A 144,179-nucleotide genomic window follows, 5' to 3' on the forward strand; every position below is an offset into this window, starting at 1 on the left:
TTGTTGTGGCCTTTGAGAGGTTTGTCAAATTGAGAGCGGGTCTGCTCTTTTCCTTAACATGGTAATTAGGAGCAAGTGCTCCTTGTACTTAGGAGTTTTCTGCCCTTTAAGCAATTGTGATCGTGAGCTGAGAGCTCAGAAAGTAAACTTGGGGCTCGAAGCCCAAATTTTGTAATGAGCTGTAATCGGTTGATTGTTGATCTGCTGCTTGGTACCTGTTACACTCTGTTATTTGTTGATTTTGAAAAGAAAATACAACCTTTGTTAAAGTTTTAAATTAACTTTAATTTTGTAGTTGAGACCTATTCCAGCCCGCACCTTCTTTCACCTCTAACTACCACGGATATCTCCTTAACAATAATAATAATAATAATAATAATAATAATAATAATAATAATAATAATAATAATAATAATAATAATAATAATAATAATAATAATAATAATAATAATTGTACAGGGAGGTACACCTCAACTCCGCACATTCAAAAGGTGCGCCTTAAAGAACTCTATCTATCTAACCAAACGTCAAACTGCTGCTACATGAAGTTGGAACTTTAATGAGAAGATGTCACTACTGAAGTATTAAGTAATTGTGTTATTGTGAAGTTTCCTAAACTGACTGGATTTATTTGCTTTGTGTTTGTTTACTTCAAGAAGTTTAAACTTTCCTCCATAGATGTCATTTCAAAAACTCCGGTCATGCACTCTGGTGCAAGGTGGAAGAACTTATAATTTAAAGACGTTTTGTGTTTCTAGGTTTTCACAACTGAATCAATGTTAATTTATTTTCGGGTTGGCAATACTTCCTTTTCTTTCCGCCAGTTTTTGAATGTGATGAATCACTAATTTTCTGTACTTATTTTCCAGCCTATCACAGGCTTCTTCTTGGTTTTTTCGGTGTAACTTTTGCATTTACCAATAAAATTGAAAGGGTGTGTCCGGACTCGTCCAGAATCCTCTCGAACCTCCCCTTCGGGTATTTAAGCTGAGGCTTTTATGGCTGTCTTGTGACACAGGGACGAGCTGACAGTCGTAGCGGAAGGACGCATGTGCCTCTCGCTCCGATTTTTCTCTCCTTGCCAGGCGCTCTGTACTTCTTAAGTATCAGCCAGGCACTTGTACTTATTAGTACATCTTCGAAAGAGAAATTTTCAGAGCTGAGCACTTTTCAGTGCTCGCTATTTCTCTTTCAGGAGCTTTATTTTCAGGAGGACCAGGATGGAGAAGCCGACCCTACCAGTGAGACAGGTCGACCACGACTACGAGGCAGCCTTCGAGAAATTACAAGACGCGCTCTACACGATGGAAGCCCCCCCACTATGAACGCCCGGGGCTGGTGGTGTTCAACCGGTGGGGGGAGGACAACCACCAGGGGACGCTGAGAGTTATCGAGCACCTCAACGCGATCGCGGAGTCCATCGGGGAGCCAATCCTGCAGATCATTGGCCATATTATGCCATATCATATATGCCCCAAATATTAATTATATAATATGGTGTAACATTGTGTATCTAATACAAGTAGGAGTCATGATGCAACCTAGAAGTTGCGTAATGCAGTATTCCGTCATCGCGTGACATCAGTAATAGCTTCTTATCTATGCATAGCGACAGTGAATAACTCGGGTATTCCGTATGATTCAACCGGGGATGCACGAGAGTGTTTGAGAGCGGCCGATTATAAAAGGACCAATCACAGCCCTGGAAGTGATATGGCAGAATGAAGGGATTTACAAAACAAATTAAGTCAGTCTTACCAACTTCTAAATTTACAGTGCTGCACTACTCTTTATTTTATTAGGCAATTTGTTATAAAGCTATACTCCACGGTTTTAATATGAAATAGAAGCCAGTTAAACATTAAAAGAACTACCTGTAGACAGTTGCAATACTTAATTTGAATTAATAAAGTAATTAACATATTTTTATTGAATCAGCGCTTTGTAGAGTAGTGGGTGAGCAGTAACGTCATCACGCCAGTGGAATCCCCTAAGACATGTCTAATACCGGGAGCTTGGTGTATACAGTAGCCTCTGGAAATGGAAAGTCACTCTGCTTCTGAAGTGTGAACCGCGCGGGTCGGTGTTTTTGATATTAAGCCAGTGGTATAGGAAAGTAACTTTTTTTTAAGTGACCAGTTTGAACATATAAGTAGTCAATTTGTGAAGCTGAAACGTTTTCCTTTATGAAAATATGCATTACATGAATGCAAGTGATAGATTGCAGTTACGAGTGTGCATAGTATATTAACAGAGCAATTACCTTTGCTATATAAATAATATCAGGTATCACGTATGTCAAAGTGCGGTGGTGACACGGGATAATATCAATAAAACGATAGTTACTGTCGATATTTCCGTACCCGTGTATGCGTAATTTGCATACGGTTTGTGCAAATACCGTGTTCGGTACGCGTTCGGTTTCGCGAAGAACTTGTACGAACCGTCGTCATCGTATCGGTACAATTAAATGGTGTGTGCGAAGCACTATTACATAATGATGAAGAGAGAAGAAAAGACTTGCAGAGTATTTGATAACGCCATGCAGTTTGGTGCAATAATGGCGTAATTTGCTGGACGCTGTGGCCTGGAATCATGAAGAAACTGAGACGCTACCAGTTAAGTTCATTTTTAATTATAGGCATGCTTAGATAGAAGGAATTAGGCTAATTCGATCCCAGTGTAATGTAATGTAAATGTCAGTCTTGTTGTGACTGAGCTATGTTGTATTTTTATAGATTAGTGTCATGTTTCAGGGAAATGCATGTTTGGAACCCTGATTTTTATATCTTACTTTATTTCCTTTTTTATAAGATGGGAAAGAGGGAAATGATTAGGTGTAGATGAGTATATATATGTCTAAAGGTAACTGTGTATTCCATTTTGGTACAAGATGTAGACTCTTTTAGTATGAAGGCTACACAGCCTAAAGTTTGGTCTGGGAATAAAATTTAGCAAGGTATTTTTTTCCTGCATGTAGCACGTTTATATGAGTACATGGCAGTGATGACCAACGTAAAAGTGCACCGTCGAACTAATATCTTCTAGATCCGCAGAGAGAACTAGCTAATTGGTATTGAGTTATGTTTTTACGAGAAAAAGGCAAGATTAGCCTGAAACTGAGATTACAATGTGTTATTACAGGACGGTCGTGCCTGGAAGTGAATATCGGAAAGATATAATGGTGTCAGCTGCATGAAAAGAGAGAGGTTTGATTTGCCTCAAGTGTTCATTATGATTGTGAGAATCGAACTCACGGACCCCAAAGTGTTAGGCCAGATGTGTTGAGTATCATATCTGCAAGCCGTGTTATATTGGAATATGAAGTTAAGGCCATAGGAATGTGTATTGGCTCTTTAGTGTGAGTTCGTGGCCTTGTGTTAATTAAATGAACAGAGAAGTGAATGGCAGCGTAATTTATGTTTTCAAATATATTAAAATTTCTCAGGCAAGATTTATCAAACCAATTAGTTAGAGTCTTTTCTGGCGAAGTAAGGTGTTTCATAGCTGGCGCATTAGAAGTGTTCCGTGATTTATATTACAGCGTGCTAGTGAAAGATCAACAGACGGATAGCTGAGCCTGGAGTTCGGTGTTCTTTTTATATGAAGGAGTCTAGTATCTTATTGTTTATATTTTAGATATTGAATACACAGATGATATTATTTTTTATTGCATATCATTACAGGTTTCTCCGAGAGTGTATTTTGTATTAATTTGTGTTACTTGGATTGTTGTTGATTATGTCATGGCCACCGTTGAAAAGATTTGTTCTTAAATATGAGTCCGAAACTCATTCTATTGGGGAAGCAGGCTTCTAAGCCATCCAATTTATAACAGAACGGTCTGTTAAGTAAATTCAGTGTAGATGTAAGCTAAGGTCCCTGAAATATTGATTTGATGCTAAGTGATGTACATATAGTTTTATTATGGATCGGATTTAGCATAATTTTATTCTGTCGCGGTATGTCCTGTAATTATAATTTAAATGATATCCGTCAGGATGCGTTAAAATGAATTTAACTGCGTAAGTCGAAGCGAAGTGTGAATTTCTTCCCCAGGTCGTTGCGTTTATTTTGTAAATGTTTTCATTTTGAAACGGGACATTGCCCGTCCTTTGTAAATTGGTGTAATTTATGTTAATTATGTGCCCGGCACATATTAATTTTTTTGGCATTTATTTGAGCCATATTTTAATCATTTTCCATTTTTTTTGTTTATCTCAAAGTTCAATAATGTTTATTAGTCAATAAATCCACCTTACCCCTTTATTTTGTATTTTATTTCGGAAATATGATACTGTTTCCCGTTCATATACCCATGGTATTTAATTTATCCTGAGATTTTTAATTTATTTAGCCCGATAAATTTTTTAAGAACCGAACACGCAGCTCTCCGATGGGCGCCGGTAGACTGTATTTCAGGCGGGAACGGTACAATATGGTCCCTGCCTGGGCGATCATCATTCGCCCTAATGACGCAGCTAGCTTCAAGGTGTACGAGGAGCGCGAGTCCCAGGAGTTCCAGGTTGCCCGGCTACCAGGACTCAGGGAGCATCTGGACGTCTCAATCTACCAGGAGGCAGCCACCCAAACGGAGCCGAGGACCGAGTACGACGGCGGCGCTCCCGAGCGCCGCGACGGCGCGACCCAGTTGGAAGGCTGTACACTACGAAGTACACGCAGACCAACAAGGCCGCCAACCAGGATCGTCGACCACCTACCAAGGCGGAGTGGTCGCAGACGCAGGCCTACCAGGAAGGGCCTGTTACCCGGGCGCAAGCCAGGAACGCGCCCTTGATGGTGGACAGCAGCACAACAGTGGAGAAGGACGCCCCCTGGCGTTCTGAGACTGCTGCCCAGGCCCAACCTGCCTGCATGTCTGTCGAGCTACAGACCTCGATGCGCGTCCCTCAGGACAGGGAACACAGTCGAGTGTTAGCACCGACCGACGCCGCCGCCGCCAACCAGGAGATGAAAGATGACGGCGACGCAGCGGAGCCTCCAACTACCCCGGGGTCACCAGGCCTGGAGGAGGGCCACCAGGACGAGGCCTCTTCCCCTGCCGAGAAGAAACCACCGGGAAGGAGACGACGCCGCCCCAGGACCAGGAGGAAGAATACGCCGGCCCACCAGGAGAGGGCCGCCCAGCCGCAACCCAGGACTGCTCCCAGGACAGCAGTCAACCGAGGAGCCAATCAGGAGAGGACCTCAGCGGGTAGCGGCAGCCAGGTGAGATGGAAACGTCCCCCTCAGCAGCTCTTGCAGTGTTTTCGCTGTCTGAGGTGGGGTCAGCGGCAGGAGATCTGCGGGCTCCAAGTGAAGTGCAACCGTTGTGGGGGTGATCATCACTACACGGCCTGCGCGACACCTAAGGAGGCGCCGGTTTGCGCCAACTGCGCGGGGGGCCACCCGGCCTCCCATCGCAGTTGCCCAGTCTACTGGGCCATGGCGCGGGCAGAGAGGAAGGAGGCCCGGCGTCATGACCCACCCCCTTCCAGGAGGCCCCCGCCTCGGCGGGCTTGGCCTCATTCTCCGTGATCGAAGACTGGGTACGAGGGACCCCAAGGAGGTGGTGCAGTGCGGCAGGCCCTAGTGGTACTCGACGCATGGCTCCTCAGCCGGCAAGGCCCGCGCTAGTCACGGCAGTGCCCAGACGGACTGATCCCCTGGCAGATGGAACGGCGAGACTATGGTTCATGGCTAGCTGGTGCATGATACCTCTTCTCAACTAACACTACCACTGGACATTTTCCAGTCCACATCCTTGCATGTGCTATCACAAAATGTCAGGTTTTACATGTAGGCTCTTTCTGCCTATGTGGTTTTTCCCTGACCCTTCAATACCACACCTCAACACTACCTTACCAATACAAACTCTTGCCGTGGTAGCGAGTCTAACTCGGAAACCGGCAGATACTTCTTGTATCACTTTCCCACTCTTCCCCTGCTATCTCTTCTTAGAAACTAATAGTATGTCGGAGGCCATGTAGATTGAATCGATGGTCACGCGGGGGGAGCGGGCTTCGCCCCCCCCCCGAAAAAAAGGCTGTCTTGTCTATTGATCGTCGTCTTTCTGAGTGTGAGTGTGTGTGTTAAGGCAGGAGGTGGGGTGCCTCATTCTTCGGCAGGCAGAACAACAGCAGGTAATGGGCACATAAATTCGTTCTTTCTTGCTGTCTCCGCAAATTTATCCGAGGGGAAGGTCCGAATTTCTGTGTAACCAGCCTTTTCTAAAATGTAAATTTTCGTTCAGCTAATGTAAAAATTTCATAAAATCTTTAACTGTAATTCGGAGATAGAGAGTGCGTTACCCTCTCGAGTTCCCCTTCAACTTAGTTCGAGGTGACTACGATTTCGTAACAGTTCTCTTATTTTCTGTAATGCCTTAAAGTAACTTTCATTCGAGTCACCTCAGTAGCTTGGGATTAGCCCCTGTATATCTGGGCCGAGAGCCCCGTTAGGATTTTATTTTCATTTAGGAGTGCAAATATACACCTCCATTCATTTTGTGTTCGGGCCATTAATTCAACCTGTTATTCCTTTTCCTCGAAGGCCAAGTTACTAGATACCCCTGTGTAAAACTATTTCCATTGGAAATCGTGCCTTGAGTGGCCAGAGATCTTAACATTTCGTGTAATGTTGCTCTGAGTAGGATGTAAGAAATTGAGAGCGTGTAAGCTCTTTTCTAAGTTTTTGTTATAGTGAGGGGTGCCTCTGGAAGGCTAAATATTGTAAATTTTGGAGCAAGTGCTCTTAAATGGGGATATTTTCGTCCTTGTCTAAACATTGAGATTTTGCAAGTTTGTAAACTGGATCCGGTATCTCAGAATTTGTAAACTAAGGTCTTGAAGCCCCAAATCTGTAAAAATGCACTAATCTTGGATTTTCCAAGTCTTGTTTCAGGATTGCTATTTGTACCTGTAACCACATTATTTCACTGAGTGAAAGATTTGTTAAGTTTGTGATTTAAAGATAAATATAACCTTTGTTAAATTCAAATCTGATATCGTAGTTAGACCCATTCAACACCAGCACCTTCTTTCACCTCTTTCTGCTCCACGGATATCTCCGTTACAATAATAATAATAATAATAATAATAATAATAATAATAATAATAATAACTGAATATGTAATAAAAAAGCTCTGGACGAGAATACGAACTAACATTTACTTTCAGGGAATGGAGCCGAGAATGAACAAAAGTGAGACCCAGAATGGGATGTAGATTGGTTGTAAAACAAGTGTGTTCAAGTTCAACCGCCTAACCTTTGCGGGCGATGTTGTACTTCTGGTAATGGTGGTGGTAGTGATTATTATTTTAAGAGGAAGTACGACTGGAAAACTACCCTCTATTAACACTGATCACAGGGGAAACATGGAAGGGAACCGACATTTCGAAAAATGAAAATATTGGCCAAGGAAAGACAAGGGCCGCGAAGGGCGTGAAAATGAAAGACTCCCTAGGTCTCGAATATCCTAACACCGTTGGGGTCGGAAAAGAACAAGAGTTGACCAAGGGCGGTCGGATATATAATAGATGAAAGTGAGGAGCCTGGCAAAAGTAAGTAGAAGCAATGTCAGGACTCAGATATGCTTCCTATGGTCACCAATCCACGCTCCCAAGTCAAGAGCCCCTGGGGCGATTGCTGGTACAAACAATGGTGGGAGGGTACTTGGAATGAGGAGATAAAGGTTAAGTTAAAAATAAACTCTAATGATGAAACGGTATGCATAAATCGGCTTCGATGGTGGGTCATATGAGGCGAAAGGAGGAGGATAGGTTAGCTAGGAGAAAAATGGACTTCGTCATGGAGGGTGCCAACGGCCGTAGCTGTGTTCAAACACCGGATCCCGTGAGATCTCTGAAGTTAAGCAACATTGGGCCTGGTCAAGGTTTGGATGGGTTGCCACGCGCTGTTGATGAGGGGTAAGGGAATGGAGGAGTGGAAAGGAACTGACCATCCCACCGTACGTAAGCTCCTGCTCAGGCACACCTCTGCGGAGGTTCCGACCTGTCTTCGGGCAGAATACACCCTTACCTTACTCATGGAGGGTAAGAGAGGTAGAGGGAGGCGACGATGACGATGGTTAGACTCAATTTCTAATTATATAATGATAAGAGGTATGGAACTAAACGAAGAGACAACACTAGTTACAAACTGAAGATTTGGGAGGCGTTTAGTAAATTCAAAGAGACTTGCAGACTGAACACTATGAGGCGTAACTGTCTATAATGAAGTATGTATGTATGTATGTATGTATGTATGTATGTATGTATGTATGTATGTATTGAGGGTAGAGTATGTATAACCGAGTGACTTGGTCGTGCGGTTAGGGGCCCGCAGTTGTGGGCTTGCATTCGGTAGATAGTGGGTTTGAACCCTACTGTCGGCAGTCCTGAAGATGATTTTTTTCCGTGGTTTCTCATCTTCACACCAGGCAAATTCTGGGACTGTACCTTAGTTAAGGCCATGGCCACTTCCTTCACACTCCTTGCCTTTTCCTACCCTGCCGTCACCATAAGACCTATCTGTGTCGGTGCGACGTATAACACCGGGCGAGTTGGCCGTGCGGTTAGGGCCGCGTGGCTGTGAGCTTGCATCCGGGAGATAGTGGGTTCGAATCCCACTGTCGGCAGTCCTGAAGATGGTTTTCCGTGGTTTCAAATATTACACCAGGCAAATGCTGGGGCTGTATCTTAATTACTGTAAGGACAAGGCCGCTTCCTTCCAAATCCTAGGCCTTTCCTATCCCATCGTCGCCATAAGACCTATCTGTGTCGGTGCGACGTAAAGCCACTAGAAAAAAACTAGCGACGTATATCAACTTGTAAAAAAAAACATGATTGTAATGTATGTAGGTATATGTATTGTGCCCTACTGCACTATAAAGTTCCGTCCAGGCGAAGGCCGGTCTCGAACCTAGAGTACAGTAGTGAACAAACTCTCACAGACGTGAGCTGGTGCACATAGTCTTACCTGAACACTGTCCTCTTCAATCAGCCGGTAGAACGCTCTTCTCAGGGATAACATGGGTATTACGGGGCAATATAAAGATAAAACACTAGGACATGTGCCTACTCAGGTAAGAATTCGACTAAATTAAAAAAAAATTAAATTAAAATATCTAACAGAAAACACCGCTGCATTCAAAGTTTAACAAATAGGGATTTATTACATAAAATTGAATTATTTACAAATGACAGAGCCTGTAAAATGCAATGGTAAAAATGACGCTGAGCCGATGACTATCAGTTCACTGCCTTCATGAAAATTCGTGAGCTGCAACAAGCATGTAACAATGGTGTAAGTAACGAGGTTTTGGAAGATGGATATCTGCTTAATTACACAAAAACAATGATTCCCATAAAAATTTACAATGCCTCGCGCCGTCGAACCCCGGTGCTAACAAAATCACCACCAAATTTACCATGACCTGACTTGGTCACGAACCCTAGTCCTATAACAGGTAAGGTGTCCAAGATACCTATGCAAACAATATGAAAGAATCCAATCAACACATACAAGGGTGTCAGTATAAAACGGGCCAGTGTTAAAATATTACGTAAAACAAATGGGACATAAAACAAATCTCTCTCTCTGCTTTCAAAACAAGAAGGTCGTTTCTTCCCCTCCTAGCATACTTGAAATACTGCAGACGACCAACACACCAGCCTGTGACGTCAAGCTCAATGACCTCCATTCTCACCCCTCCACTTGCAGCAGTCCCCCTAATTTATGAGCTCCACCGAGGAGACAGGCTAAAGTCTTGCCCTTCAAAAGAACATTTCACGTAGTCAGCTGTTAAAGCCATCATTTAAATATACCTGGGCTATCTGCCCTCGTCTCCATACCTTCAGCAATCTCGCTCATCTTACTAATGCCTCTCATGGGCTAAATCCTGGTGCTACAAAACACTAATCATTAAGCGATCGTCACATTGCCATATTAGGCATTTCCAAAATATATTCAATAAACTCTCAATGGTTGGGCTCTCTCATACCAACTGCAAATTCTAATACTGCCTCTTATGGGCTCAAATCTCTTAAATATGGGACTCGCGCACACTATCAGTGAATCTGGGTGAATTCCTGGTCACGACTGGGTCATCATTTGGTCATAACTATACACTTCTACGTCTGCAGAAACAAATGCCTGAATGTGATCTAATAAAAGTACCTATCTGTAGACTAACCTCCTATGCCCAAATGAGTTCAATCAGACCCTTACAAAAACACGTATATTAAAATAACGCAATTACAATGAACCATAACTTCACTAACAAGGACTTTACAAATAACATCTACCTTAAAGTACGGGGTTCGAGTTTGAGGCCTAGCTCTATATTACAAGGGAACTTCTCCTATTACCACAAAATTAGTTGACTGACGGCCCCCATATTCCTATCTAAATTTAAATGACATGCTTGAAACAGAATTGGAAAGCTCTGACCTTAAATTGGAGAACATAGCGGAGCGGCCATCCCTGTGGACCACTGGATCTACCACATTCTGATATACTGCAGAGCTGTCATCAGAGACTGTTGACCACTTGGAGACATTCTTGCTGGTGTGGCGTCTTCGTACAGCTCCCTCTGTAGTTGGAAGGTGTCCTCTTCGATGTTGTGCTGGTCAGGTGCTCCCAACGTTCCTGGATCGATGCCCGTTGTTGTGTTGGCTTCAGCTCCTGGTTGTGGCTTCTGTGCAATGATGCTGTCAAACCCTCGTTCTGACTTGATGCTGGGGTAACTGAAAATAAATTCATATATTACAGACTGTCCAAACTCGATGCCTGTCTTCACTGTTAGCGTGTCTCACACGTCACACTGACCAAGTCTCGTTCAGAGTTTTAACCTGGTACACAATAGTTTCTTCACTACTCTCCGTCACTGTTCTATCACCCTATCACATGGACAACATATAGTTTTAGAATTCCTAACCTGAGCCAATAATAATTCTAGCATTTCGTCTGCAACCCTTGACCTCATAAAATATGGAGCTACTAGTTCATTAGTCTCATGTAAGCAGTACCTCATCTCCCCATAGCATAATCTCACAGGTAAAATCTTCAATTCCTCTGAATATTCAAGTCGATTACTTACATCTTTGCAGAAATAGCAGTACAAGTAGTCGGTGTAGCTTGAAGACAAAGCGTTGTTCTCAGCACCAACACGCAGTATGACGACTCGTTCCCGCAGCTTCTCGGTCCAAGAAAGACTCTGATATGCCCTGGCGGCCTTAATTTATAATTCCGGGTCGCGTCATCAAGCCGCTTGGCTGCGTGCAATCTTAGCGTGCCCGGGAAACTTTCCCGCATTAATTATATCATGGGCTCAAATTAGCGAATGCATTAATTAATGCAGCCCTAATGCCTATCAAAATAAAGCGGAAATAATACAGGTTGCAATTCTTGTCTAAAATCCAATGCAACTCTTCTGTGACCAAAGATATTAATTTATTTCATTCTTCCCTCCTAGAATAAGTTTAGCCGCGAACTGGAAAGCGTCCCCAAACTTCATCAAGAGGCTTGGCTTGGGACATAACTTCTTTTAATGAGTTCTAGAGATTTCTCATAATGACGCTCGCGCTCACTTCACATAAGAACGCTTCTTCTGGACCCCTTTATGACATATACTGTAAGACATCGGCTTCGTGGGTGGCCTAGTATGATTCCAATATCCAATACTCAAATTAATGCAATTGCTTCAATGAACAGAATGGTTCAGTATGTTGATTTGGTCATTTTAAATGTACTCTAAAATGTATTTAAGAATCATTTCAGGATATACGCAATCAAATCTACACACCCTGCAGGTCTGTCTCTAAACTGTATTCCCTACTTTGTAAATTGGATTGGAAAAAAGAAATGTACTCATATTTGTGTGATGGTCAGACGTGGTATCACTTGGATATATGGTGATTTTTGTTATTGAATCAGTCATTGTTAAAAGGGGATATACTCAACACCAAAATTTTGAGAGAGGTACCTACAAAAAGCTATCTCAAATGTATTAGGAAACTTTTCTTATGTTAGTTCTTTGGATTTGTTGGAAATATCTCTAACTTCAGTAAAAACATTCAATATATCTCATATACATTCCGTTTGGCAGATAACTACAACAGTGTAGTTCCACGTTTACCAGCCATGACAGCTCACCCACCAGGACGAGTTCCAATCAGTGGAAAGAAGATGGTTCGGCAGTTCTTCGACGGTAACAGTAAATCCGAGCCGAGTTACCTAGCCACAGTTGATGACAGAGAACAGCAGTGTTCGACGCAGACGACTAAATAGTTCCGTGCATGTACAATATTGTTAGAAGGAGGTATGTGCGCCACTTGAACCATATTTCAACGCCTACCAAAAAGTTTCATATGCTTATATACCTTCAGTGCATAATATTTTAAACTAAAAGATGTGTCTAGGCCTATTAGTGTAAATTAAGCACCCATAAAGCCTCCGTAGCTCAGGTGGCAACGCGCCGGCCTGTCACCACTGTGTTCCGTGGTTCAAATCCCCGTCGCTCCATGTGAGATTTGTGTTGGACAAAGCAGAGGCGGGTCAGGGTCAGTAGGGGCGGGTAGTCCGGTTTTGCTGTCATCCTTTATTCCAGCAACACTCTCCAATATAATTTCATTTCATTTCGTCTGTCAGTCACTAATCATTGCTCCAGAGGAGTGCGTCAGGCTTCGGCAGCTGGCACAGTTCCTATCCTCGCCGCTAGATGGGGCTTCATTCATTGAATTCCTGATCCGGTCCAATGACTGGAAACAGGCTGTGGATTTTCATTTTCAAGCATCCATAAATACCCCCATTTTAATAAGTGACCCGTATTCCCATTTAACATTTATTATTATTATTATTATTATTATTATTATTATTATTATTATTATTATTATTATTATTATTATTATTATTATTATTATTATTATTCCGAGGTATCTGTGGAACAGCAGATGTGAAAGAAGGTGCGGGCTGGAATGGGTCTAACTACAAGTCCGAAAGATGAATTAAAAATTTAAATAAAGGTTATATTTTCAATAGACAACAAAATTTAACAAATTTTTACATAGAGTTTGAAAACTTAACGAGTACAACAAGTCAACAGCTATCCAATAACCAGGTACAAGACCAGAAAAGCAAGGATTTAGAGACAAATTAATGATCTGGGCTTCAAGCTCCACCATTTACAATCCCTGAGCACCCAGCTCACAACCACAAATTACCAAAGGGCAGAAACCCCCTCATTACATGGAGCACTTGCTCCCATCTAGTAATGACAAGCCTCCTAGATTCACCTTTCAAAATACCAGAAAGAGTTGACCCGCTCTCAATCTTTCAAGCCTTTTAAAGGCAATAACAGACTATTACAGTTAATTGCCATCAAGGCACAACTTATAATGGAACAGGGGTATCTCGTACCCAATCTACTGGGCCTTCGCATTAAGGAAAACAAAACGGGTTAAGTTAATGGCCTAAAATACAAAGCTGAATGGAGGCAAGTACTTGCACTCCTACATGAAAGCTTGTTAAAACCTAAGTGGCGCTAGGCCGATTACAGAAGGGCTATTCCCATACTATAGAGGTGACTCGTGTAAGAAAAAATTTAACACATTAAGGAAGAGTAGAAATTCAGTTACGAAAACGTAGTCACCTCAACTCAAAAATGAAGGGGGGCTCTCTATCCCCGATTTACAGTTAAAGTAATAAGAAAATATTTACAAAAGCCGGCACTAAGTTACATTATTCGAAAGGTAGGTTACATTGAAAAGGTTTCGGACCTTCCCCGAGGATAAAACTGCTGAGCTAGCAAGAAAATAAAGATGTTAAACGGCCATTACCTTTTTGAAGGGCTGCTGACTGATGAAAGAGGCGCTTCCCGCCTCCTGCTATTCTTCCATACACTAAGCTAGATGTTGTACGAGTGACCGAGAGCCAGGAAAATCAGCAGTTTTTATACTCTCGGGGAAGATTCGAGACCTTTCATGAACGATTAAGACACACCCACAGTCTTTTATTGGTCGGCTAAGGTTTACACATCAAATGTGAAGAAGGACACGATTGGTCCAAAATTAATTGAAGAAATTCGGGATTGGCTAAGTTCAGAACTGGTGGAAAGAAAGATTAATATTGCCATCCCACAAATGAAAGAACAACATTTAGTAAAGAACAAACTTATGAATACAAAATATCTTCAAGAAAAGTTCCTTCACTGCGCGTCAGGGTGCATGATCATAGTTTTTGGGTAGAGACATCTGTGAGAGAATGTCCATACTTCTTGATAATTGTGAACAAAAACAATTCGAAATTAACTCAGTGACATTTTCTGATAAACAGTTGAATTAATTCAGTTTTAAAGTTCAGAGTTTCAGCTGTAGAGGAGTACCTTAAGGCGGAAAATACAAATGTGCGGCTTATAGGTGTACCAACCGGTACAATTATTATTATTTTTATTATTATTATTATTATTATTATTATTATTTTGCTAGGGGCTTTACGTCGCACCGACACAGATAGGTCTTATGGCGACGATGGGATAGGAAAGGCCTAGGAGTTGGAAGGAAGCGGCCGTGGCCTTAATTAAGGTACAGCCCCAACATTTGACCTGGTGTGAAAATGGGAAACCACGGAAAACCATCTTCAGGGCTGCCGATAGTGGGATTCGAACCTACTATCTCCCGGATGCAAGCTCACAGCCGCGCGCCTCTACGCGCACGGCCAACTCGCCCGGTATTATTATTATTATTATTGTTATTATTATTATTATTATTATTATTATTATTATTAAATAATAACAACATTAATAATATCGAATCTGTAAAGCAAATAACTAATTCGCTTTACTATACCCTCTTTGGAAAAACAGTTATCTCACGAAAAACCAAGATCCGACTTTTCAATACCAATATGAAGTCCGTTCACTTTTACGGCTGTGAGTCATGGAAGGTCACTAAATACATTAAAAACCAACTACAGGTGTTCGTGAATCGCTGTATGAGGTGTATCATCAATATAAGATGACCTGAAGTGTTCACAAACGAAAACATGTGGAAAGAAACTAACCAGAAACCCATTGATGTAGAAATAAGGAAAACAAAATGTAGATGGATAGGACATCCGTTAAGAAAACAGGACGGAGCAATTGAAAAGTCGGTATTAGAACAGAATCCAAAAGGAAAGAGAAAGCATGGAAGACCTACGAACACTTGGAGGCGAACAAATGTAATGAAATGGAGTATGGCACTTGGTGCCGGGAGTGTCCGAGCACATGTTCGGCTCACCAGGTGCAGGTCTTTTGATTTAACCCCCGTAGGCAACCTGCGTGTCGTGATGAGGATGAAATGATTATGAAGACGACAGATGCATCCAGCCCCCGTGTCAGCGGAATTAAGCAATGTTGGCTAAAATTCCCGACCCCACTGAAAGTCTCAGGCCTACCCGTACCACAGTTTGAGAACCACTGTCCTAGAACAAATAACATCCATGAATATTGATGAAAGAACAGTTACCATACCAGTATACACTGATAGCCACATAACGTTAGAACTGCTCAAGAATAGATAGAAACATCCATATCTAATTGAAGAAATTAAGAAAAAGTGTTAACATTCTTAACATTCTTGTGATGAATAAGTGGATAGTAGAATTCAAATGGATTAAGGCACATGCAGGGCACTAGGGAAACGAGCTTGCTGACCAATTAGCGAAGAGGGCGCGATTACCTAAAACATCGTTGAGTGCTAAAACCGTGTACCGAAATCTGTAGTGTACAGATACTAAAATCAGTATCACAAAATCATACTTTCCCAACATACAGGACAGACTGAAACTAAAGTTAGATTTAAATCCATATTTAACAAGTATTCTAATAAGAGGACAACGTCATATCAAGTATTTATACAGGTCCAAAATTATAGACAATCCAATGTGTCCTTGTACTACAGGTGATCAAACTATAGACCATATTATTTTCGACTCTAAAATAATAGATGAAGAGAGACATTTTAATCGGAGAAGTAAAGGAGGACAACTGGGCAGTAAATCAAAATAGATTTGTAAGTAAATACAGAGACAAATTCTTAAATTCATAATTAGTGTAAGGGACAAAATTATGCCTAAATAATAGATTAGCATAAGACGCCTATGGGATACAAATCTTCCGGACCTATCTCACCAAAAACAATTTGAAATTAAAAACAAGCAAAGGCAACTCTCTTAAGAAGAATTTGTGTTTGTCACGATACGCCTCATCCAGACTAACTTATGAATTAGCCAGGGAATCCTTTTATACGGAGGATATAAGACTACAGATGCGTCTATCATCCACATCCGCCTACCAAGACCTGCTAACAGAGATGCAAGCTAAGAAGAAAGAAATATTTCCGGAATTCTATGCAACTGAAGCCATGACATCTTCAGACTGGAAAGCGCCCGATTATGATCTTCGTCATATGGTAACTCGTTTCTCAGTGCAGGGATTCCAGTTTCGTGTGTGTATAACCAAAGCCTTCCACGAGCCAGTTTTAGAGTGCATCTGTCAGCTATGTGGCAGAAATGTGAACGATATAACGCTGAATGGTGTAATAGGAGACAGGAGTCTCTTAAGGTTTTTCTCTATAATTTTCACTATAATCGATGTTTTTTGTTAATGGCTATTACCTACAATAAATCTATTGTTATTTCTACATAACCCATCTTGCAATTACGTAAAAATCATACATTATGTACAGAACATACTGTAGATTTAGAAAATACCTTTACATGTAATATTACTGCTGTAATGCAGCATGTAGAATGAATTTCAATATTAAAAAATCATACTTACAAACATACATACATAGGCCCAGTTCCATACATAAGATAATGAAATGAAATGGCATATGGCGATTAGTGCCGGGAGTGTCCGAGGACATGTACGGCTCGCCAGGTGCAGGTCTTTCGATTAGACACCCGTAGGAGACCTGCGCGTCGTGATGAGGATGAAATGATAACGACACATACACCCAGCCCTTGTGCCAGAAAAATTAATCAATGATGGATAATATTCCCGTCCTTGCCGGGAATCGAACCCGGTACCCCTGTAACCAAAGGCCAGCACGCTAACCATTTAGCCATGGAGCCGGACATAAGATAATGCATTGATACATATGTTAATATAAGGAAGATAAGGAGGCCGAGAGGTTATCACAAGTTCAAGGATGTCTTGTTAGCAAGTACTGTATAAGGCTACTGCTAGGAAATACAGTCTGAAACTTCCCCTCCGATGTTCCCATTATTATAAATACTTAAAGCAAGATGAAATCTATTCAAAGACGAATTTCATTCAGAAAACATGGATCATCTGAGGGTAAGTTAAATATATTTTTACAGCTCTTTACTCCTGCCTACTCTTACGTACTTGGCTAACTCCTCTGTCTCTGCTATCGAAGGTTCTGGGCTCGAATCTCTAACCTGCATGTCAGCTGTGAAGCGTGTTAGGATGCGAGAGAGTCGAGTTAGGATATTCACTACTACGTTGACACATCTCTTAAAACCATTTGCTGATAAATGGAGGCTCTATCTACGAGTATATTACCAGTTAGCTTTCTCCTTTCTTCAGGACCTACAACAGGGAAACAAAATTGTCCTTAATATTACCTCTCTGTTGAAGTGTCTCCAGCAAATTCATTTGTCTAGACCAGGGCTGTGCAACCTATTCATGAACTGGGGCGCATCTGACATTTGGCCATGGAGGCGAGGGCGCCGTTTAATAATAATAATAATAATAATAATAATAATAATAATAATAATAATAATAATAATAATAATAATAATAAACCGGGCGAGTTGGCCGTGCGGTTAAGGGCGCGCAGCTGTGAGCTTGCACCCGGGAGATAGTGGGTTTGAACCCCACTGTCGGCAGTCTGAAGATGGTTTTCCGTTGTTTCCCAATTTCACATCAGGCAAATGCTGGGGCTGCGCCTTAATTAAGGCCACGGCCGCTTCCTTCCCATTCCTAAGCCTTTCCTATCCCATCGTCGTCATAAGACCTATCTGTGTCGGTGTGACGTAAAGCAAATAGCAAATAATAATAATAATAATAATAATAATAATAATAATAATAATAATAATAATAATAGGCTAATAGAATATTTTTAAACATATCGTTCTTACGTAATTAGCGTGAAACCTAGCAACGAATGTTTGCTGCAAGTTAAGGAACAGCATGGCTCCTCACATTCACTATTAAAACCGTCGGTTCGCAGGAGTTTAATCATGATTCGAACAGGGGCGTAGCCAGTGGGCTGATTAGTGGGGGTTAGAACTCCCCCCCCCCCCCACACACATGTATTTGTTTTTACAAGTTGTTTTACGTCGCACCGACACAGGTAGGTCTTATGGCGACGAGAGGGCAGGATATGACTAGGAGTGGGAAGGTAGCGCCCGTAGCCTTGATAAGGTACAGCCCCAGCAGTTGCCTAGTGTGAAAATGGGAAACCACGGAAAACCATCTTCAGGGCTGCCGACAGTGGGGTTCGAACCCGCTATCTCCGGAATACTGGACACTGGCCTCACTTAAGCGATTGCAGCTATGGAGCTCAGTCATGGAGTTTTTAAAAATATTTTTTTATTGCTAGTGGCTTTACGTCGCACCGACACAGATAGGTCTTATAGCGACGGTAAAAAATAAACAGAAACCGACAATGGACTAAACAAACATTCGGAAACATAATATTGTAGTATAGCCAACCGATCTGTTGAATCTATTTTCTAAGAAGCCTCGAAAATTGGATTTAGATTGTAAACTAAACATACAATTCGCTGTAAAACTGTTGACCTTGATCATGCTGTTCTTGTTCTGTATTTTAATATAAGATTTTGTAGTGTACTGCAAACTGAATATTGACATAACTCACTTGTATCAGTGTCCTTATAATGACAAAACATGCATGCGCACACCACACACGCACCTCCATTATGTTCTATCAGAATTTTGTAATTAAAACTCTCACACTCCCCCCCCCCTCCCCAATTGGCTGACCCCGGCTACGCTACTGGAGTAGAATCAGTCAATATAAATAAAAATTGAGGTCGTGAAAATTCAATTTCTTTCTTTCTTTCTTTCTTTCTTTCTTTCTTTCTTTCTTTCTTTCTTTCTTAATCTATTTACCCTCCAGGGTCGGTTTTTCCCTCGGACTCAGCGAGGGAATCCACCTCTACCGCTTCAAGGGCAGTGTCCTGGAGCTTTAGACTCTGGGTCGGGGGATACAACTGGGGAGTATAACCAGTACCTCGTTCAGGCGGCCTCACCTGCTATGCTGAACAGAGGCCTTGCGGGGGGATGGGACGATTGGAAGGGATAGACAAGGAAGAGGGAAGGAAGCGGCCGTGGCCTTAAGTTAGGTACCATCCAGGCATTTGCCTGGAGGAGAAGTGGGAAACCACGGAAAACCACTTCCAGGATGGCTGAGGTGGGAATTGAATCAACCTCTACTCAGTTGACCTGCCGAGGCTGAGTGGACCCCGTTCCAGCCCTCGTACCACTTTTCAAATTTCGTGGCAGAGCCGGGAATCGAATCCGGGCCTCCGGGGGTGGCAGCTAATCACACTAACCACTACACCACAGAGGCGGACAATTCCATTTTTCACCGAATATAAATAAAGTTTAAACCTTAGTTAAAGAGAAGAGCACATAAAATTAACATATAGATAAATAGCATACTGCTTCTTGTCACGATACAATCCAAATTCAACTGAGAAACCCGTGAAACTGTTCCACTACTGTAAACTGCAGATGCTTTGTGAGAATATTGAGAAGGAAAGATTTATGAAATTTACAATGTGATCGTTTACTGAAACACGTTCTAACTGGGAAATATCAAGTGCCAACATCATTATCTTATCCCTCAGCCTTGCATTCCGGATGAAGCGGCGAATGAAGTGAGAAAAAGTGTAGTAAATTAAAAAACGTGCGAGGGAAACATAGGGTATGATTTCAACAGCTCTTCAGCCGAGGTTATGAAAAGTACTGTACGTGTCTATTCAATCAATCAATCAATCAATCAATCAATCAATCAATCAATCAATCAATCAATCAATCAATCAATACTGATCTGCATTTAGGGCAGTCGCCCAGGTGGCAGATTCCCTATCTGTTGCTTTCCTAGCCTTTTCCGAAATGATTTCAAAGAAATTGGAAATTTATTGAACATCTCCCTTGGTAAGTTATTCCAATCCCTAACTCCCCTTCCTATAAATGAATATTTGCCCCAGTTTGTCCTCTTGAATTCCAACTTTATCTTCATATTGTGATCTTTCCTACTTTTATAAACGCCATTCAAACTTATTCGTCTACTAATGTCATTCCACGCCATTTCTCCGCTGACAGCTCGGAACATACCACTTAGTCGAGCAGCTCTTCTTCTTTCTCTCAATTCTTCCCAACCCAAACATTGCAATATTTTTGTAACGCTACTCTTTTGTCGGAAATCCCCCAGAACAAATCGAGGTGCCTTTCTTTGGATTTTTTCCAGTTCTTGAATCAGGTAATCCTGGTGAGGGTCCCATACACTGGAACCATACTCTAGTTGGGGTCTTACCAGAGACTTATATGCACTCTCCTTTACATCCTTACTACAACCCCTAAACACCCTCATAACCATGTGCAGAGATCTGTACCCTTTATTTACAATCCCATTTATGTGATTACCCCAATGAAGATCTTTCCGTATATTAACACCCAGATACTTACAATGATCCCCAAAAGGAACCTTCACCCCATCAACGCAGTAATTAAAACTGAGAGGACTTTTCCTATTTGTGAAACTCACAACCTGAATTTTAACCCCGTTTATCAACATACCATTGCCTGCTGTCCATCTTACAGTTGCAGTTGCTCACAATCTTGTAACTTATTTATCACTCTATAGAGAATAACATCATCCGCAAAAAGCCTTACCTCCGATTCCACTCCTTTACTCATATCATTTATATATATAATAAAACATAAAGGTCCGATAACACTGCCCTGAGGAACTCCCCTCTTAATTTTTACAGGGTTAGATAAAGCTTCACCTACTCTAATTCTCTGAGATCTGTTTTCTAGAAATATAGCAACCCATTCAGTCACTCTTTTGTCTAGTCCAATTGCACTCATTTTTGCCAGTAGTCTCCCATGATCCACCCTATCAAATGCTTTAGACAGGTCAATCGCGATACAGTCCATTTGACCTCCAGAATCCATGATATCTGCTATATCTTGCTGGAATCCTACAAGTTGAGCTTCAGTGGAATAACCTTTCCTAAAACCGAATTGCCTACTATCGAACCAGTTATTAATTTAACAAACATGTCTAATATAATCAGAAAGAATGCCTTCCCAAAGCTTACATACAATGCATGTCAAACTGGCCTGTAATTTTCAGCTTTGTGTCTATCACCCTTTCCTTTATACACAGGGGCTACTATAGCAACTCTCCATTCATCTGGTATAGCTCCTCTGACCAAACAATAATCAAATAAGTACTTCAGATATGGTACTATATCCCAACCCATTGTCTTTAGTATATCCCCAGAAATCTGATCAGTTCCAGCCGCTTTTCTAGTTTTCAACTTTTGTATCTTATTGTAAATGTCATTGTTATCATATGTAAATGTTATTACTTTGGCCTTAGTCTCTTCCTCTATCTCAACATTATCCTTGTAACCAACAATCTTTACATACTGCTGACTGAATACTTCTGCCTTTTGAAGATCCTCACATACACACTCCCCTTGTTCATTAATTATTCCTGGAATGTCCTTCTTGGAACCTGTTTCTGCCTTAAAATACCTATACATACCCTTCCATTTTTCACTAAAATTCGTATGACTGCCAATTATGCTTGCCATCATGTTATCCTTAGCTGCCTTCTTTGCTAGATTCAATTTTCTAGTAAGTTCCTTCAATTTCTCCTTACTTCCACAGCCATTTCTAACTCTATTTCCTTCCGCATTTCTTGTTCACATTGTGTTAGCCAATAAAATTTAAGAGGGTGTGTCCTGATTAATCTTGAATGATCTCGAACCTTCCCTGAGGGTTTACAAAACTCCGGCTTTTCAAGTTTCTTGGCCAATTGATAATCGTCAATCAAATCAATCAATCAATCAATCAATCAATCAATCAATCAATCAATCAATCAATCAATACCGGAGTAGAAATGAAAATCGAGACTCAGTGCAAGTGTCACTCCGTACAAGTGTTCCAACCTCGTCACAATACACTGAGTTCTTCAAAAAGCAAACAGCACTTGAAATAATATTGTGAAATATCTGAGGGTGTGGTCTGACGAAGAGTTCTGGTAAAACTAAGAAGAGAAAGAAGTGAATCATAAATGTGAGGGAAAAAATTAACCATTACTTATATGTTCAAAAATATTCCCAAACTTTCAGCTACGATCAATGTTGCTACAATTAAACCTGCGTTTGGAAGACACTAAAAATATTTATCAGGGGCACCGCATTGGACAGGCCATGACTAGGCTGAGAAGTAAGGTTTATCCATATAGGCCGGCCGTACCTTATGTGCTGAAGTGTTGCAGAACGTTGCCTATTGGGAAAATAAATTAATTAAAAAATGTTATCTACAATCAAATACAGTGCATTGAAAAAGACGTCAGCCAAAGAATAGGAAATTATTCAACTCCCCTCACAACCAGGTAACTACTGGTGCGCTCCACGCCGGGTGCTGTGCGATCACAGCTCAGCGAGCTTTTAGCCAGAAACCAGGAACTCTGCGTTTTGCGCATGCGTGCCGAACTTTTCCGATACAAAGAGAATATGTTCCGATAGGCTGTGGAAACAACAGCCAAGACATCACTTCACAGCGATTGTTCGTTCGACCACAGAGAGGCAGCATTAGCACTAGTCACATTTGCATTACGACCGATATGAGAACGTGGCAGATAGCACCCTCTTGACTCAGCGGTAGTATTTAAGAGGGGATCGCTCAAAGCAAACGGGAAAACAAAATACTATAGAGCTGTTCGCGCCAGGTATTTTAATACTAAAGAAGATAGAATACTACCAACTTGTCTATTCCATAGCCACATTTGTAAATCGATGAACTGTAAAAATTGTACTTCTTAAGTTGTCAAAATAAGGACATGATATTGTGATTTTCTTTAATTAATATGTCTAGTTTATAAATGACACTATAAAAGCATAACATATAATTTTGCATTACGACGTTGGTGGTTTTATTTCAATGATGTTGGTAACATTGGGAAGTTCTGGTTTTACGCGCTCACACCAAGTGTTTGAGATCGTGAATATTTTGCCATTGCAGGTGTTATTGTGTGCTTAATTATATAGTTTTGTAGGTTTTATGAGGAATGTGTATATGTGTTGGGGTTGTTTGAGTGTTTGTTCAGTGTGGAAAACTGAGTGGAGAGCCTCTTGAAAACTACATACCGGTATGTTTCCAAATATTTTTATTTTTTGGAGTGGGGATAGGTTACAGCACACAACTGATTTTCTGCACCAGCCGCCACTGTCTTCGCAGTTCTCCATCTAATGGTTTACCTCAGTAGTTCAGCGTTTATACAGTACATGTTATTACTTTAGGTAAGTAAAAAGGAATGGACGACAGTGTAAGGAAATTATATTTTTTTAATGCTGTAAAACAGGGGGTGGCGGTGAAACGACCTTGTTTGCACTGTGGCTTAGCTACTATCCTTACACTCAGACGACCGTGGTTTGAATCCCTGAGGATCCTAGAGTGTTAATTTCAATTGAAAAATACGTAACCTTAGCAAGGACATCTTTGGCTGTACCTCGTGCGGAATATAATATCCTAGTGTTAAATTCGGTGGCTGCAGTGGCACAGTGACACCCGTATTCGTATTCCGGCATCCTCAGGAATTTATCTAGGACCAGCAAGTGTATAATTTACCTTCTGTACACCATCCGGTCGTAAGTGGTGTTAAATACCTGAGAACATCTGCCTGTACCTGAAGATGAAATTGCCAATCAATACTTTCGCGGTCGTGGATCGAAAAATCACAGCAAGAGAACCAAGACTACGAGTTATTAGGTCGTGAGCGTGTGGAGCGTTTCGCCCAAGATGTGACATTTTGCCTCATGAGTTGGACTGGCACGCCTTTCCAAGACGCTGCTTGGCAGTGGCAGACAGCCCTCCTTTTTTACTTTCATCCCGTACCCTGAAGGGGTACAGCGGGCCCCTTAGAGGGTGACGACCTCTCCCAGGGATTGGCCTATAGAACGGGAGTGTCCTGGCATTTGCCTGGAAGTGTGAATAGGAAACCTCGGAACCCATTCGCCTGCCGGATGCAGAGTTGCACCATAGCGATTTGCTCGGTATGGTGGGCCTCCTGGACGGTAACGCCATCTCTCAGTTCAGAGAGACTTAGTTGTGTAGAATCAAACTCGGCGCTTTCGAGTAAGAGGCATTAACAGACGTAGTGTGCCCTGTTTGTTGTATGAGCTTTTAGCCAGAATCAAATATACTGTTTTACCGCCAGATAGCCTACCTGACGACAACGCGAAGATGTAATTACTCGTACTAGAAACTAAGTCTCACAAGTAACAGAAACAAACACAAGAATCTGTTTTACGACCGGATGCCCTTCCTAACGCCTAAGGTCTATCAAGTAACAGGACATTAAGTCACCGGGATTTGAATCGCAGTATCCATCATTTTATTTCAAACTAAATGTGTGTGTCTTACTTGACTATAGGCGAACAAGGTGATGTGTATTTTTGCTGTGTTGACATGTGACTTCCATTCACGGGATACCAGTTGCTATGGAATGGGAGTGGGCATCTCGGATACATGAATAGCCCTCCTTGTGCTCAGGCGGCTAGGACTATACAGTCCACCGGCGGTCCATAACCCATTACAGGAGAGATCCTCACTTGGACTATGTGTAAGTAGGGTAGCATCCTGCTTCATGAATTTACCGAGCTCAGAACATTTTAAGCAAGCCTAGGAAAATGAACACAATGAAAAATTATTCTGATGGACTGCATATAAATATGTGACTGGGAGGCGTGACCACTCTTAAGGAAAATAATGGATAGGAAGAGCGTTGTGAGATACAGGTTTTAGAAGTAAGCCATCGATATATTTAAAATGTTTACTAAAAACACCTTTGTCCTGTCCGTCCGGCCGTTATACTGGACCGATTTACTTCATTCTTTTATATTCTCTCCGGAATTACCTGCCGACGAAACATTAGGCATTGATAGGTCTCTAAGCTCAGTCAACTTTGAGTAATAGTAAAATCAAATCGCTAAATAACCACTCCAATAATTGCAGGCGAAGGCTTCCCCTAACCCGCAATACATTCTGTACTTAGTAGGTTGCTAAGCGACTAACACTTTCATGAATGTTCTGATATGTGATTTCGTCCTTAGGAATGTCACTGCATGCGGTCATTTTTTATTACTACCTATCAAACCAGAGAGAATACTATTCTCTTCTAGATGCTCTTTGATTATCTGACCTTCCCGAGCTTCTAAATATACTCAACAGATGGCAGAACGTTCCATAATAACTTACATGCTGTTACGAGAAAACAGTCGACGTACGGACGGACGGGAAGTTATGAAGACAACTAACCTTCTGTATGACCATTAATAAAGTGCAGGGACAAACTCTTTAAAAAAAGTGGATGTCTACTTACCCGAACCCATATTCAATCACGGTCAATTGAATGTTGCATTATCTCGGGTAAGGTCGTTTGAAAATGTTAAGATGCAGATACGCCCGAATGGCTGACGCACAGTGAATATTGTATGGAAAGATGTGTAATAAACTACAGATTACCTGTATTAAATCTTCACAAACCTATTGAAAAGGGCAGTCAAAACAATCACAACGACATGCATATCAAGACGAGTTATCTGATCTATTTATATCGAATGCTGCCGGGTAGCACGGGTCCATTAGTGAATAATAAAATTTGGCCCATATATTGACACATACTACACATTGATATTGTTAAATACAAGTTAGAGCTTCTTACCTTTTTTGAATAATAATTTAAAAACTACTCGAGGTGTCAAAAATATTTTTGAAAAATATTCCTGAATAATTTGAGCTTATAACAAACAATGGACTTCTTGAAGGACTTACCCCCTTAAATAGTGTAATGATCATATGGTAAAAAGTTTGTAATACAGTATTTTCATTTTCTTATTTCCAGAGTCTCGTACTTTTGGTGCTAATTGCTGGTGGCGGCGCTTTGTGCAACAAGTGTCCTGCTTCACAGACTACAAATCTGCAACTGACAGTCAGCAGTCGCCGTAACATCTCTGGTCATTGGCTCATTTCGGTATATTGTGGTCTACTTGTATCCCTATGTACCTCTCGTAGGTTATCGCATGCATGATCATCTCAAAATTGACTGTTTTTGAAACTCTTTCTGTACTGTCAGTGATTCATCCTTGGTCTTATGGATGCTGAAATCCTCGCTAAATTCCTGTAAACAGGCTTTTACGTACGAAACTCTAGTCAGTTCATTCTCGTCAATTCGTTGCGCCCCGAAGCTGGAAGACTACTTCAAAGAAAAGTACAGTAGGCCTAAATCTATCGCAGTTTGGGATGTTCACGTCCACGTTCTTAGATCCACTGCAGAATGCGAATGGATAATAAAAAAAGTAATTAAGGAGAAAGGAAAATAAACCTGTGTAATAGTTTTAATTCTGGGCGAGTTGGCCGTGCGGTTAGGGGCTGGCGGCTGTGGTCTTGCATCCGGTAGGTAGTTGGTTCGAATTCCACTGTCGACAGCACTGAAGATGGTTTTCCGTGGTTTCCCATTTTCACACCACGCAAATGCTGTTGCTGTACCTTAATTAAGGCCACGGCCACTTCCTTCCCACATCTAGGCCTTTCCTATCCCACCGTCGCTAAAAGACCTATCTGTGTCGGTACGACTTAGTCGCTAGCTAGAAATCCTATTGAGGTAATGCATAACAGAGAGACGTGGAGCTGGAAGACTCTGGATTTCATGGTTAGAGAGTTCATCTGCCGAAGTATTTGGTACTGGAGTAATAATACTTACAGATGACGCATGTTAATTCAGTTACAGATCAATTTCGATTACCTTGTTTTACCTTTTTTTTAAAGAGAATATTGACTTCCTACGCTCATTTGTTAGTATGCTAACTTGCTGTCACATGTCATAATTTATCCGTACTGACAGCTAACTCTAATTTGTCTAATTCTGATTTTGTCCTGTTCAGTACAATATTATTTATTATCTATATATATATATATATATATATATATATATAAAATAAGAGTTTTGTCTGTACATTGCTCAAAATTTTAAAAGGATGATATTTCTGTATCGATCGTGTCCATAGTAGCAAGGAAATGCACTTTTTAATATTCCGTAATTTCTGTCTGTCTGTACTGTATGTATGTACACGCATCACGGGAAAACAGCTGAAGAGAATATAATGAAAATCGGCATGTAAAGTAGGGAAATAATTCGCTACAATCTAGGCCATAAATAATCTTATTCACGCTGAGAGAAATAGTAGTTTAGGGGAAGGCCTAAAATTTAATTCTCAAATATTTATGTTATTAGTGGTCCAATCTTAATGAAAATCGGTATGAAAAGTCGGGAAATAAGTCGCTACAAACTATATTATAAATAATCTTATTCACACTGAAAGAAATGGTAGTTTAGGGGAAGGCCTAAATTTAAATTCTCAAATTTTTATGCTATTAGTGGTCCTATCTTAATGAAAATCGGTACGATATGCAAAGTCGGGAAATAAGTCACTACAATCTAGGCCATACATAATTGTATTCACGCTGAGTGGAATGGTAGTTTAGGGAAAGGCCTTAAATTTAATTCTCAAATTTGTGTGTTATTAGTGGTCCTATCGACAAATACTACATTATTAAAGTTATATAGTATTAACTTTCCTATCATTTATGTCTTGTACATTTTTACCGTACCGGCTATGATAACAGAGATATTCATGAATTTGGATTTTTGTTGCTAAGTCCGTATCAGCTCCAAGTCACGAGAAAATGTTTAAGAGAATTTAATGAAAATCGTTATGTAAAGTCGGGGAATAAAGAACTACCACCTAAGCTATAAATAATTTCGTAAGACGCCCTAATATCACAGAGTCGAAAGAAAACTAAAAGTGAAAGCCTACAATACAGAAAGCTCATAACATTGAACAACAATAACGTTACATTGACCGTTGTTTGTTGTGATGTGCTTCGTGTCTTCTGTTGGCAGTCATGTCCGATAGATGGCATTACTGCTGCATACCGAGTATTTTTTATAATTTGCTTTACGTCGCACCGACACAGATAGGTATTATGGCGCCGATGGGATAGGAAAGGGCTAAGAGTGGAAAGGAAGCGGCCCTGGCGTTAATTACGGTACAGCCCAAGCATTTGCCTGGTGTGAAAATGGGAGACCACGGAAAACTACCTTCAGGGCTGTCGACAGTGGTTGTCGAACCCACTACCTCCAGAATGCAAACTCACAGTTGCGCGTCCCTAAGCACACGGCCAACTCGCCTGGTAGTACCGAGTATAACAGCCTGCCTGAATATTGGCGGGAAGTAGCTGGGGAGTTAGATAACGTTCTCTTTAAGCATGCCATTCCTCTGGTTCATACATTTTCTGATACTACTGGTACGTAACAAACTGGTTCATCATAGCATTCGAGTTATTCAATCCCTACCCTGAGGCACTGATTGGAATGATCAGTGTGTATATTTAACGGAACAATGGCAGAGGAGTGTTCACGGCTGTCTGCAGCCTCGTCATATCAGCACTGGAACTTTGGACTTTTAGATCGGTATCATAGTGCTGTTCGTTAAAAGTGAGAAAATGTGCGGTTTTTCATTTGAGCGAGTATTTTATATGATAACATTGCTTTAATCCCTACATTCCTAGTGACGTTTTAGTAATGGCCTAAGTTAACTAACTGTACTTAGGAAACCCACAAAGACAGTCTTTCTTGGAATCCTGCAGCGAAGCAGGGGTACATCAGCTGTACTCCGCACAGCTCTACTTCTAAATTGACGTTTTGGCAGGTTTTGGCTCTGTCTGGTGGTTATGCGCTGAAGCATAGGAATCCAACCAATCCCAATCTGCCATTCATATCGATTTATATCGGCATACGATGATCTCGAAACCCAGTTGCCAACTCTAATATTTAAATTCGCTACGTAGTTATTAACCTATCTCGCTCAGCGTGTATAGTATTTGGTACGCTTCGCGATCTTTCACATTTTCCTTCAGTAATTAGTGTGTTTTTCATATTGTTGGAGGGTTCTAGTGACTGAGATCAGTGGAGTGTTCCTTTGTAGGCCATAACCTCCTTCCTGTCCCAGCCATTAGCGGTGAGTGGTGTTTAATTTCCTCATTCTCCCTTATTCTTAATAATATATTCTCTTACTAGCTGATGTACCCGTGCTTCGCTACGGGATTCTAAGGAAGGCTGTCTTTGTGGTTTTCCTAACTACAGTTAGTCAACTTAGGCCATTACAAAAACGTCAGTAGGAATGTAACAATTAAAAGCAATGTTATCATATAAAATACTCGCTCAAATGAAAAACCTCGCATTTTCTCACTTTTAACGAACAGTACTACGATGCCGATCTAACAGTCCAGTGTTCCAGTGCTGATGTGACGAGGCTGCAGACAGCCGTGAACACTCCTCTGCCATTGTTCCGTTAAATATACACACTGATCATTCCAATCAATGCCTCACGGTAGGGATTGAATAGCTCGAATGCTATGATGAACCAGTTTGTTACGTACCAGTAGTATCAGAAAATGTATGAACTAGAGGAATGGCATGCTAAAGAAGAACGTTATCCAACTCCCCAGCTACTTCCCGCCAATATTCAGGCAGGCTATTATACTCGGTACGACCGGGCGAGTTGGCCGAGCGTTTAGGGGCGCGCAACTGTGAGTTTGCATTCGGGAGGTAGTGGGTTCGACAACCACTGTCGACAGCCCTGAAGATGGTTTTCCGTGGTCTCCCATTTTCACACCAGGCAAATGTTGGGGCAGTACCGTAATTAATGCCAGAGCCGCTTCCTTTCCACTCCTAGCCCTCTCTTATCCCATCGGCGCCATAATACCTAACTGTGTCGGTGCGACGTAAAGCAAATTATAAAAAAATACTCGGTATACAGCAGTAATCCCATCTATCGGACATGACTGGCAACAGAAGATACAAAGCCACCGCCGTCTCAATCCTATATACTGCCTGCTCTATGCTATGCGGTTAACATGCTTCTCAGCGTGAGCTCTTAGTGTCACGAACCTCCGCTAGGGGCGCCAGCTAACGCACCCAACTTATCTCCGTACCCACGTTATTCTGTTCCAGTGCGTTTGCATCGAGCATTTATTTGTGTGTCTCTGGTTGTAAAATTATTAATTGTTGTGTTCCTCACTGTATATCAAAACAGGAAATCCAAATTTTTCAGGACCGGGCGAGTTGGCCGTGCGCGTAGAGGCGCGCGGCTGTGAGCTTGCATCCGGGAGATAGTAGGTTCGAATCCCACTATCGGCAGCCCTGAAGATGGTTTTCCGTGGTTTCCCATTTTCACACCAGGCAAATGCTGGGGCTGTACCTTAATTAAGGCCACGGCCGCTTCCTTCCAACTCCTAGCCCTATCCTATCCCATCGTCGCCATAAGACCTATCTGTGTCGGTGCGACGTAAAGCCCCTAGCAAAAAAAAAATATTCAGGTGTGAGGATTCCTGTTATCCCCGCAAGTAAAGACTTCGAGAAAATTGTAGCCTGAATTTTAAAGATGGAGATAAAAGATAAAACTAAAAGAAAAAATTATTGAAGCCAGAGAGAGTGCATAGTCGGTCTTCGAATTATCCCCATTACCTTCAAACCAGAAAAATAGCTCCACAAAAGACCAGACAGCGACAAGGTATTTCTTCGGAAGAAATCTGTGATGAAACAAGCTCTTCAGCTGCAGGAAATACACTGGATGACGAGTACGAAATTAATTTGAACAACGATTCCAACGAGTAAGAATGACAGCAGTGATCAGAAAATCAGACATTAGAGGCTCCGATCAAGAATTCTGAGACTGCGATAACAGCTGATGACTAATCATAATAAAGTTAAAAGACTACAGAGACAATTCGAAGACAACCCAGAAATTGATCGTCTGAATAAAATAAAGGAAGCAGCCCAACAAAGGAAAAACGACCATTTTTAAAAATCAAATCCATAATTTTCGCAAGACAAAATCCGGGCAGTCAGAACAAATCACGTGGTACTATGTGGCGTGGGGAATAGTATCCCAAACGGTTACGATATGGCAGGACTGCTGGTCTAGTGTCAGCTCGGTCACAAAGTACTCTGGACAGGTAGCCTAAATGAAAAATGTCGATGGTGTTTGTCGGGATTTCCCAATTAGTGAAGGAGACACTTAGAGCTGAATGTAAAACTCTCAGACCAACAGATAGGAGTGTAACAGTGATCGCAGATTAAATGGCTAATTAGGTACGGCTACTCTACGACCAAACCAGTGACAAGTTCCTTTGCGTAGTCAATGTAGAAGGTGTATTTGGCACAGATATTGTAAAATCTCCTGCTCTCGCGAATAAACTGTTGTGTTTTCTTGTAATCCGACTTTCAAATAAGTTCTCTAGCGCTGCTGCCTACTTCCATTAAAGGCGTAGAGTCTACGATCTATCCCTTTTGTTTCAGAAATGATTACTGTAATGCCTTTCGGCAAAACAATCCAGACGGTGTGCATTTCTATTCGCAAGCAGATAAAATACTTACAATGGTTGAATGATGATTTCATCGAGTACGTTAAAATAATTCGGTTGGAATCAAAACGTGAAAAACTGAAGTATCTGACTAATGAGACGGCAGATGCTGTCTCGCGAACGGTGAAATCTATAGTGGAATGTGTGTCTTACCTATTAAAAAAATCAGTTATTTAATGTTCTCACTAGATGATTTTCTGGAGACGCAATAGAAGCTCTATTTAGTTCAGTGAGATTGGGTGGTGGATTTAATGACATGACGAACGCACGCACTGCATTATGTACTATAAAACGTATCCTGAAAACTGGTCATGAACAAAGGGTCAACGAAATAGTGATAGACATTTTTTTGCGGCCACTGCTGGTAAATAACAGAAATAAAAGGACTGAGAAGGTGCTCCGTTACTCGTGTCGAGAAAATTCTGAAATTTGTATGTACCATGCAGCATAGGATGATCCTAATATATCTACTGTAACTGGTAAGATTTTATATATTTTACGTTTCTATATCTTAAGCGAAGCTCAAATGTGAAATATTAGTTTCTGTATGTGCATTATCCTCTCAATTAGTAACATGTTAAGGATTATTTTTCATTTTATATTGGTGTTACGGACCAACTCTCATTTAACCAACATGTGCTGTGGGTGCGGTAAGTGCTGCCATCTGCAATGTCGCTGTAAACGCAATTCTCGTGGCACAGAGCAGGCAGTACATAGAGATTGAGACGGCGGTGTACAAAGCACATCACAACAAACAATGGTCAATGTAATGTTATTGTTATTCAATGTTATGTTATGAGCTTTCTGTATTGTAGGCCTTCACATTTAGTTTTCTTTCGCCTCTGTGATAATATTAGGGCGTCTTACGAAATTATTTATAGCCTAGACTGTAGTTCCTTATTCATTAAATCCTGTTTACCCATTTTATTGTGACTTGGCGCTGATATGAACTTAGCAACAAAAATCCAAATTCATGAATATCTCTCTTATCGAAGCCGGTACGGTAAAAAATGTACTGTATATGATATAAATGATCGGAAATTTAATACCATATAACCTTAGTAATGTAGTATATGTCGATAGGATCACTAATAACACAAATATTTGAGAATTACATTTTAGGCCTTCCTCTAAACTAACATTCCACTCAGCGTGAATAAAATTATTTACACCCTAAATTGTAGCGACTTATATCTCGACTTTGCATGCCAATTTTCATTAAGATAGGACCACTAATAACATAAAAAATTGAGAATTTAAGTTTAGTCCTTCCCCTAAACTACAATTTCTTTCAGTGTGAATAAGATTCTTTATGGCCTAGATTGTAGCGACTTATTTCCTGATTTTTAATACAGATATTTCATTAAGATAAGGACGACTAATAACATAAATATTTGAGAATTAAATTTTAGGCTTCCCCTAAACTACCATTTCTCTCAGCGTGCATAAGCTTATTTATGGTCTAGATTGTAGCGACTTATTTCCGGACTTTACACACCGATATTCATTCAATTCTCTTCAGCCGTTTTCTCGTGATGCGTGTACAGACAGACAGACAGACAGACAGACAGACAGACAGACAGACAGACAGACAGACAGACATTACGGACAATAAAAAAGTGCATTTCCTTGCTACAATGGACACGACCGATACAGAAATACCATCCTTTTTAAATTCTGAGCAACTTACAGACAAAACTCTTATTTTATAATATAGATTAGTGTCAGATGTTGTTAGTAAGTGTAGTTTTTGTGAATTTGTTTTCAAACCATATTCATGAGTTTTTCGGAGGACGGTATTACATTTTACAAGTGCTGTTTACCGCGGTCGTATTTCATCAGCTGCTCTCGCGGGCGTAGCGTGCTTGCAACATAGGAAATGCGATGTTCATTTGTTTTGCGAAACGTCAATTTAGAAGTAAGGCCGTGCGAAGTATAGTTAACAAATAAATCGCAATTGGGAAATATCCCGGTGCTAATGATCACTAACCAAGTAGTGTGATAATAAAGTAAGGATAAAAATTAATTACCCTGTAACAATAAGAACAACAACAACAAGAAAACAACTCAAAAAGAGTAGAGCAAGCGAATCCATGGGAAGAAAATGTTACAAGAAATACTACAAGTTTAACATTCTAAATCTAGCATTATCATAATATACAAATTCACACACAACTTAAGTATTTTCAGTTCTTAATACCACGGCTCACAATACTACTATAGGCTGAGCTTACTACTAGCTTAACATTACAACACCGGCATATACAAATTCACAAGTACCTTGAGTATTTCAAAATTTTACACTATGAAATGAAATGGCGTATGGCTTTTAGTGCCGGGAGTGTCCGAGGACAAGTTCGTCTCTCCAGGTGAAGGTCTTTTGATTTGACCCCCGTAGGCGACCTGCGCATCGTGATGAGGATGAAATTATGATAAAGACGACACATACACACCCAGCCCCAGAGTCAACGGAATTAACTAATTATGGGAATCGAACCCTGGACCCCTGTGGCCAAAGGCCAGCACGCTAACCATCTAGCCATGGAGCCGGACATTTTACACTATGACTTACAGTAGATAGAGCGGCCTAATTACTAACTATTTTCTAGAATTGTAAATACAGCAAATTCGCATACTGTATACCTTAAATCTTCTTATAAATAAAGTTGTTCTTGTCTGTTTGTTTGTTCCACCATCACGTCGAAACGGCTGGATAGATCTCAACCAAACTTCATATTTAGAGTATACTCATCCCAGGGAAGGTTTCGATATGCATATCATTTTAAAATCTTTGAAAAGACGGGGGTTTTATAGGAAAACCGTTTTCTCTTATACTATTATGGGCAAAATATCGAATTTGTCGTATAAGGACGAGACAAAGCTCAATTTAATCCTCTTGACGCAAAGAACAAAACTCGGTAATCCCTACGGGTCCGAACACCATGTTTTAAGGCCCTAAAGCCAACCGTTACGGAGATATTGGCACCACACTACCCCTGCTCTAGGAATCGGATAAAGAAATGAACTGTCGTAACCATGGCAACGTCAGCTCCAGGATTCTAGAGCAGTGAGATTATGTACGTACGTTTGGGCATAGCTGCCAACCAAAATTGGTACAAATAAGACTTAATATCTGGAAGAAATATACTGTTGTGTAAGGCACTCATAGGACTCCTTTGGGCGGGGATGGAAAGGGGGTGAAGTACGAGTATAAAAATCTTACTATATATAAAAATGGAAGTGTGTGTGTAAATGACACATCTCCTCCTAAACCACTGGAGCAATTTCAACCAAACTTGGTACACGTATTACTTACTATCGGGAGACGATCACTGTGGGGGGTATGCCATACTTAGCGTCCTTAATGGAGAGGGTTAGGGTGGGGGTAGTTACAATAATAATCGAGAATAGCGTCGAATTCATTGTTTTCGGGGTCGTTGAGTTGAAAAGTAATACTCTAGAATTTTTTAAAGTCCAGCCCCCTTTTAGGTGGGGAGCAAAGGGGGGGGGGGGTGAGATATAGAAATAATTAAAAACACTTTCGAATCCATAGATTTCAGGGTCTCTGAGATGAATAGTATTACTCCGGATTTTTTGCAAGTCCAAATGGAGAGCGAAGGGGGTAAGATACAAAATTAATCGAAAAACTACATATAAAATATTATCTTCTTCTTACTATATATAAACTGATGTATGTGTGTGCGTGGGTGTGTGGGTGTGTAAATGACACATCTCCTCCTAAACCACTGGAGCAATTTCACCAAACTTGGTACACTTATCAAATAGTATCAGGAGACAAACCGCGTGAGGGTAAGACACCCCTAGCACCCTTATGGGCAGGGGGCGAGGGGGGTGGTATAAAAATAATCTAGAATATTATCGAATCCATAGTTTTCGTGGTAGCTGAAATAATTAGTGACACTCCGAATTTTTTAAAATTCATGTTCAGCCCCCTTTTGGGTGTGGGTGAGGGGGAGTGAGATATAAAAATAATCGAAAACAGTGTCGAATCTACAGTTTTCTGGGTCACTGAGATGAATGGTGACAATCCAAATTTTATATCTCTTAGTGGTGGAGGGCGGGAGAGGGACAGTCTCATTGACAGTTGAAATCCTGTACATCGTATCTATAGTGCGACGGCTAAATACATATAGTTACAAATTATTAATTTTTGACAGGATCAAATACTTCCCAGTCGATTCGAGCTTCCATAAGGACGAAGTTTTTCTCGAAAATTAAATAATCTAAAACTTGAAATCAAACACATCTAAATAATTTTAAAACTACATAATAGATCGGGGCCTCTCAAACGCCCAAAATCTCACGCGTGCAAATCGAGGCGCAAGAGCTCCGTGCACTGTGCATCGGTCGCGCTCGTCTTGTCTCGGACCAACGCTTCGTCTCTGGGCTACTCGGCTAAGCTCGGCTCTACTCGGGGCAACTCAGCTCGGATTTGGAGCGCTACGGGGCAAGTGTGGAAGAGGGAGACAGGGGGAGCGAGCAAGACAAGCGCATGCACCCTGAAAGGCCCTGTAATAGATCATAACATATCAATCTGCAAGTCAAAAAGGAATTCTATAAAAATTCACATCACACAAAACTAACTGGTAATGCAAATCTTAAAGTAAATATTCAGAAACTATCCGGGCAACGCCGTTTACTACAGCTAGTAATACATATACCTTAATACTACAATTTACACTGCATTAAAATATGACACCATCACATAGAAATGTACACACAATTTATAGATTGCTGGAGTCTATTCTTGAAGAATCTTACATTTTTGGGAAAAGGCTCTAAGGCAACTGCGGATAATGCATTCCAGTCATCAGTTCCCCGACTTACGAACGAATATTTGTAGAAAACTACTGTGTAAGCAAATTAATATTTTCTAACCACTACATATTTTTGTCATAAAATGTCTTCTATATGACTGCTTTGTGCCAAATTGAGAGAAGTCTGTTGTAACTAGCTGTAGCTCTCTAATTTTAATGCCAGGGTGTCTGGGATTTGTCATGCCCTGACTTAGAGTATACCCTGTGAGAATTTTGGGACTACAGCGCTGGTTCTGTGTTGATGACAGCGACGGAGTGCCCTACTCCGCGGAGTACAGATGCCACGCCAGGAAATCGGCGTCCACGGGGTGGTTCCTTCAACTTCGGAAACACGTCGAAGTTACAAGGACTCGTGTACGGAGGGTGTTCATACACCACCAATAAGAGCTTGACAGTGTTTGCGGACAACGTGCGTTGTCATGCAACACGATAGAGCGATCCTCTTGCAATAAACATGGACGTTTTCGCCGCATAGCCGGACGCAGGTGTCTTTCCAAAAATCGACCGAGTAGTTGATGGTTTGTCCCTCAGGCACAGCACGCATAAGAATAACACCCTCGTAGTCGTATGCCACAATTAGAATAACACCCTCATAGTCGTATGCCACAATTAGAATAAGCTTCGCCCGAGTGGGTTCCTGTCGAATTTTCTGTGGACGTAGCGAACCTGGGTGACGCCATTCATTCGACTGACGCTTTAATTCAGGCTCGTACCCACACCTCATCAATGGTGTCAATACGCTGCAGAAATGCGTCTCCTTCGTAGCAGTATCTATCCAGGTGGATGCCAGCCAGTGCATAGCTGTGCCATTTCTGTACGTCGGTGAGGTGATGTGGAACCCAACAGGACGCAATTGTCCTTATGTTAAGAGATTTCGTCAGTATGCGCCACACCGTTTTATGACTGACGAGACCAACCGACAGTCCATCGATAGTATACGGAGACGAGACCACTCACGGTGTCAGTCTGATCTTGAGGAATGGACCTGTGCGGTGCAAAATCCGCAGTGGCACATACTAACGAAATGTCTGTGCAGTGACAAAACACATCTTTGTGTGTCTGACGCCTTTTCTGATCTGAAATGTCTCTGATAACTTCCTGTCGATTTTAACGTATGCTTTGTTGTTGGTATGAAGCCTGCTTGCTCCCTGGGGGTAATTGTGGAAGGAGATAGTACTTGCTATTTGCTTTACGTCGCACCGACACAGATAGGTCTTATGGCGACGATGGGACAGGAAAGGCCTAGGAGTGGGAAGAAAGCAGCCGTGGCCTTAATTAAGGTAAAACCTGGTGTGAAAATGGGAAACCACGGAAAACCGTCTTCAGGGCTGCGAACTGTGGGGTTCGAACCCACTATCTCCCGAATGCAAGCTCACAGCTGCGCGACCCTAACCGCACGGCCAACTCGTACGGTGGAGATGGTACTTGAAGCGCTCTTGTATGATATTAAACACAACCTTATTGGCGTGCTTTATTAGCGAGATGGTTCTGTAATCCGCACAATATTGTTTTGATCCCGTTTTTCTTAAGGAGATGTATACGGATTCCTTCCGCTGATTTGGCCAGGTGCAAATGATCCATGTTTAGCTGCAGATCTATAACAGTATGTCAATCCGGGCTCCCCTGCTGTTTTTATCATTTCCGCTACTATTCCATCTGACCCAGCCGATGTGTTATTAGCATTGTTTGTTATTACGATCTGCTTCCAGAGAAATCATTAAGTCGGTAGCAGCAGGCAGACCGGTTCATTGACACGGCCTTGAGTGGCAATGGTAAAGGATATATGAAAGGAAGATATTCTCGCGAAGGTTAGTGAACAGTGCAGTGTGCATGCGTTTAGACGAAATACTGGTGACAGTGCAATAGAATACTGATGAAATGGCGTATGGCTTTTAGTGCCGGGAGTATCCGAGAACAAGTTTGGCTCACCAGATGCAGGTCTTTTGATCTGACACCCGTAGGCGACCTGCGCGTCGCGATGAGGATGAAATAATGATGAAGACGACACATACACCCAGCCCCCGTGCCAGCGAAATTAACCTATTATGGTTAAAATTTCCGACCCTGCCGGGAATCGAACCCTGACCCCTGTGACCAAAGGCCAGCACGATAACCATTTAGCCTGGAGCCGGACAGAATACTGGTGATACTGTTATACTACTTAAGAGAGAGCACTTTTGGTTGAACACGTTTTTTACAAAGGAGATCTATTTACGGAAAGTATAAAATTAAAATTTCGTACGTATTTTTCTAATTCCAGTTGTCCGAATAGCGCTACTGCACATAATTTAATACGTACAGTTCTTGCGACAGTTTCAGTTCACGTACCAAAATGTGGCAGACCTGCGATTTCAACGGACGAAATCAAATCAAACCCCATGATGCAACAGCGCCGAAGAGTCGTGGCCTACCAAGCGCCCGCTGCTCTGCCCGAAAGCCTGCAGATTACGAGGTGCCATATGGATCCTTTCGGCCGTTATTCTTGGCTTTCTAGACTGGGACCGCCAACTCACCGTCAGATGGCTCCTCAATTGCAATCACGTAGGCTGAGCGGACCTCGAACGAGCCCTCAGAACCAGATAAAAATGCCTGATATGGCCGGAAATTGAACCATGGGCCTCCGGGTAAAAGACAGGCACACGCTACCACTACACCGCGGGGCCAGCTAACGAAGGAAACACTTGCTCAAATCACGGATATAATGTTGCGGAGTACTACAAGACAATTAACTTAAACAATATCGTTAAATCTGTCCAGGCGATTATGAAAGTGAAAGTCTTTGTCAGTTCAGGTTTAACTATACCTTCATCAACGAGGACAATACTTCCAGGATCTCAAAAATCGTCTCTTATTGGTTGAACTCCCGTTCATACTATTGTAATCACAGATAATCAGAGACTATGAATCATCGAACGCCGGAACTAACTTTATTGAATTCTTTCTCCACCTGATTGCAGCACTGTGGTTCCCTACCCATCTCCGCCAAAAATGTCGCCTCTGAATTCCCAGCTCAATCAATCTGCTGCTATGGCGATCTCGACTATTGTCAAAGCTAATCCATTTCCGACAGATAAATATCGCATACATCGCAGTATACCATGAAGTTCGTAATACCATCATCACTCCTATTTTTCTTTAAATTTTATTTATTTATTTTGTCCTAGAGAATCGTGTTTTACGACTCCGGTAGCTTAGTAGCTTAGTGGACTGGTCACTGCTTTAAATAATATTGCATTACCACATCACTCCATGTAAACATATTGATTTCACACCTTTCATAGCAGACACAATATAGCAAAAGAAATTTAGCTAATGCCTGTTGCTCACGGTAAAATGTTCTGTCAAATTTATTGTACAATAATTTAATTTTATAAAATTTCTGTTTCTCGCGGTCAAATTCAAGTTTTATAAAACCTTTGATAAAACTTTTCATAAAATAGGACATGTTCTATTCCGTAAAATTAATTTTACGAAACGAAACAATCAGCGAAGCTGACATCACGATGATGCTGGCGCTACGCCGTGAGAAGATTGTGAAGCTCGATTGTAAACAAACACTTTTTTCTAAAATGGCGGGATCCGGGTGGACTAAGGAAGATGTTAGTGTTTTAGTGACGATTACCAGAAATATCCTTGTTTGTACGAAGTTAAAACGCCACTTTACCACAACAGAAATGCAAGAAGAGAGGCAGAAAACACAATCGCCTAATTCCTATATGAATGCTGGTCTTCTAACCTCAACTAATTTTCGACCAAGGACAGCAATCCTCTACCTTCTTCTCTTTCGATCCAATCCCGAGTCCAGTATTTCCTGGCAATTCTTTTCTTCCTTTTTACCACTGTACAGCATATAATTGGAGCTAAAACAGCAAGTTTTGCTTTGTTTGTTAAAGCCAAACTCTCAAACACACTGTAAGTTTAAAAGTTTATCGATAGATGGCAGCACATACACATCTTAATTCAGAAGTGAGTTCATAGATGGCTTCCACGGATTTTATAAAATAATTTTACCGTGAGCAACACAATTTGTATTCGCCAAATTTTTATAAAATTAATTATACAACAAAATTACGAAACATTTTACCGTGAGCAATAGGCATAACGATTTTTCGCTACACGGAGAAGCATAGAAGCGTGGATATGTTTTTTTTCCTGTCCTAGTATAATAGATGACGTACACTGGTTACCATGGTTACTATGGTGTCGAAAAATTGTCGATTCAACACTGTCCACGATAATTCTAGGTAGAACCCAGCACAAAAACATCCCAATAGAATAGAACACTCCCATTCCCCAGCTTCGAATCACCTGAAACTGGGCAGGGAGTAATCATTTATTCTTTCTTTCTTTCTTTCTTTCTTTCTTTCTTTCTTTCTTTCTTAATCCGCTTATCCCCCAGGGTTGGTTTTTCTCTCGGACTCAGCGAGGGATCCCACCTGTAACGCCTCATGGGCAGTGTCCTGGAGCGTGAGACTTTGGGTCGGGGGTACAACTGGGAAGAAGGACCAGTACCTCACCCAGCCGGTCTCACCTGCTATGCTGAACAGGGGCCTTGTGTGGGGGGGGATGAGAAGATTGGATGGGATAGACAACGAAGAGGGAAGGAAGCGGCCTTGGCTTTAAGTTAGGTACCATCCTGGTATTTGCCTGGAAGAGAAGTGGGAAACCGCGGAAATCTACTTCGAGGATGGTTGAGGTGGGAATCGAAACCCTCCCACTCTTCTACTCAGTTGACATCGCGAGGCTGAGTGGACCTCGTTCCAGGCCTCGTACCAGTTTTCGAATTTCATGTCAGAGCCGTGAATCGATCCCGGACCACCGGGGTGGCAGCTAATCATACTAATCAATACACCACTAAGGCGCACGTAATCATTTATTGTAACCCAAATATGTGTTTTTATACAAGCAATCTTTTCTGTATTACTATGTATCTATTACTACATTACAACTGAACTTATTAACTATTGCAATCCAATTTCTAAATTGTAGTATTTTTCTTTAAAGTGTATTTATTTATTTTGTCCTAGACGTTAACAGAGTGAAAAAACATAGTCTAGGACAAACATCTTACTTACTCTCCATAAGTTGTATTAGTGCTTAATTTTGTGTCACCAGTCTTTACAGAGTTATCCTACAATTACAACATGCATTTTGAATGAATTGAATAAGAATGAAAAAATGAATGAATGACTGTATGAATTGGTGAGTGATTTCATGATTGAATCATGTTCGCGCATAAATGAATGAATAAACAATATTCTCGCCCAGTCATGGATAGCCACCAACTTGGGAGAGAGTTTTATGAATGAATGAATGAATGAATGAATGAATGAATGAATGAATGAGTGAATGAATTCTCTCATTCAGTTCACATGCAATTTAATAATTAATTTCAGGAAAACGAGTAACGACACTATAGTACAACAATTTACCTATTGCTACATTTAACATTATACTTAAACCTACTAGTAATTATATCCATTTCCTATGTTATCCCCCAATTTTTCTTTGTGACTAGATGTAATACAGTGTTACATATTCTCGGTTAAACGTGCCTCTTATCCTTCATTATTTTCGTTCTATTCTATTCCAAAAAACATATCCGTGTTAAAATTCACTACACGAGTCAAACATGGATGCTTTGCGTAGCGCCATGTCAAAATTATATGTAATGAAGTATTTAATATAAAGTGAGTAAATTAGCCTAAGTACAGAATAAAATATAGAAAAAATAAAATAACATCCAATAAAGTGATAAGTTTACCCTACCCGTTTCGAAATTTCACTTTATCTGGCTGTTGCCTAAATAACTACTGTATATATTTATAGCAATCGCTAGTTCGTTCTACTGATATGGTTGCTTTTACCAGCCCTATCTCCCGTATCGAGCCAGTCGGGCACAGTATTTGTGAGGATTCGAAACGACAGCCTTGGTACGAACTGGTTAATACGTCAGTGTGTTATAAAAGTAAGCAACATAAATCTGTGGTAACACTACACTATGGAGAAAGGGAATATGACATAAACGGTTCATTTTCAGGTTTAAGGAATACATCCTCTTCAGTCCTCCGTGGGACTGCGAGATAAGAAAAAATAACTATTTTGTTTTTTTAGGTCCCTAGGCTCATTTCAAACACAAATTCATAAATAAAAATAATTTTAAGTGGGCGGTGACCTTGGAATGAACGGTCCACAGGACTGGTTTGTGATGAAAGGGGTAAATATTGCCATTGTTGAAATTTTCAAAATTCCTTTATTTTCCAAACATATACCATTGAATGTGTTAAAAAGAACACAATGAAGGAATTTTTATGATATTATTCTGAAAATTCCAAATAATCTTCGGAAAACACACAAATAAAAATGTATTTTCCACTCTTACAGCGGGAAAATTCTGACATCTTCGAACTTGACCCAGTATCATGTTGTTCAATAACAGACTTATGTTAATGAAAACTGCAGGAGTACTATGATTTTGCAAATATAACGATATACAATAGAAAATATTTAACTAACACCAGACAAGAGGCAACAAAGTCACGAAAAACTCCAGAAATATTTCAAGGTTTTTCACTTTGTGATTTCAAAATCACTTTCTGCGTACGTTCATCTTCTGATAACTCAGCATCACCATTTTTAACAGTTCTTGGACAGTTAAAACCATATTGCCTGAAGTAAAATGCATAACTTCTAAATAAAACATAATCGAATTGAGACCTGAGGTCCACATATGTGGAAAATATATTTTTGATGTCGTACTAAACGCTGTGTAACAATAATAATACTACATACATTATCGCAGCTATCCTTCAAGCTTTCTTTGCAAATAAAAGAATTATGAATCCAATTACTAAGCTCTAACTGAATTTATTTCCACTTACTTGAAAGGCGGTCGCCTGTCGGCGCCATTTTTCCGTTTTGTCTGAACACGAGTTAGCAAAGAATGACACAACTTCATGTAGACTCACAGTGGTGCCTTCTGGAGCTGAAGATGGGTACTAGAAAGCCTACAGAAGAGGACTCTGGGTCTCAGTAGTTGAAACCTTGCGCCAAGAAAATAAAACAAAATAATAAAATGTTGTCCTCATATGTGGACTCAGGGAATGAAGAGGTTTAAAAATATCTAGCGTATATGGCAGTGCAACAATATGACATGTCCACAACACACAAAGAGGCTAGCTCACTGAAAAACAACATCTTTGACCAGTAAGTTTCAGCAGAAAATAATACTATTGCTCTCATGTTCTACCTCTAACTAATGGTTTTCGCAGACAAATAATTAGTTCTGCAAGAGTTCCTTTTAAGTGTCGGTAAATCTGCCGAGACTAGGCGAGGATATTTGAGAAACTTCAAATTTATTTATTTATTTATTTATTTATTTATTTATTTATTTATTTATTTATTTATTTATTTATTTATTTATTAGATACAGCCTATGGAGGGACATTTTACACTAATAATAATAATAATAATAATAATAATAATAATAATAATAATAATAATAATAATAATAATAATAATAATAATAATAATAATAATAATAATAATAATAATAATTTTAAATAAGTATAAAAGATAACAAAGGTATAAACAACAATATTAAGTAACAACAATAATTAACAATTTTAACAGTAACAATGTAACAACAATGATAACGGTAACTGGCAAGTGTCGGTTTCAGAAATTAGGAAGAAGAAAGGTCAAGGGTTGGTGGGACGGAAGAAAGTGAAAACCTGGAGAGGACTTCAAAGGAATCTTTTAATTTTTTGTTTGAAGGATGAGAAAGGTGTGAATATGTCGATATCGGGTAGTGAATTACCAAGTGTAGGGAGACGGTGGAAGATTGAGCGTTGTTGTAAGGTTAGGCGCGGATGGGACACATGATGAGTGCGCCGTTTGCGTGTAGGGCGGGGAGGAACGTGTATAGGGAAGTACGCTGGAAGAGTATTACATTGGGTGTAGCCATTGATTATTTTGTGAAGGTAACATAGATCAGAGAACTGTAAACGGCTTCTCAGGTCAAGTATACCCAGGTAGTTCATAATGTCAGATTTAGTTTTGTTCTTAAAAACAGGATTGCGAGTCTTAACAATGAAAGTGAAAAAGTTAAAAATACTATTTAGTAGAGATATGTTTGTGATAGCAGATGAGGACCAAATAGGGGAACAAAGGTCAATAATGGGGAGAACATACGAGACAAAGTATAATTTTAAGGCGTTAATATCATTAATTTCAGTAAACCTGTAAAGAATGCCTAGAGTACGCATAGCACGGGATTTTATGGAGTGAATGTGAGCAGAGAAGGTTAGTTTACAGTCTATTATAACACCTAGGTCTCTTACCTGATAAGCCGATTGCAATGTATTTCCGTGGATGGTATATGCAGTGTTCGTTCCTTGCTTTAGCAATGAAAAGGAGATTGTATTGCACTTCTTAAAATTGGGAAAAAGATTCCATTTCTTAAACCAGTCACCACACGAATTGAGAACAGTCTGTAATTCGTCACAGTCATCAGGCGTAGACACTTCTCTTAGGATTTTCAGGTCGTCGGCGTACAAGAGGAGGGAACACTGACTATTTCGGGTGCAAAAAATTATGTCATCGATTTAGAGAACAAAGAGTAGGGGTCCCAGAATACTGCCCTGAGGTACTCCTGATAACACAGATAACCATGATGAGGCAGATTCAGGGAGCACCACTCTTTGTTTTCTGCCGGAGAGGAAACTTGTTATCAATGACAAGACGGGGCCATGGATATTAAATCTGGTAGCGAGCTTATGAAGAAGAAGTGCATGATCCACTGAGTCGAATGCCTTGGCCAGATCTATATAGATTGTATCTAACTGAGATTTATTTTCCATTGCTGAAATGATGTGGTGATTGAGAACAGTGAGGTTAGTGAGGCATGATTTTCCGGGAGTGAATCCGTGTTGTTCTTCAGATATGTACGGCTGTGTGAAAAAGAGGAGACGGCGGTGGATTATTCTTTCGAGGACAGAGGATAGTATTGGAACGATAGATATTGGGCGGTATGATGAGATATCATATTTGTTGCCAGATTTGAAAATAGGTGTGATATCAGCTTGTTTCTAGCTGTCGGGGAATGTACCAGTAGCCATACACAGGTTTAAAATTGTAGATAACGGTGCACAGAGCACCTTGATGGCTGACGGACGTGCGTGAGATCAGCTCCTCAGTCAAAGTGAATTAGCAGGTGTTATTTCCTAGTAACATATATCAAACGTTGTGTTAAAGTGTGCAAACATAGTTTGAAAGTGTTTAAAGTGAAAGTGTCTCCCTGTTGTGGTCATATTTTTATCAGTTCATTAAAATATTCCATTGTAAAACAAGATGACCAGGAGTAACAAGCGCAACAGCAAGGAAGCGAACGGTAGTGCCAACCTCGTGGAAGAGACCGTCACGAGGATCCTGAATGAGACTCTCAGCTCGGGTAAGTTTCTGGACAGAATTATAGAGGCGATATCGGAGCGAGTGACCACACTTGTCGTTAAGGAACTAGAGAAATCTCTCCAGTTCAGTGCTGAACTTGTAGCGGATTTAAAGAAGAAACTTGAGTGTCGGGACAAGGAAATCCAGGCACTTAGGTCAGAATTCGAAGCTAGAAGCGACTCTCTCGAACAATATAGTAGGAGAAATAACCTTAGAATCTTTGGAGTGCAGGAGAGCTCACAAGAAAATACTGACGAACTTGCTGTAAACGTCTTCAGAGATATAGGCGTGAATATAAACATCAATGATATTGATAGAATTCACCGTGTTGGGCCTAAATCAGTAGGGAAAACTCGGCCTATCATTGTCAAGTTTACTTCCTATCGTACACGACAAGAAGTATTCCGTAACAAAAGGAGACTAAAAGGCACTCATGTTACCATCCGCGAAGATCTCACGTCCGTTAGACTCTCCATACTGAAGGCTGCCATTCACCGTTTCCATGTAGCGAACTGTTGTACTGCAGACGGCGATATCATCATTAAGAAACCCGATGGGGGCAAAGTGCGCATTAACCGGCTGTGTGACTTACCGGAGGATAGAGATAGCAACTAAACGGACAATTCACTTGACTGTTCTGATCTCTATTTACTATATTTCATTTTATTTAAATACCACCTTAGTGTAATTTAATTAGATTAGCTCACTGTACTTAGATTATTTCATTCACATAATTATTAATTTTTCATAAGGTAATTAGATTAGCTCACTTTAGTTAGATTATCTCATTCGCATAATTATTACTTTTTCATAAGGTGGCAACGAGCACTAATGGGTTACTCTCCTCTGACAGTACCGGACATTCCTTCCCAGCCACAATCCCGTTCAAGGCCTCACTCACCCCTCCACTCTCCACAAACAGAACACGACCTTGTGACAACTGTCCACTGACCCCTCCTGGAATTACCCCCCTTCCTTCTCACTCAACTAGAGACCTGCTACTAGCTTAAGTTTCCTCTTTCCCGAAAGGTCTCCATATAGCCCATCTAAATGTACATTCATTGTCTGCCCATTTCCACGAACTTCAAGAACTTGTCCCGGACGTATTTGATGTTTGCCTTCTCACTGAAACCTGGCTTCATGATCTGATCCCTTCGAAGACTTTTAACATACCTGGCTACTGTTTACTTCGGAACGACAGAGCTGGAAAGAGGGGAGGAGGTGTAGCAGCGATAGTCAAAACCAGTTTAAAGCCTACGATAATTGCATGTTCAGATAGCGAATACAATAGAAGACCGGAGTTCCTGCTCTTGGAAATAATCGTAGCCCATCAGAAATGTGCTGTCTGTGTGGTGTACAAGCCACCTGCGATTGGACATTTGGAGGACGTAGAAAATGCTTTGTTACGCGTACTCCCGCAATATGAACATGTAATTGTCATGGGCGACTTTAACACAGACACCGGAAACAACAATGCCGAATGTCGGCAGCTTTTAAACATGACTACATCTTGCGATATGAGCATTTTGCAAACACTCCCTACTCACCACACCGCCGCGTCACACACGACAATCGACTTAATGATTGTCAAGAATACAGACAAAGTACTACAACACGGACAGACATCTGTACCAGGAATTTCAGCTCATGACCTAATATACATATCCTACTCCTTAAAGACCCGAAAGACAAAACCAAGGACTATTACATTCAGAGATCTCTCTAAAATTGACTACAGTATGTTCACTGAAGATGCACTAGATGTTCCATGGCACCATATACTAACAGTTGACGACATTGACGTTAAAGTAAACATATTTAACGAATATCTGACAGCGCTCTATGATCGACACGCCCCGCCGAAAACAGTACGGGTAACGCGAGCCCCAGCACCGTGGCTAAACTTAGAGCTAAAGGAGTTAATGGCAAGACGAGATGCCGCACATAGAAAGTTTAAGCGACAACCGACACAAGACAATTTTGACGCATTTAAACGGCTACGAAATAAAACATCGCAGTCAGTACGCAACGCTAGAATTAGACATGCACATACCCTGCTAAATAAAAATACTAGACCTGCTATGGCTTGGAAAGAACTAAGACACATGGGAATAGGTAAACAAAGAGACGACCATCCTATTGACGTATCCCTCGACTCCCTCAATACATATTTTACCACTCCCGGACATACCATTGACAGAGAAAGGAAACATAGAACACTATACAGCAATTACAACTCCCCTGCACCTGACAGAGAAAAATTCTACTTTTCACATGTGACACCCTCGCAAGTTAAACAAGCCATATTTAGAATAAAATCGAAGTCCAAAGGGATAGACAACATAGAAATAGAACTTATTAAGACAATAATTGACATAATTTTACCTACTATAACTCACATATTTAACCACTCACTAATGACTGGCACGTATCCCTCCTTATGGAAATCTGCCGTTGTCGTCCCGCTCGCTAAAAAATCACCGCCTGAAGACGTAACTGACTATAGACCTGTGAGCATATTATCGGTCCTTTCAAAAGCCCTAGAATTCATTGTACACCAACAAGTCTCCAACTACTTGCAAATACACGATATTCTTGACGAACACCAGTCTGGTTTTCGACGTAACCACAGCACTACTACTGCACTACTTAAGGTTACAGACGACATTCGCAATGTGATGGACAAAAGACAAGTTACCATACTAGCTCTTCTTGATTTCTCTAAAGCTTTCGACTCTGTTGACATAGACATACTACTTTCCAAACTATTTAAACTCCAGTTCTCGACAAACAGTCTTCAGTGGATGAATTCATACCTCCGTGGTCGTCTGCAGTGTGTAAGAAACAACAACAATGAATATTCATCCTGGCGATCCGTAGAGGTTGGTGTTCCACAGGGGTCTGTCCTAGGACCGCTTCTATTTTCTGTCTATATAAATGATATTACGTCGTCGGTAAACAGCTGCAGACACCACATGTACGCTGACGATATACAATTATACTTGCAATGTGAACCGGAAAGACTAACCGACGAAATTAAAAATTTCAATAGAGACTTACAAGAAATCTGTAACTGGACTGACATGCATGGACTTAGATTAAATAACGTAAAATCTCAAGCTATAATAATTTCACATCCTCGGCTTTGTTCAAAAACTATAAGCAAATTCACTTTACCAAAATTTTACCTACAAAATTCACCCATTAATTTCAGTGAATCTGTCAAAGATCTCGGCGTTATGACAGACGAACATCTTTCTTGGAAGCAGCAGGTTACCAGCATCTCCAGGAAAGTATTTGCGACACTCAACTCACTTAGAAGATTCCGCAACATATTTTCTCGAATATTAAAAGAACGCCTTATTTGCACTCTGGTATTGCCTCACTTCGACTACTGTGACGCCGTGTACAACGACCTGACTACTACTCTTAACGACAAACTACAACGCGCGCAAAACGCCTGTGTTCGCTATATATGTGACCTACGTTACTTTGACCATGTTACACCTGCCTACGATGAACTCGGTTGGCTAAAACTCAAACAGCGCCGTAATCTTCATGCTTTATGCCTTCTTCGTCGAATACTCTCCTCATGCTCACCTCCCTACTTGTACAGTCAATTTCATCACCTCTCATCCAATCACAGTTTTGGAACACGGTCAAAATCTGATACACTCTTATCTATTCCACCTCACCGCACCACACGATACACAAACTCATTTGTTATTTCTTCGGCACGACAATGGAATGCACTGCCCGTCTCTGTCAGAGGAGCTTCGCCTGCTAGTTTTAGGCAACTTTGTCACCGCTACCTACTAAGTAATGCTATGGAGATATTGTAGATTTAACCTCCCTCAAACTAGAGACTTTATATAATCCCACTGTTATTACTAAGGATAATAGAAATTAGCTAATCATGTCATAATTGTGTAAATAATCATCATCATCATCATCATCTTCATCATTCTCCTATTTTTTTCCTTTTTTAATCATAATATTGTATTGTTTAGTAGTTGCAAGATATTTCAATTGTAAGTGTACTTATTTCAATTTTGCACATGTAAAAACTGTCTTTTCTGGTTAGATGGAAGAGAGGGCCTAATGGCCTTAATCTTGCCAGACAAAATAAATCTATTGTATTGTATTGTAATATCATTGGGCCCGGTGGAGCGGTTTGTTGGGAGACTATTGAGAATATTTTGTACTTCGTTAGGGGTCGTTGATACTTGTGACAGTGAGTAACTGCAAACACTATTGATCTGTGGTAGTTCTGTGATAGGTGCAGGAGGGCTAAAGGTAGAGTGAAAGTACTCATTGAATTTTTGAGACCTTAATTCAGTTGGGACATCATCACTATGTAGTTTAAGATTGAGTGGTATCCGGGGTGACTTTCTGCGTGACGAAATTAGGGTCCAGAACTTTTTAGGGTTGTTTTTAAGGTTTCCAGTTATAGAAGTGATGTGCCGGTTGTAGTCATTTTTAAGATGCGATTTTAAGATTTTCCTGAGGTGTTTAAAAGTATTATACGTGTGTGAATTGGGGATAGACTTCCAGAGTGACCACGCACGGGTTTTGTTCTTTAGTAGCAGTTTAGTTTCGGCACTCAGCCAGGGGGGATATTTGTGTGTTCTGGGTTTGGAGAAAGGTACATGCTGTTTAATGGTGGTAAATATTAAATCCTCAAACAGGGAAACCGCACTATTGACGTCACGCTCAGCTGATAACCAGCACCAAGGGAGGGATGACAAATCCTGGTTGACGACTAGCCAGTCCACTTTACTCCAGAGCGGAAATGTTTGCCTCGCAGCGGGTGGGAATTCTTTATGTTGACAAGCAGGTAGGCTGAGGGTAGCTTCGATTGAGTCATGGTCAGCGCTAAGAATGTTTCTGCCAACAGATACACTAACACTAGTTACTGTAGAGAAGAGGAGATCCAATGTTGCCAGATTTCTGGTGGGTTTTAAGCAGAACTGATGTAGATGAAGACCGTTTATGAAATTAGACAAAATAAATGAGTCCACAGGGTCGGTTACTGTTCCAGTGGTTGTAGATTGCCAGGATATGTGCGAATTGAAATCACCGATTATCACAATATCGTTGGATTTATTTAGAGCCAAAACCGTTGAATTAAAGCAATTTCCTAACGCTGTGATATCACCGGAGGGTGGGCGGTAGAAGCTGCCAACTAATAAGTTTTTAGTTCTGGGGATCGTAATTTCAACCCAGGTTATCATCAGACGGCGTCATGGTCGAACCCTACAACTTTGATTCAGAAAGCTAATGCTCTATCATCTGAGCCACCCAGTCCGCCTTTCAGAATACTATAAGGTTAGTACATCTGAAGACAATTGATCATCAAACACAAACACACCGTTGGTTTCAGCCAGTGTCACCGTAGCGTGCTTACTTTGGCGCAATCTCGGACATCTGTATTCAAATATCCCCCCCCTGTCCAGGCGGGGTTTTATTTCTCGACTGGTGCTCACATGCCGATCTTAAGCCACGTACAGATTTAGCAACATCGCCTCTCAAAGGCTATTTGAATTCACTCGCGAAGCGATCTGATTGACTAACTTCAGCAGCTGATACTGACAACGGCGTGAGATATCGAATTATTTCATTCAAATTACTTGTCAGTATGGGAAACCCTATAACGCACATAGTAGTATAATAGGACAGTTCGGCCGCCGCCTCCTCCTCCGGGCTCCCAGGGGCCCCTCCGCCTCCCGAGGGGAAATTTGAATTTTGGCGGGAAATTTGAATTTTGGGGGGAAATTTGAATTTTGGCGCGAGATTTGAATTTGTAAACAAAGCCACGTGCTTTTTGACAGCTGTCATCGACAACAACGCATCGCTAACCTCACTGCTGCCATCTTGACGGGCTTAAACCTCAGTGGTACCAACTTAACCTAACTAGCGCGAGGTAAACAAATCCACGTGTTTTTTGACAGCCACGTGCTTTTTGACAGACAACAACGCATCGCTAACCTCACTGCTGCCATCATGACGGGCCTTTGTTTACAAATTCAAATCTCGCGCCAAAATTCAAATTTCCCGCCAAAATTCAAATTTCCCGCGGGAGGCGGAGGGGCCCCTGGGAGCCCGGAGGAGGAGGCGGCGGCCGAACTGTCCTATTATACTACTGCACATATATCCGGTTCACGTTGTTTCTGACCACTCTGTATATGACAAAGCTTCTCTTGCTTTGAAACTCATGCATATTCAAATGTGAAAGAGATCCCTGGGCATAGGTGCCATTGAGAATAGTCGCTCGCATCTGCGAAAGTTAAGATTAGAACTACTGGCACTGCGTTCGTGATATACAGGTCGTACTGTAGCTCTGATGACGTCACGGTTTGGGTGGGACTTGGAGGCGATACGCATCCGCCCTGCTTGAATAACACACTCGTTTAAATTAGTTAAGAAACTGTTAACACCTTATAAAACAAAAAAAATATTCCTAAATATTTGTTAGTTCTGATATACAATGCATATCATTCCCCGTAACGTTCTATTTCTCGCTTATATCCGTTCGTTTCCGTGAGTACAGGCTAACACTTTGAGACATATTCTTGCGATTTCTATACATTTTCTAATCAACTGGAACATTCACATCATACAGTAAACACTGATAGAAAACAACCAACCATTTACCAATAAAATATACTACTAATGTAAATTATTTCTGTACCACCAGTTCAGCACCTACAAGGAAGATTACGAGTAAGCTAACCTCCAACAATAACAAAACATTTGCTCTCACTGACATGAAATTCAGTTATTGTTTAAAAATCTACAGTTTTAAAACTGAAAATAATGCCTATAAAATTATTTTCATATTCATTTTTCATGGAATTACCCTGTTCCATTGCCTATGATATGAAATTTGATAGGAAAGATCTCGGCACTTTTATTTCACAATACATTTCTACCTAAAATGGTAAAATGCTTAAATTGGACTTGCAATTTTCAAGTAGACCGAATTCAAATAAGCCGTAAGTTTGATTACATAAAAATATGTCTAATGATACCCATTTTTTTGACAGAATAAGAAATTTCAACTCACCATCTGGACGAGACACTCTTTAAATCCCTCAGGATTGGTTGCTACACACAACTGTGTGGTGATTAACTATTATTTTCTCCCTGGGAATAGCCTTCTTTCCAACTTAACTCTTTCCTCATCAGAATGAAACACAAATACTGGAGTTTACTCTCCTCGTTCATAATAGGCTTTGCAGCCAGGCACACAGCAACTCTTAGCATGGTGATTTCTCTCACTGATAACCTTAATTCAATTATATACACATCGCGGTTGATAATAAAACACTGAATGCACTAACTCAGTTCACTTTACATTGTGGATATAACATTACACAAATAAACTACTAAATTAAAACACTGCAGACGGATATTCTTAACCTAGACCCTCACATGAATACACGCTAACACTGAGATTTCTTCACTAACTGAGGACTTTTCACTTAATAATGCAGTCGATAACGACTCCGTCTGATATATGTCTGAGTAAACATGCGGCCTAAGTTAAAAATTTCAATAAACCAGTGAAGAATTCACGCATAACTCTACTAACTCACGTGCTAAACTTCCCCCCCTAACGATCAGCTGATTACTTTCCCGCGCTTGCTACAGTACGGCCTGTACTTCACGAAGGCAGTGCCACTGGACTTAACAAACTGCCATGATCGTTAAGGTAACAAATCTTCATGGTAGTTAGCCGATTCTAGTCCATGGTAACCATCAGAATGTTGACTAGCAGGGTAACAGATAGGATGGTATACCATTTCTAATCACTATTTTGAGTGTCAAAAAGCCTTGGACCGAGCGAGTTGGCCGTGCGCAGCTGTGAGCTTGCATTCGGGCTCGAATCCCACTGTCGGCAACCCTGAAGATGGTTTTCCGTGTTTCCCATTTTCACACCAGCCAAACGTTTGGCCAAGGTTGCTTCCTTCCCACTCCTAGCCCTTTCCTATCCACATCATTGCCATAAGACCTATCTGTGTCACTGGGATATCATGAAAATTTTAAAACAAACTTGGGTTCAATTCCAAACCTTTCAGCTGTGTTCTTATGAAGTGAAGGCAGATGACGCTGTTGATGGCGGTTCGTCTGTCGAATGGGGACGTTAAGTCTTAAGCAGTCCAGTTAGGTTATTCGACGCAAATGGGCTATGTTTCGATACCCGGTTTCACCCTTTCCATCATCATAATCATCATCATCATCATCATCATCATCATCATCATCATCATCATCATCATCATCATCACAGATCTCTCGTAGGTGCCAACTACGAGGACCGAAGGCCACGTGACGTCATCATCAGCAAGCACGTGGATTCTCCTTTCTATCCAGCGTGGTGTTATTTTCAAGTATTAATGGTTTACAATTGATCTCTTTAATTTGATGCTTGTGCTTGTTGTTTAAAGGGGCCCAACATCTGGGTCATCAGCCCTCTCTTTAATTTATGTCAATTTTCAGGTTGATGCCTATGGAGAAAACTTGAGATCGAAACAACAAAGTGTGGATGAGCAAAAGGACCTTGTCGTAGACCTGGAGCACAGTGCAACTTACTGCCATGGAATAGATACTCAACATTTACAAGTGAACGCTACTGGTAAGTTCGTTGAATACTAATGTACCTTAGTGAAGTAGCCTAGGAAGTAAACCTTAACTGAGATGAATAAGTGTTTGGACACTGCACTCTCGCCTCTTTCTTCAGTTACACTGTCATCAAGAGAACACTTATATTGCAAACTTAAAAAAAACTTATCAGTAACTCTGCAGTGCGTTACAACGAGTCCTCATGTTCGATCATATCCAATCATCATCACTGTCGCCCAAGTGGCAGATTCCCTATTAGTTGTTTACCTAGTCTTTCCTAAAAAACACCACTTAATCCTAAATCCTCGTAAAACACAAAGTATTATCATAGGAAACTCTAAATTATTACATGTAATAAGCAATATCAATCCTACTCCAATCATAATCAATGACATTGCTGTACCGTACCTTAAAAATGTAACTAATCTTGGAATCTCCATCAATGAAAATCTGACCTGGAATGAACACGTAACAAATGTATGTAGAAAGGGTCATGCAGCTCCATATCCCCTGAAACGTCACAAGAATTCCTTTCCTCAAAAACTTTAATTAGAATTAATCTAAACACTACTATTCTCAATTTTAGACTACTGTGATACGGCACTAGTCAATCTAAATGGTGAACAAGCTTTGAGACTTCAACAAGCACAAAACTCGTGCATACGATATGCCTTCCAACTGCGACATGACGCAGATGTTACACCATATTTCAAAACATTGGGATGACTAGGCTTAAATGAACGGAGGAATTCTCACCTAATGACACTTGTTTTCCAAGTGCTCTCGACGAACACTCCTACTTCTAATTTTCGTTTCCTTTCCTCATTCCATGAAATTAGTACCCGTTCTGGTTCCGTATTTGATATTCCACTAAATCGAACGAATGCCTACAATCATTCCTTTCTAGTTTCTGGAATACACTCCCAATGGACATTCGGCACGTTACTTCCTGTCAAAAATTCAAATCTGCCTGCCGAAAATATTTTCCTGGGAACATATAACTGAGTTGTGTGAGTCATTGTGTGTATGTTGTGTGAATGAGTTTTATTTTATTTATTATGCACTTAAATCATTATTATTATTATTATTATTATTATTATTATTATTATTATTATTATTATTATTATTATTATTTGCAAATTGCTTTACGTCGCACCGACACAAATAGGTCTTGTGGCGACAATGGGACAGGAAAGGGCTAGGAGTGGGAAGGAAGCGGTCGTGGCCTTAATTAAGGTACAGCCCCAGCATTTGCCTCGTGTGAAAATGGGAAACCACGGAAAACCATCTTCAGGGCTGCCGACAGTGGGGTTCGAACCTACTATCTCCCGAATATTGGATACTGGCCGCACTTAAGCGACTGCAGCTATCGAGCTCGATTATTATTATTATTATTATTATTATTATTATTATTATTATTATTATTATTATTGACACACTAATTGCCGTACTGATTTGTAACTTACAGTAGTCTTAGAATTGTCTGCCCGTAGTATTATTTCTTTTTAGAATTACAATGTCTTATTTTTATGTTTACATTTTTAAATTTTATTGTTTTTAGTGGTTAACTGTAAGAGAGGGCCATGAGCCCTAACTTCGCCACAAATGTAAGTCAGGAATAAATAAATAAATAAATAAATAAATAAATAAATAAATAAATAAATAAATAAATGATTTTAAACAACTTGGAAATTTAACGAGCATTTCGCTTGATAAATTATTCTAATCCCCAACTGAGTACAAGCCTCCGTGACTCAGGCGGCAGCACCCCGGCCTCTCACCGCTGGGTTCCATGGTTCAAATCCCGGTCACTCCATGTGAGATTTGTGCTGGACAAACCGGAGATGGGTACTCCGGTTTTCCCTGTCATCTTCCATTCCAGCAACACTCTCCAATATCATTTCATTTCATATGTCAGTCATTAATCATTGCCCCAGAGGTGTGCGACAGGCTTCAGTAGCCGGCACAGTTCCTATCTTCGCTGCTAGATGGGGCTTCATTCATTCCATTCCTGACCCGGTCGAATGACTGGAAACAGGCTGTGGATTTTCATTTTCATTCAGAAATCAAATTCTTGCAGGCTAACATAGTAACCCACCATCCCATTCATCTGCGTTATCTTTCATTTCTTTGAAGAGTTTAAGGAGATCTGTATAGAGAGAGGACACAACTTCAGCGAGCCTACCAGCATATATCCATCGGGTAGGCGCTACTGTTGGTAATCGCCTCTGTATTACTTTTTTAAGAGCAGCGGCCCTTTTAGGGAATATTGAAAAATAAACCTGCTAACCCGGACAAGGTCTGAAAAAATAGTTTGCATTTCTTGATGTGGTTAACAGATTGCTGTAATACAAAGTTGAGTCTATTACCGTAGCAGTTAACAAATATGGTCTGGTGGTATTTATCCCTGACTGACTTCTGCAACCCACTATGCTGTCCTGCCATCACTGCTGCGTCATCAAATGTTTTTGCTACTAACTTTTCACCACACTGAAATTCTTGTAACACTACAAAGAGATATTTAGAGAGAGAAACAACAGAACGGTCACCGCTTACATCACTGAATCGCAAAAGTCTCTCTTGAATTTCGCCTTCAGGACTAACATATCTAAAGACAGTCGAGAGCTGTGCTCTGTTAGAAACATCTGTACTTTCATCCAAAATAATGGAAATCAAGTTTTCCTTTTTTAACCTCGTCTTTAATTCCGCTGGTCATAAAAGAAGCTATGGATTCAATAACATAATTTTGTATATCAGATGAAAGTCCTGAGGAAACTGTAGATGTTTCTAAGTGGTGCCGAAATACGTCATCTTTCTTAGCAATTAATGCTAGTAACTCCCTGTAATTACCTCTGTTATCGGACTCTTCAGTTTCACGATGATCCCTGGAAGGTATACTTGGTTTGAAAGAAAACACACAGTATCTACTGAAGTGCTAAGAATGTATGTGTTACTTTTTACTAGCTTATTATGTTCGTCAATTTACTTTCTGTAAGCTGTACTTAAATAGATCTCTATTCTGGACCTTCCGAACTGAATCATATCGGTAACAGAGTTGATGTGTGCTTGAGACACCTCATGGTGTCTCTTTAAAACTCTGAAACTATTTAAATTGTCCACACTGTCTTTATTCCAAGCATTATTTTCTGAGGAAAATAGAACACATGACCAACAGTACAGTTTATTCATTTCTGCACAACCACATAACCAGTCCAGATTTATGTATCGCGAGTCATTAAAATACCGTACTGTTCTTTCCGATTCCTTGAATATATTTTTACGAGAAAGCGTGGATCTATCTTTTTCAATTATGTTTTTCTTTTCTTCAAAAGTTCTGAACGAAAATGGCGTGTTCATTAAGCTTTCTATTATAACATGAACATTCTGGGCCCGCCAACTCGCTTATTTTTGAGGTGGACGCGACAGTACTCATTTTAATGTTTAATACTACGCCCTTCCCGCCTCCAGGATGGAACACGTAAAAGAAGTCCCGACCAATTTCTCAGGGTTGTCGATGGTATAGTTGTTTTACGTGGGAGCAGATGATAACGCTGATACGCTGAGTCATATATTACCTGCCGGTTGACTCGATGGACGTCTCCATCCCACGTATCAATATTATATTATTACCCAGTGATTCATTGTCTTAACTCTATGGTATCTTATATTACTATAATAAGTCATAAATAAGTCTCAAGCAAAACTTATCCACTAATATTTATTAAAATATAGAAAAATCTTGGAAGAGAAAAAGTGAAAATATGAAAATAAAATTCAAACTTAATAGGATGGCAAACACCTATCGGGTTAAAGTTATTTGTCAATGATAACATTTTTCATCATTACCTTGTTAATCATCATTGAAATGTGCTAACATTCATCATATCTACAATATTCGTACTTAAAACTGAAAATATATGCAAGTCGAGTATGGGAAAAGTTTCGTTATATAGAGTTATTCTATTATTTTGTAGCTAACATTGTCTGTCCATTGCAAAATTCTTGCTTCTCCTTAAGACACTTCGTTAAAATGATATCCATCAAGTTTTAGGTTGGATTATCTCATGATATTTGTTGTATCTCAGCATAAGCATCAGGAAAAGTGATAAGTTTCTCGTACGCTTCAGCCCAACTTAGCTTTAAATATCAGTTAAATTACCATAACACTCAAAAGCATACCTTAAATTAATCTTCATATGTACACTAGAGCAGGAGTTTCCAATTAGTAAGGGCTCGAGGGGAACATTGAAAACCTTAGGTATGATCGCGGGCCTCACTTTAATAATATGCCAATTTTAGTAAAATTCTACAAATAGAACAGAGGTACCAGTATGAAATAATGTTCATAGTTCAATTGAAATGAAGGTTTGATAATTTTAATTGCTTAAAACACTATTGTACATCAGCATAAAGGAGTGAAATAAAAATTAATTCTATTATACCCAGGACAATTAAATTCTGAAGAAGAGCACACAACAATGACAGTTCATTTTAATTAATATTTAACGAATGACAAAAATGCCTTGAGATTAACTGAAATTAATAATGTAGTCAAAACAAAATTTAAAGGACATTTTAGTGGCAGTATGTGGTCGATCAGCTGAATCTACCAATGCACGAATGTCTACCTCCAGCTCTGTTGTTGCTAATCTCAAAAGATGCAGCAAGGAAGAATCTGAAAGTCGACTTCTGTATTTTCTTTTAATGAATTTCATAGATGAAAAACCACTTTCACGTATGTACGTGCTCCCAAACATTGAAGTCATTTTAAATCCAAATTGTCTTAACTTTGCGTATTGTTCGCTGGGTAGCAGTTTAAAAAATATGATCCCTTTTCTTGTCTTGTCTGTAGGAACGTATCGGCTTGTAGATCGCATAGCTCAAGTTGTAGTTGTGGTTCTTGTTCCTCGATTGCATCACCAAGAGGATTCACGTAAAGTTGTATACTGCTTTTCAGAATTTCAGTTTCCTTGAATCGTGTGTTGAATTCTTCAATGATCTCTTGAATGTGTGAACTGAAATCTGAAAAAAATGTATGGTTTCTTGGTCCTTCTCCACCGCTAATTGTAGACAACAGGGGAAATGAGTCAATTCATTGTTTTCTAAAGAACGTTCGAAAAATTTCAATTTGCTTCGAAATCCATTAACAGTTCCCACAACATCTGACACTTCAGGGTTTCTTCCTTGAAGATTCAGATTGAAGGTGTTAAGGTGATTTGTCATGTCTGTTAGGAAAGCTAACTGCTTTAAAAACTCTGGGCTTTGAATTTTATCTTCTAGTTCTGAGGTATCTGACGAAACAAACATATTAAGAAATTCGGGAATTTCCTTGCGAATTGCAAAAAAACGTTGAAGGCACTTCCCTGCACTCAGCCACCTTACATGATTGTACAGCAGCAAGTCTCAATATTCTGCGTCAATTTCCAGCTGAAACTGTTTGAAGTTTCTGTGCAAAAGGGCTCGATTTCCACCTCTTAACATATTAATAATTGTAACCACAAGTTCAAAAACTTCCGTTTTCTTAATTGACTTCCCACACAACGCTCCCTGGTGAATGAGACCGTGGATCATTGGACATGTTACGCCATTTTCTTTTAGCAATCCCGTCAGTCCTTTCTTCACCCCTGTAATTGATTGCGCTCTGACTGTCACAATAACTAAACATTTACTGAAGCCTACAACTCTGTCCACAGTTCTTTTAACAGCATCATAAATGTCCCTCCCTTTTGTTGTTCCTTGAAGAGAGGAGACATCAAATAGCTCCTATAGCTCCTCTTTACTACTGAAGTCTTCGAAGATGGTGCGTACAAATATTAGTAGCTGACTGACATCTGACTGATCAGTGCTTTCATCAAGGCATAGTGAGAAATATGTGCTTTCCTTAACCAAATTAATGAGCGCTTTTTCTGCTTGTTCTCCCATGCCATTCACCCTTCTCTGTACTGATTGGTTGGAAAGTGGCACTGATTCAAATTTCTCAGCCATTTTAGCATCTCGAAAAGCCTTTGCCATTTCCATACCACACTTTTTAGACTGCCTTCAGTGAAGGGTTCTTTTTGCCTTTGCAAGTTCGAGCGACACTGCGTAGGAGGCGTACATAGAAGACGACTGATTTTGTAAGACATACCTGTTTGCTGTTTTAATTTCTTTTTGAAGTCTGGAACCAGTGCCTGTCGAGCTTCTTCCTTATAAGCTACAAACTATCTCTCCTGCATTGTTGGGTAATGTCGTTTAACACTGTACTCCTTCGGCACAGGCACCATTTGTATACAAATCAAACACTGAAGCTTCCCACTGTTGTTAGTAATTAAATACTCACTCTCCCAGCTTTCCTTGTAAATTATGTTTTCACTTCTTTCGTTGAGCTTCTGCTCATTTCCTATTCAGGTAAAAAACGCAAGCACTTTACACTCAACACTAAACAATGCCTCCAAAATGGACAGTACCGTAACTTGTGAAACTTCACTACACGTCAAGCAAGCTCGACTGAGTTTGTGGAGACGGGAGGAATAGCCAGCAAGCCTTGCCGGGCGAGTCTATTGTTGCGTGAGTGAAGGGAGTGGAGGTCAGTGGAAGGGCCCACCTGCCCTGTGCGATACGGCGCGTCACTCGTAGAACATCTGACTTAATTCCTTATCAACTTCGTTTGTTCATTTTTCTGGATCCTTTTCAGACCAGCCTCTTGCTGTGATGACTGCCTTTTATACATCCCATTAACATTAACGATTAGGGTTCAGTTTCTGTGGAGCTCGGACGGATTTCACATGAAAGTGAAGATGCTTTGTATCAAGTAGGCAGTGCATTTCTACGAAAACATATTTAGACAGGTTGGAATTTATGAAACAGTTGAATGTTGCACATCGTAGATGTCTGCATGACAATTCAAACTTTTTATGTCATCATTAAGATATTGAAGCCTTATTGAAGTGATCATTTAGTTAATCAGTCATTTATTCGAATGTTCAGAGAATATTTCATTTTTATCAAGTACCACTAACTGGCAGGAAACATCTACATTCTGCAGTACATGTCACGATTTCTGCAGGGAGCTTGGAGCTCGGGTTTGTTTGCTCGCCAGCTAAGTTTAGGAGGTGGAATTTCGACATGACGTACACAAAGCAGAACAGGGAAAAAATAGACTCCAACGGACAACATTTCGGAAGCCCGGCGAGAGGCTAGAGAAGCCTGCGAGAGACGTTTGAAGTAAGCATCACGAGCGCGATATGCTGGACCAATGATATGATAGCGTCACGGTCATCTTGGCGAGGCATTGGTCTACGTAGGAGATGGCCCCGATCGAGGATGCGTCTTGGAGGACGAATTAATAAAAACGATAACCGCGTCAGTTAGCTACCCTCTTATTCGGCAAGATTCTATGCAGGTAACATCGTGAGAAGAAGTTTTCATTTACGCGAGTGATCGTGTGGGGACTTGTACGTTTTATTGGAAGACGCTCAGTCTGCATTTAATCCATTCAAGTTTTCTAATACTGGGAGAATGGCATTTAACTTTCGATTTCCAGAGGGAGAGAACAGTTTCATTTAATTATTTCGAATGCATAGTAGCCTGCTTGTGTAAATAGTTTGCCGAGGGCATGAACTTCACAATTTCCAGTCCAGCTTTTAAATGGAAAATATTTGACCTAGTTACGGGATTAGATAAGAGAAGTTGTTCCGCGACTGATTGGGAATTGGTTTCACGGTCAGTGGAAATTACCCCAGCTGTAGTATTCTAGTAACTGGCTGATTTAATCTTGACCTAGTTTCTACATCGTGAACGAGGGGATGTTTTAGACGACATCCAGAAGCAGAAGCAGCGACAGAAAGTACGACATCATTTGTCAACGCCAGAATGGAGGCCAAACGACTGATTCAATTCTTTTCTGAAGGCATCATCATCGAAATGGCTGGCTAAAACACGATGGGGGCCACATGTTCCAAAGGCTAGCGACGATAAGTCAACGAAGTAGATGAGTACAGAATTTTCAATGTAATTGTGTGAGTGTGAACGTGTGTTCATGTTGCAAAAGGGAATAGGTTAGTTTTTAAATATTTAATGACAGTAAATTTTGCTTGGTTTGGAAGGACAACGTCCTATTTAAAGTAAATTTTAGGAAGCTTGTAAGTGTAAATATAATTGTAACGTAAATGTGGACCGTTTGCATAAGGTCGCAGCTTGCTTTCTTACATTTTATTCTGATTTATGTAGCTGAGTGGTTAGAGTCATTTCTTTTACGAGTCAGTTTCTTATTTTAGTCTCATATATACTTGTTTTGGTTTGCTTTGATGTTTGAGACACAGTGTACATCTCGGGGCTTAATTGTAAATCTAAATAAGGATTCAATTTAAAGTCAGGAAGGGCTAGATTAAAGTATTATTAATGGGAGCCTCAAAGTGTACGAAAACATGCCTTCATGTTTTCTGGGATTTATTGCATGATGTGTGAATGAGTGTGTGTGAGACGGTGGAGTTTGCATCCACAAATTTTGAAAGCGTCATCTTCACGACAATTTTGTATATCAAGTTTGTAAATTAGTAATTGATTCACGAGTACCGCGAACGCAGTTTCGTATTTCGAGTTCCGAATATTAGAATATATTTTCTGTAAAATTTATGTTTATTATTATTATTATTATTATTATTATTATTAATGCCAGTTTCTCGAGTTGTTCTCGAGTTGTAGGATTGAGATATTTCGGTAACTTTTTGATGTTCAGAAATGAACGATTGTTAATGTGGCAATTCCTTAGTTTCAGTTTATCATATTTATTACAGAGTTGGCCACTTTATTCTTCATGTTTAACTTTGAGCACGAGTGTTTTGATTTGTGACCAGCGCGGTCTTGTTTCTTTTCATGTCTTCTCAAATCGTATCAATATCTCTTCTGTCTGTTGATATTTCTGTAACTTGTGGCATCCTATCTTATAATAGCCATGTATTTCCTTCATGCATTATCAACCTATATCACCTACATTCATATTAGCTTAACACTTGGAAACTATAGCGTCATAAACTATTCTTTTCATAACTTCTCATATCCTTTGGCATAACATTAATTGGAGAGAATGTCCCATTTTTCTTGAGAATAGGGGTTTGGTTAAATCTACTCCCTTTATTTCAATCTATTGAGAAATCACTCGCAAGAATCTAACATATTTAAGCTTATTTTTAAGATTAAAACGACACAATAACAAGACTTTGATTGGAAATGAACTACTCTAAATAACATATTCTAAGCTACATGTTATTTATTTAAGAACCTTATCTCTTTTCCCTCGCTTCTGGGACGATTTATGTCTCGTTCATTCTGGGTTGTCGGGACCCATCATCGTACTGCGGGCTGGTTCTGCAGATGTCAAATGAGGAGTTGGCCCATCACGGTTCACCTCAGGTCACTCCAAGTAGTTCACCGCCCATCTTTGTATAGATTCATAATCGTCTCGTCTTGCTCAGTTACAGAAATGCAGAAAAACATATGTGCGATCAGCTGTTGCATGTGATTACAATCGAAGCCTTCTATTGTAACAATTACAATTCTTTTACAACTTCTTTGCTTGGTCCCTAATTTCATCTCAGACTTCTAAAATGTCTGCTGTAAATTCAATATATGTGCTGTATGGGATTTGCGTTATAAACTTTCTTGCGGTAATATTGTGTTGACCGGGCGAGTTGGCCGTGCGTGTAGAGGCGCGCGGCTGTGAGCTTGCATCCGGGAGATAGTAGGTTCGAATCCCACTATCGGCAGCCCTGAAAATGGTTTTCCGTGGTTTCCCATTTTCACACCAGGCAAATGCTGGGGCTGTACCTTAATTAAGGCCACGGCCGCTTCCTTCCAACTCCTAGCCCTTTCCTATACCATCGTCGCCATAAGACCTATCTGTGTCGGTGCGACGTAAAGCCCCTAGCAAAAAAAAATGTTCTGTTGCTTTTCTGGTTGACATTATGTTCTTGGTGTCTTAGATTGATCGACTTTCAAATCTCGTTGAATGTTTTAATTGGATATAACGCGTTTTTAATATATATATATATATATATATATATATATATATATATATATATATATATATATATATTTAGGCGTTATTTCGACGTTTTCTTCTAGCTAATATGTTCTTTCCTGAAAATTTCTTCTTCTTTTGATACTCTTCTTATGAATCAGCTTACAACTTATTCGCGACACGTCTTCCCGCAAAGATAGTCAGTCATTTTGTGTTATCCTTTCTACAGTGTTGAGTTTCTTAACAATCCGAATCCCCGGTTTTTGTCTTCCACACTGCCATCATCATTATTTAAATTTTGACATTGCATCATTCTGAATTTCTGTGACATTTTACAAAGTTAATCATTCTGCTTAACTTCGCTGTAGGTAATTGCGTTTACTCCAACGCGATTGAAACTTCACTTTTGGAATAGTGTAATGGCACAATACGTTGTGCAGTCCTATAGGATATCCTTACCTAACATACATTAAATATAAATTCGCACTTTAACAAGAGACGTCACATCGTATTATAATAGAAAACAATAACACAATAATATAACAATGCACTGTTGAGCGCGACGGAACGAACGAACGGAACAGCTCAGCACCGACGTTATCAGCTTTTGTTTCCACTTTCCACTGTGGTAATACGTAGTAGTAGGATACATCCCAGTGTCGAGGGGAAAGGGGCCTTGCTTCGCGCAGGCGCAGTAATACTCGCCTAGCTGTTAGAAGAGATTCAGCGCGTAACCACTGCATGGAGTGGTAACAGCCTCTCATCTTTGACGGTGGCAGACTGCTGCAATAGAGTTCTCGCGACACGTCCAGGCGAAGAAACAAAAATATTAAAGAATTTTCGATTTTTATATTTTCAAACTGTTGCCAGTGGTAACAAGGGATACTAGCACGCTTCGCCACTGGGAAAGGTATATACAAATATCAAAGTTACAATTCAGAATAGTGGACAAAGGAGTTCCATAACTATGGAAAATAATGTTAACTTAATATTTAAAATGTGATGTGTTCCATCCGTGTTGTTCGGATTTGGCTGCCGTCTGGTTTGCGAATGATGACTGCGCAGTCCTTGGTCCATACGTTACGCAGTCCATGGAGCTCCACTGCTGCGCGAAGGATGCTCAGCAGGTAGGTCGTCAGATCTTCCCGGATGGTGATCCCACTCTCTTTAAGCTTCTTCTTATTATGGAACATTCTGCTGCGGTCTCTGTATGAAAGAAATCTAAATATTATCGGGAGAGGTTTCTGTCCCTCCTTCGGACCAACACGGTGGCTGCGCGAAATATCGGTTAATTGAATGTCAGCTCCTATGTTTCGTGCAACATCCAGTACGACATGGTCAGTGTCTTCCCCTTCAGTCTCAAACACACCAAACACGCGCTGATTGTCTCGCCTCTGGTATTGCTCGAGGTCATCAGTCCGAGAGATAATTTCTTCTTCAGAGGATGTCCTTAACTCCTCAAAGCTTTGCCACAATTATTCAATTTCACTGTCCTTTAAGTTGTTTTCTAAGTTCCTCATTCAAAGTCTTGAACTCGGACAGTGCCTCCTCCACTCTATTTAAAATTTTAGTTTCTATGCTGGTTGCAACCACATCGGCTAGCACTCTCGCTACGTCCGGCTCTACCAGTAATACGCGCCGAATGGTGTCCTCCACGCTAGGGTTGGTAGCACTTCTTCCGGGCTTGGATGCAGGCATGACGCTATTTTACAAAGCAATCAATAATTTAAAAACAATGATAAAACCGCAGCTTTATCGTACGTGGTACTTAGCTACCAGTTAAACACACTTCACACACGGAACTCAAGCACAGTTTCAATGCAGACTTCACTGTTTTACCCCTTCTATTTTTACTTTTGCCGGGATCTTCACAATTCACGTGTTAGCCGCGCGGAAAGATGGGAAGAAAGGTCCTCAGTATGCAAAGACAAGCTCTATCTTACCTGTTGTATACTACTGTTCATTGAAATCTCGTAGCCAGAAATTTCATTTCAGACAAGGAAATCAGTACAGCCCTCACAACCGCCCAGTACCAGCTTACAATCTCGCTCTCATTGGTCATATCCTTGCAGAAGCGTAACACATGATCACACCTCAAGACCGAGGGGAGATTGAGAGAGAATGACGGGATACCTTATATGAACTAAACATTCTTAGAGGGGAAGGTACTCACTTCCCCACCTGCACACACGCGACCATGGTTCGTCCTTGAATAAGCGCGACAGAGGGTAATGAAGGCAGGAACCATACGGGCTCGTATACCAATTAATCGGGGGTCAAATTCTCCTATTTCCTTGTAATTTTTTTATGCGTTGAATTTTAAATAACTGCTGAGTTAATAATTCCCAAAGGGTGTTTCATAATAATTGTTTAGGAGATATCCGTGGAGCAGAAAGAGGTGAAGGAAGGTGCGGGTGTTGAATGGGTCTAACTACGGTATCAGAAATTGAATTAAAAGTTTAAACAAAGGTTATATTTCTTTCAGAATTTCAAACTTAACATTTTCACTGAGTGAACATGACAGGTACAAATAGCAATCTTGAAACAAGAATTGGAAACTCCAACAACCGGTAATTTAGAATTTTTTGAGCTTCAGGCTCCAAATTTACAATTTCCATAAATGTTGCGTTAGACAGATAAGGAGAGATATCTCCCAATACACAGTGTTCACGAGCACTAGGCTCCAACAGTGACAATTTACGGCCTTCCCAAGACACCTCTCAATATTACGGAAAACTTAGAAAAGAGCTTACATGCTCTTTAACATTAACATATTGTTAACACCCCGCTCAAGGCAACATTACACAGAATCTTACGATCTCTGGCCTCTAAAGGCACAATTTACAATTTAAAATTTCTTTTACACAGGGGTATCTATTACCTAACCTACTGGACCTTCATGGAAAAAGAACAGGTTAGATTACTGGCCCGAATACAAAATGAATGGAGGCGTACACTTGCACTCCTAGAACTTTTAAAACCCTAATTGGGCTCTCGGCCCGATGATGCAGGGATTAATCCCAAGCTACTGAGGTGACTAGAATGGAGATTAATCTAACACTTCACAGAATAGAGAAATGGTTACAAATCCTAGTCACCTCAAACCAAGTATAAGGAGTGCTCGAGAGGGTAACGCACTCTCTATCCCCGATTTACAGTTTTAAGAATTTATGAAATTTTACATTAGCCGAAAGAAAGTTTACATTTTAGAAAACAGGTTACATAGTTAGAAATGAGGACCTTCCGCTTGCGGAGGTAGCTACAGAAAAATAAGTCTGGTGGTCTGCTGGTCTGCCTGGCGAGGAAGGTAGCCAGAAAAGCCGCAGCTTATATACCCGAAGGGAAGGTTCGAGAGGATTCTGGACTAATCCGGACACACACACAATTCAAAAAGCGACAAGGAGCCTGTGATTGGCTGAAAAACGATTACAGAAATTTCTAATTGGCCAGATTCAAAACTGGCGGAATGAAAAATAAGTGTAGCAACCCAAAAATAAATGAACATTGATTTGGTTACGAAAACCTAGAAACACAAAACTTCTTTAAATTACAAGTTCTTCCACCTTGCACCAGAGTGCATGACCAGAGGTTTTTTATGACATCTATGGAGGAAAGTTTAAACTTCTTGAAGTACACCAAAACAAAACAAAATAAATCCAATCAGTTTAGGAAACTTAGAAATAACAGACTTCTCAATTATTCAGTAGTGATTACTGTCCCAACTTCCTGCAAAAGCAGTTTTACGTTTTGTTGGATAGATAGAGTTCATCAATGCGCTTCTTTCGAACGCGTGGAGTTGAAGTGTGCCTCCCGGTATAATAATAATAATAATAATAATAATAATAATAATAATAATAATAATAATAATAATAATAATAATAATAATAATAGTAATTGTTCCGGGGATTCTGTGGAACGAAGAGGTGAAAGAAGCCGCTGGCATGAATGGGTGGATGTATATAAGACGGAAGATTAATAAATTTATGATTATATTTCTTCCTCCTTTCTTTTCTTCTTTTCAAACTTTACACTTTGCTAAACAAATAACAAAATCAGGTACAAGGTCTAGCTCGTGAGCTTGAGTAACAATATTAGAAAAATCTCGAATAATCAGATAACAACCATTTAACAACCTGAGCATGAAGCTCCCTAGTTACAATTTTAACAAGAGCACTGCTGCTCCCTTCAACCCACACTCATAGAGACGGTTGCATCGGCTACCCGGTTCTCTCCAGATTAATGTGTGACGGGAATCGTTCTACAAACTGAAGTGGGATTCATCTGTGAAGAGCACATGCCTCCATTCATTCATGGTCATGTTTCGATGTTGACGGCTCCACAGTAAACGGGCCCGTCTCTGTGCTGGATTGAGCGGGACGCACACCGCTGGACGTCGGGCAAACAGCCCTGCTGTTCTGAGCCTCCGGTACACAGTTTGCCGGGAAACGGCAACCCCTGAGACGGCTGCAAGCTCCGCCGACAATAATTGTCTTGCAGGTGCACCCCGATTTCGTCGGGCGTTTAAGGCCAGATATCGGTCGTGCTGTGGGGTGGTTACCCTTGGTCGACCTGGTACTGGCCTACGACTAACGTCTTCTGTGTCTTGAAATCGTCTCCAAAGCCTGGAAATGACACTTTGTGGCACATTCAAGGATACGGCGACTTTGGTCTGTGTCTGGACTGCTTCCAGGCGGCCGAGTATTCTACCCTGCAAAACGGGGTCCAAATGGCGTCATTGTGCCTTTATGTTGTCACGTTTACCACGAGGCTACACTCCGCACACTATAACAGGGCAAACACGACTGAGGGAATATGGGGCGCAGGCACTGGCTGTGTTTACCTTGCGGTTACGCCGCTAGTCAAAGCAGGGAACACTCCTTTCCTATACAAAGCGAACACGTAAGGTTGGTAGGTGCATATGTCATGCGATTTGCTGTCTATTTCCTGTTGCCCTCCGTACTCGTAACTTATGCTTAACTTTTGGACACTAGTGTACTTAAAACCCTATTTGGGCTTATGGCCCGACTAGCCTATACAGAGGTTAGGCCTATACTGCGGAGATGACTAGATGAAAAGAAAATATTAAGTTACAAAATTACAAGATCAGTCTAAGTTATATGAAAACACAGTCACCTCAATATCAAGTTGAAGGGGAAAACAAGAGGATATCGCTCTTTATTCCCTTAATTAGACTAGTATCCTGAGACTTATTTGAAATTTGCATTTAAAGTTTGAAATTTACATTGAGAAAATAAAAGATACATTACAAAAAATTCGAAAACTTCCCCCTAACTAGCTTTCAAAGACTATTACATGGTTAAACAGAGTCTGCCATTACCTTGAGCTGGTAGACTTCCCGAAGAGGGACGAGGCAGCCCTTCCCCTGCCTCCACTACGAACACACTCTGAACCTCTTGACTAAACTTGGCCCGAAATGTCCCAGCTTTTATAACGGATAAGTAGTATCCAGATTTCTCTGGGCCGAAACCCTGACACACCCCAAATTTTCATTGGAAAATCAAATAAATATCAAAAACTCTGATTGGTTACTTAAATAAATGTACAAAATTTCTTAGTGGCTGAAATATAAAGTTGGCGGGAAGGGATAGAAGTGTTGATAACTTTAGAACACCACAAACAATCAATAAACAGTTCAGTTTAGGAAACCCTGACACACAAAATTACTTCAAAAATTAATTGTTTATCCCCTCACAACAGATAGCACCTAGGTTGATAGTAGAGACCTTTGCCGAAAAGCGTTTGAACATCTTTCACTAGCAGTTTCAGAGTTTATATTATAGATGGCCTTCCAAAAGGCGCTTAATTTAAATGAGCGGGCGGTTGTAGATCCGGTACAACAGCAACAACAACAACAACAACAACAACAATAATAATAATAATAATAATAATAATAATAATAATAATAATAATAATAATAATAATAATAATTGTACCAGGCGGTACACCTCCACGCCGCTAATTCAAACCTTGCGCCAGTTGAAACTCCCCTACTGGAATAAGTCTGAACTTTGTCTTATGTGTCAATTTTCAAGTTACCCTGAAGATGTCACTACTTGGAAATTTTGAAGTTTCTGAACTGTGTTGTTTTCGAAGTATTTTTGTTTTGCTTGTAGTAAGAAGTGTGAACATTCTCTTCTAGAGGACACTACTGAAGAATCACAACGGTGCGCCCTAGTGCGAAGTAAAAGAACTGTTCTTTTTTTTTTTTTTGGAGAAAATTTAATTTAAAAAGTTTGTTCTTTGCTAAATTTCTTTCAGTCATTGTTTAAGTTGGCAATATTAACCCTTTCTTTCCCCTTGTTTTGCATTTTGCCAATCCCGAATTTCTTTAATTAATTTTCCACCAATAATGTGTTTCTTCTTCATCTTGTGTAGGGGTTTTCTTTATCCACCAATAAAATGATTGTGGGCGGGTGTTTTCCTTCCTGAAACGCCTCGAACTTTCTGCGAGAGTATATAAACTGCTGATTTTAGGGTCTCTGCGCCACTTCAGTATCATCTTTCAGTGTGTAAAGTACATAGCAGGGGGCGGGTAGCGCCTCTTTCTTCGGGCAGCAGTTCAACAACCAGGTAATGGCCGATTAATAACTTCTTTTCTTGCTAGCTCAGCAGTTTAACTCTCGGGGCGGGTCCGAAGCTTTTCCACCATGTAACTTTCGATAAAATGTAACGAATCCTTGTATTTATTCTATCTTTTAAGCTTCATATTGGGATAGAGAGTGCTTAACCCTCTCGAGCTCCCTCTCATATTGCATTGAGGTGAACTTATTTTCACAACCGTTTCTTCCTTAACGTAATGTAAATTGTTTCCTTCTAAAAGTCACCTCTTTAGTATGGGATTAGCCCTTGCATTAACGGCCTAGTGCCAAGTAGGTTTTAAACAAAGGGTATTAGGAGCGCAAGTTCGCCTCCTCTCAATTGGTATTTTAGAGGCCAGGTAATTATATTTTCTCACTTAATAGGCCTCAGTAGGTTGGGTATCTTTACCCCTGTGTTTATGTCCTTAGAGGAAAACTTGAAGGTGGAGTTTGGTGTGGCCTTTGATAGGCTTAACCTTTGAGAGCAGATCGCTCTTTTGAAGTTTGGTTCTGCGCGCCTCGAGGAGGCTTTATGATGTAATTGGGAGCAAGTGCTCCTGGGCTTGATTGGGGTCTTCTGCCCCTTTGTTGAATTCTGTATATCGTAAAGTTGGGCTAATTGCTCAAGAATTGTGTGTCTGGCTTGCGGAGCCCCAAATCCTGTAATTGTACATTCTCGATTAGTGGTTTTGCTACTCTGTACCTGCCATTATTTTTATTTCTTGTTTTTGCTAAGAAAATATAACCTTGTTAAATTTTAAATGCACTTTAATTTCGTAGCCTGAGACCTGTTCACCCCCCGCACCTTCTTTCACCTCTAACTACCACGGAAAACTCCGTAACAATAATAATAATTGTTACCGAGTTTTCGTGGATCACAGGGGTGAAAGAAGGTGTAGGCTGGAATGGGTCTATCTACGAAAGTCAAAGAGGAATTTAAAATTTAAAATAATGGTTATATTTCTTTTCAGAAAATTAAATGTTAATAAACAATATTTCAGGTACGGGTAGTCAGGTACAAAAATAGAAAACCCAAGGATTGGTAATTTACAAGTTTTGAGCTTCAAACTCCAATTTTGCAAGTTTCGAAATTCGCTCAAGTTGCGTTTAGATAGATAAGGAGAGAATCTCCCAAAACACAATTTTCAATAGCACTTTGCTCCCACAACTACAATATTACGACCTTTCCCAAGCACCTCTCATTATTACACAAATATCAGAAAAGAGCTTACAGGCTCTACACTTCAAAAAGGAGACTCATGGCCTTTGGTCACAGGGGTCCCGGGTTCGATTCCCGGAAGGTTCGGGAATTTTAACCATAATTGGTTAATTTCGCTGGCACGGGGGCTGGGTGTATGTGACGTCTTTATCATTTCATCCTCACCACGACGCGCAGGTCGCCTACGGGAATCAAATCAAAAGACCTTCATTTGGCGAGCCGAACTTTTCCTCGGACACTCCCGGCACTAAAAGCCATACACCTTTTCGTAATTCCTTAAAGTTTGTACCAGTATCCAGTATTCGGGAGATAGTAGGTTCGAACCCCACTGTCGGCAGCCCTGAAAATGGTTTTCCGTGGTTTCCCATTTTCACACCAGGCAAATGCTGGGGCTGTACCTTAATTAAGGCCACGGCCGCTTCCTTCCCACTCCCAGCCCTTTTCTGTCCCATCGTCGCCGTAAGACCTATCTGTGTCGGTGCCACGTAAAACAACTAGAAAAAAAAGTTTGTAACATCATCACGAATACACGCTGTATATATAAAATAAGAGTTTGGTCAGTACATTGTCCAGAATTTAAAAAAGAATGGTATTTATGTATCGGTCGTATTCAGATTAACAAGGAATTGCACTTTTAAATTTTCCGTCATGTCTGTCCCTATGTATGTATGTATGTATGTATGTATGTATGTATGTATGTATGTATGTATGTATGTATGTATGTATGTATGTATGTATGTATGTATGTATGTATGTATGTATGTATGTATGTATGTATGTATGTATGTATGTATGTATGTATGTATGTATGTATGTATGTATGTATGTATGTATGTATGTATGTATGTATGTATGTATGTATGTATGTATGTATGTATGTATGTATGTATGTATGTATGTATGTATGTATGTATGTATGTATGTATGTATGTATGTATGTATGTATGTATGTATGTATGTATGTATGTATGTATGTATGTATGTATGTATGTATGTATGTATGTATGTATGTATGTATGTATGTATGTATGTATGTATGTATGTATGTATGTATGTATGTATGTATGTATGTATGTATGTATGTATGTATGTATGTATGTATGTATGTATGTATGTATGTATGTATGTATGTATGTATGTATGTATGTATGTATGTATGTATGTATGTATGTATGTATGTACGTACGGGCATCACGAGAAAATGCCTGAAGATAATTTAATGGAAATCGGTATGTAAACTCGAAGAATAGGCTATGAATAATTTTATTCACGCTTGGTGAAATGGTAGTTTAGGGGAAGGCCTAAAATGTAATTCTCAAATATTTGTGCTATTAGTGGTCCGATCGATAAATACTACATAAATAAAGTTATGTAGCATTAAATTTCAGATCGTTTATGGCTTATACATTTTTACTGTACCGGCTGTAATAACAGAGATATTCATGAATTTCGATTTTTGTTGCTGAGTCAATACCAACGCCGAACCACGAGAAAATGATGGAACGGAATGTAATTAAAATCAGTATGTAAAGACTGGGAATAAGGCACTGCAGTCTAGGCTCTAAATAACGATGGATGAAACGATAGTTTTAGAAAGTTGCCGAAATTTATTTTTTAAATACCTATATTATTGGCCCTATCGAAAAGTATTACATAACAAACGCAATAGAGAATACATATTCCGATATTTTTTCTTACCAAACCTACTACGATATGAATTTAGGATTTTGTTGCTTATTTCATACCAACGCAGAGCATTGCTAACATGGACATATTGTTAACTAGCAATGGTTTTTATTACCATCGTCTTAAGGTGTAAAACCGCGTGGTCATCGGTTCATATCGACAAGAAAAATTGTTAAGATAATTATTAAAACATGAGAAAAAATCGTGAAGGAACGATCGCTTGAAGAATAAAACAAAAGGGAGTCACGAAAAAATGAACCTTTACATTAGATGTTTTACTTTGTATCCCAGAGTTGGAAGAAGTGTAAATGTGAAGGCCTATCATATCGAAAGATCATAAAACTGAACAACAATAACGTTAAATTTACCATTGTTATGATGTGATTGATGCGATTTGGTTGACACACATCGCCGATAGATTACTGCTACGGCACCATTAAAACAGCATTTCTGAATGTTAGTGGAAAGTAGCTGGGGAGTCAGATAAATTTGCACATGCAATATGATTGTCCCATCAACGACGGGTAACTGCAGCTAGTAAATAAATAATATTGCAACGTGTAAGAGGGTGGATAAATGAGCACACAGCTCGTAGTGTTTACTTTAAGATTTATTAACTAACACTAACTGCTTATACATCTACACAGGTACACAATCACACCAGTCCATTCATTCCCAACAGACTTCTTTTACCGTCACTTGTCGATCCCACGTCAAACTCCCCCACGCTGCACCAGACACAAGACACTTCACAGCAGCTGGAGAGAGAGACTCAACTCAACTCCTCCATAACAGACAGACAGAATGAATACTCAGTTCCATGGACAGAACACTCATAGAGACTGACATACAGACTGCCTCCGTTACTCAGGCTAATCCTCAACTCGATGCACAGTACTGCTCCTCGACAGCACTCGCTCTCAGGCTGAACTGACTGACTGCACTCCTGACTCATCTGGCCCGCCTTAAATAGGGAGGCAGTGGTTTCAGAACAGTCCTTAAGCTGGATACGCCCAGGAACCCCTCGACCCCCAATATCTCGAAGTAACTGGCAATTGCCATAGGTTCCCAGTGAGACACCACAGAGGCCGGCACATCCTACCACAAGCCCCTCCTTCATGGAGTGGAAATCCAGGCAGCGTCCAGTAAATAGTTCAGCTGTGACGTGGCTCGCATTTGGGTGGGGCCAGACCAGCTCGATCCTCTCGGCTCGGGATCAGCATGGCGGGCACCGTCACAATATCAGTAACAGCGGTAAATATAAAATCGGTTAATCTTTTTTTATAATTCTTAATGTGACAATTGCCCAAACGGTACCATTCGTCTCTTACAGTGCGTACTTGTAAATTCCTTTGAATTGAATATCTAACTCCTCTTTCTTTTCACCCGAATTCATACTTGCACCGGGTGACACTGGCACGAAAACCCAGTGGAACATTTTCCCACTTGTTCCCACATGCAATTTTAAACTTTAAATTTGTTTTCCCTTCACAGTCCACGGAATGGCACCTCCTGCAGATTACAAACCAATGGCTGGACTTGGCTACTACAAGTATTATCTAACCCCACTGACCTGGGAGCAGGCTAAATACAAGTGTGAAGAAGACGGAGCGCACCTCATTATTCTTGACTCTGAGAAGGAATCCATAGTCATAAAAGAGTTCTATGCAAGAAAACCGAACATCTCAGGGGCTTGGAATTCCGTTGACGTTTTTGTCGGTGTCCACGATCGGTACAAAGAAGGACAATTTGAAGACGTATTTGGTAAGTACAATACATTAGTTCTCACTTCAACTCATAACGCTAGGCAGTGGACACACACTCAGGTCCTTGATGTTGGAAGGACGGTCTGTGGAGACTCAGTATACAAAGTCAAGTGGTTTCAGTGTAATCCTGTCCCTGCTCAGCAAATGGCTCCAAAGGTAGCCGAGAGCTGAATATTTGTCTTTATAGCGTTCTGTCCGAATGGAATTGGTAGTTCGCTCCACTGGCGTAGCCAAAAGGGGGGCCCAGAGGGGCCGCCCAGCCCCCCTCAAAATATTTCCTGAAACTAGAGTGAGGATCAGCCATTGTTTTACGTACTGTACGAACAACTTAAAAACTTACGCCGAAATGTTAAGTTAACGTAGCGACAAAGAATCTACTAGCAAGGCTCAATAGGGCCATACATAATTCTCCATATTTGTACTGCTTGAATGAAAGGAAGATACTTAGGATTGTGATGCGCGGGGATATTTCCCTGTAGAGGCCTCAGTATTGGGAATGTAACCGTGTGTTGACAAATGTCAATACATTAAGAAAGGGGCAATTAGCAAAGGATTATTCAGTAGGGGGCCGGAAAATGACCACCGAGATAACGGGGGCCACGTTCAGAAACAGTTGCAAGCTTACATCGTGTCAGATTTTGCATATCGGTTCCAGGAAACAACAATGTCCTAGGGATCCTCGGGTTATACCGTGGTTGAGAGATGTGATGTGTTTAAGTCGCAGCGCTGGGAAGACTGTGACAGGATTATGAACTGCACGTTAGTTCCTCATTTTGTGCCATATAAGTAACCTTTTTTGAAGAGGGACCGTTTTGTCACTGAGAAGCCAACACTGCGTGCATCCTCGGTAAGTTATGAAAAACTTTTTTTTCTTCTTACAGTAGCAATACAATCGCGGATGCGTGCCTAAGTTCGATAGCTAGGCCTATATATTTTTTCAAATGCCCGGGGACAGATTGGAACCTCAAATGGCACCATCAAAAGTGCGGGTAACTACTATATTTTGTAATTGGTGGGCGTAATAACTCAGTTCCAATGGTTCTAGCTTCTCATCAAGACGGCCCAGGCTTGAATCAGTCGATACATGAAACATTTTTAAAATGGGAAGTCACGTTCTATTGATACGGATTCTACTTAAAGCACTAGATCCCGTCCCTTACCTTTCCTTAGGGTACTTCTGAGTCAGAACCGCATCATTTATGGTGGTGTATTTTGAGTATCCAACCACTCTTCAGGCTTACATTGTACAGTAAATAGTGAGTGGATGCAGTGGCGTACCCACAAAATAATTTCAAAATAAGTCCAGGCCAGTAGTGCGGATACAACTTTTCCTTGGAAGGGGTTGTGAAAAGATTTTTTAAATTTTCATTTAGAATTTGCTTTACATCGCACCGTAGGTCTTATGCCGGCGATGGGAAAGGAAAGAGCTGAGAGTGGGAAGCAGCGGCCGTGGCTTTAATGAAGGTACAGCCCGAGCATTTGCCTGGTGTGAAAGTGGGAAACCACAGAAAACCACCTTTAGGGTTGCCGACAGTGGGGTTCGAACCCACTATCTCCCGGTTGCAAGCACACAGCTGTGCGCCCCTAACCACACGGCCAACTCGCCCGGTGGATATGAAAAGAAAGCCGGTCCTACCGATTGCGGTGACGGATCTTCAGTAGATATTGTTGGTTTTGATTGTCACCATGTACAATCATACCTTCTGTACTCTTAACATAAACCGGCTGCATTATTTAAACTGTTCGTAAAATTGATGATATCGTTCTTCGTTTGTGAGGAAGTAGAATCTTCATTTAATTTGTCTTCTTAAAAATAGGAACCACTTTGGCACTACGCCCCGTGAAGGTGACTGACTACCTTCCAGGTCGTAGATATGTCGATTACGGGGGACTCAAGGCCAACTCTACTGCACCCACAAACAAGGCTGTATCATCCCCATCCCATGCCTTTCTTAACTCTGTCAGTGCCGGAAATCGAATGCAGGATACCTTAAGTCAAATTCTAAAATAAGGAGACCTAAAAGTAACCAGCCTGCCCCACGGCGTGGGGGTAGCGTGCCGGGTTCGATTCCCGGCCAGGTCAGGGACTTTTACCTGGATCTGAGGGCTGGTTCGAGGTACACTCAGACCACGTGTTTATAATTGAGGAACTATCTGACGGTGAGATGGCGGCCCCGATCTAGAAAACCAGGAATAACGGCGGAGAGGATTTGTCGTGCTGACCACACGACACCTCGTAATCTGCAGGCCTCCGGGCTGAACAGCTGTCGCTTGGTAAGCGACGGCCCTTCGGGGCTGTTACGCATGGAGTTTGGTTTGGAAAAGTGAACAGAGAAGGAAGCGACACTCCTGCAAGGCTCTTTAGCTTCCAGCTAGTTCTTCTGTCCGCCCTCGTGCATTTAGGACAGTAAGAAAACATACGCATTAATAAATGCTCCTCATAAAACCTTTGTAAAATTACTAACTGCATCTATTTATAACAATAATCACAGACGCCTTCTTTTCATGTGGCTCAGTTGTTTGTCTCTCTGTCCTTCTGAGTCCGAGTTCGCAGGTTCAAATCCCGGCTTGGGTCGGTGGCCCTTAAAACGGTGTTGAAATGGCAACAGCTCAGTGTCGTTGGTTTCTGGCACGTTAATAAAAATTATACATACGAATATTAGCGTCACAAACTCTGTACTACTATTTCTGTACCCCAGGCTTGCGAGGAAATGTAATTAACAATTTACTTTACGACGCACCAACACAGATAGGTCTTATGGTAACGGTGGGATAGGAAAGGCTTAGGAGAGGGAAGGAACCGGCCGTGGCCTTAATTAAGGTACAGCCCCAGCATTTGCTTGGTGTGAAAATGGGAAACTACGGGAAAATATTTTCAGGGCTGCCGACAGTGGGGTTCGAATCCACTATCTTCCAGATGCAAACTCACAGCTGCGTGGCCCTAACCGCGAGGGAAACTAATAGGACATATACACGTCACAACAGAGCATATGTTGTGACGTGTATTTTTCTTTACCAACTAACAAAATATCTGTACCCATACGCTTTACATTATTTATTTATTTATTTATTTATTTATTTATTTATTTATTTATTTATTTATTTATTTATTTATTTATTTATTTATTTATTTATTTATTTATTTATTTATTAGTGCCTTCAGTACAGTGGCGAAGTTAGGGCTCCAGGCCCTCTCGTACACTTAACCACATACTAATCAGAATCTTAAATAAAATACTGAGATACTTAAAATAGCTAAAACTACATAAATTAATAGAAATGAAAATAAATTTAAATAAACTACTAACTAAATTAATATTAGAACTAATTAATATTAAAAACTCTTAAAGACTAATCCTCAGGAACGCACAAATTCATACTTCAACCATTCAGTCAGCTGTCCTCAGCAGGTAGTGTCGGCGGGTGACCTTAAATCGTGATTAAGAAAAGCTAGTTTCTCTGACCTGAACTGGCAGGGAATTCCATAATCTGGCGACAGTCACCAAAAATGGTCTATTAATTTTATTTGTGCGGTGCAGTGGAATAGAAATAATGAATCTAGAACGTGTACTTTAGTTGTGAAATGATGATAAAAAGATGAATTTAGAAGAAATATACAGTGGCAGACTTTCAGTTAACACTCCTAAACATCATCGTTAAAGTGTGTAGCTGTCGACGGTTATCAGGCTTCAGCCATGCGACAGCCTGATAGTATGGGGTGATATGAACATCGTACCCGATATTGTAAATAAATCACTGGCTGGAATTCAGTGTTCGTTGAAGTTTAAGTGTTTCTTCTCTCGTCATGTCAACTAAAACAACGTCACAATAATCAAGAATAGGGAGAATGAGTGTCTGTATTAGTTTGGCTTGTGGCTCAAATGGAAATACATCCCTCTGCCGGTGAAGAGGGTGAAGAACTCCAAAACTCTTTTTACGTATTTCTTTCGTGTGATCAGAACAATCAACTGTTTCATTCATCATTACGCCGGGATTTTTAACGGTCTTACTGTAAGGAATAATGTTACCATTCAGTAGGATAGGCGGGATTGCGACATTGTTTGAGCAGCTCAGTAATTTTCGTGATCCAATTATAATTGTCTGAGATTTTTTATAGTTTAGTATAAGAGAGCTTCGTTGTTGCATATATTGTACCTTTCCAAGGCATCAGTACATGAACAAGTCACCATTATTCATAAACATGACGTTAGAATGGAACACCATCGGTGAGCCTCGAACTTAGCCCGGTTGTCGAAGCCTCACCCTCCCCTACTAGAATAATTCGCTAGCTGAGTCGGTATCGCATTTTCGGGTCTGTAGATCGTCCGATGGGGCGGTAAGTTCTTTAGTAATAGTCTCTATAGTAGGGGGAAAAGTTAATTATGAGAGGAATACTATTTCATTACTAATGAGAAGAGAAACTACATCTTGTATAATAAATTTTTACTTATACTAGTGAAACACATATTATTTACATGGATATGCCATACAAACACCTTACATACAGTAATTTGGGTGATCTTGACGTTTAAATGTTCGGTAGTCTTTTCTACACTTCATTATACGTTCAAATATTCAAACTTAAGAAGGCGTTCCCTCTTGGATTATTTACACTATCTCAGGTTTAGAGGGGCGCTTCCTCTCGAATTATTTCACTCTACACTTATATTAAATCACACACATATTTAATCAGTATGGACACACCCCGCTGTAAATCTGTTTACCTGCCGAGAATTAATATATTCAAATTGTATCCAATTATGATATAAGTCTGCTAGAATCGGATGAACTGAAATAGGCAATATACACTCCCAATCCTTTGAAAGTCGCGTTACAACACTTCCTTAAGTTAAACGTTGCCAAATATGCAGTATAATAAACACGCTCATTTCATTAGGATTTTTATCAATACATGTATCAGGACATTATTTACACAACGTTGCTACCTATGGACAAGCACTTATCGACTTCAATACCAGACATCATAAACAAAGTATCATAGCACTACCTGCAATAAATGGACAAGAATATATACATTTCACACACACACAATGAATCACAGATGGTACAAGCCACCCGCTGTTGGTAACAGTGAATATAAACTTTCACTGTCTCCTGGACGAACCCAGGGTCTTCTGAGACGGGGTATATCTAACCTGGAATTCCCTGCACGCTGTAAATAATTAAGAAAAGAAATTGGAGGGACCCTTCTTTTAATGCATATTGGGATCAATGCGACGTTGACAATACTTAAATTAATGCACGTAATCTCTGTGCCGAAAGGAAAGAAACTCGCCACTTGTATCTGTTCTATTTCACTGAAGAAAACGCCTTCACTCCCCCGTTTAAAGGGGCTCATAAAACTCCAGCTGTTAGCTGCCCGTGACACACTTCCAAAGAGCGGTCCACTAAGCCTCCTCGGACAATGGTTTCACGGCAAATAATATATCTTACTTCTTTCTCTCGGGCCACAATGGCATCACCACAAATCTCGGCCCTATATCCGGCCGTAATCAACATATTCACATCGCGATATGCACCTCGCGTATCTTAATGACAGATTCCAAGGGAACTTCACATTTTCATTTCACACTATATATTATGGCTACAGCCTGTTCAGCTATCTCGTTTCTCCTCTCGGTACATTGACTACGATGCAGATTTATTGATGATCTCCTGCCACAAGGGTCCAAATTAACTTGCGCATTCGCGAACTAATTAATTAACGATGTAATATACCCACTGTCTCGATGCCTTGTTCCAGGTGCCTTAGTTACTAATTAGGAGGGATCTCTACCAGGTGAAGCGCAAAAAAAGTGAATTACTGAAAAATCTTGATGACTCGTATATGCTATGGAAAGATGATAACTGGAGGCATTTTTACAGAATATTTAAGCCCTCTCTACTTGACAGCGCTTCACACTTAATTAAGCTAAGGTCCTTATAATTACGTCATGCATTACTAACCCTTATATACCAAAAAATGGAAGTAAAATATGGTTATTCCCAAACCATGACGACTGTATTTAATAAAAACCAAAAGAAATGAGATTATTATTATCCCTCTGAAATAGGATATTGGCGATCTGCATTATAACTGCATGCAACTTTACTTTTAAATTTACAATAGAAAAACGACTTTCAAAGCTACTTAATATTTTGGAAGTGTACTCAGCCTTTCTGGATACCGCGAACACAGCTTTACAGGGAGGCAACCATGGTTGACTCGGCTTCCATCACGTCATCAGCGATGCGAAGACCTGTGATGACTTCCTGGCAGGTCACGCACATGACAGCGACGTTCCAGACGTTCTCTGCTACCAGGCGAAATTCTAGCAAACAGCTAGATGCCTCGTTCTCTCCGGTACACAGGCAAAACTCTGGCATTCAGCTGGACGTCGACGTTCTCATAGACATGTAAATGAGGGGAAGTTATCTCATGTGAATGCGTTAGTTTATTACACATCACAATTTGAATAGATGGTTGGATCTGCTCAATAGCACGAGCATTCCAACCCAATGCCGGTAATGTCTCTGAAGCCTGACACTGCCCCCTCACCTACCTATTCTTTTATAAACAGCATACAGCTTTTCTAGGCCCTGAATAAAGAATGTCACTGGTTAGGCCACTACTGGGTTAAAATTTCTCGTCTCACACGACCGCACTTCATGCATATTCTATTTCACCTAGTCATGCGTAAGTCAGGCTCTCAACTGCATTATGGATTTATAGACGTGACACTGCCCTTAATTATGCCGACACTGAGCCGTTCACTCACTTTCTTTATATCTCTCATTTATGTCGAGCACACACATACTCCGCGCACTGAGGTACCTGGCTATTGAGGTTAATTGAGCCGTATTAGTTTAGGCATATATGAGGCTCGACGCACGACCTCTTCGACACACGGACGGCGGTCATTACGGTTTCGTACTGTTCCTACTATGTTAATTAGCGGCACGCTTTGCTCGCAAAAAGCTTACTTAGATTGTGGTTATTTTCGCAGATATTCACAGGCTTCAATAAATTACTGCGTTTCACTGCTCACTTTACAAAAATTATTTCTCCACAGACGACTCTCACGCACTAATCACGACGAACCACTACCGAACTGGCATTTCACTGAAATGAACTGGGTAGTGTCTGCCTCTCAGCTCTTTAATATATAGGCGAGCTACGCGAGAGACTCGAATGCTGAGGGTGGGGGAAAAATGCAATTTCTTCTCAGAATTCGATCCGGTAATATGCAACGTAGAGTAACGAACAGGGTATCAAAATGTAGCTCCTGTATTCCCATTTCTACTGAGTGACTGTTTTTGAAATAGCTTCGTAGATTCTCAAGCAATCTCAAAAGCGTCCTTTTGTCTCTGGCGGTGAATGATGACGAGCGCTGGGGATTCCTTGTGTTCGCTGGCACGGTTAGGGTCCAACATCTGTTATTCATTAGGACGCACCCTTGTTTACAGCGTAGTTACCGCTCTGTCAGTTAAGTAGAGCACTTCTCGGTCTCATAATTATGCGTAAAATTCCCTGATTCAAATGAATGTTTGCGCTTAATTATCCATTGAGTATTGTGCGATGTATAAAAATTAACAGAAAGGAAACAGCTGAATGCGATGTTGGCAGTGGTGAATGAGCGAGGAAAACGGGGTATAATGTTACTTTTCACGTTGGATATACTCTCCGGGCTCAGCTAGTGACCTAGACTCTCTGTCACGTGATAACGCGTCTCTTTTCATCTCGCTCGCGGTTGGAGTGAGAAAACTTCGAGTACAAGCGCTCTTGCACCGCCTTGCTGCTAATTACCAGCAACTAGAGCTGGGTCGCGCGACTCTGGATATTGCAAATCGAGTCCTGGAGCGGGTGGAAAAATTATAACTTGGGCAGTTTTTATCGTAGAATGACGCGGAAAACAGCATATTTCATCTCCTGGGTATCATGACATACCATATGTGACGTTGTGAACGGTCACAATACACTGAGTCGTCGGAGGTCCCTGTTAATATCTTGTCTTGCAGTATCGATATATTTGAAGATCGTCAGCACAGAGGCCATGGGTGTTATTTCCTGTCACAGATGGTAAGTCATTGATATAAATACAGAAAATTAGGGGCTGAAGAATACTGCCCTGCGGGGCAACACTAAGTTTCATTTTCCATTTAGAGGCCTTGTCGTTTACTGTTACACGCTGTTGACGGTTACTCAAATAAGAACTAAAAACCTTAAGCGCAGCCAGGTCGAAATTTAGCAGTTCCATTTTCTTTATCATAGTCGGAATTACTATAGTGTCAAAGGCGCTACTAAAGTCAAGAAGGATAAGTATAGTGAGCAGTCGTTTGTCCATAGCGTTTCTAATGTCTTCAGTAACCTTCAAAAGTGCTGTCGCGGTACTGTGACTCTTCTCAAATCCAGATTGCAAAGGTTCCGAAAGAGCAATTTCATTTAGGTATTCCAGAACTTGTTCGTATACTAAAAGTTCAAAGTCTTTAGAAAGCGTAGGGAGTATGGACATAGTCAGGCGATAGTCAGAGTGTTATTGTGGGTCTAAATTCTTAGGTATCGATATAATATTGGCTGTTTTCCAGACAGTAGGGAAAGTTCCGTTTAGTAAACAGTAGTTCAGTATGTGCGTCAGTATAGTTAAGATGGCACCCATAATGTTATGTATAAAAGTAATAGGAATATCATCTACACCTGTAGTCTCTGCTTTAATCGAGTACAAAGCCTGATTTTCTGTGACACTGTGAAATGTGAATGGTGGATTGGCTGGAGGTGAAGGCGGTGAGTCGGTGCAGTTAATTGGGGTAGGTTGAATATTTATTCTACAAAAGTAATCGTTCAGTTCGTCAAGTGGAATGTTAGCAGTTGTCTGTCTCTGTTGATGTTTTCCTATTCCCAGAGCTCTAAGTTGCCATGCGCGATTACAATTTAAGTTGTTAGCTAAATTCCGGAAATATATATATTTTTTATTTCTGACTGATTGCTTTGTGTGATTTCTTAAGATGCGGTTAGATTCGAAGTCTGTGTCATCTAGGGCTTCTTTATAATGTCGAAATAACGAGCCATTCTCTTGCCTTCATCATCTAGCCATGGACAAGAAGGATGAGAAACCTGTATTCGACGCGTGTGTGTGTATACCTTTGCCGCATTATTTGTATAAAATGTCACTTCTTTATTGCTTATCACATGACCATTGTTATAATAACATTACCGTATTTATTCTAAACCAGAATATTGCACCCTTACTCAAACTGCTTATTCTTGCATTCATTTTAGTTGTACTCGGAATATATGAAATGCTGCAGTTATGTTGGGATGGGAGTAACAGCGGTAGCCCGGGGGGGGGGGAGGGGGTTGTCGTCCAAGGAGTCCAGACACCCCAGGAGTTTTAACGAATGTACTTTTGTTAAACATTTGATATATAATATATATTAATATTAGCTTCCGGAGTCAGACTCATACGCTGAATGATCAGTGTTGAGGCCTTCGGTTCAGAGGGTTCTGGGTTCGATTCCCGGCTGGGTAGGGGAGTTTAATCGCTCGCGTCTGATTAATTCTTCTGGCTGTGGACTGGGTGTTTGTCCCAACATATTCATATTCAGACAACATACTACACTACCAACCACCGAAGAAACACACAACATTGATTACATCCCTCTATATATGGTTGGCATCGGGAAGGTCATCCGGCCGTAAAACAGGGCCAAATCCACATGTGCGACACAGTTCGCACCCGCGACCCCACACGTGTGGGAAAAGCGGGAGAAGAATAAGAAGAAGAAGGAGAAGAAGAAGAAAAAGTAGAAGATTACCGTTAGCTTCCGGAATCCTCACGAATCCACCACTCTTACTTGGATCCAAGGACACTCATTTCCTTTTTAGGTATTCTACACCACCTAAAAGATGGAAGTTTGGACACCTATCAAAATAAAATTCTGGATGAATGCCCCCCCCCCAACTGAAATCCTGGCTACGCTACTTGTTCGCTCAGTATATGTATGATAAAATATCGGCCTATGGGTCCCAAGATCACAGATTTAAACCTGAGTGAGAGAAATGCTCTGATTTGTATTTGCAGAAGGAAGTCCATTGGATAAACAGTATCGTACAATGTCGGTCTTGAAAATTTCTGGTGTGAAGATTAATGTTATAATCTTTGCCATAAATGGCACAACTGATTTCCGGTATCTGTCTTCTCTTATAATAAAACAGAATGTCGAAATTAACACACGGGCAGCCGAAATGACGCGAAATAATGTATTATTATTATTATTATTATTATTATTATTATTATTATTATTATTATTATTAATATTATTATTATTATTATTATGATACGCGATTTCCGTGGTTCACAAGAGGGATAAGGAGCGTCCGGGTTGAATGGTTGACAAGGAATTAACTAGACCAGAACTTAACACGACAAATTTTGAAATTTGATTTATTTCCTTTTGTTAAAATTGAGAGAAAGAAAATCTGAATGAATATCCAACAAATACTAGAGTTTATTAATGAGCTCGTCAGTTCTAACAATATCAGGGACTTAGAAGTCCGAAAATCAGGTACAAAAACTTGTGATAATGCCATGCAGTTAATTTATAGAAAAGAGCCGTATTGCTCTTGAGAAGAGGACGATTTGCTCCCAAGGAGGTACACTACTCAGGAGTCTGAGGTTTGAAAATCCATAGCCTAGTCTCGCAGAGGCAGTTAGTTTCCTCTGATAGACAGAAATTATACTAGGAAATCCATCGGGTGACCTCACTTTAGAGTGTTCATCAATTACTCCACAATTTCCATAACCTTGAGCACTGTTCCTAAAGGGAACCAAGGCGCAGAAACAGTAACCGGATAAACAGGGGCATAATTGCCCATACTACATGGCCTTAATGGAAAAAGAAAATGGTTGCACATTACCATCCATAAACAAAGTACAAGGAGCTGAAACACCTGCACTCCTTATAGAAACGGTTAAAACTCTAAGTGGGCTTATGGCCCAATGATACAGAGGCTAATCCTATGCTATAAAGTGTGACTAAAAAAAACATTTAAGGCCGAGACAAGGTTAATTAAATTTTGAAGTTTTGAAAACTTTAGTCACCCAATGCAAGGTTGAATGGGAAACGACAGAGGGTCACCACTCTTTGTTCCCTTACATTACATATTTCCCAGTAGGGAATAAAACCAGAGTCCTCAGACTTGACAAAAATTCTACATTGAAACCACCAGTTTAGAAAATTACATTAAAAGAAAAGAGGTTGAAACCTTCCGCTCAAACTATCCGCAGGTGTTATCACATGTCTAGTTAAATTCTGTCATTACCTTGTGCCGCTGGATAATTTTCACGCAGGCCTCGTCCCTGCCTCCCTCAGGTCAAGTCTCACTCACAACCACTGGAGCATTTCAGAGAAGACAGCCCAGAAGTGCCCTGCTTTTATAGTACCCTAAGGGAAAGCTTCCAGAACTCTTCACTGATAAGCCGAATTCCTGTACACATCCCCAATTGGCTAGAGAACATAATTCCAAGTATCTGATAGGTTGATAACAATTGAGGAGGAACCAGGTGATGTTTTGACAACGTTGGTACATTAACAAAAAGCAATACACAAAAAAAAAGTATACCAATAACAAAAATGAAATTCCCTAAGCTCTAGGTTAGTTTTAGTCCATAAGAGTGTGCTAATAAATCGATGGTGAAGCCATCTAATCAGTTGTCATAGATTGCCTTAGGGGAGGCGCGCAGTTTGAATATCCGGGGAAGGTGTGCCCCTGGTACAATTATTATTATTATTATTGTTGTTGTTACAACAACTGGTTGTTCTTGCAGAATTTTAGATAGGTGTTCACATTTTGTCCTGCTGATTCCTTCTTGACCTTGAGATCTTGTAACAAATCGTATCTTATCTATCATGTACACACTTATCATACAAGCGGCTCATGTGACGTAAGTAGTGTCTCGAAAATTAGTAACGATATCATTGGAAAAACTCTGTGACATCTGTTGATAGTACTCACTCAAGGAGAATCCACCAATAAACAGAAATGGGGTATCAATTTGGTTGATATAGGCAACATATTATGTCAGGCTAAAAGAGCAGCAGAGACAAACGATTTACAACGAAATTTCTATCAGAGTGGAATACAGTGCCACAGCCATTAAGTTAAAAGACTGGCGTTTGGAGCTTCGTTCATCAAAATAGTTGCCATTGGCCGTCAAACGGTGGTACAGCTGCAGAAAAAAAAAAGCCGCAAGATACTGTAGGGAAGATCCTGTACGGCTGCTCTTATAGCAGTGATGATATCCTCGGCTGAATTAAATCTACGCTTTCCTTCTAAGCGTGGAAAGGGAAAGAACTCAAATGTTGCGAGATTAGGCATTATGTAGGGTGTGGTATGGAGCAAAGACATGAAAGATATAGACTGCTAAACATATTCGTTTTCAGCGCTCCTGACGGAAGAGAACTTGACACTTCGATATTGTCTTAGCCGCATGCCACTTTAGCTTAGCGCTATTATCAGGTCATGAATGGATGTGGTTATGCTTGTTGCAAAAACGAAGTCTTATTTAAACGTATCAAATTCAGACGTTTTGAAAACACTATTACAATTAATAACCATAGGACTTTTAATTAAATAAGCGCAGCAAATCTGGCAGCCGTTTGCTTGGAAAAAAGATTAACAGTATTAATTTGTAATAAAAGGCTGTGCATTTTTCTTTATCAAGATTCCCATGTTATGCGCAGCATTGAACGACAAAAGTCGCCATCAGAAAGGCATTACTGGTAAGGTTACATTTCACAGGTAGGCCTTATGTATGAACAATTATTTGCGGGTTATTATAGCATGGGCCTAAACCCAATTTCATAATCCATAGCCCTTCTAATGACGACATATCATTTTTCTTCAAGGTTTCTTTTGAACTCCCCCTGTGGGTGGTGGCGGTAGAATAACACACACGGTATACCCTGCCTGTCGTAAGAGACCGCTAAAAGGGGCCCCAAAGGCTCTTAACTTGGGAGCGTGGGTTGGCGACCACGGGCCCTTAGTTGAGCTCCCCTGTGGGTGGCGGTGGTCAGGGTATACCCTGCCTGTCGTAAGACTACTAAAAGGGGCCCCAGGGGCTCTCAGTTTGGAAGCGTGGGTTGGGAACCACCGGGCCCTTAGCTAAGTCCTGGCATTGCCTCCACTTACTTGTGCCAGGTTCCTCACTTTAATCTCTCCTATCCGACCTCCCTTGGTGAAGTCTTGTTATTTTCCGACCCCGACGGTATTAGAGCATTCGAGGCATAGGGAGTCTTTCAATTTCACGCCCTTCGTGCCCTTTGTCTATTCTTGGCCGATTCCTTCATTTTTCGAAGTGTCGGATTCCATTCTTTCTTAGTGTTATATAGAGGATAGTTGCCAAGTTGTACTTCCTCTTAAAACAATAATCACCACCACACCCCTTTCCTGGGACTACAACGGAGAGAGAAGCATTTAATATTACATCATTACAATACATCTTATGAATGCACTTTAGTTTAATTGTTATTTAGTTACCCTACTTACTTTGACATTTAACATTATTTCTTTGAACAGGAAACTGGAGCCACCTTTCAACCAACACAGTCTATTGCCACATAACCACAAACGAATTATTCACATTGGTTAAACACTGTCACCACACAACTTCAACAGTAATTTTAACACATGTGTTTTAAAATGGTTTTTATCATTATTGTTACCGGGGTTTGGTGGTTCGGCAGAGGTGAAAGAAGGTGCCGGGGTGAATGGGTCTAACTACTTTGACAAGAAAGAATTTAAACTGAAAAGGAAGGTTATATTTTCGAAAAGTTAACAAATTCTCACTTAGTGAGATAACAATAACATGGCAATTTAAAAATACAATACTAAAAAAAAAAATCCAAGATTTCAAATCCTCAACACAACTTTTGAACTTCAAACTTTACAGAGGAGTATAAATTTACACAGGGCAGAAATCCCCTAATACGTGGAGCACTTGCTCCCAAATAATTTCAAGCCTCCTAGAGGCACATTACCAATACATAAAAGAGCTGACCCGCTCTCAGTTTTTCAAGCCTATACCAGACTGCTCTTAATTGCCATCAAGGCACCACTTACATAAATGAAACGGGGGTATCTCGTACCCAACCTACTGGGCCTTAGCAGAAAAGAACAGGATAAGTAAATGGCCCGACATACGAAAGGAATGGAGGCGTGAATTTGCACTCCTACATGGAACTTCTTAAAACCTAAGAGCCACTAGGCCGATTAAACAGGGGCTATTCCCAAACTATGGAGGTGATTCGTATAGGAAAATTTTAAGACATTAGGGAAGAGAAGAAAATCAGTTACCAAAACGTAGTCACCTCAAATCAAAATGAAGGGGAGCTCGAGAGGGTAAGGCACTCTCTATCGCCGATTTACAGTTAAAGATATTTACATAAGCTGGCAAAAATTACATTACAGAAAAGTAGGTTACATGGTAAAAGTTTCGGACCTTTCCCGCGGGTTAAACTGCTGAGCTAGCAAGAAATAAACGTGTTAAACGGCCATTACCTTACTGAAGAGCTGTTGCCTGATGAAAGAGGCGCTACCCGCCTCCTGCTACACGTCCATACACTAGGTTAGATGTTGTTTAAGTGGCCAAGAAACAAGACAATCCGCAGTTTTTACACCCTCGGGGAAGGTTCGAGACCTTTCATGAATAATTAAGACACACCCACAGGCTTTTATTGGGTAGCTTAAAGTTCCACATCAAAATCGAAGAAGAAAGACACGATTGGTCAAAAATTAATTACAGAAATTCTGGATTGGCTAAGTTCAAAGCTGGCGGAAAGAAAGATTAATATACCCAACCCACAAATGAAAGAACGAAATGTAGTAAGGACAAAACTTATGAGTGCAAAATTTCTTCAAGAAAGTTCCTTCACTTCGCACCAGGGTGCATGATCACAGTTTTTAGGCAGTGACATCTATGAGAGAATGTCCAAACTTCTTGATAAATAGTAAACAAAACACGTCGAAATTCACACAGTGACATCTTCAGAGGAAAGTTTTAAGTAGATCCAGTTTTAAGTTTACTGTTTCTCCTGTAGAAGAGTACTTTAAGGCGGAAAATTCGAGTGTGCGGCGTAGAGGTGTACCACCCGGTACAATTATTAACGCCGGTTTTATTGCATGAAACATAAAGAATAACGAATTTAATGTGTACGTCTATACAAGTAAAGCCACTATGCCATGACACCTGTCGTTTGTTTTTCCTGTAAGTGTCATGGCTGCCAGCAGTTCGAGTAGATTCAAGGATGGTCGGCAGGTAGCAGTCTATATCTTTCATGTCGTTGGTATGGAGTGAGAAATGGCGGCCATTGTAGTGAGAGTGTGTTATATCCTGCGAAACCAGCAAGGACAACTGCATATTGCTAAAAGATGACACTTAAAGAATAACAGCTCTATTTGGAAGTCAAGTGAGGTACTTCCAAGCTCGCCTAGCAACACCTATCAGTATTGGCGCCAGTACTGCCAGCCATGTCAGGAAATAATGAGCCAGGTTGCCAACTTTGAAACATACAAGGTTTAAGTTTCTACTGAAATTGTCGAACTGAGGACGAAGTTATCGGCGATGGACGAGACTCTAACCCGTCACGAAGAAATGATTGACGACTTGGTTCAGTACAGCAGTCGTAACTCCCTCTTACTGCATGGCATTGCTGAGGAACCTGATGAAGATGTGTATAAAAAAAGTTACGGAATTCATCAAAGAGAAGCTACAAACTGGACGTCTCATTAGGACACAATGACCGCTGCCACAGGCTTGGTGAGTGGAAGCGAACAACAGCTGATACCGTAGTGACGGAAAGAAGACCAGTCATCGTAAAATGTCTTAGGTTTCAAGATCGTAACTGGGTTTGAAGAGTGAAAATACTTCTCAAGGGCTCTAACCTGATAATAACTGAATTGCTAACCAGTGTCCGGAGACAGAGCTAGGCATATCAAAGGGCATAAGCGTGTATGGACTATCGAAGGACGTATAGTAATGGTACTAAACAATGGAGGGAAAGAAGATGTTAGTTCAGTAGGTGAACTGAACTCAGCTCTAAACTCAGCAGGTGTAACAGTGAATTGAGTTTTTAAGTTTCATAATGTTCAGTAGTTTTCATGTGTATGTAAGCTCACCGGACAAAAAATTAATCATCTCTGGATAAATCATTACAAGCATCTTTTAACACCGTGTATGTAGCATCCAGGTTAAGCCACTCGCTGAGGATTTGACCGCGCAATTCCACCAAATTGCAGTGATGCTGATGTCAGCGTTTTACCCGCTGTTACATGTCCCACAGATTTTTAGTGAGATTCAACTCAGGTGATGTTGCAGGCCAATCAAGATGTAATAGGGTGGGGGAGTGTTCATAAAACCAGTCACATAAACGTGCAGCGCGATGAACTTTGCTCTTGTCATCTTGAAAAATCGGGGTATCAATAGCATACTCATCATGCAGATGTTGGGTGAAAGGCAACACCTGATCATCCAGAATGTTTTGTTTAAATAAACATTCACTCAATGAGCGCGCCCAATCCATAATACGAAAAACACCCCATAACATCACAGGCCCACCTCCGACTTGAACCTGACCTTGCACATATCCAGAAAGAAATGCTTCATTTGGCATTTGGTGCACTCGACGATGTGAGTCATTCGAACACAGCCAAAAACGTGGTTCATCAGGCCACATTACATTCCGCCAGTCAGATACTGTGTACGTTCGATGATTTCTAGCCCATTGAAAACGCGCAGTTTTATGTGTCTGTGCGAGCAATAGCCTCTTGCGAGGTGACTGACACCGAATGGTCATTGCATCCAGTTCCCGTTGCAATGTATTTCGCTAACAGGTTGGGATGGACCTTCATTCACTGACTGCAGCAATCCCTGTCGAGTTTCGAGGCGATTTTGGTTCACAAGCCGTGCAACGTGTCTCCGGACCCTCTCAGTCAGGATCTTTTTCCAACCATAATTCTGACGTCGTGTTTCGTGGCCACGTGTATTATCCCACTGCTTGAAGAGACGTTCAATTGTCCGCTGTAAAACACCAACAACTCCAGCAACTTCACACACAGTATGAGCACGGGCACGGCCAAACACGATTGCCCATTTTCGCCACTCTTATCACATCCTTACATATACCCGTGTTGCCGTACACTGTCCTCTTGAAACATCAATGTCTGACTGATCGCTACTGTCTTAGGGTACGTCCAAGATGCACGCTGGTTTTCTGAGTCAGACAGTCGGCGCCGAGTCGACATAAGTATGTCCTGTGTTTTTAAGCGGGACTGGCCATAATGCACCTGCGCGCAGGAAGCCTGCGCACTGGTAGTCTGACTCAGATATTTACCGGAATGATTCGTTCATTCTGGTTTCAGACAACCTGCCGCGCAGGCTGTTGATTTTCGTGTTGAGTGTGGTAATTCGCCCAGTTCTTCGTAAGCCTGTGTTCAAATTTTAACAAAATAAAACAAAACGTATCCGAACTCATTCTGAAATATTCAAAAATCTGTTTTCGTCGACAAGTAACTGTGGAAAAAGGTGTTTGTACTCCCCGTAAACAGATCTTAATTCGTTAATTGGATGTATATCACTTCTCATTCGTTTTGTAACATTGTCACTTACCAGCAATAGAGCTGCAGCCTGTTCTCTTGTTAGTTCCATGCTCCACTGATCAGTTGTATTTCATATCTTTTCTTTTTGTGGCAGCTCTGTCTGCGCTGACAACCAGCTTTCATAATGGCCACATTCCACCTGCCACTCGGAGTCAGACATTCAGCGCCGACTGTCTGACTCAGAAAACCAGCGTGCATCTTGGACGTACCCTTTTGCTCACGTTGAGGCAGTGCGCGTGCAGCTGAGCGAGGGACCCGTTCGCTGCGTCATCTGTACATGCTTGACTATCCATCTGTGCCAGCGGACTAGGGTGACTAATGTTTTTGTCCGGTGAGCTTATTTGTGAGTTTGCCTGAGTGTGCTGTGTGTGCAAACCCAGCGAATGTACCTGGAAAATTCTCGATAGGTGTTTGTTCAGTGACGTATGATGATGGCTAAGACTAATGAGCCTGTACTTGCAGCAGATGACGAATTCCTGCATGCCATTGACCACAGCATGTTCCAGGACAATGAGAACCCTCTTTCACTATCACCAGTAGTTCCTCTATCCCAGCCTGAGCCCACCGGAATCCTACCGAAAGTTGCGTTGTCGAAGTTTCTTATAACCTTGCAATGTTGGCACATTAGCTGTGTCTCACTTTTAAGTCGCTTTGACGAAGTCTATTCCATAATTAGGCTACTAATGCGAATATGCATTCAGTCGGTCAGAGCGAAAGCTGCTTGACTAACAGTACCAGTTCTGCGTTTGTAAAAATAGATATTGTATATATATAAGTTTCATATTCAATTTCGTATTGACGTGAACTATACAAAGAATGCAACAGTCCACCTTTTCAAAATAATCACAAGATATTAAATTAATAGTGCATGTTTGGTCCTAAATATTGGACATCTTCAGCTACATACTGTGTAAAGATTAATACATAATTTAACTAATCATATAATTGAAAGAGGGAAAATTGAATACCATACAAACTGATCCATTAAGTTAATGTAGTGGAATTTAAAATACACAGCGTTCTCTGATATATTTAAATATCTGGATAATCATTAAAAATTTTCGGCATTAGCTACGTAAATTATAGGAAATCAAAATTAAATGTCCTATGTGCTAAATATTAATGTAAATTCTTAATACAAACTCGTCAAAACAATTGATATGACAATGTTTCGTGATGAATTTGATCGATGTTGACTGACATTAGCGCTCGTACCGGTGCTTAAGAGAAGATCTGCATTGACTTACATTAGGCAGGGAACTCTCTCATAGCTCAGTACGAGCGTTAACGATTCAATGCAGAGTTTCTCTTATGCTCCACTTCGAGCGCTCATATGATTCAATGCAGAGTTTCTCTTAAACTCCACTACGAGCGCTAATCTGAGTCAATGCAGAGTATCACTTAAGCACCACTACGAGCGCTAGTACGAGTCGATGCATCGTTTCACTTAAGCACCAGTACGAGCGTTAATGTGAGTCAATGCAGAGTTTAACTTAAGCACCACTAGGAGCGCTCATATGAGTCAATGCAGAGTTTTTCTTAAGCACTACTTCGAGCGCATAGCTGCAGTGGACGTCAAGTGGAATTTTATGAATCTTGAGATTCTTGACAAGAAAAAGACCACTGACTTTGATGTTGTAGTCAAATCATGTGAGAGGTCTACAAGGAGAATTCTGAATTTAATGACTAAAGACTTTGATACGGGAAAATTAAACGACGTGGATGACTATTTACTCTCCGCTGGCCCCATTGGATGGTCTGTGGCCGGTCTGAAGTCGTGTCTTTACACGACTGTTCGGTTATATCAACTTGCCGGCTGAGAAGCAGCTTTGTCAAGACAAGGTGGTGGGGAGAATATAGGGAGGGGCTAGGGTAGTCAGGGTAGCTTAATGAATTAGGGGACATACCGTTTCTTATGTTACTGGAGCTATTTGTTTAATGACTTTAAATAACTCGTCAAAAAGAACATTATGTTTCTCGAAAATTTCATTCGGTTTCCCGTGGGGTTGAACTTTTTATGTATATGAATGAAAATATTTTCAAGAATGTTCAACCGGGCGAGTTGGCCGTGCGCGTAGAGGCGCGCGGCTGTGAGCTTGCATCCGGGAGATAGTAGGTTCGAATCCCACTATCGGCAGCCCTGAAGATGGTTTTCCGTGGTTTCCCATTTTCACACCAGGCAAATGCTGGGGCTGTACCTTAATTAAGGCCACGGCCGCTTCCTCCTAACTCCTAGGCCTTTCCTATCCCATCGTCGCCATAAGACCTATCTGTGTCGGTGCGACGTAAAGCCCCTAGCAAAAAAACAAAAATGTTCAAGAGTACACCTTTATTTCCAGTGCGTAAAATACTGAGATCTTGACATAAGGTGGAACACTGAATGATTGAAATCTGTCATGTGGGTGCTCATGACAGAAAATCTATTATATTTCTTAGCGTCGACATGTTCTTGGTATCTGATGTTAAAACTTCTACCAGTCTGGCCTACAGAACTAATCAAATTGTATCTTCTTCTTCTTAATCTGGTTATCATCCAGGGTCCGCTTTGACCGCGGACTCAGCGAGGGATCCCACCTCTACCGCCTCAAGAGCAGTGTCCTGGAGCTGCAGACTCTGGGTCGGGGGATACAGCTGGGTAGGATGACCAGTACCTCGCCCAGGCGGCCTCACTTGCTATGCTGAACAGGGGCCTTGGTGGGGATGGGAATATTGGAAGTGATAGACAAGGAAGAGGGAAGGAAGTGGCCGTGGCCTTGAATTAGGTACCATCCAGGCATTTGCCTGGAGGAGAAGTGGGAAACCACGGAAAACCACTTCCAGGATGGCTGAGGAGGGAATCGAACCCGCCTCTACTCAGTTGACCTCCCGAGGCTGAGTGGGGCTCGTTCCAGCCCTCGTACCACTTTTCAAATTTCGTGGGAGTGCCGGGAATCGAACCCGGGCCTCCGGGGGTGGCAGCTATTCACACTAACCACTACACTACAGAGGCGGACCAAATGGTATACAGTTAAATTTATAAACTCCGGAATTTAGAAACTTATTATCGCCGTTGACTCTACTTGAATTATGAAAAATTAAGGAATTAGTGTTACTGGTCCTGAAAGCTATGTCAAAATTCCTTTTTTTTGAAAAGATTAGAAATTTTATATATCTTATAATTATTGCAAGTAAACCTTTTCTTTTCGTTCTTCGAATATGTGATGAGTGTACTAGAATGTTTAATTCTAATTTCATTTATGATTCTGTTAACGAAAAGTCTTTTGAACCCGTTAAAAATAGACAGATTTCTGTTCATGGTATCTCTACAAACGACTCATTTATCTGTGATACTCACTGGGGGTGTCGAAATGTAAAGCTAAGTATATAAGCTACGGAGACATGACAAATATATGACGCATATAATTTGCGTTGGGACGACATACGACAATTGCACGACGTGAACTTAAAAGTACATCCATTACTGTTGGAACTCTATGACAAGCATGCTCCTGTTCTGCAGGCAAGGGTTTACTCGCTCTCCTGATCCGTGGTTAGAGAGATAAAAGCAATAACAACGGCCCGACGTGATATTTTGTTTCGCCGGTACAGAGGAACAAAAGAGCAGACTGTCAGTATACATGAAGTAAAACGAGTCTTAAATTCCATTAAATCTTAAGTGAACGGAGTGGATCATATTCCAATAGGCTTTATAAAAATGTCATCGGCGCGCTTTTACCGATCATTACCCTTATCTTCAATTATTGTATAAACTCAGGAAATGTTCCGGCCATTTGGAAGATGCTCTAGTGACACCAGTTTTAAAGAACATCACATCAAATTCTCCATCAGATTATCACCCTATATCGTACATTCTCCCTCCGTTTGCGAAACCCCTTGAAGGTCTAATAGGCGGGCTCTCTTAAATCCCTTGAAATCTGGCTTCAGGAAGGGCCACGGTACGACGACACCATTTCTTCGGGTAACAGATAATATTAGGCTTGCTATGGATAAACGACGGGTGACGGTCGTCACGCTCCTTGATTTTAGCACTGCATTTGATACAGTCAACACGCAAATCTTCCTTTCAAAATTTCGCTCCATTTGCGCTCAATTTCTATATATCCTACCTCACAAATCGGCGCCAGTGTGTCTCAGTAAATAATGTTACGTCGAAATGTACTGTCAGATTATCTGGCGTCCCTCAATGATCTCTGCTGGGACCTATATTATTCAGCCTGGATATCAATGATATTTCATCGCCACTTCTCCACTGTAAATACCATCTATATATGCTGATGACTTAAAGATATATTATCATACTAGTACAGATCCAGCATAATAAAACAGCGTATTAATACGACTCACTATATACGCCAGAAATAACTCCTTACTCATCAACTCACGAAAGACCCAGAGCATAATAGTTGGAAACCAAGAAAGTAAATAATAATAAAAATCCTCCTCCAATTACCATTGATAGTTAGAAACCTTGGGATCAACTTAAATGAGACTCTGAACGGAAAGGAACATATAACTACTGTGTGCAGAAAGGTACATGCATCCCTTTATCCCTTAAAGCGTCGTAACAATATCCTCCCTGTGAGATCTTAAATTAGAACTTACACAAACACTTCTCGTTTCAGTCTTCGACTACTGTAACAGTATACTGATTGACGTAATCTGCGAACAAGCAGTAAAATTACAACGTATATAGAACTCTTGCATTCGATACGTCTTCCAGCTCCGACATGATGCTCATATACGACCATACTACAAAAAAGTTAAGTTGGTTGCGTTTAAACTACCGTAGAAAAACTCACGAAATGACCCTCGTCTGCCAGTTGCTTTCTACAAACAGCCTAACAACCTACTGTATATATCGTCTAATTTTAGGCTTCTTTCTTTATTCCACGGAATTAATACTCGTTCCGGATCACCGCATCGAGCAAATACCTCCAGCCATTCATTCCTGGCACTGTTTCGAGATTATGGAGTACGATTCCGGTAGATTTTAACACGTCTTGCTCGTCTAGGACGTCTAAAACAGCCTTACCGTAAATTCCTCCAGAGTACATACTCGTGAATGTAAGAGTAAAAAGGAAACTCGTGTCTTCATCCCGAGGTGATGCAGCGCTTTTGAGGAACACCTCCATCGGAGGTGAGCTGCATGTACCATTGTAACCACATACCAGCCCTCCTGCCATTCTTAAATTTCTGGCAGTACCGTGAATCGAACCCAGACCCCCGAGGACGGCAGGTAATAGTGCCTACCGTTACGCTACGGAGGTGGACAATGTAAGTGTGATTGATGTGTGAATGAAACCAAAAATTATTATGTACGTATTAAATAAAGTACCTTAGGCTGTACCATTTACGTTTTTACTCTTCTCACTCAAGACTGCACTGTTCCTAGAAATATCTACAGTGAACTCAAATAGTAGCATAGTAATATTAAGTTCATTCCAGTTTGCCTTATTCTAACACAAGACAAATTCTAATATAAGTTTTACATTAAGCTAGTTAGTAGTGTACCCGCTCAAAGCCTGAGTCCCAACCAGCATTTATCTCAGGGAGTGTTACGGTCCGAATCTATCGCAACTAATACACAATAAAATATATATATATATTGAGATATAAGATCTCAAACTAAATGTAAGGGCGCCATCCAATCAGTACTACAGGGTTGAACGGGACACTCTCTTTAACTTTAAGGCTCATCATAAAACACACAAATTATATATCTATTCAGATCAAAGGGAAATTATGAAGGCTCCTTCCTAGGGATGGGGACGGATATTTAAACGGTCACCGAGGGTTTACTATTCTACAAGAACAAGAACCTGGAACTGTTTCCTTGCAAATGCTAGAGCATTTTATTTAAGTAAACAAAATAATTTTTACACACAACAAAATCTGTTGACCCTTCATTTGCCGGTAATTTAGCAAATTATTTCTGAAAATGATTACATAATATTTATCACTTCTGACCACCCTTCCATTTGGGTGGTGGAACCGTTGATATCTGAAGGTATCAGATATACCTTCGTTACCATCATGACCATATTTAGTCGTGGACCAATTACCTGTTGGCTAAGTAGGCGCGATCACATGGACCATGTTATCGCCTCCACTTTGACTGAGATGAGACCAACCCGTGAAACTACAAACTCTCCCCGGGTTCCTAACCAAGATATGCTAATCGTTAGTTGAAGGAAACGACAAAGCGACTATAACCTAATGGTCCAGATGTAGGGATTTGCCTTCATTTTTCAACTATTAACTTATTACTCACAACACTTGACATTATTACGTTAATTCGCCAGCTGACTTCCCTAGTATCATTCATCATCAGCATCCGAAATAATAAAATAAAATAAAAATATTAAAATATTATTATTATTATGAACATTATTATTAATAGTGGAAATCGTGATTATCGTAACCCGTAATCATCATCATCATCATCTGTTTACCCTCCAGGTTCGGTTTTTCCCTCGGACTTAGCGAGGGATCCCACCTCTACCGCCTCAAGGGCAGTGTCCTGGAGCTTCAGACTCTTGGTCGGGGGATACAACTGGGGAGTATGACCAGTACCTCGCCCAGGCGGCCTCACCTGCTATGCTGAACAGGGGCCTTGTGGAGGGATGGGAAGATTGGAAGGGATAGGCAAGGAAGAGGGAAGGAAGCGGCCGTGGCCTTAAGTTAGGTACCATCCCGGCATTCGCCTGGAGGAGAAGTGGGAAACCACGGAAAACCACTTCCAGGATTGCTGAGGTGGGAATCGAACCCACCTCTACTCAGTTGACCTCCCGAGGCTGAGTGGACCCCGTTCCAGCCCTCGTACCACTTTTCAAATTTCGTGGCAGAGCCGGGAATCGAACCCGGGCCTCCGGGGGTGGCAGCTAATCACGCTAACCACTACACCACAGAGGCGGACACCCGTAATCATCCTCGCTATAATACTTCAACTTCTCGCTCTTATTATTCTCATCAAAAAAAAAGTAGCTTCCTTTTTATTCTTCTTCTCCTTTTTCAAATATTCTCATTATTATTATTATTAGTAAAAAATCTCAAATTTTTCATTTCAACTCCCAACATCATTATTATGTCCAAAATATAAAAAGTAAATTCTTCTTCTTCTTCTTCTTCTTCAAAAAAGTAGCTTCTTTTTTTACTTCAAATATTATCATTATTAAAGTGGTTTGAAAATTTCAATATTTTCAATTCAATTCCCACCATCATTATTGTGTTCATAAATAAAAATTCAAACATTCTTCTTCTTCTTCTTCAAATATTTATTATTATTATTATTATTATTATTATTATTATTATTATTATTATTATTATTATTATTATTATTATCATTATTATTATTATTATTATTATTAATTTAAAAAAATAACTTCGCTTGTTACACGGTAGTCCACTCTTAATATGTTTAACGCATAACCCCTTTTACAATTCCGATTTATTTTGGCACTAATCAATCCAGACATGATTTACTTGGAATATTATTATTATTAATATTCTTATGCGTTCGAGAATCTTTAGTTTTATTCCCCACCTTTATAATTTAGTCACATACGTTCTCTCCCAAACAGAAATCACCAAGATCCGAATTCACATCGGTCGGGACATAATAGTGTTCGAACCCGCAACCTTTTTTCGTACTGTCGTTAATTCATGGAGACCATATGCTCCTAAGACAATTCTCAAATCCCATAACACCTCGCAGTTGGGCAAATACCTCCAATCTCTGCTTAAATTATTCCTTCCTTTCCCATTTTGAAGTTCATTTATCCATCGGAACTCTTCAAAACATTTTCACTAATTAACCCTCGGTCCTTCTTCATCAACATCAGTACAATTCACTTTCATTTCGGGCCGGATTTTTGTCCCACAAAACTCAAAATCTCAACTTTTGGCTCAAATCACTCTGGGCCTCAAACATAGCGTGACCATACTATCAAAATGCCTATCTCGTTTCTACCAAATTTATTTATGATTATCATGGAGTCCAAAAAAACGTTAAATCAACAATTAGTGTTAAAATCGGATTCACTGTCCAAATAAAATATTCATGCCACATAATATCTCCACATTTAAATTACTTTAATTTGCAATCATTCTATCCAACTCGGCCCGTGCCTTTATTCTCAAAGATTATTATTAAACACGCCTTTACACATTACCCAATATTAATTTATTACTCCGACACTTCTACAGATTATTATTTTTTCCACTGGCGAACTTCGCGATATTTACAAACAAATCAATGGACTTCATTCCGTCCCACAACAATTTAAATCACTTGGCAACCCTACCTCTGGATTATCTTAACAACATGCCTTAATATCTATAAAACATCCGATAACGGAAAAACACTTTGGAAGCACTTCTAAATGAATATTAACGTTATCTTTACGTGAAACGTGCTCCATATCATATCAAACAACTCAAGGACTTGAATGAACAAATCAACCCTACTCTACTCTATTTAATAATCAAAATTATGATGAGTGCTTGATCTAATTATGTACATATTAATTCGTCCCTTTGTCTCTCTATCTTTGAATTTATACGAGCCGGAAACGGCTCGTTTCACAATAATGTACATGATAAACTAATACGATTTCCTTCTCCTAACGATAGCAATCTACAAATATCTCAAAAGGTTACTCATCTCTGCCCTTGTAGTCTGCTAAAACCGGACAAGGAGCCTAGCCTCTCCGGTTTTTAGCACTGCATTCCACTGGTATTCATGCCAGCTTGAAGAATGAATCCTTGACCCTTTTCAACTTTACACATTTTGAATAAAAACAAATAAAATAACTGTTGCACTCTGGAATAACACCCTAAATTCTACTCACAAATTTTACACTCTCGGCCTTGTATCTAGCCCACTTAATGTAGATATACATTCTTCATTCCTTTCCCGGACACTAGGAACATGGGATACCTCGGGATCCCCTTTACAACGGCCCGTGCGCGCACTTGAATTTCCGTCACGCGTTCACACAGCTGACCAGGTATCAGTTTATAATCGACTGTTTACTAGGTGAAATACATCAAACACTCGTGATCGTTCTCACGTAACGTACTTCCTAATCTGTTGGTAGAATCTCACACTCCGTAAGTTATGCATTACTGAGTCCTGTAACTATTTGAAACACTTCATACTAGTATACTGCTCAAGACTGTAATATGAGCTACATCGCGTTATGAATCACTGTACTATGTAACAATATAATACTTCGAACCCTACTCCACGAGTAAGTACACACACGCACCCCTGGCGTAATCACGGCTCGAACAAAATATCAGAAGTTGTCACGCACCCCAGGCGTGGTATCAGCCCGAGCACTTTGTCAGAAGTAGTTGTCAGTCCTTGTCCACGACCTCATATTTATACTTGTAACCCCTCTCTTCCGAGTTCACAGGAGGTCATCTTGGGACGCGCAGCCCCGATATCCTCATATGACTATTTGCGCCTTTGCCAGTGGTTTAAATATGGGATTCAATGATGTAATTATGTTCTCAAAGGCTCTATACCAATTCTCAACTATTATCGTTCGCTGGTAATGGATATATTTGCGAATCTAGCTGCCGTATCCCGGCCTGGGATTTCGCGTTCTATTGTGGCGTCCCTGGCCGGTAGCCAATCAACGCATAGCGTCCATGAATTCTCAGAATTACACCATGCAATTTCCCGCAATTAATAACTTTTTATAAGTTTTATAATATAGTAAGGCTCCTAAATTCCACCTTATTCTGACTTGATAACTCACTCCCTTCTATCAGTTTAATCCGCGGATTTAGCCTCGCTAGTGCTTCTTACAATACGAAGTTGTCGCCTTGCTTTGGTCAAGTGAATTTTTCCATTGGTCCACCTAAACCACGGGACCGGGAAGGCTCATATTTTTTTTCTTCCAGTGCCAACCCCGCGTTCAACTCCCACTAGTACCCTGCCATCATTTCTCATAAATTCGCACCCGGCTCTTTGCGCTGTTGCCACTACCTATTCTGCCCGGGGCTATGAAAACTTTGGCAACAAATTATCCTCTCTCTTTCCTCGTCACAATTTCTGAGAATTCTAATTCTGCCGTTCATTGTTTTTGTTAATCTCAGTGGAGTCAACAGTCTGGTGTAGATTTCACAACATCCTCTCGACCTGGCCTGTACTTATAATATACGAAGTACGATCTTCTCGCTTCTGAAATTGAAATATATATTCCTCCATAAATAATTACAATTGCATGACGCTTGTCACACCCCCACCAGGGCGCAGTAGGTACATTATTAATTTGATATTTTTCTCTTATTGTTTACTCTTATTTATCCTATGCATTTTTTTCATCAACAGTAATCTTAATTATTTGTCTTATTGTTACTCCATATCTGATTTCTTTCTTTCTTTCTTTCTTTCTTTCTTGATCTGCTTACCCTCCACGGTTGGCTTTTCCCTCGGATTCAGCGAGGGATCCCACCTCTACCGCCTCAAGGGCAGTGTCCTGGATCGTGAGACTTTCTGTCGGGGATACAACTGGGGTGGGTGAGCAGTACCTCGCCCAGGCGGCCTCACCTGCTGTGCTGAACATGGGCCTTGTGGAGGATGGGAAGATTGTAAGGGATAGACAAGGAAGAGGGAAGGAAGCGGCCGTGGCCTTAAGTTAGATACCATCCCGGCATTTGCCTGGAGGAGAAGTGGGAAACCACGGAAAAACACTTCCAGGATGGCTGGGGTGGGAATTGAACTCACCTCTACTCAGTCGACCTCCCGAGCTTATCTGATTTACTTGTCTTATCTCATTAACTGTACTTGATTATTATGATATTTTAAAGTAATGCTGTAAACTCTAAAAAATTATAAATTGTATGTGGTTAAGTGTAAGAGAGGACCAAGAACCCTAACTTCGCCACTTTATGAAGATAGAGATACCCCGAACCCCATGGCACTACAGCCCTTGAAGGGCCTTGGCCTACCAAGCGACCGATGCTCAACCCGAAGGCCTGAAGATTACAAGGTGCCGTGTGGTCAGCACGACGAAACATCTCAGCCATTATTCTTGGCTTTCTAGACCGGGGCCACTATCTCACCGTCAGATAGCTCCTCAATTCTGAGGCTGAGTGGACCTGGAACCAGCCCTCAGGTCGAGGTAAAAATCCCTGACCTGGCCAGGAATCGAACCCGGAGCCTGCGGGTAAGAGGCAGGCACGCTACCCCTACACCACGGGCCCGACTGAAGATAGAGATAAATAAATTAATAAAACTGTGATCTGCTGCCTTGCCCCAAATCGTCTTATAGTGCTGAAGTGGTCGCGCTGTTCTATAAGTAGTGTGGAGCTGTAGCGCTGGAGGAGAAGACTCCTCACGTGTCTGTTTCGAGTGCTTCCCTGCGCTCAAGATTATTGCATGCTAAGATTATAAGCTATGTCGACAGCATGGCAGACTCGGACTATCTGCGAGGGCTGTTCCTCCCACCATCCGCCGAACGAGCTGCAGCAACAGTCAGTTTTTCCTACGTCACAGGTCAGGATGCTTACGATGATTCGATCTCCTTGTAGATGTTCTTGATTCGTGATTACAATTGCTCTTTGTTGTGTATGAACTCTGTGTGCGCAATTCTCAATGAGCCAAAAAATAGTTCAAGCATCAACTTACCGAGTGAGTTGGCCGTGCGGTTAGGGTCCCGTTGCTGTAAGCTTGCCTTCGGGAGATGGTGTAATCAATTCCCACCATCGGTAAGTCTGAAGATGGTTTTCTACGCTGTCCCATTTTTACACAAGTCAGATGCTGGGGCTGTACCTTAATTAAGGCCACGGCCTCTACCTTCCCAAACCTAGCCCTTTCACATCCTTCAGTCGTCGAAAACATTCGATGTTAGAAAACTAGTAAAGTAAAACATCATTTTGTCTTTTGATCTGTATGGTAAAGACATTTTTCGTCACGAAGACGCGGGTGATTTCGGTTTCTTCTTCTAAAACATTTCGCTAGCGGATTTGCCTAATTTTTGGCAAACCTTGCCGTTTGCCCATTGCTCAATCTGCGACGTTCTCAAGTTTCACCGCTTCTGTTCAACTACCCTTCACGACAGGGACCGTAGTTCTTCTTACACGCAACTGCCTCTTGCTGGGACGACTAAAAGACGGTTGTGCCATGGCAACCTACCTGCCGCAGTGCACCACATTGGCACACTACAGTCAGTCCACGAAATTAATGACTGAACTACGTGTGTATATCATCATCATTAGTCGTTTGGCTCATTGCTGTGTGTTGTGACCTCATAACTCTATCACGTGTGCGTTACATCCTTGACGAGATGCCTCATCCAGAGTGGTTTTCAGCTTTCCTTAACATTATCTGAAGAGGTAGGCCAGTGATCTTCTTCGCCCGATCTAACCATCTACATGTTGTTCTTCCTTGTGGTCTACTGCCTTCAACTTTGCCTTGCAAAATGGTCTTCCCCAAGTTGTTTTCTTCCTCTTCTGAAAACGTGGCCAAGGAAATGGAGGTAACGCTCACTCGCACGGGAAGGTAGACGTTTCTTGATGCTCAATTCGTCTATAATGGAAACATTAGTTCTTCTTTCCGTCCAGGATACACGTAAAATTCTCTGCCAGCACCAAATCTCAAAGGCATCAATTCGATTCTTGTCTCTTGCATTTTACGGTCCAGGTCACTTAGCCGTAAAAATGACCGAAAACACTAGTGACTCCACCAAGCGCATCTTCGTAGTATTTTATATTGCCTGGTCCTGCCAGATATTAGTGAGTTTTGCAGCTCGACTTAGGACAATATATATTTTGATCTCTTTTTCACAGCTTCCCATGTCATTGATGAGTGACCCAAGGTATACAAATTCCTTTACTATCTACAGGTCCTTTAGACAACCTGTAAGTTGGATTTGACCTTGCCGATCAGCTACCATTAGTTTGGTCTTTTTCATGTTTATCTCTAGACCATAATGAAGGCTAATATTCTTCACTCCCTTAAACAGGTCAGTACGTTTCTCTTCATTTCCAGCTGTAAGGGAAGTGTCATCTGCAAAGCGCAGGTTGCTTATTTTCTGCCACCAGTCGAGATTCCACCATTTAGTCACCGAGAGCTCTCTGGAAGACACACTCTGCATAGATGTAGAGTTGAAGTGATAATATACAACATTGCCTTGCTCCATTTGTCACGTTGATTTATTATATGTAGCAGGACTTTGCTTGAATGGGATAGTCATGCAATAGTACGATAATTAGTGTTACGGACTTTTCCGTGGTAGGTAGAGGTGAAAGAAGGTGCGGGTGTGAATGGGTTTCAAGCTACGAAATTATAGAGCAATGTAAAATTAATTTAAAAGTTAACAAGGTTATATTTTCTTTTCGAAAACAAAGAAATAACAAGCATGGCAGGTACAAAGTAGCAATTCAAAAGGGGTTAGTTACAATATTTACAGAATTTGGGCTTCGCGCCCTGACTTCACAATGCTTGGGCAATCAGCTCAGTTTTACCTCAAACACAAGTTTTAACAGAGGGGGAGAAAACCCCATTCATACCTAGGAGCCCTTGCTCCAAATTACACTGAAAAACCTCCATGAGGCATACAACCCAGAATTTTCAAAAGAGCCACTCGCTCTCAAAATTTAAGCCTCTCCCAGGCCACACCAAACTCCACCTTCAAGTTGTCCTCAACGGACATAAACACAGGGGTAAAATACCCAATCTACTGAGGTCTATTAAAAGAAAAGCAGGTTAATTAAATGACCTCTAAAATAACAATTTGAGAGGAGGCGAACTTGCACTCCTAATACACTTTGATTAAGACCTACTTGGCACTAGGCCGTTAATACAAGGGCTAATCCCATGCTAAAGAGGTGACTTAAGAAAAGAACAATTTGTTTTACATTAACGAAAAACAGGTCGAGAAAATAAGTTCACCTCAAGACAATGTGAGTGGGAGCTCGAGAGGGTTAGCACTCTCTATCCCAATATGTCGTTTTACAAGAGAATAGATGAAAAGGGAAGTTACATTTTAGGAAAAGGTTACATGGTTGAACGCTTAGAACCCGCCCCGAAAGTTAAACTGCTGAGCTAGCAAAGAAAGAAGTTATTAATCGGCCATTACCTTGTGTTGAACGGCTGGAGAAGAAAGAGGCGCTTCCCGCCCCCTGCTATGTACTTAACACACTGAAAGATGGAACAGAAGTGGCCGAGAGACCCAAAAATCAGCAGTTTAAATACTCTCGCGGAAGTTTCTAGGCGTTAGGGGAAAGAAAACACCCTCCCACAAACTCTTTATTGGATAGGACCCCGCAACAGATTCAAGTTGGGGGAAGATACATCTGATTGGATAGAAATTAATTGAAGAAATTCGGGATTGGATACATTCATAACAAGGGGAAGAAAGGGGTAAATATTGCCAACTTAAACAATGATAGAAAGAAATTTAACAAAGAACAAACTCTTGAAATTAAATTTTCTCCAAAAAAATAGTTCGTTGACTCCGCACTAGGTTGCACTATTGTAGATCTTCAGTAGTGTCCTCTAGAAGAGAAAGTTCACACTTCTTACTTCAAGCGAAACAAAAACACATCAAAAATGACACAGTTCAAAAACTCAAAATTTTCCACGTGGTGACATCTTCTGAGAAGGTAGAAAATTAATACTGTCAATAAAGTTCAGACTTCCTCCAGCAGAGGAGTTTCACCTGGCGCAATTTTTAAATTAGCGGAGTGGAGGTGTACCGCCCGGTACAGACCTCCCCCCCCCCCAAAAGTTCCTCCAGGGATGACACATGAAATCAGTTTGAAACAAGGTCCAAGTTATGCTGTGGATATGAAGATTGATTGCAGAAGCATTTATAAGATTTCTTAATTTGGTTTGATAGAGTTTCAAAATTTTGTTGTTGCAGATGAAGTAAAGTCTTTATATTTGTAGAAGTTGAATTTCTGAAGATAACTTTTTATACTTGAAAGTGAAGGGAAAAAAATTTTTCAAAGTCCACCAAATATTGCAGTTGAATTCCCAAGTGTAGTCATTACTTATAGTAACTGTTCATGTAGTAGATGGTGATGAAGTGGGATGGCCAGACCGGCCGTTGCGGCTTGCGTCCAAAGGAGGCCGCTCGGACCCCTCAAGTACCCTGAGATACCGCTCGCCCGCACTATAAGGGGAGCAGAGGTGTTGAAGCACGCCGCACCCGCGGTGAACATATACAGGCTGCGGGCAAGTAGCAGGTTGTGCGCCGCACATCAGCCTTGGCCGGGAGGAGAGCTCCGGCTCGCCGTGCACACGTCGTCCTCGCTGGGGCCGAGGGGGCCCGTCCTCTGCTCCAGTTGCTGCACGGCGCCGCGCGGCTGCGGGGGCACTGAAACAATAGAGCTTGGCGGCAGAATTGTGTTGGACCATCATCTTCTTTGAGGGTACAGGCTTGTGGAGAGGTTGAGGGGCCAGCGGCGTGCAAATATCCATGGCATAAGTTAAGCCACTGTGTGTATTGACGCAGGAGACGGGAGCGTGGTAATGGCCGAGGTAAGGACAGGAAGGCAGTTTAACAATCGGGGAGGTTTACAAGAAATGCTTACATATAAAATAAAATAGAAGGAGCAGAATGCCTTAAGAGTGGAACTCAAAAAAAAAATATAACCTTCATATTCCTATCAAATTATATGAAGCAAGTTGACACCAAATTTACACCGGTTTCACCTGGGACAGGTGAACCCTAAATATCCTCTCGGTGGCTGGATTGCTTACTAACAAGGTAACCGGCGTAAGAAAATCGAGAATGGTGCATGGCCCATGAAATCTGGGGGCAAGCTTGCCCGCGGGAACAAAATTTTTGACCATAACCTGGTCACCTACCTTCAAAGGGGTGGGTCTCCGTCCACGATCATACCTTTCCCTAACCTTTTCATGAGACACTTTAAGATTTGCTTTAGCCTTCTTCCAAAGATCTTTAATGTTATCCGGATCTATTGTCTCGGGTAGAATGTCATTCAGAGACCAGAGGTTAGAGAGCGGCGAGTTGGGAACAAACTTGAACATCAAAGAAGCTGGAGTAAACTTGTGAGATTCATGAACCGCCGAATTCAAAGCAAAAGCTATCCAATGCAGGGACGTGTCCCACCTGGAATGATCTTCATGATGATAGGCAATAAGTGCTGACCTGAGATTACGGTTAACCCTTTCAGCCAGAGATGGTTGAGGGTAATAAGCAGAAGTAGTTACATGAGAGATTGATAAGTCAAAACAGAATTTACGAAATAAATTAGATGTAAAAGCCTTAGCATTATCAGATACAATATATTGACACGGACCAAAAGAAGCAAAAATAGAATTTAAGCAGGTAATGGTAGACTGAGCGGTAGCCAGCTTAGTCGGAAATAACCAAGAAAATCTGGTAAAACCATCTACGCACACAAAGATGAACTTGTTAGCATTACCCTTTGACTGGGGGAAGGGTCCTACATAATCGATATACAGACGTTCCATGGGGCGCGACGCTTGATGCGAAGACAAAAGGCCTACCTTGGTGGACATGGTGGGTTTACTGAGCAAACAAGATTTACAAGCTTTTACAAGTTCCCGGATTTCACCGTCCATACCTTTCCAGATGAACATTTCACGAATCTTTTCACGAGTTTTAAAGATACCCAGATGCCCTCCTAGTGGGGTCTCATGATAATACTTGAAGATCATAGGTACAAGAACAGCTGGAACGACAACTTTCATCATCCTATCATGCCTCGATGGGCAACATAGAACACCATTCCTCAGAACATAAGGGACAACATGTTCCCCAGAAGAAAGGGTTTCCATTATCGGAGCCAGCGTCGGATCTTCACGTTGGTATTTCTCAATATCCCTAAAAAGCATGGGAGCATCTGTTCAGATGGCATTAACACCAGATAGTATGGACTCGGGAGGTGATGAACTGTCGACCGGTTCGTGGGTCTCGACGTCGTTATGAAACATACGGCTGAGTCCATCAGCAACAACATTTTCGGTACCTCTGATATGTCTAACATCAAACTGGAAGGCGGAAATACGAATAGCCCAGCGGGCTATACGACCAGTACGACGCGGCCTACCTAAGACCCAGCTTAATGCTTGATTATCTGTCTCCAGGTCGAATTTGACGTGTTCCAGATAGAGACGGAACTTTTCTAAGGCGAATAAGACTGCCAAACCTTCGAGCTCATAGATGGAATACTTGGCTTCTTGAGCCGACAAGGTCCTAGAGGCATAGGCGATAGGTCGCCTCCCTAGTTCAGTCTCTTGAAGAAGGACTGCAGCTACTGCTGACGACGACGCGTCGGTTTGGACGATGAATTTCTTCGAGAAATCAGGCATAGCAAGTACAGGGGCATTACAAAGTGCTAATTTAAGGTCTTCAAAAGCGGCTTGTTGAGAAGGTCCCCACTCGAATTTGATGCCTTTCCTACGAAGAAGGTTTAAGGGCGCCGCTCTATTAGCAAAGTTAGGAATGAACTTCCTGAAGAAATTCACCATACCAATGAACCTGGCGATACCTTTAATGTCCTTGGGAGGTTTAAAATCACGGATGGCCTGTGTTCTAGAATGATCGACTGCTACACCATCGGGTGACACAATATGCCCTAGGAATGACATAGAGGGCTTAGCAAAGGCAACCTTGGACAACTTAACAGTTAACCCAGCCGTACGAAGGCGATCGAGAACTTCTCGCAAATGATCTAGGTGTTCTTCAAAAGTCTCTGAAAATACGACGACATCATCTAAATAGTGATATAAGTACTCGAATTTGATGTCGGAGAAGACCCTATCTAGTAGCCTAGTGAGCACAGCTGCCCCCGTGGGGAGCCCGAAAGGCACGCGGTTGTATTCGTATAAATTCCAGTCCGTGGCAAACGCTGTAAGGTGTTTAGACTCTTCGGCAAGGGGAATTTGATTATAGGCCTGATTCAAGTCCAAGATAGTGAAGAACTTGGCCTTGCGAAACCATGAAAAGCAAGAATGAAGGTCAGGAAGGGGCACAGATTGCAACACCACCTTCCGATTGAGAGCCCTGTAATCAATGACAGGCCTGAAGCCTCCTTGGGGTTTCGGGACTAGAAAAATAGGCGATGAATACGCCGACTTAGAGGGCCTAATAATACCATCCTTCAACATCTGATCGATAATTTCTTTCAGAGCCTTCATTTTAGGTGGAGATAGCCTATAAGGTGGAAAACGGACAGGAATCGAATCCGTGACCTCAATTTTGTATTCAATAAGGTCAGTAACACCAAGAGTATCAGAGAACACCTCTGGAAATGACTGACATAATTTACGAATACTATCAGCCTACTCCTCAGGTAGATGTCTAAGGTCTAACAACATCTCATCCTGGGTAGGCGAAATAGATGAACACGACACAGAATTACACTTTAACAAGGGAATTTTACAATTGGACACAAATTTGAATGTGCACGACTTACTCTGAAGATCGAGCACAAGACCAGTGTGAGAAATAAAGTCAGCTCCCAATATAATGGGGCAAGACAGGTGCTTAGCCACAAACAATTTAATTTTCCAAGTAAACTTAAAAATACGAATTTTGACCAGTACGGAACCTAGAATTTCTAATGGAGATGAATTAGCCGAAACATATTGAATAGAAGATGAGACATAGTCAGGAAGTTCACAAACCGATTTCAATTTAGAATACCATTCAGCCGAAATAATCGAACAAACACTGCCTGAATCTAAGAGAGCTGTTATAGGCTCGTTATTTAACTCAATCTTAAGAAAAGGAACAGGTGCGGGGGTATCCGCCGCAATCCTAAGACATTCTTTGGGGCATTCAAAAGATGTATTCGAAGACTTATCGTTCCCTGAATTCTCGACCTTTTTGCCAGGGGCTGAGCCTTGGGAAGCAGAATTAGTTGACTCAGCCGCAGCCACTAGTCACTTTTGATTGTTGTTGGAAGTTACACCAGAAGTTGAGCAGGAGGGGGTGCTATTCGAATTGGGACAATTCTTTGCGATATGTGAGAAAGCCCCACATTTAAAACAGCCTTGTGATGAACCAGCTCCATTATTTGCCCTACTAGTTTTGATCAGAGGACACTTATTGCGCAGATGGTCAGGCGACCCGCAAGCATAACATTTACGGGGGGTGACTGATCGGCGAGGTGGAGGCCGAGTATTACTAATGGAAGGCGGGGGTTCTTTCGCGACACGCAAAGAATCGGCGTATCTAACTCCTTCCGCTGAGACGGCCAATGCTTCAAGTTCCGAGAAAGTTTGCGGGCACGCCGCGAAACACAAATATGACCTATAGGGAGGTGAAATTCCCTCTACAATAGCCTGTACAATCTGATCTTCAGGAAAATGAAGGGCAAACACCCTAGTATAAAACTTAATGTCCTGTATGAAATCAGCCAAGTTTTCATCCAAGCGCTGTACACGATAATAGTATTTCTGAATAAGGGAGGACCGGGCCCTAGCAGGGATGAAGTTAGCTAGCAAATGGGCATGGAAATCCTCAATAGATGATTGCTCGGCAATGGCTCTTACGATTTTATCAGAGAGAATACCAATAGCATACGGATAGATAATTTGCAAGATTTGACATGGAGAAAGAGAAAAAACAAGGGCATGATCCTGGAATTCCACTAGAAATCTTAAAAATGAAATTACATCACTGGTGGTATTAACGGAAAACTTAGATATACCCCTGAGCAACATTGCCAATGGATGAGGCAAGCTACTAAACCCGGGTGACATAGTAGGTAAAGGTTTCAATGGCAAGGAAGTTAATTCAGAACGGATGTTACTCAGCGATGCACGGCGTTCAGACTCGTTGTCCAGTGGGGCAGGGATAGTTTGAGCAGCAACGGTTATTCTATTAACTTCTCCCTTGGGAGGCGCTTCCTCACTACCTGCATTTACTATGGTGGGTTGATCAGATTTGGGAGGAACTTCCCCAGTTAACAATTGAGTGACCTTACTAGATAATTCGGAAATATTTTCCAGGAGCGTACTAGCTTCCTTCCTCTGAACATCATTCAGTTTTAGAGACAACAGATCGTTAACCCTATTCGAAAAATGATATAGCCTGCCTTGCACACGCTTAATTTGATTAGGAGACGGATCATTTTCATCAAAAAAACTAACTACAGAAGCTAGCCCAGTAATATTCTCCGTGATCGTGGAAAGAGAGTCGTCAATTTCTTTCTCTCCCAAATTGGGGATAGAAATGGGCAAATCAAGGGACTCTCTAAGTTTGTTAGTGTCTATTGCAACCGTGCCTCCAGATTGCACATTTCTGATAGTTAATTCATAGATCAACTCCTCCTTACGCAAATAGTTAAGAAGGAGAACATCGCGAGGGCCGGGCATGATGACAGACCAATTTTGAAAAACTCAAAAAATTCCAGCAACTGGGAAAATAGTTAGAGTTCGGAACAAACAATATTTAGCCGTCAAAAGGGGCTAAATTGAGACCCATTCAACCACGCTCTGCTACCACTTGTTACGGACTTTTCCGTGGTAGGTAGAGGTGAAAGAAGGTGCGGGTGTGAATGGGTTTCAAGCTACGAAATTATAGAGCAATGTAAAATTAATTTAAAAGTTAACAAGGTTATATTTTCTTTTCGAAAACAAAGAAATAACAAGCATGGCAGGTACAAAGTAGCAATTCAAAAGGGGTTAGTTACAATATTTACAGAATTTGGGCTTCGCGCCCTGACTTCACAATGCTTGGGCAATCAGCTCAGTTTTACCTCAAACACAAGTTTTAACAGAGGGGGAGAAAACCCCATTCATACCTAGGAGCCCTTGCTCCAAATTACACTGAAAAACCTCCATGAGGCATACAACCCAGAATTTTCAAAAGAGCCACTCGCTCTCAAAATTTAAGCCTCTCCCAGGCCACACCAAACTCCACCTTCAAGTTGTCCTCAACGGACATAAACACAGGGGTAAAATACCCAATCTACTGAGGTCTATTAAAAGAAAAGCAGGTTAATTAAATGACCTCTAAAATAACAATTTGAGAGGAGGCGAACTTGCACTCCTAATACACTTTGATTAAGACCTACTTGGCACTAGGCCGTTAATACAAGGGCTAATCCCATGCTAAAGAGGTGACTTAAGAAAAGAACAATTTGTTTTACATTAACGAAAAACAGGTCGAGAAAATAAGTTCACCTCAAGACAATGTGAGTGGGAGCTCGAGAGGGTTAGCACTCTCTATCCCGATATGTCGTTTTACAAGAGAATAGATGAAAAGGGAAGTTACATTTTAGGAAAAGGTTACATGGTTGAACGCTTAGAACCCGCCCCGAAAGTTAAACTGCTGAGCTAGCAAAGAAAGAAGTTATTAATCGGCCATTACCTTGTGTTGAACGGCTGGAGAAGAAAGAGGCGCTTCCCGCCCCCTGCTATGTACTTAACACACTGAAAGATGGAACAGAAGTGGCCGAGAGACCCAAAAATCAGCAGTTTAAATACTCTCGCGGAAGTTTCTAGGCGTTAGGGGAAAGAAAACACCCTCCCACAAACTCTTTATTGGATAGGACCCCGCAACAGATTCAAGTTGGGGGAAGATACATCTGATTGGATAGAAATTAATTGAAGAAATTCGGGATTGGATACATTCATAACAAGGGGAAGAAAGGGGTAAATATTGCCAACTTAAACAATGATAGAAAGAAATTTAACAAAGAACAAACTCTTGAAATTAAATTTTCTCCAAAAAAATAGTTCGTTGACTCCGCACTAGGTTGCACTATTGTAGATCTTCAGTAGTGTCCTCTAGAAGAGAAAGTTCACACTTCTTACTTCAAGCGAAACAAAAACACATCAAAAATGACACAGTTCAAAAACTCAAAATTTTCCACGTGGTGACATCTTCTGAGAAGGTGGAAAATTAATACTGTCAATAAAGTTCAGACTTCCTCCAGCAGAGGAGTTTCACCTGGCGCAATTTTTAAATTAGCGGAGTGGAGGTGTACCGCCCGGTACAATTAGAATAATCCGTTACGGACCCCTTTTTGTGAAGAGGGATTAGTATAGATGTTGTCCAGTTCTTGGCCAATTCACCAGTTTTCCTATACTGTATTACATACTGAATGTAAAACACGCATGCCATCCTCCCCCTTCACTTTCAGCATTTCTCCGGAAATACCATTAATACCTGGTACTTCGTTGTACTTCAGATGATTGACGGCATTCTCGATTTCATTGGAAAGAATATCAGGTTCCTTGTCGTACCCCATAGAAATGTCCTGTTCGGCAGATGTTTTTCCTTTACATTACAACGTTTCACAGTATTGTTTCTATCGCTCTATTGCTTTGTTCTTATCAGCAATAAGGTTGCCATCTTCGTCTTCAATTACTCATGTATGTAGTTTGAACTCACGGGAAATGCTGTTAATTTTTTTTACAAAGGTCACGTGTTTGATTCAACTTCTGATGGCGGTCTATTTCATAACAAATACTAGTAAGGAACGGTGTCTTGTCAGTTGTGCAATTGTGCTGTATTTCGCGGTAAAGTGCACTGTATGCTTCTTCGTCTTGCCTGGTTTGAATGCCACGATTCTTCAGTATGCTCCTCTCTTCTATCGGCAGTAGAGTGGTGTACGATATCCAGGGTAGCTTAGCTTGGAGAGGCTTAGTAGTGTTGTGAGGTTATTATCGCCATGGTTAAGTATACTACAGCGCAGAGAATATTTTTAGTCGAGTTGTGTTTGTACAAGAAGAAGAAACTAGTTAAAAGTTGCCTTCAAAAATTCCGTGGGCAATTTTCCGGTTTTACAGTGCCATCAAAACGTTGTGTACAACTCGTTCACAAGTGGCGTAGTACTGGGTTCCTTAACGAATAAGTAAAACAGTGAAGGGGAACATATCTCATACAGAAGAGTTTAGAAGATATACAGGAAAGACTGCAAGTCAGTCCACATAAATCGCTTTGGAGAGTAGCTTAAGAAACTGGTATTTCACATTCGTCAGCACGCAATGCAAGAAAAAAACTACTTTATGTATTTGTCCTGAGCATGTATATAGATGGGGAGTTCAGTTTCTTTTAGTTTCTATAAGCATAAACATGCCGCTTCTTTGAGACAATTACGTCCGCTCGCCATGGAGGGCACTGCGCTCGCTGTCACCGCTTCTCTGCGCTCCTATGCCTCGGTATTCCGCTACGAAGTCTTAAATTATACTCCCCGTATATGTATAAGAGTGCGTGTGTGTGTGAGAGAGTGTGTGTGTTTAAAATAACATAACAAAACAGAAAGAACGCTCTCTCCTTTTCAGGAACCCAAGTGCCAACGGCTGGAAACTCCCTCTGGAGACCTGGACAACCGAATGGAAAAAGTGCTGAGAACTGCGTTGTCGGTAAAACGACTGGCGAGTACGCTGATGGCGGGTGTGATTGGAAGCTCCCTTTCATTTGCGAGTTCATGTAATATTAGTGTAATGGAAAAGTTATGAGTAAAATAACCGCTGAATAAAGAAGAACACAGCCATACCTTAAAAGCGCCCTGTAAACATAGTTGTATGGTTTGAAGATATTGCTCAATTTTCAATTCCATGAACCAAGATCACTTGTTTGTGTTGTCTCACGAACTATGTTCGTAGCGAACGTGGATTTCTGTGAAGTTGGAAAACTTGGTTTTTGTGAAATGGCCGGCAGTGACCAATGATCACGTATATTTAGTGGGCGGTTACGCGGCGAAAAAGGTTTCTCCGGCCAATGCACATTTTTATGGATGTATGTAAAAATAAGAAAAAATAAATATATAAATAGGTAAACGAGTAGTATATTCATTTACCTTGGCAAGATTAAGGACATTTACTCTTTATAGTACTTAACTAGCTTAATCTAATGCACTCACATGTTGATGATAAGAAGAAGAAGAAGAAGAAGAAGAAGAAGAAGAAGAAGAATGTGACATTTTGGTGGGGTAGATATGTGAGTACTAAAACTGGTAGCGCTTAAATTCTAAAATTTTATTAATTAACTACTTAAGGGGGGAGATCCAGCTTAACAAAGGAAAAAAATAGGTTAATATTCATTCGAATGTTAAATATGGTACAATTGTTGTTGACAATTGCTCCACATATCCCAGTATCGGCATGCTTCCTGGCAACCAGAAGCAACTTTAATAATGTCAGAATTTTAATAATTTTAATATTTTAAAATAAAATGTTCAAAATTTCCCGCCTTTTTAACAGTATATCACTGTTTCCCTTATAAATTCCAAGTTTATAATAATTTTCGTACTTTTCCTTTTTTTAAAGTGTGTATCAAAACTTCAGCTACAAAATGAACCTCAATCGTTAACATAGACTGTGATTTGGATTTTTTGTCGCTTATTTATTCCGAGCACCAGAAAATATTTATAGTTTTTTAAATAAAAATGTTATATAAAATCTAATTAAAGTCTTATTGATCTCAACGAGGTACAGATTGTAGTACACTATGGGAGGAAACTCTGAAAACTTCATAATTATCCGTGAATCAGTAAGAGGGTGATGAAGGAAACCGTGATATATTGTTAAAAAGGCGGGACATTTTGGACATTTTATTTGAAAATGTTATAATTAGAATTTTGACATTATTGAAGTTGCTTCTGATTGCTCTGAAGCATGCCAACATGTGCAGCATTTGTCAACAACGTTTGTAGCATATATAACAATCGAATGGATATTGGCCTATTTTCCCCGTGTTAAGCTAGGTCTCCCCCCTTAACTACGTACACACTAACACACATGCATACTAGAAGCACAACTTACATCTCTCTCTCCCCAACTCTATCTCAATTCTCACTGTTCATTCACATTAATTCACACTCAGCCTTCGTTCACTAATAGTTACAGTTTCACACAGTCACACAGTTATTCTTCTTGCCGCTATCACAGTCCTCAGTTCACTGCCCGCACATGACAGTCTCGCAGTTCAGAATGATGTACGCTGCCCACTCACTCCAGTAGACCTCCGTTCATTATCCCTTGCGGATACCCAGTGTTCCCTTCCACGTCGTACTAGCACACGACGTTTGCTACACAGCGGCTGGCCAAGAGACTCAACTCTCGGTGACAGACTCCCAGAACGGAGAAGATACTATACTAACTCTTTCCTCAACTTCAGGCTACCAGTGACACTCAACTCTCCATTCCACATGGACTAACATTCGCAGCTCTCGCGTGACATATATCTGGGCCGACCCTTTGAGATACATCGCTCACTAAAAGCCCGTGGAAGCCTCTGGAGACCGGAGGCTCTCGGTTCGACAGTGCTTTCTACTCCACACGAGACATCCATCGGCTTAGCGGCCAATGACAGTAATACGCGCCGGCTCTCCTCCATTGGCTCGATGTGTGGCGAATGGCGAGGCTCGACGCAGTGACGTCACTCCCTGTGTAGTCCAAGCTCGAATGCTCCTCTCTGTGACCTGCGACGAAATGACTGACATGGAGGCCTTCCATATTGTAATAATAATAATAAGAAGAATATAACGCCAACACAGGTTGAGCTTAAGCAAGCAAAGACAGCTGATGTGCTGAGTGGTTAGTGTCGAGACATTGGTATTTCAGTGGAACAATATTGAGCAGTAATTGGGAGATGGCAGAGGAGTATAAAGAGCAAAGTGAAAAGAAGAACGGATGGCAAGGGCTATATGGAAAGTATGAGGGAAGTGGCACTGGTGGCAGCAGTGGTGGCAGTTCTATTAATCACTGGGGGCGTGGATATTTTCTGGTGGCTTTACGTCGCACCGACACAGATAGGTCTTATGGCGACGATGAGATAGGAAAGGGCTACGAGTGGGAAGGAAGCGGCCGTGGCCTTAACTAAGGTACAGCCCCAGCATTTGCCTGGTGTGTAAATGGTAAACCACAGAAGAGGCGTGGAATTGAATTCAGGCTCTGGTTCATGGGGTGCCATCGGTTGGGTTGAAATTGAAGAGATTCGGGAGGTGGTTAAAGAGGCTTGCCAAATGGACCAAGTTGAGGTAAGTAAAATGGGGAACGATTAAGTGATAAAGTTAGTAGAGAGTTTCGATATTGTGGTCCTGTTAGAGACGAGGTTAGAAATAGCGAAGGTGTTAACGTGAACAAGGGAACTGTTCCGGGATTATCCGTGGAACGCAGAGAGGTGAAAGAAGGTGTGGGCTTAAATAGGTCTATCTACGATATCAAAGATTAATTAAAACTTTAAAATAAAGATTATATTTCTTTTCAGATCACAAACTGAACAAAATACTTCACGATGTGAAGGAACAAAATGTCAGGTACAAAATAGCAAACTAGGGTTGGGAATACAAGTTTTGAGATACCAGCTCCAATTTGCAAGCTTACAGCGTCGCTACTGTAGGGTTTAGTTATATAAGGAGGGATATCTCCTAATAATTAATTTTCCAGAGCACTTTGCTCCAACCGTTACAATTTACGGCCTCCCAAAGGCACCACTCATTATTACAAAAATCTCAGAAAAGAGCTCTCCAAATTTTACCAATGAGGCTGGCTCCCAATTTCTTACAGCCTTCTCAGGGGAACTTTACACCAAACCCTACAATGTATAATACCTTTACACAGGGGTATCTAGTACCCATACTACTGGGCCTTCGCAAAAAAAGAACAGATTAAATTACTGGCCCAAACTCAAAAATGCATGGAGGCGAAAACTTGCACTCCTGAAAAACCAAATTTTAAAACCCTACTTGGGCTAGTGGCTGGATGATGCAGAGGCTAATCCCACACTACTGAGGTGACTCGAAAGAAAAGTTAACTATTGCTTTACATGAAGAAAAACAGTTACAAAATCGTAGTCACCTCAAGACATATTGAAAGGGAACTCGAGAGGGTAACGCAATCTCTATCCCAGATTTACAGTTTACAACTTTATATGACATTTTACATTAGCAAGAAGTTGCTTACATTTTTAGGAAACAGATGATTACATAGTTAGAAATTAGAACCTTCCCCTCGGGTGCGATTGCGGAAATAGCTACAGAGATAGAAAATTGGTGGCCATTAGCTGGGCTGATGTTCTGCCTGCCGAAGAATGAGGAACCCCGCCTTCTCTCTTAACACACTCAGTAATTCGACGATCAATAAGACAAGGTTAACTTGGAAAAGCCGCAGCTTATATACCCGAGATGAGGGTTCGAGAAGGCTCTGGACTAAATCCGGATACACCCTCTCATTTTTATTGGTTAAACCCAAAACCTACAAGAAGCCTGTGATTGGCTGAAACATAATTACAGAAAATGTTTTTAATTGGCCAGACTCCAAAGCTGGCGGAATAAGTAGGAAGTGTTGCAAACCTTGAAGTATCAAAATAAATGGAAGTCAATTCTGTTGAGAAAACCTATAAATACAAAACATCTTCCAATCACTAATTATTTCATTTTGCACCAGAGTACATGACCTCAGTTCTTTGTAGAGACATCTATGGAAAAACGTTCAAACTTATTTATGTACATTAAAACAAAACAAAGAAGTCCAGTCAGTTTAGGAAGCTTTAACATAACATATTACATAACGTATCTTCTGATCAATGTCCCAACCTTATGCATTAGCTGTTTCAAGACTTGTTCGATAGATAGTGTTCCTTAAGGCACTTATTTTAAATATGCGGGGTTGGGGTGTACCTCCCGGAACAGTAGCAATGGAAGGAAATATATTATATGAATAGGTGGATACAAAAAAATGGGTGTTACAACGTCTAAGGTGGAATGTAATGCAGAAGAAATAGGGCTACTGAGGAAGAAGGTGAAAAATTGGAAGAGGAGTTAACTAAGATGAAGAGACATGAAGCAATTAGTATTCAGGAACGTACGAGGAAATGTATCTTTATTTGTTGTTTTCAAGAGAGAGCGAAATAGATTAAAGTGAATTTAGTGTGTAAGGCTCCAAAATAAAATGAAGATTAACTTCAGTGAAGTGGACATTGGCGATGTGGAAAGGGTAGGAAAAGTGAAAGGGCATAGGCCAATAAAGGCCAGGTTATTATCTACCTTGATGGCCGATATCGTGGTGAAAAACGCAGGGAACTTACAAGGTGAGAAAGTGTGGTTGAAAGGAAACATGGGGAGTGAAAGAAGCAAGATCATTAGAAGTTTAAGGAAGCACCTAGTGATATCCAGGAGTCAAGGACTGAGAGCATACATCAGGGGCCAACAGCTGATGATGGGGAATTTAACATGGACTATAATTTGGTCAGTGGATAAGTTCAGGAAACAGATGAAAATCATAAACAGGACGGGTGTCTGTTGATGAGACAAGATGAAAAGAATGTCGCATAGGGAACGGATGGACATGACGAGGCAGGAGGCGGTGGCACGGAAGAGTAAAATATCCAGGACAGCGCAGATGCGGATACGAGAGGCAGCAATCACTAGTGGTAGGGAAAAGAAATGAATCGGCGATTGTTGTCGACAGTGTGCAAGTACATGGAAGAGGTGAGGGAGCACGAGAAGAAAAAAAGAAGCGAGGCATTAGGCAGAGAAAGAAGTTTGAGTTTAAAAGACGTGTGAGGAAAGAAAAACAAAGGTCAGGAGGAAAAGACTGATAAAGTGTATCATAAATTGCCTAAAAAGATGGAATGGAAGTGGAAAGGGAGAAGGCGATAATAACAATAAAATAAAGCATGTGGCAGAAGAGGGGGGTAAAAATAAAGGAGGCAGGGGAGAGGCAGGGGAGTAAATCTTGTAACTATAGTGGAAGATAGATTTTTTAAACATTGAAAGCTTGTTAAGTAAGGTGGGGAACGAGGAGTGATAAAATTAGTAGAGAGTTTAGATTTGTGGCCCTGTTAGAGACTTGGTTAGAAATAGGTAAGTTGTTAAGGTGGAGGGTGTTTTTGGTCAAAAATAAACCAGAAACGAAAGAGTGGATGAAGGGTAGGACTCCGGGAGTATAATGGTTTTAATAAAGGAAGAAATTAGTGAATTAATTGATGACATTGAAAATGAGATGGAAGAGGTGGTTTGGATCAGGTTTAATATGGAGACAGAGAGAAGGAGGTATACTTTGCTTACCTATATAATCAACCTAAGGGTTCGAGGTACGCTAATGAAAATTTGTTCGAGAATCTATTATTGGAAATAAGTGTCATTGGTGGGAAATATGAGAAAGATCGGATGTTGTTGGTAAGTGACTGGAATTCTAGAATAGGCGACCTATGCCAAACATATAGTAAAGAGGGTAGGATGATGATGATGGAAATGAGGTGTAGTGAAGATAAAGAAAGGAACAGTTAAGGGTTAAAATTGCTAGAATTATGTGCGGCAGGTAACGTATACATTTTGTACGGCTGGTGGGACGGGGATAGGGAAGGGAAACTGACGAACGTTACATCTCTGGGGGCAAGTGTTACAGACTTGGACGTAGTTCGGATGATATGTTGGATAGAATAAAGACGTTAAAATAGGGGACTGGCTTGAATCCCGTCATGCTCTGGTGTATGTTATGCTGGTAAGAAGGGGGAGAGAGAGAGAGAGAGAGAGAGAGAGAGAGAGAGAGAGAGAGAGAGAGAGAGAGAGAGAAAGAGAGAGAGAGAGAGAGAGAGAGAAAGAGGAAGGAAAGGAAAAGAGGGGTACAGAGATGGGCAGGAGATATTTTAAATATACGTGGTCAGTGGAAGTAAAATTGGAGTTACACACTCTTATAGGAAATGACTTGCAATTTATTAAATTGGGATGGGAGGTAGCTTCACGTGAGGATAATATGGATAGAGCGGTAGAGATAATTGAACAACCAATAAATAGGGTAGCTGAGATAGCTAGATAGCTAGATTAAAGAAAAGAAAGAAGGGAGAGAAAGACGGGTGGTATAAAAATTCAAGGAAATAAGGAAAGTAATCTTGAGTACTCTAAAAGAGTATAGGAAGCACGGAGGGGAGATAGAAAAATAAAAGACATTTGTAGATTAAGGAAATAATATAATAAAATTGCAGAGAGAAAGAAATTATGGCTGAGGGAGCAAGCAGAGATGATAAATAGGTAGTGTAGAATGAAGAAACCTGAGAGGGTTTCGGAGAGAGTGAATAAAATTAGCAATGGGGGAGGAGGTTTGACAAACCGAAAATTGACTATGATTCATAGGTGGAGTACTTTCGCAAATTACAGGGTTATTAAAAAAGAACGAACCGATTTCAAACATTTATTTCTTCCAAACTACAAAAGATAGAAAGATGATTCCAACGTTCCTGGAAAGGGAGAGTTCAATTTTCACTTTCGTAAGATTTCAATTTGAGCACCATGTGTTACACGACAAATATCATATAGTTGTCTCATTTCTTGCCACAAACGAATCAGGTGGTCTCTAGTTATCGAATTCACAGCTTCAACAATTGGATGTCGCACACTTTCAAGAGTGTCAGGCATAGGGGCATAAATACACGGTCTTTTACGTAACCCCACAGATAAAAATCACAAGGAGTGAGGTCTAGAGACCTGAGAGGCCACAGGTGATGAATCTTATCCTCTGTTCCTCCTCTATCAATCCAACGTCTTGGAATGGTGTCATTTAGATAACGCCGAACGTGCTGAGAGAAATTAGGCGGCGCACCATCTTGCATGAAGATTAAATCATCAGAATCATCTTCCATTTAAGGAAATAACCAGTTTTGAAGCATGTCTAGATAGGTTAGTCTTGTCACAGTTTTCTCCTTGAAGAAGGAAGGTCCATAAACTTTCTTTATAGATATGGCACAGAAGACGTTGAACTTCGGTGAATCTCTTTCATGCTCAATAACTGCCGTAGGATTTTCTCTTGCATAAATACTAACGTTATGTCAATTAACTTTACCGGAAAGATGAAAAGTGCATTCATCTGAAAAAAATAACCTTGAGAAAAATTGTCTTCTTCCATATCATCTAGCATGCTAATGCAAAAGTCGTACCTTTTGTTGTAGTCGTCTGGATGCAATGTCTGCAATAACTGCAGTGTGTACGCCTTCAGGTGCAGACGGTGTTTCATAACTCGCCATACCGTTGGTTGAGATATGTTAAGTTCTTTGCTTCCTTGTGTTGTGGATTTCTTTGGGCTCCTTTCGTAAACTCCACGAATACGCTCGACACTTTCATTCGATCTGCGTGGACGTCTCGTGTTTTTCCCTTTGCAGATGCAACAATCTTCTACGAAGTATCGACGCCACTGGTAAATCTGCTTATGTCGAGGCGGTTGTTTACGGCGAAAAGCACATGGGACTCCAATAATGGACTCTAGTTTTGCTAATTGCGGCACACAAAATGCTTTTTCCTATTGTGTCGCCATTTACTTACACCCCAACTGACAAGCACCAGCGTGCCGCTCGCAATGCGGCCAAGCACGACAAGTACCAGCGCTAATTTGTCCGGGATTGGAACTTGCAACAGCGGCGATTCTACATGTATTGTTCAAATTTTAAACTTTTGTCTGTCCAGGAATTTTGGAATTATGGTTCTACCTCTTGTAGTTTGGAAGAAATAAGTGTTTGAAAGCTGTTCCTTCTTTTTGAATGACCCCCGTATTAGGAGGGAGGGATAGGTGGAGAGAAGCAATGGGGGGTCATACAGAGGGGAGTAGATGTACGGATTTATGAGTTGGATAAAGATATATCAGGAGAGGAGGTAATGGAGGTGATAGGGAAACTGAGCACCAGGTCAGCAGGAGGAAGAAATGGAAACAATAATTTATTTTGGAAAGAAATAGGGAAATATAGGCAGATGATGGAGGGCATAATAAAGTTGTTCGACAAAATTTTCGAGTCTGGTAGGTTTCCAAAAGAGCGGCAAATTGTGATTATATGCCCAACCTACAAGGAGAAAGGAGAGAGGAATCTCCCCAGTAATTATAGAGGAATAACTTTACTTGTCTCCTTGAGTAAGATTTATACAGGTGTATTAGCGAACAGGCTGAGAAACTGGACTGAAGAGCGGTCGATACTGTCAATTTTCCAAGGTGGTTTTTAAAGGGCATAAGGACGTCCGGTAATATAATGATAGTTAACATGATCTTGGAGAAATATATGAATAAGGAAGGAGGTAAGCTATATATATACCTGCCATTGATTTCGAAAAAGCTTTTGACACAGCGATTAGAAGCGCATTAGTAGCTAACTTTGGCCGCCAGTGACGGTTCAGTTGCCGGCTACCGCGCGTGCGTATGTACGGCAGAATGCGGTGTTCAAAATCATTATCATGCATATTACTTACTCACCACGCTTACAGTTTATGCTCAAAAATCATTATCACGCATTATCATGCATTTATCATGCATTTTAGTTACCATTTTTACAGTTTATGCTGAAAATGTTCCCCATACGCTGCCAAAATAATTGGCATCTCCTAATGAAGTTTTCGGTTACTCTACCAAGTTCTTCAGCACTGATGGATGCAATTGCAACTCGTATATTGTCTTTAAGTTTAGCTAGTGTTAGAGGGTTGTTCCCATAAACTACATTTTTTAACATTCCCCACAAATAAAAATCACATGCCGTTAAATCTGGGCTACAAGGGGGCCACAGATTTTTACTTATGATCCTCGTACCAAACACGCTTCAGTAAGGAGATAACGACCTTTACGTCTATTGTCATTGTTTACTGAACATGTAGCTTTGAATCTCTTGGCCAGTTGTTTTATTGTCCGATTGACAGGAATGGGTCTCCCTGGAAATTTCGCACGAAACTTTTGTCTTGTCCTAGCACACGATTTTCTGCACCTAATGTAAGTATTATGCAGATATACACGTTTACGTATGGAATATTTCACATAGATTACATCACTATACACAATCACAATAAAACACTATACAATACGACATACAGTACGCAGTAGCTTCATTGAACAACCTACTATCTCGGAGTTCAGCTCTCAACAACTGCAGAGTGCCGGAAACCGCGCGCGCCAGCGGCCGGTAGCGACCTCTCATCGGCGGCCAAGTTAGAGCGATAAACTCCCTTCCAAGCATAAATAAAGACCCTGTATAATAAGACGAAAGTGATGGTAGGCCGAAAGTACAGTACGAGAAAGAAAAAGGAAGAAATGGGTGGTTCAGGGGAAGATTGAAGAGGCAGAAAAGTTTAAATATCTGGGGTCCTTATAAACAAAAAAGGGGGGATGGGAAGATCATATTAAGAAGGCGAAATGGAAGGGGCTGGCGGCTCTTTCAATTGTCACGATTTTGGAGAACAAATACCCGGGAATAAATTATAATATACAAAGGATGGTGTAAAAAAAACATTCTTGCTATGCAGAGTACTCTACGGAGATGACTTGTGGGGTTTGGAGAAAGGAAGGGATACTCTAAGTCAGATAACTAGTAAATTTAGTAAGACGTTGATACGGCTTACCCCTTGCACAGCTAATGCGGGGGTGACAGTAATTTGTGGGAAATATATTGAAGTGGAAATTGTGAAGAGAGTACTGAATTACTGAATGAGATTAAAGAGAGGAGAAGGGATCATATTGCTACAAGCTGCTTATCAGCAACAGTCAAAAGTAGGTACGGGGAGAGCTGGTTGGTGAAGGTCAAAATGAATATGGAAAGGCTGGGACTAGTGTGTATATGGTACGAGGATTGGGATAAAAGGGGAAGAGAGTTTTGGAGAATTATTATAAAGAGGGTAATGGATATCCAAATGCAGAGTCATATGGAGGAATGTCGGAGGAGGGCGACCATAAGTATATTTAATAGGATAATCCAAGTTCTTTTTTTGCTAGTGGCTTTACGTCACACCGACACAGACAGGTCTTATGGCGACGATGGGATAGGAAAGAGCTAGGAGTTGGAAAAAGCGGCCGTGGCCTTAATTAGGGTACAGTCCCAGCATTTTCCTGGTGTGAAAATGGGAAACCATGGAAAACCATCTTCAGGGCTGCCATCAGTGGGATTAGAACCCACCATCTCCCGGATACAAGCTCACAGTTGCGCACCCCTAACCGCACTGCCAACTCGCCCGGTAGGAGGTTTATTATGGTGGATGTTGGGCTCATACAAGAACAAGGGCGGGATGGGTGGTAAAAGAGTGGAAAAGGGTAGGTAATTTAAGTTTGTAATTAAGTGTAATTAGGAAATAATGTATAAAGGAAATCTGTTCTGTGTTTTTGTTCGATATTTCGGGTTCCGGGTAGATAAAGAAAGATTAAATGAGATATATAGGGAACGGAGGCTCAGCGTGCATACTGAAGAGAAGTGGGTTGAATCAGCAGACGGTCTTATATAATCGCAGAGATTTGCGCATGACAGCGAGGCAGGTCAGGACAGGGAGCATGCAGCCTTGTCGAGAATCAGTGAAATATGATTCAAGGACAGGGTTATGCATTGTTCTAGGTCGTGGCTTGGATGACAAGACACGCTGATTCAACCCAGGCTTGACATGTATATAACATTTTGCCGTTTACCGTTAGAATAAAATTCAGTCCTGCAACCATTAATGAATTATTCATTCAATGCATTAATTCTGTTGTAAATGGAGGAAAACTCTGTACAGACCGGTTATATATATAATTAAATAATATAACGCCAACATTTTCAGATCCACTACGAGAAATTTTGAAAATCTCTTTTAAAATTATATTGAAGGAGACTTTCAAGGAAACACAAGCACTTTGTATAAAACCCTCAAAACTAAATTAAAGTATCAACGGCCTGGTTTTCTTTTTAATGGCGAACTTGCTGTTAATAATAAAGAAAATTGTTAACTATTAGCAGAGTACTTCAGGATGCCCCTCAGTCGTGAAAATCCAGTGATAAGTTTTGACAAAATAGAACCCGAAAATATTTTTCTAAATTCAAAATAATCAGACTAAACTAAAATCAAGAATATATTAAAAAACTCAAAAATAGCATGGCTTCGGGAGAAAATTCAGTTGTCGTGGAAATGTGTTAGTGATGATATGATTGAAAAACTTCATAAACTTCACATAAAGTTTGAGAAACTGAATAAATTCCAAAAGAACAAAAATGCGCTCTCATACATCCATTATACAAAAGAAAGGAATAAGGCCAATGCTAACAAAAATAAAGGAATTACTTTATTGGCTCTTATAAAATTCTATCCAAAGCTCTTCAAAACAGTTTGGAAAAGCAAGCGGACCATCAGATCTGTGAATATCAAGGATGGCTTAGGAAAGGAAGATCCTGTGTATAAAAAATATTGAATCTAAAATTGATCGTCATATACGACTGTCTTAGAAGCAACAACCTTTTCATAACCTTTCTAGACGTCAGAAAAGCTTATGACTCCCTGGACAGAGAAACTCTCTCTTCAGTACTTTTGAAGAAATTCGCACATATAGGACCTTGGTAATAATTAAAGAAACTTCTATAAAAACAATGTCCAAAATAAAATTCAGTGGGGAAATCTTAGAACCGTTTGAAATCAAAACTGGAGTACAGCAAGGCCTTTTCCCATTGCTTTGTAACTGCATTTTGGAAGAAGGTAATAATAGAATGGAACCTTATACTTCATGAAAAAAGAATTCGAGATATTAGCTTACAGTATATAAAAAGTTAAACAGCAAACATTGTTGTCTAGCTTTTGCAGACGATTTAGCAAAACATTTTAAGAAAACACCGAAACAGCAACTAAACAAAGAAACAGTGGTAAAGGCAGGGCTAAAATATTCTTTTGAAAGGACAGAATTCGTAACGAACATTAACAATGCTCCAAGATTCTTAAACAAAAGATACGGAGGAATCTTTTCCTTTTTTTCCTTTTTTTTTCTAGTGGCTTTACGTCGCACCGACACAGATAAGTCTTATGGTGACGGTGAAATAGGAAAGGCCTATGAGTTAGAAGGAAGCGGCCGTGGCCTTAATTAAGGTATAGCCCCATCATTTTCCTGGTGTGAAAATGGGAAATCACGGAAAACCATCTTCACGGCTGCCGACAGTGGGATACGGAGGAATCAGAAGTTTGAGTAAATTCAAGTGCCTAAGGTGACGAATGACCGTGCCACTTACTACAACCAACGGTTAAACATTCTTTAATTCAAACCGTCATTATTTGGGAAGTCTTCCTGGTTAACGTTCGACTTGCATCCGCGAGATAGTGGGTCCGAATCCCACTGTCGGCAGTCCTGAAGATGGTTTTCCGTGATTTCCCATTTTCACACCAGGAAAATGCCTGGGGTTCAACCTTAATTAAGGCCACGGCCGCTTCCTTCCAACTCCTATGTCTTCCCTATCCCATCGTCGCTATAAGACCTATCTGTGTCGGCGCGACGTAAAGCCACTAGAAAAAACTGAATAAAACATAAATGATCGTAAATTGTATTCTCTATAACGTTTGTTATGTAATACTTTTCGATAGCACCAATAACATAGGTATTTAAAAATTAAATTTTAGGCGCCTTCCCATAAACTACAATTTCAACCAGGTTGAATAAAATTGTCTATAGCTTAGACTATAGCTCTTTATTCCCCGACTCTATATACCATTTTCATTAAATTCTGTTAACTCATTTTCTCGTGGCTCGGCGTTGATATGGACTTAGCAACAAAAATACAAATTCATGAATATCTGTGTTATCATAGCCGGTACGGTAAAAATGTATAAGACATAAAAGATCGGAAATTTAACTCTATATATTTTTATTTATGCAGTATGTATCGACAGGACAACTGATAGTCTAATATAAATTTTTGAGAATTAAATGTTAGGCCTTCCCCTAAACTACCATTTCACTCAGCGTCAATAAAATGATTTATAGCCTACATTGTAGTGGCTCATACCCCGACTTTACACACTGATTTTCATTAAATTATCTTCAGCCGTTTTCTCGTGATGCGTGTACATACATACAGACAGATAGCCAGAAATGACGGAAAAGTAAAAAGTGCATTTCCTTGATACTGTGGACACGTCCGATACAGAAATGCCATTCTTTTCAAATTCTGAGCAATGTACAGACAAAACTCTTATATATATTATATATGTAGATTGGATATCCTTGCTAATTGTAGGCCTTTGTTGTTTGTTCATTCGTTTGTTTGTTCTTGTTCCTTTTAGTCGTTCCTTTCAAATGCTTGTACAATGTTATGCTATACTCCATATAAAACTAACTTTTCATTTCTTTTCCTTTGTATACAATTGATAGCAGATATTGTTTTAACGTATGAATTTCAGGGCTGACAGTGTCCTAGAATATGTTCAGTTCGCCATTTCTTTAGCTGCTTTTCCCGATACACCCCGTAGGAGTAAGCTACATGTACCGCTGTGTGAGGGTGTTATCCGTGGGTTTAGTTTCGGCGTAATTGCATGAGCTGGGAATGGGAGGGAAGTGGCCGTGGCCTTGAGAAAAGTACACTATCCCGGCTGGAGTTGAAATGGCAAACCATAGAAAATCATTTCGAGTGTGGTCGACGGAGGATTCGAACCGAACTAACCATCTCCCGAGTACAGCCGTGCCGCAACGCATTGAGTTATGCTGTTCGGTTATTAATTAATTACTAGAGGACCTGTGCTGCTCCGCCAATTCGTTATTAATCGGTCAGATAAGGTGTCTTGATATTATGAATATACTTCATGTGCTGACCGGATTCCTTTTCAATGTATACTTTTAGGATGTGTATTATCTCTTAATTATTATGTGTCTAGTGAATGTTTGTAGATTTCTTTATTGTGATGTCGATTGATATTTTGCGAACTATTTTGTAGTTCTAGGCGTAGCGTTGTGTGTTTAATTAAAAGTTTTAGTTCTAATTTCTTTTTACACGGGGGGGGGGGCTTGTCCTTGTTTCGGCCTATATTGTCTGGGAAGTAGTTGATTCCTCCAAATAAATAATGCAAATAAGTGATAACTGTATGTATTTACGCGTCCCCCTAGCAGTATGATGTACAAGATTATGTCATTGAAACTGTCTCCAGTCAGCCTAGCGAACCTGAAAACTGTGGGTTCAGCACTGAATGAATGATAACCTACAACCTGTTTTCCAGTCATTGACCGGGTCAGGGATGTAATGGTAAGGTAAGGTAAGGGTTATTCTGCCCGAAGGCAGGTCCGAACCTCCGCAGAGGTGTTCCTGAGCCGGAGTTTACGTGTGGTAGTGTGCCCTACTGCACTATTAAGTTCCGTCCAGGCGAAGGCCGGTCTCGAACCCAGAGTACAGTAGTGAACGAACTCTCACAGACGTGAGCTGGTGCACATAGTCTTACCTGAACACTGTCCTCTTCAATCAGCCGGTAGAGCGCTCTTCTCAGGATAACATGGGTATAATGGGGCAACATAAAGATAAAACACTAGGACATGTGCCTCCTCAGGTAAGAATTCGACTAAATAAAAAATTTAAAATAAAATATCTAACAGAAAACACCGCTGCATTCCAAGTTTAACAAATAGGGATTTATTACATGAAATTGAATTATTTACAAATAAAAGATCATTTCAATATGAGATGGAAAAATGACGCTGAGCCGATGACTATCATTTCACTGCCTTCACAAAAACACGTGAATCTGCAACAAGCATGTAACCATAGTGTAAGTCACGAAGTTTAGAAAGATGGATATCTGCTTAATGACACAAAAACAATGATTCCCTTAAAAATTTACAATGCCTCGCGCCGTCGAACCCCGGTGCAAACAAAATCACCACAAAATTTACAATGACCTGACACGGTCACGAACCCTAGTCCTATGACAGGTAAGGTGTCCAAGATACCTATGCAAACAATATCAAAGATCCAATCAACACATACAAGGGTGTCAGTATAAAATGGGCCAGTGTTAAAATCTTACGTAAAACAAATCGGACATAAAACAAATCTCTCTCTGCTCTCAAACCATGAAGGTCGTTTCTTCCCCTTCTGGCATACTTGAAATACTGCAGACGACCAACACACCCGCCTGTGACGTCAAGCTCAATGACCTCCATTCTCACCCCTCCATTTGCGGCAGTTCCCTAATTTACGAGCTCAAACGGGAAGACAGGCTAAAGTCTTGCCTTTCAAAGAACACTTCACGTAGTCAGCTGTTAAAGCCCTCATTTAAATATACCTGGGCTATCTGCCCTTGTCTCCATACTTCAGCAATCTCGCTCATCTTACTTATGCCTCTCATGGGCTAAATCCTGGTGCTACAAAACACTAATCATTAAGCGATCGTCACATTGCCATACTTGGCATTTCCAAAATATACTCAATAAACTCTCAATGGTTGGGCTCTCTCAGGCCGACTGCAAATCTTACTTTTGCCTCTTATGGGCTCCAATCTCTTAATACCTGGACTCGCTCGCTCTATCAATGAATCTGGGTGAATTACTGGTCACGACTTGGTCATAATTATACACTTCTACGTCTGCAGAAACAAATGCCTGAATGTGATCTAATAAAAGTACCTATCTGTAGACTAACCTCCTATGCCCAACTGAGTTCGATCAGACCCTTATACAAACATGTACTTCAAAATAACGCAATCAAAATGAACTATAAATTCGCTAACAAGGACTCTACAAATAACATCTACCTTAAAGTACGGGGTTCGAGTTTGAGGCCTAGCTCTATATTACAAGGGAAACTCTCCTATTAACACAAATATGCTGACTGACGGCCCCCATATTCCTATCTAAATTTAAATGACATGCTTGAAACAGAATTGGAAAGCTCTGACCTTAAAATAGAAGACATAGCGGAGCGGCCATCCCTGTGGACCACTGGATCTACCACATTCTGATAGACTGCCGGGCTTGCATCAGATACTGTTGACCATTTGGAGACATTCTTGCTGGTGTGGCGTCTTCGTACAGCTCCCTCTGTAGTCGGAAGGTGTCCTCTTCGATGTTGTGCTGGTCAGGTGCTCCCAATGTTCCTGGCTCGATGCCCGTTGTTGTGTTGGCTTCAGCTCCTGGTTGTGGCTTCTTTGGAATGATGCTGTCAAACACTCGTTCTGACTTGATGCTGGGGTAACTGAAAATAAATTCATATATTACAGACTGTCCAAACTTGATGCCTGTCCTCACTACAAGCGTGTCTCACACGTTACACTGACCAAGTCTCGTTCAGAGTTTTAACCTGGTACACAAGAGTTTCTTTACTACTCTCCGTCACTGTTCTCTCACCCCATCACACGGACAACATATAGTTTTAGAATTCCTAACCTGAGCCAATATTAATACTAGCCTTTCGTCCGTCATACTTTGACCTCCCAGAAATATGAAGCTCCTAGTTCATTAGTCTCTTATAAGCAGTACCTCATCTCCCCATAGCATAATCTCACAGGTAAAATCTTCAATTCATCTGAATATTCAAGTTGATTACTTACATCTTTGCGGAAATAGCAGTACAGGTAGTCGTTGTAGCTTGAAGACAAAGCGTTGTTCTCAGGACCAACACGCCGTATGACGATACGTTCCCGCAGCCTCTCGTTCCAAGAATGACTCTGATATGCCCTGGCGGCCTTAATTTATAATTCCGGGTGGCGTCATCAAGCCACTTGGCTGCGTGCAATCTTAGCGTGCCCGGGAAAATTTTCCCGCATTAATTATCATGAGCGCAACTTAGCGAATGCATTAATTAATGCAGCCCTAATGCCTATCAAAATAAAGCAGAAATAATACAGGTTGCAATTCTTGCCTCAAATCCAATGCAACTCTTCTGTAACCAAAGATATTAATTTATTTCATTCTTCCCTCCTAGAATAAGTTTAGCCGGGAACTGGAAGAGCGTCCCCAAGCTTCATCAAGAGGCTTCGCTTTGGACATAACTCCTTCTAATGGGTTCTGGAGATTTCTCATAATGACGCTCGCACTCACTTCACATAAGAACGCTTCTTTTGGACCCCTTTATGACATATACTGTAAGACATCGGCTTCGTGGGTGGCCTAGTATTATTCCAATATCCAATACTCAAATTGATATAATTGCACCAATGAACAGACTGGTTCATAGCCCCCCGTGAACGACAAAATAAAATTTTGTTAAGAATTTTATTTTCCCAAATTCCAAGATCATTTTCTCATTGCAATTATATCTGCTGTCAATATTCAAAACTTCAGGGCATGGGACTATCTTCAGCGACAGACATGATAGCCTCCCTATCCTTCCTAACTTGGTAATAGGCATCCAGCAGAGCTAGAAATCTCCGGTGGTTACTCTCGCAGTCTTGACACTCCGTTTCTTTGCGCTGCTCAGCTCGCTGTTTCTGGTCGCCTGGAGAAATCATATTCACTTCTCCTTCTTCTTCTTCTTCTTCTTCTTCACCATTGGGTATCTCTGGTTGTTCTTCTTCGCTGTCATTTCCATCTTCTTCCGGAATGATAACCTCCTCTCTGGCAATATTTTCGGTCTCTTCGTCCTCAGGTTCTTCTTCCTCTTCTTCGCCTCCTTCTTCTTCTTCTTCTTCTTGATTGTCTAATTGATATTGGCCGGGTTGGAAAAAGGGCTTAAGGTTTGATGAGTTAAAGACCTTAGTCACTGTAGCGTCCAAGCTTTGGACCTTGTATGAGTTATTTTCATAACTATGAATTATTCTATACGGTCCAGTGTATAGCTCCGCGAACTTATGGTAGTATCTCTCTGTAGGGTTAGAGACAGTGGGTGTCTTAACTAACACTAACTCGTGATCTAGTTACGGATCCCTGTTAAATTCATCTTAAATTCTCTTCATTCGTCATGATGTTCAATTAATCTAATTCATAAAATAAATTTATAACTACTGGTTATCATCAGTTTTCTATTTACAATACTACTTATATACAGTGGTGTTTATCTAAATGGCTCTTCTATTTGCCAAACTTACAGAAGTTCCCTGTCTCACGGCCATTTCGCAACTTTCTTCACACCCTGTCTCATTCATGCGGCCTTCTAGCCTGCAGAGGTTCCTGGCACTACGTGTTTGTTTCCTTCTGTAGTTAGAGAGGTTCCCTCTCTCTGTTCCGCTCTTTCTTTTGTGGAGTAAGAGACCTTCCTTTCTCTCGGTTTTCCAGTCACTTTTCTTCCGCCTTATTTCACGACATGCGGAAAGCCACCTCTTCGCAACAGCACGTTTTCTCCTCAACTGTTCCACGTAGCTTCTCGGTTCAAGCATTCGTCCCTCTTTCATATCTTCTTTTCGCCGCTTCTTCTTTCTCTTGATGGTTCCAATCTTCCACCTACGGCGTATTCTCACTTGTTTCCCGAACCAACCAAACTGGTATCGGTATTTTTGTTTCTTCTTGCGTCTCTTGTATGACTTAGTTCTCTTTCCTTCATTTCGCTTCGAATGCTGGTTATACCATTGATCGTCTCCTTCATTAACGGCTGCTATTTCTTGAAGATACTTTCCAACCGTTTCCCTTTGATTATTTTGTGCGTTCCCGGTCGGGTCTCCCATTTCTCGTCGTCCAGAAATCCCGGTCACTTCGTTGTTTGCTATTTTCCTTCCTATATCATCGGCCTCGACCTTGGATACTGTCACACATTCCAGACTCTTTTCTTCTACCGCAGAATTTACGAGGTCTTCGCCCTCCGACGTCGTCGCGTAGTACTTGAGCTCGGCCCCTTCTGACAGGACTATGGCTATGTTGCCAGATCTCTGCACAATGTGATTCTTGAACTGCTCTTCTTCTCCTTCCTGTAGCCAAACCAAAGTTGCCATTTCCTCTGCTTCCTTGCTTGTTGTGTTATTCAATCCTTCTTCTGAGGCTACCGTCATATTCTCGTTTCCTGCTGTATCTTCCCTTTCTGCTTCTGCCTCCTGAACCATTGGACTGTTTGTAGCTGATTGCTCCATTCGCATCACTTCATTTTCGGGCGGTTCAACCGGTGAATCAGACTGCTGAACTTCTGTGATAATTTCCTCCTCGGGCACCTTATCGCCGACTTTACCTTCCTTATTCTCTTCCGTGGTTTGCTCTTTCCTCCCAACTCCTTCTCGAGTCCTCGCCTCCATACTGTCTTCTACTTTCTGCTCTACTTTTTCTAGCCTCGCTTGCGTATGGTCTATGCGATCTATTGCTGCTATCAGTTCTTCTTTAACGGTTTTCAGTTCGGCCTGAGTCTCCTTGTCCTCTTCTTCAATAGGCTGTTTTATTTCTCCGATACTGCCCTTTACCTTACAAATCTGTTCATCTATTGTCCTGTGTGACTCTTCTACCTGTCTATTCATTTCCTCTGTAGGGGTAACACATGGTCTACTATTGATCTCTATCTTCGTTTCTACCTTGGCTATGGTTTCCCTAGTCGCTTCATTTCTAGAGGCCAATGGCTTCAAACGCATGCTAGGATGTTCCTTAAACTCAGTTATTTGGCTCGTTATCCGTGCCTCTGTGAGTCTTAATCGTTCGGTCAAGCGTTCTTGGAACCCCGCGAATGGATCTGTGAGTTGCTTGGTCAAGCATTCCTTCAGTTCGTTCACTTGTCCCGAGTTCTTAACTTCCGGTTCTCTAAATTTTGTACTAACTTGGTCGTTCAAATGCTCACCAAGCGCCACAAACTGTACCTCGCTTTTGGCACACTGTTTAGGGAATGGCTCACTATTCCTAGTCTTTCGTCCTATAATAGCTCGCATATCCTCTCTAAACGCCACAAACTGTTCATTCATCTGCTCGCTGAATTGCCTCAGCAACTCCCCTATGTCTACCGACATTCAACTCACTTGTTATAAAGTCCGGCGGGAAAAGCCGCTCCGTATGTCCTCGATTAAATTTCAAATTCTATAAATTTCCTACACTTTCTACTTTATCAAAATGTTCCTACTGCTAAACTCTCGAACTTTCAAAGCCTAAATTGGCTACCTCAATCTAATATCATGTCATCCAAACATAGGGTAACCGTCAGTACAACACTATGATACAAAAATATATACACAACACAAACATAGAATTCTCCCACACAATGTCATAAACCAGCAAAAACTACCACATGCACAACTCCAAGCTATCCGATTATACACCTGTAAAACACAACACCTTGCAGGTCAAATCCCCGCTCGAATATCATCCATCACTTCAAGAAAACCACTAAATCAGCACATCCTCGCTAAACACCACCAACAGCAATATCCATAAACTAATGGTAAGATCAAAGACACAACATCACAAAATACCTCTCTGAACTGGCAGTCATTCAACCTCACAAGTTTAACAACATACTCCAAATATATCACCAAGCTAACAGTACAGATCACAGACCAAACTTGGTATACCTGCACAACACGTAATTGAATGCAGCTGTCATAACATATGCCTGAAATCAAGTCTTGCACGACCTTCATTTACCAAAATATCAGGTCCTGCCTTTATAGATACACATAATGACCTATAGCCCTATTTCATGGGGTAAATCAACAAAATACCACTTGGTTGTGTGAGCTCGTTTACACAAATATCAAGCATCACCTGACGGCATAATAAAATAAGCTGTATGACCCTCCTTACTGCAATATCGGGTCCTCAGTTAGCCACACCAAGTTCACAATGTAGACAAAGGCGCTCTGGTCCCTTTTACTGAAATATCGGGCCATTCGTTACTCGTCGTCATTAATACCATGGCGCTATGGTTAGCCCTTTTTTCAAAGTTATCGAGCCCCATCGTTGCTTGGTCATTTATACTATGGCGCTATGGTTAGCCCTTTTTTCAAAGTTATCGAGCTCCACGAGTATTGGGCGCCATTAATACTATGGCGCTCTGTTTACACTGTCTGGGTAGCCCTCATTACAGCAATATCGAGGCCCCACGATGGCTTGCGCCATTAATACTATGTGCCCTACTGCACTATTAAGTTCCGTCCAGGCGAAGGCCGGTCTCGAACCCAGAGTACAGTAGTGAACGAAGTCTCACAGACGTGAGCTGGTGCACATAGTCTTACCTGAACACTGTCCTCTTCAATCAGCCGGTAGAGCGCTCTTCTCAGGATAACATGGGTATAATGGGGCAACATAAAGATAAAACACTAGGACATGTGCCTCCTCAGGTAAGAATTCGACTAAATAAAAAATTTAAAATAAAATATCTAACAGAAAACACCGCTGCATTCCAAGTTTAACAAATAGGGATTTATTACATGAAATTGAATTATTTACAAATAAAAGATCATTTCAATATGAGATGGAAAAATGACGCTGAGCCGATGACTATCATTTCACTGCCTTCACAAAAACACGTGAATCTGCAACAAGCATGTAACCATAGTGTAAGTCACGAAGTTTAGAAAGATGGATATCTGCTTAATGACACAAAAACAATGATTCCCTTAAAAATTTACAATGCCTCGCGCCGTCGAACCCCGGTGCAAACAAAATCACCACAAAATTTACAATGACCTGACACGGTCACGAACCCTAGTCCTATGACAGGTAAGGTGTCCAAGATACCTATGCAAACAATATCAAAGATCCAATCAACACATACAAGGGTGTCAGTATAAAATGGGCCAGTGTTAAAATCTTACGTAAAACAAATCGGACATAAAACAAATCTCTCTCTGCTCTCAAACCATGAAGGTCGTTTCTTCCCCTTCTGGCATACTTGAAATACTGCAGACGACCAACACACCCGCCTGTGACGTCAAGCTCAATGACCTCCATTCTCACCCCTCCATTTGCGGCAGTTCCCTAATTTACGAGCTCAAACGGGAAGACAGGCTAAAGTCTTGCCTTTCAAAGAACACTTCACGTAGTCAGCTGTTAAAGCCCTCATTTAAATATACCTGGGCTATCTGCCCTTGTCTCCATACTTCAGCAATCTCGCTCATCTTACTTATGCCTCTCATGGGCTAAATCCTGGTGCTACAAAACACTAATCATTAAGCGATCGTCACATTGCCATACTTGGCATTTCCAAAATATACTCAATAAACTCTCAATGGTTGGGCTCTCTCAGGCCGACTGCAAATCTTACTTTTGCCTCTTATGGGCTCCAATCTCTTAATACCTGGACTCGCTCGCTCTATCAATGAATCTGGGTGAATTACTGGTCACGACTTGGTCATAATTATACACTTCTACGTCTGCAGAAACAAATGCCTGAATGTGATCTAATAAAAGTACCTATCTGTAGACTAACCTCCTATGCCCAACTGAGTTCGATCAGACCCTTATACAAACATGTACTTCAAAATAACGCAATCAAAATGAACTATAAATTCGCTAACAAGGACTCTACAAATAACATCTACCTTAAAGTACGGGGTTCGAGTTTGAGGCCTAGCTCTATATTACAAGGGAAACTCTCCTATTAACACAAATATGCTGACTGACGGCCCCCATATTCCTATCTAAATTTAAATGACATGCTTGAAACAGAATTGGAAAGCTCTGACCTTAAAATAGAAGACATAGCGGAGCGGCCATCCCTGTGGACCACTGGATCTACCACATTCTGATAGACTGCCGGGCTTGCATCAGATACTGTTGACCATTTGGAGACATTCTTGCTGGTGTGGCGTCTTCGTACAGCTCCCTCTGTAGTCGGAAGGTGTCCTCTTCGATGTTGTGCTGGTCAGGTGCTCCCAATGTTCCTGGCTCGATGCCCGTTGTTGTGTTGGCTTCAGCTCCTGGTTGTGGCTTCTTTGGAATGATGCTGTCAAACACTCGTTCTGACTTGATGCTGGGGTAACTGAAAATAAATTCATATATTACAGACTGTCCAAACTTGATGCCTGTCCTCACTACAAGCGTGTCTCACACGTTACACTGACCAAGTCTCGTTCAGAGTTTTAACCTGGTACACAAGAGTTTCTTTACTACTCTCCGTCACTGTTCTCTCACCCCATCACACGGACAACATATAATTTTAGAATTCCTAACCTGAGCCAATATTAATACTAGCCTTTCGTCCGTCATACTTTGACCTCCCAGAAATATGAAGCTCCTAGTTCATTAGTCTCTTATAAGCAGTACCTCATCTCCCCATAGCATAATCTCACAGGTAAAATCTTCAATTCATCTGAATATTCAAGTTGATTACTTACATCTTTGCGGAAATAGCAGTACAGGTAGTCGTTGTAGCTTGAAGACAAAGCGTTGTTCTCAGGACCAACACGCCGTATGACGATACGTTCCCGCAGCCTCTCGTTCCAAGAATGACTCTGATATGCCCTGGCGGCCTTAATTTATAATTCCGGGTGGCGTCATCAAGCCACTTGGCTGCGTGCAATCTTAGCGTGCCCGGGAAAATTTTCCCGCATTAATTATCATGAGCGCAACTTAGCGAATGCATTAATTAATGCAGCCCTAATGCCTATCAAAATAAAGCAGAAATAATACAGGTTGCAATTCTTGCCTCAAATCCAATGCAACTCTTCTGTAACCAAAGATATTAATTTATTTCATTCTTCCCTCCTAGAATAAGTTTAGCCGGGAACTGGAAGAGCGTCCCCAAGCTTCATCAAGAGGCTTCGCTTTGGACATAACTCCTTCTAATGGGTTCTGGAGATTTCTCATAATGACGCTCGCACTCACTTCACATAAGAACGCTTCTTTTGGACCCCTTTATGACATATACTGTAAGACATCGGCTTCGTGGGTGGCCTATTATTATTCCAATATCCAATACTCAAATTGATATAATTGCACCAATGAACAGACTGGTTCAGTAGGGTGGCCAGTTCCTTTCCGCTCCTCCATTCCCTTACCCCCAACAACAGCGCGTGGCAACCCATCCAACTCCTGACCACGCCCAATGTTGCTTAACTTCGGAGATCTCACGGGATCCGGTGTTTCAACACGGCTATAGTCTATTAGTACAATGGGGTCGCCACCCCCATAGTGATTTATGAACGACTGAGAAATGCTATGAAAAGATAATGGAGAGTGTTGCTGGAATGAAAGATGACAGGGAAAACTGGAGTACCCGGAGAAAAACATGTTCCGCCTCCGCTTTGCCCAGCACAAATTTCACATGGAGTGACCGAGAATCGAACCACAGTATCCAGGCCGACGCGCTGCCGTCTGAGCCAGGGAGACTTCTGGATTCAGCACTAATCTCAATTACTTTAGACATTTTCCTTACATCCCTTACATCCCTTTTCACACCTACCACACCAATAGAGTGTCACTATTCATCTCAACGCCCCGAAAACTATGCATTCAGCACCATTATAGGTAGTTTCCGATTATTTTTACATGTCCCTTACTCCCCACTCCATCTCTAGGAGTGCTGGTGAGTCTACTTCTACGGTATTTCTCTCCAGGTAGTATTAAGCCATATGTGTACCAAGTTTAGTTGCAATTGCAGGTTTGTCTATGGTCGCCGTCAAGTTTAATCATTTAGGAACGCCCACATCTTTACGTAAAGATTTTGCTCCTGTGTGCCATTCGCTAAGTACAGAATGTATTGTGGCTAGGGTACGTCTTCACCTGCAATTGTGTTGGAGTAGTCATTTAATGACTTGATTTTAGGATTACTCAAAACTGACGAAACTTAGAGACATTTAATGCTTGATGATTCACCGGCAGGTAATCCCGGAGAGAATAAAAGAAAAATGAAGCAGAAAGGTCAAGTAGAACGGACGAATGGACTGGACAAAACTGTTTTTAGTTAACATTTTTAATATACAGAAATGGCAAAGTAATAATTTAATATGGAACATAATTAAAAATATCCATTTTTGTATTAGCCGGAGAGAATAAAAGAAAAATGAAACAGAAAGGTCAAGTAGAACGGACGAATGGACTGGACAAAACTGTTTTAGTTAACATTTTTAATATACAGAAATGGCAAAGTAATAATTTAATATGGTACATAATTAAAAATATCCATTTTGTATTAGCCGGCCCCGTGGTGTAGGGGTAGCGTGCCTGCCTCTTACCCGCAGGCCCCGCGTTCGATTCCCGGCTGGGTCAGGGATTTTTACCTAGACCTGAGGGCTGGATCGAGGTCCACTCAGCCTACGTGATTAGAATTGAGGAGCTATTTGACGGTGAGATAGCGGCCCCGGTCTAGAAAGCCAAGAATAACGACCGAGAGGATTCGTCGTGCTGACCACACGACACCTCGTAATCTGCAGGCCTTCGGGCTGAGCAGCGGTCGCTTGGTAGGCCAAGGGCCTTCAAGGGCTGTAGTGCCATGGGGTTTGGGATTTTTTATTTTTTTATTAATTTTAAATATGCACTTCCCCCGGAATTTGCATATACTGTTATACGCTGTCATGCACTAATAATAATAATAATAATAATAATAATAATAATAATAATAATAATAATAATGAAATAATAACAATTGTTCCGGGGTATTCTGTGGAACGCAGAGGTGAAAGAAGGTGCGGGCTGGAATGTGTCTATCTACGAGAGTCAAAGATTAATTTAAAACATTAAAATGAAGGTTATATTTCTTTTCAGAAATTAAATTTTAACAAACAGGATTTCGGGTACAGGTAGTTAGGTACAAGATAGAAAAAACAGGAAAACTCCAGGAAAGACTAGTTACAATTTGAGCTTCGATCTCATAATTTACCAAGGTACCAACATCGCAATTGTTGCGTTAGACAGGTAGAAAAGGAGAGATATCTCCCAAAAACACAATTTTCAAGGGCACTTTGCTCCAACGGTTACAATTTACGGCCTTCCAAAGGTACCACACAATGTTACACCAATATATATTACATTGCAAGAAAAGAGCTTACATGCTCTACAAATTCAACCAAGGAGACTGCGCTCCCAAACCTTACAGCCTGATCAAGGCAACCTTTAAGTTTACATTAGGGATTAGAGCTTCTTTGCTCAATAGAATTACATTTCTAGGCCTCTCTAGGCGCAACCTAAAATTTACAACGCAATATTAATCACCTTTTATATTACATAGAGATATCTAGTACCCATACTACCGGGCCTTCGTGAAGAAGAACAAATTACATTACTGGCCCAAACACAAAATATATGGAGGCGTACACTTGCGCTACTCGAAATCAGAAATTAAAACCCTACTTGGGCTTGTGGCCCGACGATGCAGAGGCTAATCCCACACTACTGAGGTGACTAGGAGGACAAGTTAGCTTATGATTTACATGAGAAAAATGGTTACAAAATCGTAGTCACCTCAAGATTAATTGAAGGGGAGTTCAATAGGGTTTCGCACTCTCTATCCCCGATTTACAGCATAAATCCTTAGGACTTACATGAAATTTACATTAGAAAGAAGAAAGTTTACATCTTAGGAATTGACGGTTACATAGTTAAAGATTGGAACATTCCCATCGGGTCAGCTTGCGGAGATAACTACTTAGATGGCAAAATTGTTGGCCAATACCTTAGCTGATGTTCTGCCTGCCGAAAATAGAGGCCCCCGCCTCCTGTCTTAACACACACACACTCAGTAAGACGACGATCAGAAAGACAGGTTAGCTCGAAAAAGCTACAGCTTTTATACCCGAGAGGAAGCTTCGAGAAGGCTCTGGACTAAATCCAGACACACCCTCTCAATTTATTGGCGAATAAAATAGGTATAAGAAACGATTGATTGGCTGAAAAATAAATGCATGAAATTTCTGATTGGTTAGAAACCAACGCTGGTGGGATGAAAGAAGTGTTGCAAACTTGAAGTGTCTAAAATAATGAAAGTCATTTCAGATGAGAAAACCTATAAACACAAATCGTCTTTAAATTGCTAGTTACTTCACTTTGTACCAGAGTGCATGACCTTAGTTCTTTCATAGAGACATATATGGAGAAAAGTCCAAATTTAATGGAATAGTTGTTGCAACCAGTGATACTCCAAAACAAAATAAAGAAATCCAGTCAGTTTAG

General features: G+C 40.9%; 1 protein-coding gene across 1 annotated transcript; it reads left to right on the forward strand.

Annotated features, from left to right (window-relative positions):
* The first annotated feature begins 17,281 nt into the window (after positions 1 to 17,281).
* Positions 17,282 to 117,341, forward strand: LOC137500963 (hemolymph lipopolysaccharide-binding protein-like). Its single transcript, XM_068227727.1, has 5 exons — positions 17,282 to 17,344; positions 26,184 to 26,312; positions 54,553 to 54,688; positions 75,671 to 75,940; positions 116,844 to 117,341. The coding sequence occupies exons 1-5, from the start codon at positions 17,330 to 17,332 to the stop codon at positions 116,993 to 116,995; spliced, it is 702 nt and encodes a 233-aa protein (XP_068083828.1). The 5' UTR covers positions 17,282 to 17,329; the 3' UTR covers positions 116,996 to 117,341.
* The last annotated feature ends 26,838 nt before the right edge of the window (positions 117,342 to 144,179 follow it).

Source organism: Anabrus simplex, chromosome 5, assembly GCF_040414725.1.
Source record: "Anabrus simplex isolate iqAnaSimp1 chromosome 5, ASM4041472v1, whole genome shotgun sequence".
Lineage (NCBI taxonomy): Eukaryota > Metazoa > Arthropoda > Insecta > Orthoptera > Tettigoniidae > Anabrus > Anabrus simplex.

Bases quoted from the DNA above. Each gene is read 5' to 3' on its own strand.
- LOC137500963 (XM_068227727.1), top strand. The intron at 26,313-54,552 runs GTATATTGTGGT...GTCAATTTTCAG, and splicing joins CTGGTCATTGGCTCATTTCG to GTTGATGCCTATGGAGAAAA. The intron at 54,689-75,670 runs GTAAGTTCGTTG...TTCCCTTCACAG, and splicing joins TTTACAAGTGAACGCTACTG to TCCACGGAATGGCACCTCCT.